The sequence below is a fragment of the Tripterygium wilfordii genome, chromosome 21 (genome assembly GCF_013401445.1).
Source record: "Tripterygium wilfordii isolate XIE 37 chromosome 21, ASM1340144v1, whole genome shotgun sequence".
In the NCBI taxonomy this organism is placed as follows: Eukaryota; Viridiplantae; Streptophyta; class Magnoliopsida; order Celastrales; family Celastraceae; genus Tripterygium; species Tripterygium wilfordii.
Genome location: NC_052252.1, coordinates 6,581,090 through 6,719,662, shown reverse-complemented (window position 1 = coordinate 6,719,662; position 138,573 = coordinate 6,581,090). Strand labels below are relative to the sequence as shown.

The 138,573-nt window shown below is 37.1% G+C and overlaps 21 protein-coding genes, 2 long non-coding RNA genes and 2 pseudogenes across 24 annotated transcripts in view; 12 read left to right on the top strand and 13 right to left on the bottom strand.

The window, feature by feature from the left end:
* The window catches only part of LOC119987820 (serine carboxypeptidase 1-like), a 4,127-nt gene extending 1,645 nt beyond the window's left edge, over positions 1-2,482 (bottom strand). Inside the window, exons 1-8 of the mRNA XM_038832729.1 lie at positions 2,388-2,482; positions 1,711-1,850; positions 1,004-1,080; positions 756-878; positions 559-661; positions 447-484; positions 254-361; positions 62-133 (exon numbers count right to left, since the gene is read on the bottom strand). Of these exons, the coding sequence (XP_038688657.1) occupies positions 62-133; positions 254-361; positions 447-484; positions 559-661; positions 756-878; positions 1,004-1,080; positions 1,711-1,850; positions 2,388-2,482 (756 nt within the window). The remainder of the gene's footprint in view (positions 1-61; positions 134-253; positions 362-446; positions 485-558; positions 662-755; positions 879-1,003; positions 1,081-1,710; positions 1,851-2,387) is intronic.
* Positions 2,483-4,569: 2,087 nt separating this feature from the next.
* LOC119988262 (transmembrane protein 184C) lies at positions 4,570-7,570 on the top strand. Its single transcript, XM_038833234.1, has 5 exons — positions 4,570-4,771; positions 5,570-5,866; positions 5,961-6,083; positions 6,264-6,554; positions 7,117-7,570. The coding sequence occupies exons 2-5, from the start codon at positions 5,603-5,605 to the stop codon at positions 7,321-7,323; spliced, it is 885 nt and encodes a 294-aa protein (XP_038689162.1). The 5' UTR covers positions 4,570-4,771; positions 5,570-5,602; the 3' UTR covers positions 7,324-7,570.
* A 1,537-nt stretch (positions 7,571-9,107) lies between these two features.
* Positions 9,108-10,163, top strand: LOC119988468 (40S ribosomal protein S27-2). The gene is made up of 4 exons (XM_038833518.1): positions 9,108-9,269; positions 9,383-9,484; positions 9,603-9,631; positions 9,737-10,163. Exons 1-4 carry the CDS (start codon positions 9,267-9,269, stop codon positions 9,861-9,863), a joined length of 261 nt encoding a protein of 86 aa, XP_038689446.1. The 5' UTR covers positions 9,108-9,266; the 3' UTR covers positions 9,864-10,163.
* Positions 10,164-10,441: 278 nt separating this feature from the next.
* LOC119988469 lies at positions 10,442-20,970 on the bottom strand. The gene is made up of 3 exons (XR_005465617.1): positions 20,798-20,970; positions 16,964-16,967; positions 10,442-10,652 (listed from the first exon to the last, which is right to left on the bottom strand). It is a non-coding gene; the product is annotated as an uncharacterized LOC119988469 (long non-coding RNA).
* LOC119988470 lies at positions 20,798-23,110 on the top strand. Its single transcript, XR_005465618.1, has 2 exons — positions 20,798-20,831; positions 20,960-23,110. It is a non-coding gene; the product is annotated as an uncharacterized LOC119988470 (long non-coding RNA).
* A 6,439-nt stretch (positions 23,111-29,549) lies between these two features.
* LOC119987819 lies at positions 29,550-31,344 on the top strand. The gene is made up of 2 exons (XM_038832728.1): positions 29,550-30,138; positions 30,374-31,344. Exons 1-2 carry the CDS (start codon positions 29,550-29,552, stop codon positions 30,748-30,750), a joined length of 966 nt encoding a protein of 321 aa, XP_038688656.1. The 3' UTR covers positions 30,751-31,344.
* A 4,577-nt stretch (positions 31,345-35,921) lies between these two features.
* Positions 35,922-37,778, top strand: LOC119989644 (vacuolar protein sorting-associated protein 28 homolog 2-like). Of its 2 annotated transcripts, none has more exons than XM_038835294.1 (2): positions 35,922-36,077; positions 36,780-37,778. In XM_038835294.1, exon 2 carries the CDS (start codon positions 36,893-36,895, stop codon positions 37,520-37,522), a length of 630 nt encoding a protein of 209 aa, XP_038691222.1. In that variant the 5' UTR covers positions 35,922-36,077; positions 36,780-36,892; the 3' UTR covers positions 37,523-37,778. The 2 variants fall into 2 exon arrangements, with proteins under 2 accessions (XP_038691222.1, XP_038691223.1); XM_038835295.1 differs by having other exon boundaries at positions 36,064-36,201.
* Positions 37,779-37,934: 156 nt separating this feature from the next.
* Positions 37,935-39,105, bottom strand: LOC119989642 (syntaxin-124-like). The gene has a single exon (XM_038835293.1). It carries the CDS (start codon positions 39,103-39,105, stop codon positions 38,197-38,199), a length of 909 nt encoding a protein of 302 aa, XP_038691221.1. The 3' UTR covers positions 37,935-38,196.
* A 782-nt stretch (positions 39,106-39,887) lies between these two features.
* Positions 39,888-47,702, bottom strand: LOC119989126 (B3 domain-containing protein Os07g0563300-like). Its single transcript, XM_038834451.1, has 14 exons — positions 47,359-47,702; positions 46,122-46,203; positions 45,887-45,985; positions 45,260-45,581; positions 44,765-45,107; positions 44,440-44,536; positions 43,822-43,996; positions 43,406-43,485; positions 42,589-42,636; positions 42,234-42,497; positions 42,020-42,069; positions 41,399-41,509; positions 41,240-41,307; positions 39,888-40,955 (listed from the first exon to the last, which is right to left on the bottom strand). The coding sequence occupies exons 1-14, from the start codon at positions 47,481-47,483 to the stop codon at positions 40,174-40,176; spliced, it is 2,646 nt and encodes an 881-aa protein (XP_038690379.1). The 5' UTR covers positions 47,484-47,702; the 3' UTR covers positions 39,888-40,173.
* Positions 47,703-48,715: 1,013 nt separating this feature from the next.
* LOC119987818 lies at positions 48,716-54,413 on the bottom strand (annotated as a pseudogene).
* Positions 54,414-54,472: 59 nt separating this feature from the next.
* Positions 54,473-57,677, top strand: LOC119989442 (ribosomal RNA-processing protein 17). Its single transcript, XM_038834961.1, has 4 exons — positions 54,473-54,660; positions 54,760-54,865; positions 56,534-56,654; positions 57,123-57,677. The coding sequence occupies exons 1-4, from the start codon at positions 54,554-54,556 to the stop codon at positions 57,374-57,376; spliced, it is 588 nt and encodes a 195-aa protein (XP_038690889.1). The 5' UTR covers positions 54,473-54,553; the 3' UTR covers positions 57,377-57,677.
* Positions 57,678-58,445: 768 nt separating this feature from the next.
* Positions 58,446-62,425, top strand: LOC119989745 (bifunctional riboflavin kinase/FMN phosphatase). Its single transcript, XM_038835430.1, has 11 exons — positions 58,446-58,733; positions 58,908-59,011; positions 59,248-59,434; positions 59,851-59,981; positions 60,099-60,168; positions 60,278-60,343; positions 60,991-61,145; positions 61,240-61,335; positions 61,623-61,774; positions 61,852-61,935; positions 62,042-62,425. The coding sequence occupies exons 2-11, from the start codon at positions 58,936-58,938 to the stop codon at positions 62,189-62,191; spliced, it is 1,167 nt and encodes a 388-aa protein (XP_038691358.1). The 5' UTR covers positions 58,446-58,733; positions 58,908-58,935; the 3' UTR covers positions 62,192-62,425.
* Positions 62,426-62,620: 195 nt separating this feature from the next.
* On the top strand, positions 62,621-66,950 carry LOC119989744 (telomerase Cajal body protein 1). Its single transcript, XM_038835429.1, has 14 exons — positions 62,621-62,905; positions 62,991-63,053; positions 63,178-63,233; positions 63,460-63,540; positions 63,693-63,766; positions 63,867-63,949; positions 64,301-64,407; positions 64,488-64,630; positions 64,712-64,759; positions 65,757-65,809; positions 65,998-66,082; positions 66,191-66,257; positions 66,356-66,466; positions 66,653-66,950. The coding sequence occupies exons 1-14, from the start codon at positions 62,721-62,723 to the stop codon at positions 66,769-66,771; spliced, it is 1,275 nt and encodes a 424-aa protein (XP_038691357.1). The 5' UTR covers positions 62,621-62,720; the 3' UTR covers positions 66,772-66,950.
* A 563-nt stretch (positions 66,951-67,513) lies between these two features.
* On the top strand, positions 67,514-68,973 carry LOC119990198 (F-box protein SKIP27-like). The gene is made up of 4 exons (XM_038836070.1): positions 67,514-67,805; positions 67,899-68,173; positions 68,350-68,424; positions 68,514-68,973. The coding sequence occupies exons 2-4, from the start codon at positions 67,922-67,924 to the stop codon at positions 68,742-68,744; spliced, it is 558 nt and encodes a 185-aa protein (XP_038691998.1). The 5' UTR covers positions 67,514-67,805; positions 67,899-67,921; the 3' UTR covers positions 68,745-68,973.
* Positions 68,974-76,639: 7,666 nt separating this feature from the next.
* Positions 76,640-83,142, top strand: LOC119990200 (external alternative NAD(P)H-ubiquinone oxidoreductase B2, mitochondrial-like). The gene is made up of 10 exons (XM_038836073.1): positions 76,640-76,972; positions 77,749-78,025; positions 79,073-79,279; positions 79,557-79,807; positions 80,718-80,934; positions 81,097-81,201; positions 81,830-82,102; positions 82,186-82,307; positions 82,560-82,679; positions 82,801-83,142. The coding sequence occupies exons 1-10, from the start codon at positions 76,884-76,886 to the stop codon at positions 82,886-82,888; spliced, it is 1,749 nt and encodes a 582-aa protein (XP_038692001.1). The 5' UTR covers positions 76,640-76,883; the 3' UTR covers positions 82,889-83,142.
* A 2,894-nt stretch (positions 83,143-86,036) lies between these two features.
* Positions 86,037-88,295, top strand: LOC119988207 (vacuolar protein 8-like). The gene has a single exon (XM_038833169.1). The coding sequence runs from the start codon at positions 86,285-86,287 to the stop codon at positions 88,151-88,153; it is 1,869 nt and encodes a 622-aa protein (XP_038689097.1). The 5' UTR covers positions 86,037-86,284; the 3' UTR covers positions 88,154-88,295.
* A 1,421-nt stretch (positions 88,296-89,716) lies between these two features.
* LOC119988327 (membrin-11-like) lies at positions 89,717-93,026 on the bottom strand. The gene is made up of 4 exons (XM_038833324.1): positions 92,678-93,026; positions 91,387-91,507; positions 91,133-91,282; positions 89,717-90,161 (listed from the first exon to the last, which is right to left on the bottom strand). Exons 1-4 carry the CDS (start codon positions 92,932-92,934, stop codon positions 90,000-90,002), a joined length of 690 nt encoding a protein of 229 aa, XP_038689252.1. The 5' UTR covers positions 92,935-93,026; the 3' UTR covers positions 89,717-89,999.
* A 922-nt stretch (positions 93,027-93,948) lies between these two features.
* LOC119989731 (vesicle-associated protein 4-2-like) lies at positions 93,949-97,305 on the bottom strand. Its single transcript, XM_038835410.1, has 7 exons — positions 96,759-97,305; positions 95,660-95,730; positions 95,372-95,453; positions 95,110-95,228; positions 94,676-94,753; positions 94,395-94,514; positions 93,949-94,310 (listed from the first exon to the last, which is right to left on the bottom strand). Exons 1-7 carry the CDS (start codon positions 97,012-97,014, stop codon positions 94,251-94,253), a joined length of 786 nt encoding a protein of 261 aa, XP_038691338.1. The 5' UTR covers positions 97,015-97,305; the 3' UTR covers positions 93,949-94,250.
* A 3,871-nt stretch (positions 97,306-101,176) lies between these two features.
* On the bottom strand, positions 101,177-105,799 carry LOC119987817. Its single transcript, XM_038832726.1, has 4 exons — positions 105,755-105,799; positions 105,649-105,661; positions 104,347-104,423; positions 101,177-101,793 (listed from the first exon to the last, which is right to left on the bottom strand). Exons 1-4 carry the CDS (start codon positions 105,797-105,799, stop codon positions 101,395-101,397), a joined length of 534 nt encoding a protein of 177 aa, XP_038688654.1. The 3' UTR covers positions 101,177-101,394.
* A 1,599-nt stretch (positions 105,800-107,398) lies between these two features.
* LOC119989772 (putative cyclin-D6-1) lies at positions 107,399-109,343 on the top strand. Its single transcript, XM_038835468.1, has 6 exons — positions 107,399-107,785; positions 107,873-107,959; positions 108,044-108,139; positions 108,223-108,424; positions 108,527-108,657; positions 108,744-109,343. Exons 1-6 carry the CDS (start codon positions 107,612-107,614, stop codon positions 109,047-109,049), a joined length of 996 nt encoding a protein of 331 aa, XP_038691396.1. The 5' UTR covers positions 107,399-107,611; the 3' UTR covers positions 109,050-109,343.
* Positions 109,344-116,359: 7,016 nt separating this feature from the next.
* Positions 116,360-119,375, bottom strand: LOC119989592. The gene has a single exon (XM_038835217.1). The coding sequence runs from the start codon at positions 119,086-119,088 to the stop codon at positions 116,446-116,448; it is 2,643 nt and encodes an 880-aa protein (XP_038691145.1). The 5' UTR covers positions 119,089-119,375; the 3' UTR covers positions 116,360-116,445.
* A 127-nt stretch (positions 119,376-119,502) lies between these two features.
* LOC119987815 lies at positions 119,503-120,174 on the bottom strand (annotated as a pseudogene).
* A 4,701-nt stretch (positions 120,175-124,875) lies between these two features.
* On the bottom strand, positions 124,876-125,316 carry LOC119990030 (calcium-binding protein KRP1-like). Its single transcript, XM_038835841.1, has one exon. The coding sequence runs from the start codon at positions 125,296-125,298 to the stop codon at positions 124,957-124,959; it is 342 nt and encodes a 113-aa protein (XP_038691769.1). The 5' UTR covers positions 125,299-125,316; the 3' UTR covers positions 124,876-124,956.
* Positions 125,317-125,952: 636 nt separating this feature from the next.
* LOC119987814 (beta-galactosidase 7-like) lies at positions 125,953-129,068 on the bottom strand. The gene is made up of 12 exons (XM_038832725.1): positions 129,000-129,068; positions 128,815-128,903; positions 128,580-128,685; positions 128,387-128,474; positions 128,166-128,284; positions 127,913-128,074; positions 127,496-127,692; positions 127,314-127,417; positions 127,107-127,216; positions 126,789-127,016; positions 126,161-126,652; positions 125,953-126,057 (listed from the first exon to the last, which is right to left on the bottom strand). The coding sequence occupies exons 1-12, from the start codon at positions 129,066-129,068 to the stop codon at positions 125,953-125,955; spliced, it is 1,869 nt and encodes a 622-aa protein (XP_038688653.1).
* Positions 129,069-129,089: 21 nt separating this feature from the next.
* On the bottom strand, positions 129,090-130,037 carry LOC119987813 (beta-galactosidase 15-like; the record flags this gene model as incomplete). The annotated part of the gene is made up of 5 exons (XM_038832724.1): positions 129,873-130,037; positions 129,586-129,794; positions 129,437-129,503; positions 129,295-129,333; positions 129,090-129,143 (listed from the first exon to the last, which is right to left on the bottom strand). Coding segments are annotated over exons 1-5 (534 nt in total), but the record flags the coding sequence as incomplete, so codon positions are not given.
* Between the last annotated feature and the right edge of the window lie 8,536 nt (positions 130,038-138,573).

The following is a 138,573-nucleotide window of genomic DNA, read 5'->3' as shown; positions in this document are numbered from 1 at the left end:
ATTCCCGAATTAAAATGCAAAATCAAGTGAGAATGACAATTAATTCATTTTAGTTATATACCTTGGCAACCTTATTGAGGTTAAAGTGACACTTGTCTTGGTTATAATCATTCTTGCAACTAACTTGAATATCCTGCATAAAACATGCATTAAAATGTTTAGATTATACTAGCAATATTTCTTCTTTTTTTTCGTGTTTTGGAATGGAAAGTGTAGCGAAATCAATTAAAATCTTATTTTTTCATTCACCCACCTCAAAGAGATCATATGGGATAAGTCCCATACCAAGCATAAAATGGAGTTTAACATCGGTATCAAATGCTAAATCAGGTACGGCCTTCCCATTTCCCACCATATAGCCCTGCTTATATAAAGATTAATTAAAAAAAACATTTCTCTTTTTGTCACACACACATATATAATTATTTTGAAAAATATTTGCATACCTTGAAATTAATTTTGGGTTTAACGCCATTGTTGATTCCTATAAGAGAACTAATTTTAATTGGCGTAGAAAAAATAATGTTAACATGTAATTAAGCACGTACAAGGCAATACCTTGTATTATTTCTGTAGCAAGAGTTGGTATATAGACACCAGCATATGATTCTCCAGCGATATAAAATGGATTATTCACAAATTCTGGGTATAGTTTAAACCACTAACTTGTCAAGTTCGTAGAGATGTTATATATATATATATTAATTTTATATTTAAAAAAACAAAGTCATGTTGAAAATCTCAAACATACTTACCATTACCAAGAATTTATGTGTATGAATAGCAGTTATATGATCTCCAGTTGCATATTTGGTTTTGTCTTTAGAGTAAGAGAACCCAACACCAAGTGGAGAATCCAAATAAATAATATTTGAAACCTAAAAATAAAATTTTGAACTAAAGAAGTAAGTACAAGGCTATAAAAGAATTTAAAATGGGTTGAATTATATATGCAAATTGAAATAATATTAAGAATAAAGATAATCAATTTAAATATTTTAACCTTAGACCAACTGTATGGATTGAGATGCAATGTTGGTTGGCTTCCATGTGGCTTTCCAATTTCAAAGTTGAATGGACCTAAATGAAATTAAAATTATAACAATAAAAATTTAGATTTCAATAGAAAATTAAAAACAAAAACAAAAACAAAAATCCTTGAGTGTATTTATTTTTGCGTTTTAAACTAAGAATTTTTTTTTGCAGAGTATTGACACATATTCCAATTTGAGATTATATTTCAAATACTAACCAATACCATTCCAAGAATTGAATTCCTGCATAAATGATAATCATGACTACTTTTTTACTTAAAAGGAATAACTATCCACTTCAATGATAGTGTAGTTGGTGAATTTATCTGAGTTCAAAATATATGAATTTAGGCATGAGTTTAATTCTCACTAGGAACAATATTTTTGTGGCCACGTACTTGATCTTGACCCAACTTTTCATGTAAGACATTTTTGTGCACAGGCCTTGATATCTTAAGTTTAAGTGCATATCAAATGTCTTAAAAGACAAACTTGTTTGATATCGTTCTCCGTTACAAAAAAAAAATTGATATGAACACCTAATTACTGAGAAATGAAAAACTGAAGATCGTCGTTAAGATAAAATTGAACTTGAACATCAAATTTTTGCATTTAATACCCACCCTTCCTTTTTAAAAAATTTGATATATAATAATAGAAGCAAGCGAGCACATACCATGTTCATTGACAAATCCATCAAAACTAGAACATCCAGGTCCTCCATTGAGCCATAAAACAACAGGATCATCCTTCGGTTTTCTTTCAGAAACAACGAAGTAATAGAATAGATACCTCTCAGTGTCTATTTCTACGTACCTTAAAAAGGGAAGAATGCCAATTATTAAATTTTTTTCATTAAAAATATCAAATCATTCCCTCACATGGGTTATTGTCCCAAAGAATAAAAGTAATTGTACTCCATCCGTCCCACTTTGTATGTCATCCTTTCAAAATCCAATTTCTTAATTTAATGCAATTTAACTATACAAAATAACCATGTTATTCCAAATTTGTTTTTATTTTTGATGGTACTTTTTTTCCCTTTAAACAAGGGTAATTAAAGTAATAAGGGTAATTTTGGAATTCTACAATAAAATTATTAATTAATAAAGAAAAGTGACACTAGTTTTGGAATAATCCAAAATAAAAAGATGGATGACAAAAATGGGACTGAGAGAGTAGTAGTTAACTACTAATATTAATTCAAAAAAGCAAGCATCAAGCCCAGAACAATAAGAAAAAATATTGTGTTCTTGTTATAGGATTAAGATGAAATGTTAAATAAAAAAAACATACACAAGCAAACTATCCTCCAACTAAAAATGACCCAAAACAAGAAAAAAGAAAAAATACCCTGAATAGTGTTTTGATGGGAAGGCGCCTTGGAAACCAGGAAGATCTGTTACATAAACGCCTTCAGGAATTGCTTCAATGGCTGTAAACATCATAAAAGTGAAGCAAAATCCTAAAAACAGATGCGACTCTTTCATGGCTGTAGTTATATTCATAATTTGATATGATTAAAGTTCGTGAGGGGTCTTTCTATTATATAGTACATTTATAAAGGACAGATTATATATTTTAATATTTTCAATGGCGAGGGAAACAAGAGAAACCAAAAAAAACATAGAAAACACGTTCAATTAATACGTTTCCAATTTAAAAATTGGGAAATTTATAATATATTATAGAGCGACTGATAATTTTAGAATGCATTCTGTCCACTTTGTGCACGGTGTGTTTGTACATTTCTTGATAATTTTCTCTAATCCAAGAAATTTGCCGAATGTTTGGCATCTTGATTTGCATATTTGTCTTGGATAAGGTTGGAGTTTAACCTACTCACAAATTTAATTCGGCAGAATAATGAAGATAATAACTAACCTCAATGCCAAATAATCATAGAATAATCCAAATCACAAAAAAACAATGAAGTAAGAACAAAGATAAAAAAACAGAGATTTATAGTGATTCACCTGATCAATATGATCTAACATGCTACATCCACTTTGTTGATAAGCTTCACTAGATCAAGAACAATAGTACAAACACCAAGAACTCTCTTTCACAAGGTCTGATCACACTCTCTTTAACCCTTTTTGGAGGAAAAAACAATTAGAATTGAGACGGTGAGTGTTTTTTCTCATTAAGGGGTGATGACTTTCTAACAAAAAATCTTTGAGTGTTAAAAGTGAACGATCATTATCTTTCGATGACGAAAAATATAATGGAAAATGACATATTAATACAATTTTCAAAACTGTTGGACATCTAAGTCCACTCCAAAAAACTTTATCCCTCATAAGTCCATTTTTATTTTTTATAATTATTTAAATCATTTAAACTTTATCTATTTACTTTTTTACCCCTTTTTCAAAAGAGGTTTTAATCTAATATGGTTTTTCTCTTGTTACTTTCCCTCTATACTACATCTCTCTCTCATCTTACTACAACTTCTCTCTCATCACTTCATCTTTTTCTCTCCTGTTGCATTATATCTCTCTTATTACTACATTTTTCTCTCTCTCATCTCTTTTTCTAGTGGTTGTTTTGGTCTAAATATGGCTGGGCATTGTGCTTCTCTATGAGGGGAGGTCCAACGGTGGTGGAGGTGTGGCGAACAACTGTCGGAATTGACCGGATCTGAAGTTTTTTCAAAACAGTAACATTTACTGACCAATGTTACTGTTTTAAAACGGACATATCGGGTGACCATTTTGGACTTCATACGGCTGGGCATTGTGGACTTCAATGAGGGGAGTCCAACGGTGATAATGGTATGACGAACCACCACTGGAATCGGTTGGATTTGAAATTTTTTTCAAGTAGTTACATTAGCCGACCAATGTTACTGTTTCGAAAGAGTAACATTGGCCGACCAACTTTATTGTTGATCAAAACAGTAACATTGGCCGAATAACTTTACTGTTGACCAATGTTATTGTTTTGAGCAGTAACATTGGCCGACCAACTTTACTATTTTAAAATGGCCATATCCAATGGTTGTTTTGGGTAGTATTTGGTTGGGCATTGTGCGTCTCAGTGAGGGGAGTCCAACAATAGTGGTGGTATAGCCAACCGTCGCCAAAATAGGTCAGATCTCAGGTTTTTGTCTTGAGGTGGTCACGACTTTCCAATCGTTTTCTGACCAAATGGACGACTGTTGGTGGTGGTGGAAGGTCAGAGTATGTACGTGTTGATGTGAGCTTCAGTTTAGGTTGAATGTCAACGGTCAGCAATAAAGAGAGATGAGGGAGAAAGACAAGAGAAGTGTAGTTGTTGTGGGAGGAAGAGGACAAGGGTAAGAAAGTAATTAGCATACTAGTGATACTTTAGAGGAATAAAGGTTTTTAGATTGAACCTAAGTGTCCAAAAGTTTCACGAGTGGTATCAGCTTGAATTTTTCTCAAAATATAATTAACCCATTATTATACGTCCAGTCCATTGCACCTTGCCAGTCCATTTGTTGATAGCGTTGAGCAAGCCCGTTATATGGATGAAAAGAAGGAAAATGAAAAGAATTGGTGGGCCCATTTTAGGTGGCACAATCAGATAGAATCATAGAATAACTCTTCTCGTCTCCCTAATAATCCAAAACCTGCTCAGCGCGAGCGTGAGTATCCGGCGACCAAAAGCGTTTGCAGTCAAAGTTCAGCCGGAACAGAATAGAACAGGTGAAATCCAGTGGATCTTCTTCTTTGCTTTCGCTCATAGGCTTGCGCGGTTTCATTGGCCAGGTTAGTCTGCTCCTCCATTTAAAAAATGGATAATGTTCACCGGCAACACCTATGTGAAGGAATCGATGATCAATTCTCTGATAACCCAATACAACAATCATGTTTAAATTAAAATATAAAGGAGAGGTTGTAATCTTATGTTGCAATCAAGTGGAAATTATGGTATTGAATTTCGATATTGGAGTTCAAGTTTAAGATCTAGAAGTATATAATCTGTGGCCGTATCCATTTGGTTTTGACTTTGAATTCAATTATACTGAGCTTGTATGGGTTTTTCAGTGTTTTCATAACTTTGGTTTCAGAATTTATTTGTGAAATTTATATTTGACAAGCCGGGAAACCGAGGCATACAGGCGAATATGTGGTATAGTGGTACTGTGGCGGAGTTGTAGGGGTGAATTTTCGAAAACAGCCTCCCTATATGTTATGTGGCATAAGGTCTGCCTACATCTTGTCCCTCATCCCTGTTGCGGGAGGTGTATGAGAGTTGTTTACCTTTTTTTTAACCTTTGGGAGCCCGAGGCATTACACACAATCAACTAGGTGAAGTATAAATGGATTGGGTCTCAATGAAATTCTCTACGACCAAGTTTGTGAGGAGATTGCCAAAACTAACATTAATGTTTCATCTTGAGCTCAATAGGGAATTAAGTAATAGAATAGTGAACCCTTGTGACTCCACATTTTTTCATACTTGCTCATTGAATGAACGCTTGTCTTCCAGGAATGTATGCAGTTTTCCACTTCATTTTTGACGTAGATTGTGAATTTTCTCAGCAGATTAATCTTATTTCGCAGATCTTGACTGGTACTTCTCATCCCCCTTAAGTAATGGATTTATCCACCATGGATCGTGGGCAAATCACTCTGATGGGAGCAGCATGCTGTACAATGCTCAGTATGCATTTCACGGTGCAGCTACTATCTCAGCATTTTTTCTACTGGAAGAACCCAAAGGAGCAGAAGGCTATAATAATCATTATCCTTATGGCTCCCATATATGCTATTGACTCTTTTGTGGGTTTGGTAGATATCCAGGGAAGCAAAGCATTCTTCATGTTTTTGGACTCAATAAAGGAATGTTATGAAGCTCTGGTGTGTGCTTTTAGGTTTTAACTCAATTTTGTGGCTAACCATGCACTCTTCTCCTCTTTAGATTGCTCAAAGCTTCTCATGCTTATGCTTTCAGGTGATTGCTAAGTTCTTGGCTTTGATGTATAGTTACCTGAACATATCTATTAGCAAAAACATTGTACCTGATGAAATCAAAGGGAGAGAAATTCACCATTCCTTTCCGATGACTCTTTTCCAGGTGAGGAGATAGTCCTTGTTGTTTGTTCTTTTTACTATGTTACATATTTATTTCAAATTGTGAAAAGAGCTTTTCATAAATCCATATTATGATAGTTAAACCTTTTGTCTTATCTATCAGAGCTTCCCATCTGACAGTTTATTTATTTTGCCAAAAATAATTGTTGGTTTTTGACTGCAGCCTCACACTGTCCGGTTGGACCACCATACACTAAAGCTTATCAAATATTGGACATGGCAATTTGTGGTCATCCGCCCAGTATGTTCAATCCTGATGATAGGGCTACAAGTCCTTGGGATCTATCCTGCCTGGTTAAGTTGGACGTTCACCATCATTCTCAACATTTCAGTTTCTCTTGCCTTGTACTCTCTGGTGGTCTTTTACCATGTCTTTGGAAAAGAGTTGGCACCACATAAACCACTCACAAAGTTCATGTGCATCAAGGGGATTGTCTTCTTCTGCTTTTGGCAGGTTTGTTTTTTTTTCCTCCGGTGGCAAATTTACTTGTCATCTTTGGTGGATAAACTTTCTTTTTTAAAGATGAAAGGGGACTGGTACCCCTTACAGAAAATTGGCAAAATGATGGTTGATGACTATCAGTTTTTAAGAGTGAACAAAAAGTTTGTGCAGTTTGGGGATCTCATGGAGAGTCTGTCCTCATAAAGTAAAAAAGTGAAATCCATTACTGGCTTTAATCTCGCATCAATACTTGTAAGCCGAACATTTTAACAAGGAAACATGTCAAGAGGAATTCTTCTTGTAAATACCAAAATACCAACTTAAGCATGGGTGAATACCATTTATATTTTTGCGCACTATTCAGAACAATTTGAATTATTTCAGTCAGAATTTTTAGAAAAAAAATTTGTATGCCAATTTGCAATTGTGCCTCCAAACCTCTTCTCTTTGCCCTGAATGTATTTGAAATCTGGTATTAGCTCACCATTGCTGATTCCCTTTTACTGACGTAATTTACAGAACATCATTTGCTTGCCTACCCCTTTTCATAATTGTTATCTTTGACCACTTGCAGGGAGTGGTGCTTGACATTCTTGTTGCATTGGGTATCATTAAATCGCATCATTTCTGGCTGGATGTGGAGCACATACAGGAGGCGCTCCAGAATGTCTTGGTTTGTCTGGAGATGGTCGTCTTTTCTGTTCTCCAGCAATACGCCTTCCATGTTGCGCCTTACAGTGGAGAGGTTGAATCAAAGATGAAAAGCAAGAAGAATGAATAACGTGAAGGTCTTGAGGAAACTTAAGACTTTTTATATGTTTGTTTTGAAATGATTTTTCAAGTTCTTCGATTTATTTTCATGTCATTTGCATAAAGGTGAGATGATAAACTAAGAAGTGATTTTCTGTTATACATTTGACTTGCATCAGAACTTAGTTTAGTCTGTAAAGAAAGTATACAGAAAGCCAGATGTTGTAGCTCCAATTTGACGAGGAGAATGGTCAATAAATTATTACTGTTTTTTCTCATGTAAGCTTGTCATTAGAGTGCGTTTGGATTGAGGGAAGAGTGGGAAGGGAAATGAAATTTCCTTCTAATTCTCTTGTTTGGATATTAAGAGGAGGGATTTGAGAGGATTTAGAAGAAAGATTTCATTAAAATTCTTCCTTCCCAAAATGGAGTCGGGGAGAGATGACTAATTAACTTATTTTTAAGTTAAAACTCTATTTTACTTTTATACATAACACTCTAACATAAAAATAAGGATAAATTAGTAAATCAAATTACTTTTCTTCTTTCTATTTTTTTATCTATCCAAACATGGGAGATGAGCTCTTATTTTTTCTTCTCTTTCTCTCAAGTCCCTCAATCCAAACACACTCTTAAGTTGTGATTGGCAGGAGAGTGGGGAGTGAGTTGGAAGGGGAGGATTGGAAAAGGCTGGTGAAGTGAGGGTTAGGGAGGATTGCGGAGGTGAGGTTTTTGAAGTTTGAAAACTTTTTTTTGGGGATGAGCTCCCTATATAGGTGTTTGCCTCCTTGAATTTTAGTGCACAATTAAAATCAGCAATTCTTTAATGAGTTATTTGTCGATTTGAAGATGAACCTTAGTTGCACCCCCTATTTTGTTAAGTACACCCCATTAACACTCAAAAAACACAGATCTATAAACACCCCCTTTACCCTACCATTTCCCTCATCATTCTCTCTTTCTCCTTCCTTTCCCTGCTCATTCTCTCCTACAACATCCTCCTCAAATTGACGGAAGAGTTTTCGACGAAGTCTTGGCCGGAATCTTCCATGGAGTTTGATGATCTTCAAGCAGAGAGGGAATGAAAGGAATTGGTAAGCTGAACAGACAGAAAGCAAAGCCAACATGCATCTCATTATAGCTCCGATGTGGTGAGGGCTTGTGCGTGACTCTTGGGTATGGATGTCAAGAACTTCTTGAAGTTGGTACTTTGTCTATCATTGGAAGAAACTACAGCAAAGAGGAGAAGCTTTATAATTTTCCATTTGTGATCACTTTGGATGTGAGTTTTTTCACAACATGCTTCTGGTCTATAGTTCTCGCCCAGGTTCGGACCCTCATGCCATCACGGCTCGAGTCAAGGCTGCACTCACCTGCCTTGGTCCCGTATTCACTGGAGGTGAGAAGGTTGGGAGGGCAGAGAAATGGCTGCCACCACAGTGGACAGGGTTCAGGTAGCAAAACCTAAAAAAAAGAGAAAATTGTGTGAACTTATAATTGTTTTAATTTGAGCGGGAGTTTATTTAGAATGGAGTGCACTCAGCAAAAACTAGGGTGCAACTAAGGTTCATCCGATTTGAATTATACCCAGATTAAAAAAAACAAAAACAAATAGGCGAATGAACTATGAAGGCCTGGGCCTACTGATTGGCGGAATGATCCATCTTCCAGTTCTTAAAAATTAAAATGGGCATTTGGGATACGGGGCTTCCTTCCATGGGCTTAGCTATGTTAAGCTAAGCCCGTTTTCAATGTAATACTATTAATAATTTAATCTATTATATTATTATATTATTGCCTCAAGTTGTGGTGTTTGCCGACTTTGCCCTAGATTTATATTCGTCCTCGTCCTTTGGCTCTAACCCTTTTGCCGCCTCTCCTCCTCTACGTCTATCTAGCATTCGCTGCAACCTCGACCTCTCTTGGCAAGCAAAACATCATAGTTTTTACTGATTCTGCGTAAGCGCGATCAACATGGTGAGTTATCGATGGCTCTCTGTTTCGTTCTAATCTGAATTGTGTATGTGTTTTATTGATTAGGATCGACTAATTTTGATAAGTTATCCTTTTTGTGGATTCGTGGTTCTTAGGTTCTCCAAAACGATATTGATTTGCTTAACCCACCAGCTGAGCTCGAGAAGAAAAAGCACAAGCTCAAGCGCCTCGTGCAGTCCCCTAACTCATTTTTCATGGTACATGCGCTTCTACCATTTGAATATCTGACTGTTGATTTTCAGGTTTGTTCTTTGTTTATGGTTATGAGAAGCTTGCTCTTTGATTGAAATTCTTCGTCTTTGAACTTGTGTTCAGGATGTCAAGTGTCAAGGTTGTTTCAACATGTAAGCTATTTTTGATTTAATTGTTTGATTAATTTGTATCGTTAGTAATCGAATCCTTAAGTCCCTTGTGGGCAGTTCTTAAATTAAATACATGAACATGTGCAGAACCACCGTGTTCAGCCACTCACAAACTGTTGTGGTGTGTGGGAACTGCCAGACTGTGTTGTGCCAGCCTACTGGTGGCCGTGCTAGGCTTACTGAAGGGTGTTCCTTCAGGAGAAAAGGAGACTGAAGATCAACACGCTGCTGTAAGCAAAGGAACTGGGCAATTGTGGGTTTATTTCAGACTTTGTTTTTTGCCTTTTAATGGTTACTTCTCTAGGTTTGGATTTTCAATTTTGAGAGCTACAATACCGTGTTGTTGTTGCAGTTTAATTTTACGGGTCCTTCGCAATGAGAAACACTATAGTCACTAGTCAGTCACTGTTTATATCTCTACCTTTAAATGCTCATGCCTCTGGTATTACTTCCCTTGCTCGTTAATTATTATTAGTTGTGGATGCATACGTGAAAATGAACCCGCTTGCTGCGATGTCTAAGTTGTAACTAATATGAAATAATAACTATGCTGTAGCTTAATTATGCTGAAAGTATTGCTTGTGACTTGTGACAAGATGGTAACAAAGGAGGATAAAAATTTGCTTTGTCGATTTGCATAAATTCTTCTGCTATCTGTAGTCTGATAGTTGATGAATTTTTGGTATATGGATTGATTTTCTGAGGAAAATGGTTTTGGAGATGAAATTGTTTTTTTTTATTTTTTTGTCTTGATGAATGATTTTTTACTCTTTAATGTCATTTGTATTGGTCGCCTTCTACGAGGATAAGCATTACGAGTTGTGGAATTTTTTTGACACTGATCATTTAGGGTCCATTTGGTTTTCGGTTTTCTGTTTTCCATTTTTCATTTTTCATTTCTGTTTTCCATTTTCCTTTTTTTTTTCAACGAGTAGAAAACTTGTAACAGTAACAGCACACCTAGCAGACCTATTCTGTTCCTCGCTAGATTTGAGCGACATAACTTTACGGTGTGTAGTACCCGGTTTTCGTCCGGTCAAAAAAAATACAAAATACAAAAATAATAATAATAAAAACAAATATATTAAAAATATATATATATCATATAAAAAATATAAAAAATATATATTAAAAAAAATATAAAAAAGAAGGAAAAGATAAAGTGGCCGAAAGTAGGGTAAAAAAAAAAAGGAAGTGAAAAAAGAAGGAAAAGATAAAGTGGCCGAAAGTAGGGTAAAAAAAAAAAGGAAGTGAAAAAAAGAAGGAAAAGATAAAGTGGCCGAAAGTAGGGTAAAAAAAAAAAGGAAGTGAAAAAAAGAAGGAAAAGATAAAGTAGCCGAAAGTAGGGTAAAAAAAAAGGGAAGTGAAAAGGGGAAGGAAAAGAAAAAGAAAAAGAATAAGAGAGGGGAGAAGAGACTTTGGTTTGGGGGAGAGAGAGGAAACAAAACAAAAAAAAAAAAGAGGAAGAGAGGAGGCGTGAGAGAGAGGAAGAAAAAAAGGAGAGGCTTTGGCTTTTGGTGAAGAAAAACAAAAAAAGAAGAGAGGAAGAGAGGAAGAGAGGGGAGAGGAAGAAGAGAAGAAGAGAAGAAGAGAAGGAGAGAAGGAGAAAACCGATTCTTTGGATTTTTTGGTAGAAGCTTCATACCCCTCATATCTTTCACTCAAGTATTGCTCTATTTACACTTGATTTCAATGTTTGATTCATTTTTAGCATCCTCGGATGTTGACTAAGAATAGACATGGTGTTTCTTGCATTCACCTTGGACATATGTGATGCTTGGGAGTGTTTTCGATACTAATATGTTGAGCCATTTCTCTTTGCATTTTTTTTTCTTCTATTTCTTGTTGGAAAAAGCGGGAGAGACCATATTTGGATTTGATTTTCTTGGTTTGGATACGTGTGAATCTCATAATGTGGTCTTGATTCGATTTAAATCTTGATTTACATTTGAGTATTTTATTTTTCCCTCTCTTTATGTTTGTTTTGTTGGACGAGGCTCGGGCTTGGATATTATTTGGACGAGTTGATGGAGGCTTGAGCAATTTCAAGATTTTGTTTGGTTTATTACAATTTGTGTATATTTGGCCCCCCATATTGTGTAATTTATCTTATTCATGTCGATTTGTATAATTTCGACATTTATTATTTGGATTATTTGTACAAGTGTGGATTATGAATATATAGGCTTAAAATTGAATATAGGTCATTTCAATTAAAGAAATCATAAGTTGATTTCCTTTATTTGAATTATGAACCTTATTTGATTTCATTTATGAATTTGCCATAAGTTGGCAATAATAGGTTAAATTGATAGATGACACTTTTCCAAATAATCATTTATACCATAAGTTGGTATTTAAAATTAAACCTACCAAAAGTTGGTATGTCATTTTATCATTTATGCCATAAGTTGGTATTTAAAATTAAACCTACCAAAAGTTGGTAGGTCATTTTATCATTTATGCCATAAGTTGGTATTTAAAATTAAACCTACTAAAAGTTGGTAGGGCATTTTATTAAATAAACCATAAGTTGGTATCTAAAATTAAACCTACCAAAAGTTGGTAGGACATTTTATCATTAACACCATAAGTTGGTGTTCAAAATTAAACCTACCAAAAGTTGGTAGGACATTTTATCATTAACACCATAAGTTGGTGTTCAAAATTAAACCTACCAAAAGTTGGTAGGACATTTTATCGTTAACACCATAAGTTGGTGTTTTAAAATTAAATCTATCAAAAGTTGGTAGTGTGTCTCCAAATAAAAAAACTATCATAAGTTGATAGTAATATTACAATTTTTTTAATGCTATCATAAGTTGATAGTATTCTTACAAATCTTTTCCCAAAACTATCATAAGTGGATAGTGTTATTTTAAACCTATTTTCAAATAAAAACTATCATAAATTGATAGTAATATTCCAAGCTTTCTTTTTCAAACACTATCATAAGTTGATAAGTGTGTTGAAAGTAATAATTCAAACTTTAACAATTACACCTTGCAAAGAGCAAGTTTCCATAAGATAGCCATTAGATTAATCCGGGTAACCGTTTTCAAACGGGAGTTGTGGGGTGCCTAACACCTTCCCCACACTCAATCGATCCCCGTACCCTTTTCTCTGGTTCGCAGGTCTTTTCGGTGTCCAATTGCACCTTAAATCAATTGGTGGCGACTCTTAAACATTTTTCATCCTCAAACGCCGGTCCGCGTCGTGACCCCGGTTGCGACAACTGGCGACTCTGCTGGGGACACCAGGTTTTTTAAACCTAAGAGGGTCAAGCCCATATGATTAAATTGATTGGCTACGGTTACTTCTTCTTGTATGATTAATTGTTTGTTTCCTTTATATGTCAGAGATGTTGATTTATTTTGTTGTGGTAAAGTATTTGTCATCTCATACATTTACACTCACTGTAGCCTACCAGCTGGGCTCTACCTTTAGTATTAGAGAGGGTTGACCACTATTCTCGTGAGATTCCGTCTCCGCATGGGTAGTGGAAGATATCCTCACCGGATCGACTTCTCTTAAAAGTTAAGGGAGGAGCTTTTGTCCCAATAGTTGGGATTTTAAAAGCAACATGATCTGGGACCTCGCAGAATAGTTAGATAAACTTACCCAAGCACTTTATACAGCCCTAGATCCATGCCCGAAACCTCCAGAAATTTAGGTTACCCCGTGTAATGGCATATTCTATTTTTGTGTGATTTACTCATTTGTCGTCGATGTTTTGTCTTACACATTTTTAATTGTAATTTCCATTATTGGTTTCTTCTCTCATGCATTCACGTAGGCACAGTCATTGCATTTTGTCAAACTAAATAAGTTCATAGTCATGCACAAAAAAAAAAACAAAAAAAAAAACACCAATTCACTCATGTCTTTGCCATCCTTATAGTATAAGATTACAGTTGTGAATTGCTAAAACAATGAAAATGAACAACAAAAAATATAATGGGGCAGTTTGTGAGGAAATTGACTCTTAATTTTCTTGTTGATCAAGTGGGAATGGATCATTCTATGTCTGATTCTGAGGAGGTTTACGTTTTGGCTGTCGATGACAACCTGGTTAATAGACCAGTCATTGAAAGGTTGCTCAAGATTACTTCCTGTAAAGTAACTGCAGTGGACAGTGGAATAAGAATACTTCAGTTTCTGGGATTAGACGAGGAGAATAATTGTCCTATTGGGTTTGATAGTTTGAAAGTGGATCTAATTATCACCAATTACTGTATGCCTGGAATGACAGGAGATGAGTTGCTAAAGAAAATCAAGGAATCGTCTGCCTTGAGAGAGATTCCGGTGGTAATCAGGTCATCTGAGAACATAGTGACTCGAATCGACAGATGCTTGGAAGAAGGAGTAGAGGATTTTATTGTAAAGACAGTGAAGTTGTCCGATGTGAAGCGCTTGAAAGGTTACATGACCAGAGACGGAAACCAAGAGAGATGCATCAACAACAAGAGAGCTTCCGGAGACTTGTGATCTATGTTTATTACCACAATCACCATCAGAGCCAAGTTCTCCACCACCGTTGGAATCTCTTATCAGACAGCTTAAAAGGTACTGCTTGGATTAAATCCTGATCGTCTGTTATGCACCCTGCCTCACTGTGCAAATATTCGTAATTTCTCGGGGAGTGTGAAAGTTTTTTTATTATTATTCTATTTTATTTTTATCTAGTTGAAAAAAAAGAAAAAAAAAGAGAAAAGAGTCGTCCCTAAGCGGGGAAATGAACAGTTGAGTGTGACAGTTTTGTTTTTTTATTATTATCTGGTTGAAAAGAGAAGCAGGAAGAAAAAAAATTCGTCCTCAAGCAGGAAAATAACAGTGGAAGGTGACAGTAAAGTAAATACTGATGTGACAGGCACCGCGAATGTCTTCGCATATGCAGAGCCATCTTCGTCTTCATCTCCATCTCAATCATTTCTGGCAAAAACGTGTTTTCTCTCTGAGCCATCTTCATCTCCGTCTCCATCTTCACAATCATACACAATCATCAAAAACACAATGTTGACCTAGACGCTAAGTCTTGGCCCAACACTTTGTTCATCTTCCTCAAGAAATCTTCAAGGATGGATACTCTTAACTCTCCACTTGCAAAAAGGTCTAGAACTGATGAAGGTTCTACTTCTAAAGAAGAGGAAGGTGAAAATGATCCCAGATTCAACCTCTCCCCTATAAGGGAAGACGTATACGAGGACGATCCCCAGAAAACCATCGAATCTCTACAAAAAGCTTTGAGGGAAACCAAAATGAGACTTAAAAAAGCAACCGACAAAGTTCAAGACTACAAAAGGCAACTTATGGTTTCAAAGCATGTCATACAAGGTGTTCGATATATGTCATGGGGCAGACAAGCAAGTACTCATGACCCAGATAAATTGCACGAAACAATCACTGAGATCACAGTACAACTTGGATCTGTTGCAGATGGAATAGACAATGTTCTTTATACCCTAGAATAAAATTCCTGTCCAACAGTATGATTATTACTATGTATAAAGGGCAGTGGTTTGATATTGGGAAGATCTATCTGGCCATGATCTTCAAAGCCAAGGATTTTGTCGAGAAGAAGCCAACAAAGGCGGGGAAGTTATTTTTCCCACGGCTTATCACAAGGTTGCTTTTGTTCAAAAGCATTCGACCTCCTCGGCCTCAAGCATCTTTGGGATATCAGGTCACCATGATGGAAAGAAGGACATGGCGTCAGAGCATCAGCCATTTGAAAACAACTTCTGCTGGAAAGAAGCAGACCTAAGAAGGTCACTCAGCATCACCACCTGGTGATTCCTCATCAGCAATTGCAGCATCTCCACAATCAGATCGCATGCATGCAGCGATAGCCCGGCTAGAGATGGGGCTACAAACACTAGAAGAGGGACAGCAAAGGCTGGAGCACATGTTGGCCGCAGTCATGGATATGGTACGGAAGTCCAAACACTAGAAATTTTGGGGAGTTATGTTTTAAACTCAGTAACTGGACCAATTTGGAATTGCCAGATTCTGTCAGCAGCCTTCAAGAGTAAAATCCATCTGCACTACCATCTGTGGTCCGGCTCACGGCCATTGATTGGGTTTTAATAATGAGCATGTCTTTACTTTACTTTGATAAATTTCTCTAGTACAGCTTTTGCATGTTCAATGCTTCCAGTTCTCATGTTTTTGATGCTCTGTTACACTCATCATTCCTACATTTATTTGCCCAATTCCCGTGTTTTTGATGCGTTTGTTACATTCATCATCCCACATTTATTTGCCTTTATTTGTCCATCACTTGCAAATTCCAAATCTTGCAAATTCCATTTTGACAGGATTGAAATTGATGATAATGGAAAGATGAACCGAATGAACCAGATTTTGGGGCACCCATTAACAATGTCGAGTTTGACTTGAACATTGAGGATGAATCTGAGATATAGTCAGAAATGTTGAAACAAGTTTAATCAAAAAGAAAAGATAATTCAAATGGATGAGGTTGTTAATTTGGGGTTGGAAATTTGAATTGGTGCAAACTTGGAAGATTAGAGATGAAATAAAGAAGCAATTTGATGTCGGATGTCTTGCTGTAGTAAAATACCCCGAATGATATAGAAATATTGCACCGGTACTGAAAAAGGAAGATTGTAATCAGATCACGATGGCACTAGAAGATAAAGAGGAAATTACTGTCATTACTTTATGTGGTACCTTTTGCTATGAAGTCATGCCATTTGGTCTAAAAATGCGGGAGATACTTGTCAGCAAACCAAGGTCATTCTGTTTCATGATATGATGCATAAAGAGATTGAAGTGCATGGGGATAACATAATTGCCAAGCCAAGTGAGGATGAAGATCACATGATTAACTTGGAAAAGTTTGTTCAAAAGGTTGAGAAGACACTAGTTGAAGTTGAACCCCTCAAAATGCGCATTCGGGACAATTTCAAGGAAGTTGTTAAGTTTTATTGGTAGCAAAAAAAAAAAAAAAAAAAAAAAAAACCCGCTAGAGTGAAAACCCGCAAGGGCGCTCTAGGCAAAAATAGGGGCAAAAAAAAAAAAAAAAAATTCTGCTAAAGTGAAAAAAACCTCACAGGCGTTTCAATTTGGGCTGCAAGTTCAAATTTCAGATTGTTTGAAGAAGGATGGTTGGATTACGAGTTTGTTGAATTGATGAGTGGTGCCTGAGTTGGCTGTTAACTTGTCTCACATTGACATAGGTGGGAGTGCAAAATTAATTTCGTAATTGAAGGGTTGGAGATCAGTTAATTGGACATGTACCCAAAACTGGGGCAGATTTTGGGGTGCTCTTGATACCATCAGATATTTTACCTTGCTAAGGTGTTAGTCTGTTACATAGAAGAAGAAGTTTGTTGGCAGAAATGGAAGGTTCAGAGATAGGCTCATACAAGTCAGATTTGATTATTGTTAATTGGGTGCACACCAAAATGGGGGCAATTTTGGTACAATCTTTGAATTATCATATATTTCATCTTGAAGAAGCTCGGTTTGTCCTTTCTGCCTTTGATTTCTCTGCTTTCTTGTACATATTTCATTCTAAAATATTTTATTACCACCTATCCTTTTCAATAAAAATTGTGAGGAAATTCATTTCTTCGGTTTTGTCACTTGTGGCATCTTTTTCCATATCCCAATTCAATTCTCATCTCATACTCCAAAAACAAATTATTATCATTTGCTTTCAATAATTGACAAGCATGGCTGTACTTTTGAATTTATCACTGACAAAGTTTTGACAGGAAATATAATGAGTGCATCAGGACAATACTTTTGATAGGAAGTTGATGGATTTTGGCATCCTAAGCTGGAAAGGATCTGAGTGAAAAGCCTGAAGCTGAAGCAGGTGTTAGCAGGAAAAAGAAGCTCACATTCCTAAGCCGTGCAAAAAAAAAAAAAAAAAAGATTTGAATAAGGAAATTCAGATAAATGGGTAGCTTTGAATTCAGATGCGTACGAACATGCAAATTTCAGGGAAAATGAATTGATTATGGGAATGCACATTGGAAAAGGAAAAGAGATAGCTCAAGAGCTGGGATCCAAAACGGAAAAAGGCCTTCACTAATCAGATTAGAGAAGATACATTGAAAGCTCAGTGAGTCAGAAAGTCAACCCTGACAGAGAAACAAATTTGGTTTAGCAATTCGTAATTGTACGCTTGTTGGAGGATGGCAAAACCATGAGAAAACATGCATCCATTCATTCATGAGACATTCATAATTGAGCAAAATAGGTCAGTGCATGCATCATCACTGCATAAATAAAAAATTTTCAGCCAAGCCGGGAATGGCTACAATGATCCCGAGCACCTTTTTCACAATAATAAAAAAAAAATCAAAAATTAAAAATAGCCAAGCCGGGAATGGCTACAGTGATCCGGAGCACCTTTTCACCAAAAAAAAAAAAAAATCAAAGATTAAAAAAAAAAAAAACATTTGGCCAAGCCGGGAATGGCTGTAGTGATCTCATGCACTTTCTTTTTGTTGGCCAAGCTGGGAATGGCCATAGTGATCCCATGCACTTCATTTATTGTTGGCCAAGCCGGGAATGGCCTTGTGATCCCGTGCCCTTTATTTTCTTGCACAAACAGTTGGCCAAGCCGGGAATGGCCTTGTGATCCCGTGCCCCTTTATTTTCTTGCACAAACAGTTGGCCAAGCCGGGAATGGCCTTGTGATCCCGTGCCCCTTTATTTTCTTGCACAAACAGTTGGCCAAGCCGGGAATGGCCTTGTGATCCCGTGCCCCTTTATTTTTCTGCACAAAAAGTTGGCCAAGCCGGGAATGGCCTTGTGATCCCGTGCCCTTTATTTTCTTGCACGAACATTGGCCAAGCCGGGAATGGCCACAGTGATCCCGTGCCCCTTTATTTTCTTGCACGAACATTGGCCAAGCCGGGAATGGCCTTGTGATCCCGTGCCCCTTATTTTCTTGCACCAACATTGGCCAAGCCGGGAATGGCCTTGTGATCCCGTGCCCCTTTATTTTCTTGCACAAACTTTTTGGCCAAGCCGGGAATGGCCACAATGATCCCGCGCATTTCAGGCCCGTACGAAACGCGGTTGACTACGCCTTTGTTTGCCTTTTATTTCATAAAAGACATACAAAGGGGGGCAGCTGTAGTACCCGGTTTTCGTCCGGCCAAAAAAATACGAAATACAAAAATAATAATAATAAAAACAAATATATTAAAAATATATATATATCATATAAAAAATATATAAAAAAAAATATAAAAAAGAAGGAAAAGATAAAGTGGCCGAAAGTAGGGTAAAAAAAAAGGAAGTGAAAAAAAGAAGGAAAAGATAAAGTGGCCGAAAGTAGGGTAAAAAAAAAAGGGAAGTGAAAAGGGGAAGGAAAAGAGAAAGAAAAAGAATAAGAAGAGGGGAGAAGAGACTTTGGTTTGGGGGAGAGAGAGGAAACAAAACAAAAAAAAAAGAGGAAGAGAGGAGGCGTGAGAGAGAGGAAGAAAAAAAGGAGAGGCTTTGGCTTTTGGTGAAGAAAAACAAAAAAAGAAGAGAGGAAGAGAGGAAGAGAGGGGAGAGGAAGAAGAGAAGAAGAGAAGAAGAGAAGGAGAGAAGGGGAAAACCGATTCTTTGGATTTTTTGGTAGAAGCTTCATACCCCTCATATCTTTCACTCAAGTATTGCTCTATTTACACTTGATTTCAATGTTTGATTCATTTTTAGCATCCTCGGATGTTGACTAAGAATAGACATGGTGTTTCTTGCATTCACCTTGGACATATGTGATGCTTGGGAGTGTTTTCGATACTAATATGTTGAGCCCTTTCTCTTTACATTTTTTTTTTCTTCTATTTCTTGTTGGAAAAAGCGGGAGAGACCATATTTGGATTTGATTTTCTTGGTTTGGATACGTGTGAATCTCATAATGTGGTCTTGATTCGATTTAAATCTTGATTTACATTTGAGTATTCTATTTTTCCCTCTCTTTATGTTTGTTTTGTTGGACGAGGCTCGGGCTTGGATATTATTTGGACGAGTTGATGGAGGCTTGAGCAATTTCAAGATTTTGTTTGGTTTATTACAATTTGTGTATATTTGGCCCCTCATATTGTGTAATTTATCTTATTCATGTCGATTTGTATAATTTCGACATTTATTATTTGGATTATTTGTACAAGTGTGGATTATGAATATATAGGCTTAAAATTGAATATAGGTCATTTCAATTAAAGAAATCATAAGTTGATTTCCTTTATTTGAATTATGAACCTTATTTGATTTCATTTATGAATTTGCCATAAGTTGGCAATAATAGGTTAAATTGATAGATGACACTTTTCCAAATAATCATTTATACCATAAGTTGGTATTTAAAATTAAACCTACCAAAAGTTGGTATGTCATTTTATCATTTATGCCATAAGTTGGTATTTAAAATTAAACCTACCAAAAGTTGGTAGGTCATTTTATCATTTATGCCATAAGTTGGTATTTAAAATTAAACCTACTAAAAGTTGGTAGGGCATTTTATTAAATAAACCATAAGTTGGTATCTAAAATTAAACCTACCAAAAGTTGGTAGGACATTTTATCATTAACACCATAAGTTGGTGTTCAAAATTAAACCTACCAAAAGTTGGTAGGACATTTTATCGTTAACACCATAAGTTGGTGTTTTAAAATTAAATCTATCAAAAGTTGGTAGTGTGTCTCCAAATAAAAAAACTATCATAAGTTGATAGTAATATTACAATTTTTTTAATGCTATCATAAGTTGATAGTATTCTTACAAATCTTTTCCCAAAACTATCATAAGTGGATAGTGTTATTTTAAACCTATTTTCAAATAAAAACTATCATAAATTGATAGTAATATTCCAAGCTTTCTTTTTCAAACACTATCATAAGTTGATAAGTGTGTTGAAAGTAATAATTCAAACTTTAACAATTACACCTTGCAAAGAGCAAGTTTCCATAAGATAGCCATTAGATTAATCCGGGTAACCGTTTTCAAACGGGAGTTGTGGGGTGCCTAACACCTTCCCCACACTCAATCGATCCCCGTACCCTTTTCTCTGGTTCGCAGGTCTTTTCGGTGTCCAATTGCACCTTAAATCAATTGGTGGCGACTCTAAACATTTTTCATCCTCAAACGTCGGTCCGCGTCGTGACCCCGGTTGCGACACGGTGGAAGAGAGGTCTCAAGCTTTCTTCAAAGGTATGCGATATCTTTTTCTTTCCGTTTTCTTCTTTGATTCCATCATTTGTGTAATGTGGTTTTCTCTTTTTCTCATCAGTATGTGCTTGTTTGTTTGTGTGGCGATCTTTCTACTTTTGAATTTGCAGATTGGCTTTATTTATATGTAATGCGTGGTTGCTTGATAGGTTTGGTTGATAGTTGATACTATGTTAGGCAGCATAGTTTTTTGTTGAGTTTTGGTGTTCTAGCTTTTATGTAGACAATCACCGATGGGGGGCGGGGGGGAAGTTCACTGCTCTCTTTATATGTGAGTACTTCAATACTTTGTCAACATTAAGATGGTTTGAAGAAGCATGTATGATAAAGTCGTGTGAATGTTTGTTGCAATAAAAACACTAAAATCTTGATTGAAGTTTTTTTCTTCCATTTGTTTATTAGTTGATGGTTATATGGCGATTTGATGCTATGTTTTATTGACAGAAGGTACTTGATGTCGGTAAGACGAAGATATAAGAGTTACCTGTGATATTTCTTAGCACAGCAAATGTACTGTGAAAGAATGTTAGAAAACATCAGGTGTCTATGTTTTAAACTTGATAACTGATAGAGAAAATAGGCTACAAGCTAATGTTTTATTGCTGTCAAGTTACTTGCTAGGTCCTTGTGTAGTAGAAAATACTGACCACCTTAGAAGTCTAGTTAGTCTACTAGAGACTTCTATTCTAACTTGACTTCTATCTTATTACATCTTCAAAACTTAAAACCTATCATATGATTTTGTTCATGCAAAACTAACTCATACAAAAAAAATACTACTTGCACACTAACACTAGTAGCGAAAACATAAATTCATAATTAAGTAAATTTTCTGTTGCACCTTTCTAGAAGTTTCCTCGTCTTCTGCACCTTCCAGCATCTTCCTGATACTTAAAAACTAGTCATAGATTACTTCTTAACACCCCTTAATATGCTATTTGAGCGTCATCTCTGAACTACTTCAATTTTTTCTAAAGCTATTGCTTTTTTCATCAAATTGAAGCTCAATCTCTTATGAAATGATGTCTTAATTCAATATGCTTTAATCCTGCTATGAAAAACAGAATTCTTGGTCATTGCAATAGCTGACATGCTATCACAATAAGTCATGGTAGGCTTGCAATCTCTTTGTTGCATATCTTCTAATATTCTTCTTAACCGAACTGCTTCACAAGCTGCATCTGTGGCATCAATGTACTCTGCTTCTGTTGAAGACAATGCGACAGATTTTTGCTTCTTGGAAGAACAAACAACAGGCTTGGTTTCTAAGCAAAATACATAACCATATGTGCTCTTTCAAATTTCTATCATTAACCAATCTTTGTCAGTGAATCCAACAAGCTTGTTTTCTTTTTCCTTCACATACTTCAATCTAAATATTCTAGTTGTAGTTACCTCAATATTTTTTTGGCAGCAAGAGAACGGACCTTTCTAGGTTTTGACATGAACCTTGTGTTTAAAGTCACTGCATATAGAATATCTTGCCTTGTATCAGGCAAATAGATAAGTGAACCAACTAGACTTCTGTATATAGCTGTGTCAATTGCTACTGCACCATCATCTTGTTGCAACTTTTCATTTAATGTCACTCTTGTTGAAACAGGTTTACACTTATCCTTTTAAAATCTTCTAAGCGCTCCATCCAAATATTTCTCTTGCGAAATCTTTATCTCTCCTTTAGCTTGTTGCACTTGAATTCCAAGAACATTCAATCAACTTCTTACTCGTTCCTGTGTATATGAGATCATCTGCATAGAGACAAATTAGCAAGAAATCTTCATTTCTTCATGCTTGACATATAGAGAAGCTTCACTAGCACTTTTCTGAACCCTAAATTTTGGAAATATATATCAATCTTGCTCTTCCAAGTCCTTGGCGCTTGCTTCGGACCATACAATGCATTCTTTATCCTGTATACTTTATATTCATGTCCTTTTCTAACATAGCATTTAAGTTGTTCCACATACACCTCTTCTAATAGCTTGCCATTGAGAAATTCATGTTTGACATCAAACTGTAAACATGAAGTTCATATTGAGCAGCCAATGCTAAGAAGTAATATGTGATTAGTTTTAAGTATTGAGAAGATGCTTGGACGGTGCTGAAGACAAGGAAACTTTTAGGGATGTGCAACATATATTTTATTTAGTTATGAAGTTTATGTTTTGTCTACTAGGATTATTGTGCAAGTTTTATTTGTTTTGTATGGATTGATTTTGCATGAACAAACCAATCATATTATAGATTTTAAATTTTGATGATCTTATAAGATAAGAATTCAAATTAGAATAGAAGTCTATAAGACACTACTAGGGCCTTGGTATTTTTTACTATATCATGTTTTATATAAGCTGAAAATTCGACAACAATAAAACAACAGTGTGTAGCCTATTTTCTCCATCAGTTATGTGTCTTGATGAAGCGCTGAATTGGCACATGAAGTTTTGTGACCAATACATGAAGTTTTGTGACCAATTCAGATCTTCAAGTCCTCCGATTCATCGTATTAATGATCTGAGCTTTGCTATGAAGTATCTGGTTAGGCGAAATGTGGAAAGAGGAGTAATCAGAGATGTTGGACTAAGATTATGTTTTAGTAGTTTGATTGCAGGGCGTTTAATACCACAACAGAAAGATTAATTAGAAATTTGATTTTGAAATAGATGTCAAAATCGTTCAATGGTTCTTAAAGGGCAGTGGAGATGTGTGGGAGGAGGAAGAGGGTAATTTAAGATATAAAATGTTATGTAATTAGTATGTATGAAGGGGTAACTTGGAAAGCTTAGTGTGCATTAAAGAAATTTTGGGGTGTATTAAGTGTGTGTAGTGAGTGTAAGTTCTTGTGCAAATAGCGATTCTCAAATTAAGTACAAGTTATTGGACCTAGCCCTTGAGCCATGCCCATGGGTACCATAATTTGTATTGAGACAACACATGTTTAGACCCATGTAATCTACTCCTCCAAAATCGGTTGATTTTCGAACTAGTAGTCAAATTTATTGGGCTATGACAATTTTTGATCACTGAAAGATTTTAGATTTTTCATTTTGATCATTGAATGTTCAAATGTTTCAACATGACCACCAAAAATAGTAATATGTTTCATTTTAGTCACTTTTGATGACCATGTTGAAACAGTTAAACACTGCAATAATGATGATATTGAAACATATTAATAATGATGATATTAAAACATATTATAATTTTTGGTGATCATATTAAAACATTTGAACATTTCATGATCAAAATAGAAAATTCAAAATGTTTGAGTGATCAAAAATCGTACTAACCCATATATATTTATTTATTCTATGAATTCGGGGTTATTTCTTTAATACGCCACAATCAAAGGAGATGGTCGTTAGACATCGTTTTCTGTTGTAATTATTAATTAATGTGTACAGCCTAGCTCTGTCTCGTTCTGGCTTTGGTAGCCCACAAAATATCCATTAGAGAACCTAAGATCGTCCATGAGAAAGAATATTCTGGATAAGATGATCCTCTCACGGATCACTGGTCGACATGTGGAACATTCTTAGCAAATGGACGGTAACGGATTGAGGACTTTGACCTGGAAAAAGTACCAAGCCGTAACCTTAATTTCTCTCCCAACAGCGGCACTGTGTGGTGTTTTGCGTTCTTTCTTCTTGACGATTTACATGTGATCATCGTATTTGGATGAATTACGTTATCAGCTCCAGTCAGTCAATCACGAGTACGACCTTTGGATTTTTTTATACATGGCCTACATGATAAACTTCGGGTAAGTGAAAACCCCCGTCCGACGCGCATCAAACAGTTACATAATCTTTGACCATGGTTTTGGCTCCAACAAATTTGGTACTTGGACTTTATATCATCCCACCGCCCACAAATTATATCTTACAACTTGAAGGAGCAGTAGACTTTAGTGGTTTAAACTTTAAACTAAAGGTGTGAATAACTAATGTGATGGGTCTGATGGCAAAAATGGCATCACAAAAAAAAAAAAAAGAGCTTGTCTTTTTTTTTCTTTTTTAAATGGACAATGCTAGAGACCCCAAAATATCACCCCCAAAAGTCTCCCAAATCTATGTGGCATTAAAATAGTCATTGATTAAAAACACACATGTAGAATCCACTTCACATCCAACACTCCACATTAAATGGGGGTATTTTGGGGGTCATTTTTTACAGGTCTCAAGCATTATTCTTTTTAAATATCATTGAAAAATATCAATTCATTACCAACCGAGTCATTTCTCGTTGGTAATCCTGCATTTCATATTTTTATTGAGATAAAGTTGAACTTTTCCAAGACAAAATATGGTCCTTGAAAAATCGAAATAGACTAGTGGTTTGGTTATATATTTATTTTGTTTATTTCTGTAGGTTGGTGGAGACTAGTTGTTAGTGAACAGAGATATATCAACCGCCAAACCGCTGCGTGTGGACCAGCCCATGCATTAATTTATCCGTATAGTGTGTTTTTGGGTATATCTTTGAAAAAATTATTTATTCTTCATGGGATATGATTAATAACCCTAGTTGAGTCAAGTGCTTTGAAGTTTGAATAAATTAGGGGTGTGTGTGCATATCTTAGGATCAATCTTTCAGATTGTCCATATCAGAAACCTTGGTGAGGAAGGTTTTCCCTTTCAAACGTAAATTAAATGGACCACATGAGACAAAACGATATTTTATTTTATTTTTATCCTTAATTTATACAAACAGTACAAGTCTTAGTTGAACCCACTCAACTGTTTCAGACATATCTATATCTATATATGTATGTATACAAGGATAAGTCGGTTCTTTTTGACTTATGGTTGAGATTTCAGTTTATCCACTAAATATGTTTATATATCCTTATATATCACACTCCGTTTCTTAGATTTGAATGCGCTCTATGTTTTGTGTTTATGAGTGTAAAGTTACTACAATAAATAGTTAAAATATTCAATTCAAATCATTAACAAATTGCTTTCAGCGATGTTGTGGATAAAAAGTATACCAATTGTACATTTACTTACCAAGTTAATCATCTTTATCTTCTTCCTTCTTTTTTTTTATATTTTTATAATCGAGAACAATACCAAACAAATTCACTCTTTAATTAGACATCCGATATGAGCTTAAATTCGAGTCGTCAGGCCCACATGCACAAAAAAATTTCACATGACCACAGAATAATTAAGTTAGGCCAAATCTCACAAATATTGTTTTTCCTATAAAAATCGAATTCAACGCCTCTTGAGTCTATTAAAGTTTGACCCTAAAGAGATTAACCAACTAAGTTATCCAAGTGGTTATCTCCCTATAGAGAGAACTTTCTTGACTTGCACACACACTTGGCTGGACATATTGAAACCCATATGGGCTTGTAATGACATGTTTGTCTATTGCGTTAATGGTTTGACTAAGATCCAGTCCTTCAAAGAACAACAACCACCATTTTTTTCCATTAATTTTCACGGCAATGTCCTTGCAATTTCTTCTGGAATATTCAAACAATACTCGTCAATCTAAACCAGTACTCAACTACCCTATCTTTTAACCTTTTTTTTGCAGCAAAAATTTTGAATGGACCGACCGACCATCTATCTCCAAAGACTCCAATTTGTTTCACACTATAAACCCATATAATTTCCAATGCCCAACTCGCAATCATCTAGATATGCAAGTGTATTGATCCAGAGAGCTAACTAGCTTGACAGTTTTAATTTTAATGGACTGATTATAACCGTTACCTGTCAGACAACAACTAACTGAAATACCTTACACGCGTAACTACATCCACGCGTTCTTATATTTATGATAATAATATTCTTCTAATGAAGTTTGACTTGAAGTATTTACCAAATCAAAGATGTCCACGTGTTCTTATATTTAGCTTCACTACAACCATTATTTATTTGTGATTCTCAATTTTGAAACTAATGGTCATAGGACGGGAATAATGGGATAAGATTTTTGTGATTAATAATTATTCAAATAATCAATAAATATTGTAGTATAATTTTCTTGTGTGGAATTATACATGGAATTTGTGTAGATACATAGGGTCCGTTTGGTGGACAATTTTGACAGTAGCATTAATGTTAACATTAAATCTGATAGTTTAAATATTGGTTAAAAATGGTTACAGATTTGATGTCTGAAATGCTAGTAATGTTTCGTTGGTAGCATTTTTGCTGTTGAAATTGTTGTGGTAATTTACGTGCAGGGTATATGCTTTTAACTTGTAATATATTGAAACAAATAGTAAAATAGAGTTAAAGAAGTAAATTTATATCAAATATTCACAAAATTGTCTTAAAATTGTTCAATCTTGAACAAATTGCAAACCAGTAATTTGGGCCATCAAAATTGTCTAGGAATTTGGGTCACAAAATTGTTGTTTGGTGCATTAATGCTGGTGTAAAATTGTTTATTTCGAATTATTTAGAATGCATTAACCAAGTTGCCAAATATTTGTTTCGAATTATTTTTTTATATGTGATTCATATGTGTTAGATAAGATAACAATCAAACTTCAATTATATTAGAATTGTTTTCTTATCACTTGGTTATTTTAAGTTTGTTTTCTTATTCAATTGATTATTTGAGATAAAACTGAGTTTGTTTAATATTGAGTCTTTTGTAAATTTCAATTAAAATACTATAATATGGCCTTGAGGGTCTTTACTCTTTATTCTTTAATAGTAAACGTAAGTGTAACCACCTTATCTCTCCCGTCTCTAATTTCCTAATTTCCTATCAATATGCAACGTGTGCCTCGTTACCAACAAACACCATATTATGCATCAAACGTCACCGAACCATACAATAATATTATTGCAGAGATAGAGTTGAAATTTTGTGTAACGTGTGTACTTGTTGTAACCACAAAATTATTCTTTGAATAGTCCGTCAATTATGACGAATAGTGCTATTAATATCTACCCAACACTTTTGCACATCGAAATATAGTCAGTGTTTCAATTTGTAAATCATTGTTTAAAATATTTCAATTTGGTCACCCAACGATAAAATTGTTTCAACTTGGACAGATTTGCTCAGTTTGAGACAATTAAACTGTACATGTGACATGTTGACTACCCAATTATTGATTGCCACATGTGCAGTTTGACTGTCCAAAAGTGAGAAAATCTACCCTTGAAACAATTTTATCATTTGATGACCAAATTGAAACATTTTAAACAATACTGTACAATTGAAATACTAATTATTTTTCGGTGTGTAAAAATGATATTAACCCAAAATAGTACATATAACATAAGCATCAAACGTCACAAAGCTAAACAATCTACAGAGTTTGAAATAAGTTGCGAATGTTCAACAATGAAATTTCCACCACACTCTTTGGATTTAACAATGATGCTTTTCGGAACGAGTGAGTGCCTCTTCTCATCCTTTGAGCGGATAGTTAATGTTTCACTTATGGAACAAGATTTCTATGATCGGTGTGCGATCCCTATATGCCAAAGGAATCCTTAGGATGATCTTGTACTTTCTATCGGGTGGAGACAATGAAGTTGGTCAATAAATTTTTCTTCCTTCTGTGGCACTTTTCTCAAGAGGTCGAAGAGGGATAGTGCATCAAGCTATTCGTAAGGGTCAACTTCATCCTCGTCCCAAGTATCCCATCTTATGCATGCACAAGATATGCTCATACTTTATGTTAGAAATATAAGTCCTGACATAAAAAATATATTTTGTGAAGTTAACGTTAAGAAGGGCTCTATAACCAAGACCGGCCCATATCTATAAAATACCAAAGAGCGGCCCATTAGTGGAAGATCCAGACTCCGTTTGGGGAGACGGTTCTCAGAGCCTCACCAAACAGGCAAGACGGTCAGGTGATAACGCCTTTTTCAAAGGTGTTTGTTCCTCTCTTTTTTTAACGTGGACCCCACCTCCTTAAAGTTCACATTTTTATTTTAATTTTTTATAAAAAATGATGGGACCCACTTGCTTTAAAGTTAAATTATATTTATAAGAAATAAATTAAATTCTTAATAAACTATAAAATATATTATTATTGTATTTAGTTCTTAATAAACATTAAAGTAAATTAATAACAACTATAAATTAATAATTATACTTATAAATTAGTAATTCTTAGAATAAATTAATAATTCTTATTTATAATAATTGATATTTAGAATTAATATATTATATTTATCCATTTATAATAATTAATAAAAACAAAAATACATTTTACACTGCTTAACCGCTAACAATAATCAAAATTTCCCCAAACAACTCTCTGCTTTAGCTAAGTTTTTTTGTCAATAGTTTAACCGTTGGTATTGAAAATAACACAACTGCTCTACGAAACAGATAAATAATCCAAATCGAATATGTATAATGTAATGTTTTATTTCCATCGATTAAAATATATGGACAATATTAGAGACTCTCAAAAGTCCCCCAAATCTATGTGGCGTTAAAATAGCTAATGATTAAAAACACATATGTAAGATCCACTTCACATCCAACAATCCGCAGTAAATGATAATCTTTTAGTGGTCACTTTTTTAGTATCTAAAGAATTATCCAAAATACATTATCCAACCACGGCCCTACACCTCCCTCTTTATATACCCCACTATCCCCTTCACTCCGTTAACCACCACCATTAACGAAAACACTCCAAAAATCTCTCAAAATCCAAGCAGAGAAGGAAAGGAAGAGAGTGTGTGACCTGTGAATAGAATGGCGCTTATGTTGCTCTCTATCAGAGTCTTCTTCATTTCCATCGGTGTGCTGTCTTTGGCTTTGTTTTTGAAATTATGTGTTCCATTGGTGACGGAGTTCTCGGCTCGTCAGGCATTGATTTGGCTCCTCTCCTGGCTCAAGCCTCCGTATCTCTACTTCATCATCAACGGAATCATCATCATCATCGCCGCCTCCTCGCGTTTCCATAAGAATCGCGAGGAAGATTATCCTGAGCAAGTATTTGTGCCGGCGAAGATGTCGACTAATCCGGTGCCAGAGTTCGGTTACTCTGAGCAGGTTTCAACGGTGATTCGATCTGATTTCCACTTGACATCGGCTGCGGATGATGATTTCGTGTATGAACAGAGCGAGGCGGAGGAAGAGAGTAGGACTTTTGAGGACAAGAGTATTGTGGTGCTGAATGGATCTGCGGACGTTGATGAGGAGGAAGCGCTTCCGATCTCCAGGTCGGCGTGGGTCCTGCCTAAGAGGGGAGATCAGCCTGAGATTCCGGAAATTCTTTTGCCGGCGGAGAAAATTTCGGCTCCGTTCGGTCACCGGGAACCGGTTAAAGCCATTCCTGAAGGTACATATTCAATACTGTAACGGTGGTGGGATTAGCGGTAAACGCTCTTCGAAATTTGAATCTATTGATTGATAATTCTTATTTTGGCATAGTAATTATGTGAAACGTTGTCGTCTTTGATCGATTCAGAAAACACCTTTTTACTTGAGCAAATGCCAAAATACCCCCTACAAGACACTAAAAATTAGGAGAACAAAGTGGTCATTTTGAGTTTACGGTATTTGCGAATTTGCAGGTGGAAAAGCTTCGAAGGTCTCGAAACCGCAGCGCCACGAGACGCTCGAGAACACATGGAAGGCGATAACGGATGGCCGTGCGATGCTGTTAACTGGGCATCTAGAGAAGTCAGACGCGTGGGAGAATCATGGCCGTCGCAGCAGCTTTGACGTGGAGGACCCACCTCTGGTGAAGAAATCAGAGACGTTCACGGACAGGACCAATTACGAGACGCCACCTGCGACAGAATCTCCTGTGGAGCCGAGGAAAGAACCGTCTGTGAGTCAGGACGAGTTGAACAGGCGAGTCGAGGCGTTCATAAAGAAAGTCAATGAGGAGATGAGGTTGCAGAGGGAAGAATCCTTGAATCATCATAAGGCAATGGTTGACCGTTGAAGCTATTGATTGTGCTTCCCTTTTTAAATGGAGTTAATACTGATGGGATAGATACTAGATAGAGAGTAAGAGTAGAGTGTGATACAGATGGGGTTTTCAATATGTGATGATCATATAGGTGTAAAATCGTGTGTAAAGAATGAAACTTGATGTTTGTTCTTTGATTCATATTTTAAAGGAACAAGTACAGTACGGTATAATCGTATTGTGTGGTGTATTTAGTAGTGTTTCACCTTTTCTTCTTTTTAACCCCACTTTCGTCTCCTTTTCTTTTGCTTTCTTTTTCTTTTACAGGATGATATAAACACTTATTATACCCTTTTTAACTGACCAGTCCTAGATTCTCCCGTCTTCATCAGTGGACAGTGGCCCCCAGTCCTGAACCAGAGAGGGATACTGGAGAAGAGTGTAAATTCCTTGGCTGAAAAGTTGGCCCCATTGAGCCGATTCAAGCAATCTGTCTTTCAACTGTGGTCGTGATCAACTGGATCCTCTGCTTCAGCTTGGGCCTGGATTGTAATCCTAAGTCCTAACAATTGTTTTCCGATACTGGGCTTCAAAATTTTTTGAGTCAAAACATAGGGACCCCTAAGGAACGAGGTAATGCAATTTAGGGGTGTCCATCGGGCCGGGTTCCGGGTTATCGGTCCGGGTTGGACCCGACCCGATGATTTTTGACAGATAAATGACCCGCCCGATAACCCTGTTAAGAAGTAACCGTGTTATCGGGTTTCGGGTTACCGGGTTACCGGTCCTGGTTTCGGGTGACCCGGTAACCCTAAACAGGCCCTAAGCCCACCTGAAGCCCTGAATACCTGTTTCAAAATTCTTGAATACAGAATTACATATTGATAAATTGATTCACAATTTAACAAAAAACCTTAAAAAGAGGTTAAAAAAATGGCATCAAATGAAACATAACAATATAACAAAAACATACAGTCTTCCAAAACCTGTAAACATGATTCATGGCACTAAGTCCATATAACATACACTCATACAGTAGCACTTGAGGAGCAACAATATAACATGCATTTTTTAAAGACCTGTAAACAAAAGTCATGGCACTAAGTCCATATAACATGCCATATAACATACAGTAGCACTTGAGGAGTCTAGCATAGTCATCGCATACAATCTTGTCTTCAAGTCTTCAACCTTCCCCAACATTACATACACTTGCACTTGAGGAGTCTAGCATAGTCATGGCACTAGGAGGTCCACATGGATAAGATCCACAATCCAATTCTGAGAAAAAATTGTTCAGTTACTTCAATATTCAAAACAACCTAATGAGACAAATAAGTGCAACTTGAATGAAATTCTGCAAATACTTTAAAAGAATAAAAGCTCAAACACCAATAGATAAAATAGTTTCTAAAATAATAAAAGTTTAATGCTTGTTATAATCCACCATTGCATTAAGTAAGAAAATCTAATTACCTTCTTCAGCAACCCTCTCCACTTCTTCAGCAGCATCATCATCAAGAATCATCTCATCAACCTCAATTGAAATCACTTTTTCAACCAACTTTGTGTGCATAAGAGTGCTTCAACGGTTCTTGGCAGCAAGGAATTACGACGATCTGTTATCACACGACCACCGGTACTAAATGCAGATTCTGAAGCAACAGTTGAAGCGGGGATAGAAAATATATCCCTAGCAATGGATGCAAGAATTGAAAATCTGCCCTCCATCACTTTCCAAAAGTTTAATAAATCAAACTCATCCGTTGGATTCTCGCGATCATCTGCCAAATACTTATCTAACTCCGATCTAGATATAGAAGTGGCATATTCAGCTCGATCACAAACAATATCCCACATATTGGTGACCTTAGGCTTAGAGGTTGATGATGATGAGGCCAAACCTGAATTACTTCTCTGAGATGAATGTGCAACATGTGATTGTGATTGTGGAGTTTCTAAAGCTGAACGGTATTGCTCATATAAGTCCTCCATCAACTTTTTTGTCCCCTCGAATATTTCGGTACTAGTTGTTCTATCAAAGGATAACTCTAAACCTCTTTTGAAAACATCCAACTTACTCCTTGGATCAAGAACTAGAGCAACATAAACTAGCATATTGACCTTTGAAGTATTTCCAAAATATTGGTCATATTTGCTCATCATATCAACTGACACTTCAGAAACTACTTTGTAATTGCTCGTCCGAGCTTCTTTCAAATGATCTCGGATAGCTTGAAACCGAAAGAAGTAGTTATTGATTGTGACATAAGTACTACCAGATAATGCTATAGTTGCATCATAAAAAGGCTTCAAAAAAGGGATAAGCTTCCTAGCATTCTCCCAATCATTGAAACCAGGTGTACCAAGAACATTTGTAGTGAGAAAAGAGTCACGGTAACCTAAATCTTCATGGTATAGGCGATCAAATACCAGCTCATACTCTAGAGCAACTTCCAACATCAAATAAGTGGAGTTCCATCGTGTCGCCACATCAAGACACACAGATTTAGTAATAACAACACCAACTTGTTTCGCACAAGCCAAGAACTTGGATTGTCTCTTAGGAGACGATCTCACATACTTCACCGCATTCCTAATTTTTTTAATTGATTCAACACACTTTTGTAGGCCGTGCTTCACAATTAGATTCAAGATATGAGCAAAGCACCTAACATGGAGATAATTGCCACCCAACACATGTTTAGACCCATATTTCTTCATCCAATCTACTGCACCATCATTTGCAGCAGCATTATCAACCGTGATGCACATAATTTTTTCTATCCCCCACTCTTTAGTAACACTCTCTAATTGTTTACCAATGCCCTCTCCTCTATGGTCCTCAACCATACTAAAACTGATAATCCTCTTGTGCAATATCCAACTTTTGTCAATAAAATGCGCCGTTATACACATATAGCTTGTATTGTTGGAAGAGGTCCACATATCAGTTGTGAGACTAACTCGGCCTATGGAACCACTTAAAGACTCTTTCAACTTCAGCTTCTGAGCATTGTACAATTTGAAAACATGTCTAGCAACTGTTTGCCGTGATGGTACATTAAATTGAGGCTCCATAGTCTTGCAGAATTGTTTGAATTTAGGGCTTCTAACAATGCTGAATGGGAGTTCATCACAAATTATCCACTCAATTAGACTGTCACGGATTGCACTGGCATCAAATTTGTGAAGCCTCATTTCATTGATTAGGCTTGTACCATCCTTATCCCTATCTCCATCATAAGATATTGTGTAGTTGTCCATGGGACCTTTATTGGCCTGCAAAACTTTGCACCTTTTGATATGGACTTTCAAATTCTTCGTGCCATGTTTATTGCCATCAGCCATGTATTTAGCCCCACAATGATTGCATATAGCTTCTGTATCTTTCCCTTCTACTACCACTCTCTTGAAATGATCCCAAGCTTCTGATCTCTCTTTTCTTTTTTTAGGTTTAGCGACTGAAGATGTGACAGTATCAGGCTGTGTTGAAGCCCCAATTTCCTCTTCAGTTTGAGTAGGTGTAGGAGCTGGAGGTACTGGTGGTGGAGGTGGACCCATAAGTGTAGGTACTGTTGGTGGTAGAGGAGGATTTCTCCTTTTAGTTCTTGCCATCTGCATTTTTAAGATTCATAGTAGGCAGTAAACCAATAATGCACAGTTTGCAATATAAGTTTATAATGCAGTATGCATAGTAGGCAACATTAGGGTGGACAAAATCTCTTGCACACAATGTGACATTGATATGAACAACATTAGGGTGGATTGAAATGGACTTAGATGGGATAACATTAGGGTGGATTAAAGTAATCTTGTGTTGTTTTTTTAGAGAAACCACCTGGTATTATTCATTGAAGAATTCATAACTTTCAGCCGTATAAACAGAGTTATTATACAGTCAAGGACATCATTCTCAATGATCAATAAAGTATTTGATATCCTCCCTAAAGAAGCAAGAAGATCAACATACATGATTAAAAGAACAATCCATCAACATTCCTAACCTTCTTGTTTCATCAAAGATCAGTCCACAAGGAGCTATTAGACACAAACGAAAAAGAAAGAAAAAAAGAAATGAAAGATGATCCATACACATGTTTATTTATTCACTTGAAATGAATAAAGCAAATCAATAAAGTAATAAAGCAAAGTAATTTCGCAACACAAAGCAGTAAAGCAATAAAGCAAATCAATAAAACAATAAAGCAAAATAATTTCGCAACACAAAGTAATAAAGCAAATCATGGAATCAATATTAGAAAATTAACAATTCAATTAAGAATAAGGGAAATCATCATACCAGAGTTGGCAAATCAACCGTCTGCTATGCGATAGGTCAAAATCCAATCCCTCCCCAGCGAAATCGAGATGCCCAGTGCTCACAATTGATGTTCTCCGATCTGGTTCCAGGCGCTGGCATAATTGTAATAGAGAGCGAGTTTGACAGAGACCAAGTGATGAAGATAGTAACTGAGTAAGGGAGAGTCAGTCCCAAAAGTGTGAGAAAACCTAAAAATACCTTAAGACCCAGCGATTCTTCTCTTGAAATCAGGATAATAGATGACAATGACATCGGAACTCCATCATTAGAAGCAACAAAGTATCAGAGAATGCAATGGATGCGGTGGCCGGTGAGTGTGCTTGTAGTCGTAGAGGTGGTGGTTGATGGATATTGGAGTGGAGAGACGATGAGGCGGAAGAGCTTAAGCTACTTTTGATATGGGTCAGGCTTCTCACTTCTATTAATGACTTAATGATATTATATTAATTTATTAAGTATTAAGACTTCATTAGTAATTTTTTTATATATATTATGTAATAATTAACTAAATAAGTTATCGGGTTATCGGGTGACCCAATAACCCGATAACACATAATTATCAGACCTGGGACCCGACCTTGTTAACTGATATTCGGGCCGGGCTCAACCCGGCCCGATAAAAATCACATCGGGCCAGTCCGATAAGAACCGGATCGGGCCGGGTCTCCGGGTTGTTCCGGGTCTACACACCCGATGGACACCCCTAATGCAATTCATTTTTTTGATAACTCGAACTCCACTCAGTCCATCGGACAACTGACTATTAAGGCCCAACCATTTCAGCTAAAGCCCAAGCCCATCAGTACAAAGCAGTAGTGCACTACACCGCAAAACGGGCCCGTTTTCCTTTCTCAACTGCTACATGAAGTGACGGAGGTGCTATACGCAGCAATAATATTTAAATTTGACACCACACGCAACCGAACCCCCTCTCTCTCTCACACACCGTTTTCGCAGTACAAAATCTTCGCTATTTCTCTCTCCTCTGCAATTGCAGAGAGCTTCACATAATTCAAAGCCGCGTTTCCACCTGTCTGTAAGTCACCTCTCTCTCTGTGGCCAGTCCTTTTTCCCCTCTCCCGTTTTGATTTGATAGTGTGTTTGGAATTCTATCAATGGGGGATCGCATTGGGGGTTCTCGTGTTCCTCCATGATCTAGGGTAATTTTTTAATTATCGATCCTTTGATTATTGATTTAGGTTTTTTAATCTACTTCGTTGGTGTTCTCATGGTGGGCTTGTTGACCTTTCTCTGTGAGACTGGTCTAAGCTTTATGTTTTGCTTCTGTTACTTGGTGACTTGTTATGAAACTATTTGATTGGATTAATGGAGTCTAAAGCGATTTCTATGAAAATCATCTGATTGAAGCATCGCTCCTTTGCTAGGGTTTCTTCTGTGATTTTCTTTTTCTCCTTTCCTGGTAACGTTTGTTGTTTTTGTTTTAGAATCCGGTTTATTGCTGCAGTTGCTAAATTAGATTTCTTGGCTTCCAAACAAACATCGGGTTTGATTGTACTCTTGCTTTGCTAATTAGATATATGTTCTTCAGTTTGAATGTTAGTTTGAAATTTTTTACTAGTTTTATTGGGCTGGTGTTAAGTTTTGATGGATGCAGTGGGGGAAGTGTGTATCTTTTTCATTGGATTTCTTTCATATGATCTATGTTGTGTTCAATGTTAGGATGTTCAGCTGTAGTTGCCTGATTACTACCCCTTTTCTTATTTGATTGCTTTTTCAGTGAAGAAGATTTCTTCTCTTTGTGCGTGTCCCGTTCTCTTCTCCAAACCCACCCAAGAACCTCGATTTATCTTACTACTTAAGTGTATATAATAAATATATCCATATAACATAATGGAGGTGAAACTATGGAATGACAAGCGCGAGAGAGAAATGTATGAGAATTTCGCTGAGCTTTATGCTATTATAAAAGCCACAGAGAAGCTAGAGAAGGCCTATATTCGTGATGTTATATCCTCGTCTGAATATGAAACTGAATGCCAAAAGCTTATTGCCCACTTCAAAACATTGGCTTCAACACTTACAGACATAGTTCCTAGCATTGAGCGCTTTGCAGACATGTACAAAATGGATTGCCCAGCAGCTATAAACCGCCTTGTGACCTCTGGGTTGCCTGCCACAGTGGAGCACCGGTTTGCTACTGCAGCCTCATCAACCACTTCTGCTGCTATTGTAGCGGAGTGTGTACAGAATTTCATCACTGCAATGGATTCACTGAAATTGAATATGGTTGCCGTGGATCAGGTTCACCCTCTGATCTCAGACCTCTCTGCTTCGCTTAATAAGCTGACTATTTTGCCACCAGACTTTGAGGGTAAGACAAAGATGAAGGAGTGGATCTCGAGGTTGTCTAAAATGGGGGCAGCAGATGAGTTGACAGAGCAGCAAGCTCGACAGCTCCACTTTGATCTCGAGTCCTCCTACAATTCGTTTATGGCGGCTTTGACCACTGCCGGTACTTGAGGGAATTGATCATGCTTGTAATTGTTGGGTATGGCTTTATTAGATTCTGAAATGGGCTTGCACTTCAATTTGGTTCAATATATCATCTACTATTGTTTTGAGTGTTGTTTTCTGTAATCCCCTTGCTATTGGAAGCACATGGCTTTCCTTGTGTATCATATTGTTTTGTTGAGTGGTTATAGATCTGGAAATTGGCCACCGAGAGCCCCTGTACCTGGTTTTTGATAATCTATGTTAACACAGACTGTTGATCTTACTCATCTTGCACAACTTTTGGAAAAGACCATTGCCAAAAATTCTGCCAGATGGGTTTTAGATCATCATAGACTTTTGAGTGTTTTTTTCTTTTTTGGATTGAACCATTTTAGGTGACTAAGACCAAACAAATTTGTATTTCAATTAAGTAAGAGTATTTGCATCTAGTTTTTGGACATAATTCAGATTAAGGTGAGGGTTTGAGTGAACTTATTTATGATTACTGTTACTAGGGCTATTGCATATGCACTATGCAGTGACTGAATAGGAAGGACGACATATCTCCACTTCTATACCCTCTGTGAAGATGGGTTTGAGACAATGAAACGGCTGCCCTCACCAGGAATTGAAACAAAAGATTTTTAAATGTGTTATGAGATTCATCCAAGAACAAGAAGTGACTTAAGTAAACTCCCTTCCTACAACATAGACAAAATTGTTGGCATGAGTGGTAACAAGATGACGATAATGAGAACAGCACCAGCAACTACAGCAATGCATGTCCATTTTCTCGAATTCTTCTGGTATTCCCTGGCAACCTGAAGCTCCGTCGTCCCTCGTTGAACAAACGAGCTAGCGTGTGAGACATGGCTCTCAATGTCATTGAGCTGATGACCCTGTGCCTCCACCAGAGCTGCCATGTCCAAGAAAACTTGATGAAGTTCAAGTAAATTCTTCTCTATTTCCTTTACAGCATCATGCCTTTCTTGAATTTCTGATATAGTGTCCATAATCTGACCTCTCCCTTGCTCCTGAATTGCCTTCTGCAAGAAACTTTCACTTTCTCCACTTGATATCAAGTTCTCAATAGTCTCTTCATTCGCCTTTTCGCCTGTAATTGTAAAGTACCTGCGTTCAATCATTTCTTTGTACTCTGTATTCATTCTGGCTCTCAACCCTTGAAAGTCATCCATTAGATCCTTCAATTTCTTCCCCAAACCACTCACTACCGACGTCCTGGTTCGGTCTGCTGACGAGCTAGGGCCGCAGCCTGGAACGTTCCTGCTAGTCGCGTTGGATTTTTCCAAGGCTTCCAGCTTTTTCTTGATGATTTTGCAACGTCTTAGGACCTGCTCAACATCGGTGTCCATTCGAGCACGAAGCTCTTTCATTGTCTTGGCATTGTGGACAATTTTGCTTTCTTCATTGGCTTCCTGTAACTTCTTGTACAGCTTCTCTACATTTCTCATTTCTTCATTGACACCCTCAACATCCTCAAAGAATCTGTCAAGATTCATACCTTCTCTTCCTGCCTCCTTGTCATCTAGGTGTGCCTGCTGTTTCAGGTCAGTGTACCTTTTGAAGGAACTTGAGAATAAATCATTCATCTTGACTGACTTTAATCAGTTTCCAAATGGGTTTTGTTTTAATTCTACAGAAATTGATAAAAGTACGAGTAAAAACAACCCAAGTATGCTGGCTTTGTCCCTCCCTCTCTTCAACAATCTTCAATTTTCCTCATCAAAAATCTTGCGCCTAATGAGGAAGGGGAGGTGACAAAACCAAAATTGTCACCAACTAATGAAGATTGGACGAGTTGCCTTGTTTGTGGGTGGGGATGATGGTTTGAGAGGCTTCAAGACACTTTGTGATTAAACACCAACCAACAATACCTGAAAAGTACATAAAAGAAGGGGACATTTGGAAGTGGGTGCTACAAAAGGTTGATCCATAATTAACAGAAGGCATTCATTTTTTGTCGGAACCCAACATAACTCGGTTGACTTGGTCTTCCTCTTCTTTCTTCCCAACCACAAACAAGTACTTACTAGGGGAAAAAAGTACACCCCCAGCTAGAGAGGAAGGCATGGAGATGGCAAGATCATAATTGCAAATACAAGCATATGATATTTTTATTCTTGGACAAAAACGTATATGTTCTAAATCCGTGATGGAGGTAATATAATTTTTGATCATCAAAAGAATTGATCAAGTCCAAATCGATCATCAAATTTGCAAATGTTACAACTTGAACAAATTTGTAACTTCGAATTCATGAAAGGTTTGAAAATTTAATGTCCAAGTTAAACCTAATGAACTTTTTCAATGACCAAAAATTAGATTACCACAATATTTAGTCATCAAAACTCTGTTACAATAATAAATTTTGTTTTAAAGAAGTCTAATTTAAATTTTTTAAATAAAAGTATAGATGACTTCAGCATATCACCCACCAACACCAAGTAGCATTTGCATGATTTCGTCCACTTAAATTACGATAAGGATGATACATCAGTAATTAACAACACTATTGCTTCCTAACCTGTTTACTGCCTTTTCCCCTCTGTCCTATATACAGAGCTGTGTAAGGTACATGCCGATGTGGACAAGCATACAACAAAAACTGTCCCCAAAACAGAAGTCCCACATTGTATTGCATGATAAAGAATATTAACCTATGCTGTCGATAGAGCGGAAGCAGGTGCTTTCGTGGACGAAGGCACAGAACGGTCTTTATCGACTTCTTGATGACTGTCAGGCGTGACGCTGTTACTGGCTTTCTCTCCTGTTCCTTCACCGCCACCACCAGGGGTTGTCTGATTGCCCGCTGCAGTCTTGTCACAACTGGAGCTTGACAACCTCTGCTTGAGATACCTCTCAGTAGCATCTTGGAGCAACCTCATCATGCTGCAAGAATCCGAATCAGGTGATAGCTCTTCCTCTCGCTCTGGCTGGATGTTCAGATCAATCTGGCCTTTAAAAGGTGAAGTGGATGGTTTGGTTTTGTTAGGATCATCATCAGAACCATCACTCACCACCTTTTTCTGTTCCGAGCTGCTGCTTGCTGTGTTATTACAAGGTAGAATGTCATCATCACATGATTTTTCAGGCAATGGAAGATTGCTCTCTTGCTGCTTCTTCCGCGTCGTTTCTGCTTCTCTCTGTGATTGTTTCTTCTCACGCCGCAACATTAGTGTGCGGAAGCGGCGCTTCACTGTTTGGCAGACGTTACATGTGCATGTTTGTTTGTGCTTGGGGCCCTTACCACTAGGCGGCTGAATGCACACAATGCAAGAGCAGCCAGGTCTATGGCGGGGGTGCTTTGTTGTGGCCTGAGATGATGCTGGTGATTCCCCTCCCTCTCCTAAAATAGCTAAGTTGGCTAGAGTGTCAAGCCCTTCCAGAGCTTTGATATTGTCTGGTTCCTGTTTAGCAGCCTTCATTTTCTTAGAAGTAGCTGCCCAATCACAACCAGTCAACCACAGACCAAATATGAATTTGGAAAATGTAATTAAATGTGGCTATGTTGAACAAGAAATGCCCACTTTACTAGTGTAGAAGCATCAAAATTAATGCATGCAATCTAGTGCAGCAAAACACAATATAATAGGGACTCTTTACCATGGTCCACCACTACCAGCAGGCGGCAGCCTTATTTATTAAAATGACTCGGACATGGTATGATGAAATATAAATATGAGCAAAATGAAAAATGCAATGTTTGTTTAGATAAATTTATACCTAAATTACAGGGAGGTAAAAGATTTCCAAGCTGGTCAGTCGTCAACTCTTGCACTGCTGAACAAGATCTGATAGACCAAAAAAATTTTAAAAAGCATTGTATAATGAATTCTAAACCTTAAAAGAAGGAAGGGGGAGTGAGAAGGATGTCAGTGGTACCTTTCGGGATCTGTGTTATCAGAACAGGTCCACTTGGAGGGAAGAACAGCATTTCCAGGCAATCTGCGCCACTTGGAACAATCTTCACATTGAACCCATTGCACCTTTTCACTGAAAAGAACAAATACATATTTTGAGTCACTAGCTACACAAGATCTAAGGGAAATCATGGGCCTGCTTAACAATAATAAAGCTGAGTATTAGCAATGAATAACGACATCAAGATAACTATTATTCAATCTCAGGAAAGATAACAGTGTGCCATGACCTGTCAATAGTACCCCAAAAAGTTTTTAGCAGGTGACAATAACCATTGTAATTAGGCAAGAATTAGAAAAAAGAGCATATGATTATCCCATTCTTACAATTTCTTCCATGCGACATGCAAGTTACATTTCAAAAATATCAGAAGTCTCTTCAACTTGAAATAAAATCTATGGAAAACATCCAGGCCAAAGTTGAAGTCTACAAAACCATATAAAATGACAAATACCTTCTCTTGCAATAAAATTCTCTCCATAAATAAAATGTTTCATGTTGCTTATCCTACATAAAGGACATTAATAATCACAAAATTAAGAACTATGGATGCAAGGAAGGTCCTCAGAGAAAAGAATTTACCCTGCATCATTAGTTGCAAAAATTGTTGGCCTCCCAAGAACTGGTGCATCCTGTTGAAATCCATGTGTAAGGGCTTAAAAAACGAAATTTTGAAAGAAAAAAAGAGAGGAGAACCTGGCAGTACTAGTATTTGGCTCAAGAAATTTATTTTAAAAAATAAGAAAAAAAGAAAACAGTGACAATATAAAAGAGTCAGAATCAGCAATCATGACACCTCATATTCTTCAAATTCAAAGCCTTCAATTACGATAACACTCGGAGAGTGGTTCAGAGGTGGGCGGAGCAATCCTTGTGCTTCTTCCCAAGTCAGCTTCAACTCTATTAGGTCCTCATTTTCAATTTGTAGACGCTTACTTTTTGATCCCAGTGTGCTGCTCTTTCTCTTTCTAGGGATCGAAGATTTGGCTCCTAGAGCTTCTTTTGCAATGTAACCTGACTTGTCAACTTTAGACCATGTACTAGGATCTGCAAATTCAACCTGGATGGTTGATTGAAATAAGATGATGAGTTTTTTTTTATGCAGAGAATAGTTAGAGAAAACAACTAACAATAGTTTTCGTGATACTGACATCTCCAAGCATAGGTACTCCATTGCCGGTCTTGCTTGTTTCACTGTCCTGTGAAGGGGAAAACACAATCAAGAATCAAGTGATAAATAGAACTTGACTAATGAAGTCATATTGTCATTGATGATGTCATGGTCTGAACTTGACTATTGAAGTCATATTAGACTAGGTTACTAATTAACAAAAGTTGCAATCAGCTACTTCTCCAAATACCAAAGCAAAATCTGAGGCTTGTAGAAAAAATTCGCCTACTTCTAATACCCCAGTCCCCATACCATCTATTACCAATGAACATTGATTTGACCTCATTCAAGTGCAGCACAGCTGCATGCAAAACGTCATGCAAAATTATCTTAGATTTAGCTGATTATAAATTATTTTTTCTAGTATGTGGGAATGAATGCAAATTTAACAATGATATAGCTTACATATCAATCAAGGCTTTCTTCAAAAATCCCATACTATAAAATCCCACAGGAAATAAATAACTAACGAAAGGAATTAGTTTCTGTAAGACTCTAACACATGAATTAGTATTGCAAACTTATCATCTTTCAAAAGAACCAAGCAAATGTTTATAGGCTGTGAATTTTCAGCAACTATAAAAAATAGAATAGAGGTATGAAATTTGCAATAGGAATAACCAGTCAGAAACTCCATTTAATGGACATTTAACCATGTGACCTAACAGCATTCCAAATATCAATGATAAATACATTTGCAAGCATTGCATGCGTCATTTGCCAGCTTTACCATATAGTTTGTGCTAGAATGCAATTTACTAAAGGAAATAGGTCCTTTGGTAAATGTACAATCATACCTGATCAGCTGGCGCAGCAGTTGAAGCTTTTCTGAATCCCATGATCAATTTCCCTTCTGGCTCCAATCGACTAAATGTAACTGAGGAATTGGAATTAATTCAGTTCCAACCAAAGTGATGACGTAGTCAATCAATGGGTGTTTGACTGACTTGCTATAAGGAAGATGAATTTAAGGATAAAGACAAGACACAAATAAATTAAAAACACAACCAAATTGATGGGCATTGTTATATCTTTAGACCACATTTTAAATTAATACAATTGACATGTAATTTAATACAAAATGCAATACAAGTGAAACCAAAAACAGCTTAAAGAACAAAAAATACAGCACAACCTTGGGAGAGAATGTACAATCCCAGATTCCCAATAACTTAAACTAAATTATTTATCTTCAATGATATTGGCATTTTACCTATGTCTCCAGCTTGCAGTTGCATGTTCTGTATGCAAGGAGTAACCCCCTCCAAGACATACATTCTGCTATTATTATTGGGCCAGAAGCGAAACTGAAATATCCATTCTTTGCCTTTAGAATCCTGGACCTTAAGAGGTAAACCTTCAGGCTGAGAGATTGGTGGAAAGTAAGCCTGTCTCAAGATGACAGTATAAGTACTTAATTTTCATCATGGGTCAACTTAAACAACTTCGCATGACAAAAACTAATAATAAAACTCATGATTAATTATCATTAATTTTCCAGCAGATATAGAAATTTCTGAAGTACACCTAATCAGCTAATCCTAATAAAATGAATAACACGCTATGTGAAATATGACCAATAGTGACCTAAATTTAAACAAAAAGAAAAGAAAGAAAGACTTTACAGCACATTGAAAGGGCTTTGTAAGTTCTATGTGGGAGCCAAATTAATTTTAGTCCATAATACCAAGTTTTTTTTTGATACTTGATTTACTATTTCAGCAACCTCTATGTCGTTTCCATTGACATTATAGCCAACACTAAGCAAACCATCCCTGAGGATTCAAAGATGGTAACAAACCAAAACAAAAGTTTGAGAAGCAAGACTCACCTCTGCACATTTTTTAGGTAGCACCAACCTCCCAATTCGCCCGGCATCACTTGCACTTAACATCTTCTCAAACAGAGGAGTGATTATAGCATTCGTACTTCATATGGTTAAGTCTTACATAATGTTACAGCATAAATAGAAGGAATGAGCAGGCCAAACAAAAAAGAGCACGAGCCAGAAGAATTCAAAATTAAATTCCGCCAAGGAATAGGGTTTAGGGATGTCCGTTCAGGGACATTTGATAAAATCATTCTAAAACAGTCCCAGCTTCTAATTATTTTCAAGCAACTAAAAAACAAAGCAAATTTAATAACCCAAAGGATACTTCCCAGAGATCTGCTGCAGTTCTTGATCAGTAAATCTGGGCCAGTACCGAGAAAGTAACTGACTCCTTCCACGGCCATCTGCTCGAGGTCTCCCATTGCGACTCTGAGTTTCACCAGTTGAATCAACTCCATTATGCAAATTACCATGAAATTGCTTTGCCAGGGGAGGCGGAGGGGTTGCCTGCAAATGAATCCCAGATGCTCCAATATGACCATTTGTGTCTTTTGGAGATGAACAAGGTAAATGCACGCCGAATTGTGGAGTAGATGAATCATCTCTCAAAGAAGAAGACTGATGTGACAATGTTATTGATGAACTCAGTTGCTCCTCATGATTAGTTCCTGCAGTTGAATGTTTAATGTCAGATTTAGCAGTTACCCAGCTTGCTGCTCCTACAGCACCAATTCTCCAACATTGGGATAGGAAAGGGTAAATCACTAAATCATCAATACAAATTTTCTTCAGCATAACATATTAAGTGAAAGGGCTACACCTGCTTTTCCATTCTCAGGCACATCCTGTGCACCAAGCTTCAGGCTTCCATTCCTAAATCTTTCAGAAAAATCATCAACTTTCCTCTGTTCCAAGGAAGAAGCAGATAATCTGTCACCAGCATTCAGTCTGTCTACTTCATAGGGCATCCTCGGATGCAATTCAGGCTGAGAACTAGGGGAATGGAACAAAGAGGCGGCTTGCCGCCATGGCACAGGACCTGACCCAGCCAAATGATTCCAATTTTTGATAGAAATGTCCTTAAATCTTTCATGTAAAGGTGCATGATAAAACAAAGACGGAGACCATGCATGATTGGAAACCTGAAATGCAGAACATGAAGTCATGAGTCAACCATTCGTCGACAGACTAGCAATGTGACAAAACCGCAAACTTAGAATAAGTCTAAACAAAACCACAAAATCATTACACATCCATGATTCTACCACTTGAAGAACCAAAAGACCTGGGATCTCTAGACTTTTTTTTGGTACTCTAGACTCTACTACTTCCGATTCAATTAAGATATTACAAGGATATAATTAAGAACAGAGGAGTATGAATTTGCTCGTGTCAACATAAGGCATGACCAACAACTGATTTGATAAAAAAAATCATAAATCCTTACCAGCATTCCATTTTTCCTTGTACATGCAATGCACTCTATTCCAGTAGCATCCAGCAGTGTAAATGCATGGGCTGAGACTATACATCCGCAATGAACACGCTGTAGCAGAAAATTAACCATGAGACATATTAGCAATAAATTTGTTTAAAAAAATCTGAAAGTATGAGCAATTTGTTTCAAGCATAACAGAAAAAAAAAACATATAGGTCACAGCAAATTTTATTTTTCTGCTCACCTTACCACAGGATTCACAACATTTCCAACCGAAGGCATTAATGTGGAAAATATCACAGTATCTTCCCTCCTCAAAAGCAGAACTAAAATCACACACATAGGCAGAGTTAATTTCTAAGAAACATAAAAGCAAAAGAATGAAGGCATCTCAGACATAGTAGATACTAGACAATACTATCATGACAATATAAATATGCCACCATATGAAAAGAGACTACTATCAAAATGGTTTCTTCGAAGTTCATGATAGTTTAGTCAATTTCAAGAACCATTAATATCAATTACCCAAACAATCTCTCTGTACGAGTAGAGCATAGAGTCAACATATTCAAGTAGCAGAAACTAAAAAGAAAAAGAAAAGAAGAGTCTGGAAATACTTAATGGATAAAAGTTATAAGAAAAGTCATGGACTATATAACTTTTGAAAGGAATGAATGCAAAGAAGAATTCATGTGCTGGATTCTCACTTTTGCACATCTACTTAGTTTCTCATATAGGTTCTTTTATTTCCAATGCTTTGATTTTAGGTGGCATTTTCAGTGTTTTGCCAGGAACTCTCATTCCCTCTCCCGGCCCGTCCGCGCCTTCCTCCGTCTCTGCCTCCTCATGGAAAGAGGACAATGATATCCTATCGATTGTATTCGTGTAACAGATGAATATATAGTTTGGGATAAAGGACCCAAATAATCTCTCACTCCGTGATTCATAATTGCAACCGCATTAACAATGAACTCAGAAAAGTAGGGTAGAGTAATAAAAACAAACTGGCCACAAGTTTACATGGACCAAATAACCACGATTTGTGAGATCATGGAATGAGCATATAAATGCACTAATAACATAATCCATTGTTCATAAAATGAAATGAAAGAACTAACAAAAGGTTCGGATAATTTTCCTCTGGGAACTATGTCCTAAACAAACATAGCCCAGAAACTCACCGTTGACGCATTCCATTGAAACAAACTTTAAAACTTAAAGCCAGAGAATATCAATTTCCCCAAAATTGACCTCCCAAAGAACGCAATCTCAAGGTCCAAAGGAGCCCAAAAACCACAACCAGTCTAAATTGAACCATTGACGTAAACCCACCGCTTAAACCCTACCATGATGCATCGAAATTCACTTCCATGGAAGCAACGGAAAACTCCAGAATCCCCGAATTCAAATCAAATTAAACACACAAACAAGTTTAGACAAAAATATAACGGTCAAAATAAAATGATGAGACCCGTTACCAGCATCGATCGCAAAGCTCCACATACTCCCCGGTGCGGAGCCGCCATCCGTTCCTCGGCCGCTCTGATTTCGACTCTGCACAGTCCGGATTGAAGCAAACATTGGAGGACGTCGAATGAGACATAGCTACTACTTCACTCAGAAACAAGAACCACCAAAGCCACACATAAAGCGACAAGATTAAGTAGAGAGAAAATAGTAGAGGAGGCAAGGAAAGGTTTGGTCTCAAATGGTGGTTAAGGCCTGATTGGCCTCGTCTGCAACCATGGGAGGGCTTAGAGAGAGGGTTTTAGAGAGAGAAATCGAAACATGGCAATTAAGTTCGAGCGTGCCCTGCGTGATATAAGAGAGTAAATTTTTTGTCGTTTGGTGTTGTTCTGTGAATTTCCATATATAAACAATAATGCGGCTTTTAAAACACGTCGACTCGTGGCCTTCAGCGTCGTCGTTTTGTCTTGTTCCGCTCTTCTGGATTATCACCCATATTAATTATAAGTATATGCCCTTTTGAACAAATAATGCCATGGGCGGTCGAGAATTTCATACATGCCCCTTTCAACAAACAATGCCGTGGGTGGTTAATTTTTTTTTTTTTAACCGACAACAACTTAATATATCTGTTTTTTGTACAACTCACTAAATCCAAATTTGAACCGAACGAATCAATGAGTTGGATTGAGACACATTGCAAACTATTTAAAAATGGACCACAACACCAATATAGAATTGAACTCTTAACCTTATGTGATATCCGGAGATAACTGATTAGACTATCATCTAGTTGTTGGTTCCATTAATTATCACACAAATGGAGCGAGTAATCTTTTGTTTGTACTCTAGAGTCTAGGGAGTAGGGGAGCATTGAAGGCTCCATTTAAGGTAAAGTGCTTGTCATGTATGGCCCGCCCAGCGCGAGTCATGCAATCACGTAATGCACACTCCTCCTTAGTTTCAAACACACGGGCTTTTGTTTTTGGTGGGCCTCTTTTTTGACATTTTTCTTTTAAGTTCAAACTAGATAAACCTATGTTGGCCTTTTCAGTTCAGATTATTACCATTAATCGAAGGTGGTCAGTCAACTTGAAATCACACTATGGTCAAGATCAATGGCTCAGAATCGCTAATCAATGAGATGTTGCACTACCATGTATGGATCAATGTGCAGGGGATAAAAAAAAAAAAATCAATTCCATGACTCTGAGCGATTTGGATGCATATGAAACCAAAGCGGAGGTAGCAACTCTCAGGGACAGCTATAGACAGAAATAACAATTGTTTTTTTTTTAGAAATACCACAGAGAATTAAGTTTGTGATTGAAATCGAACCTTGAGCACACATATGCCTAACTCAGCCGATTATCAACCAAGTCGACTCTCGTTGATGACAGAAATAATAAGTTAACAACACAGGCATACAGCTTTTGCATAACCAATGTCAATTTCATATATAAAACGATAATCAAAACTATGCAGCTCCATCACCAGTATGGAATTTTGTTCAAAACAAACGCAATAACTGAGACATGCTCAAACATAGCTGCATCAAACTACTTCTATGAACCCATTATTAAAAGGACATTCTACTGCTCCAAATCTAATGAAAGCTTTACCTGCTAATCATCCTAAACCAGAAGAAAACCATAAAATCGACAAATAAGTTGAAGAGCACGTAAACAAAATTCAGTTCGTTAGAGATCTTCAATGGATACTTACACGATACATGTTTGCCTTTGACTTTGGGTGGAACAAATCACTTTGCTTTGTGTAGAGAATACAATCTTCTCCCTCTCCTCGATTCCCATCAATTTTTCCTGTTCCCATTGTGGTTCCATACAAGACAGTTGAACGAATAAGTCAATGAAGTCTCTACTTAGTGTAGGTGTGGTCTAAAAGATTCAGGTCTTTGGAAAGTTATGTCCAAAACTATACAGGAGAAAATACAGTCGCTAAACCTTGATCTATTTTGATTTGAAGTTTATCATAAGACATCAGTGCTTTCTGGTCGTGCTTGTATGTTTCCTTTCCTCGGGCCAGAACCTCCCCATCAGCGTCTATGATACCTTCCTTGGTTGGGTCATCAGTGCGTGGACCTGGCTCCAAGACAAATGCTTTCACCTGCAGTTTATTGCAAGAGATGGAAAGCAGAAAATGTTAATCAGAAATTACATCTGCTATCCTAAGATATCAGTATTTTCCATCAACCGATAAATGTTAAGTTTATTCCAGCAAATAACATATGCTAGCACGTAATCAAGAAATTATGACACACAAAAATAATTAATTGTTCATTATTTCAACATCCCACCATAAGGTACATGGATAATGGTGATCTGACATGACCTCCGCTGCTCATCTTTGTCATCAACGGTAGCAAGGAGAGCCTAGGGCAATCCCTGATGATAATCAAGTCCAAGTAGCCATCTGAGAACTTACATCAAGAAGCAAAAGAAACATAAAGAAGGTATGTATTCCCATTAGTAACAGCAGCCTTAATCACAAGTCACAACTCAACTAGATTACATATAAGAAAGTTTGTAAAGAGCTAGAGTGTATTTTCATAAGCAGAGAAACAATAAGCACTTCAAAGTCCAGTAGAACAGAAAATAAATGCTTAGTTGGATAAATTTTCTACAAGCACAGTACTTTGTGCACATGATGCAAGATCGATACTACAAGTCTACATTCACATGTGACCTCTTTAACAAGAATTTCATTATCAAAAAATGACGAAAAAGGAACGATTTGTTCAAGCATTTTCAATTAACATATTGCTAGATACCTGTTGCAAAGTATGAGAGTCTGAACTCAAAAGAGGAGAATGAAAAACAACTTCCACTGGTGTTTCTTTTATCCATCACCCCAACAATAAAATAAATGACATACGTGCTATCTAAATACAGATCAACGAAAAGTAGAACCCTATATATGATATCATTATCTCAGTCTATCAATAATTTCCCAGTTCTTCAGTAGATTATAAGTTTCAAGTTACATGCATAGCATAATATAAAATAGACTGCTTTTTTAGCAGTATTAAATTTTAATACGAAATAGATGTGTGGATTAAGTTCAGTAGCTTGACTATAAGGAGTAAGTAAAGAAAAAGAAAGCATTAGAAAGAGAATGTAAGGAGGGAGGCCCACCCCCCCCCCCCCCAAAAAAAAAATAAAATGCAAACTATACTGACCTTTGCATCAGGTGTGGCCAGGGTATCTTCACCCCCCCAAGGTACATTATGTAGCCAAACTGAAACAAATGGCCCATTAATTGCTCTCCAGTCTAGATTCTCTAACTTAACATCAGGTCCCTGGTAGCCATTTTGTTGAACATCAGAGGCTTGCTCTAAGCTACTATCACGATTTCTCTGTGTGTCACTAGGTCCATCATTGTAATTGGCTGGTTCCCCATAAGCCTCGAAGCCAGGTGCAGGCACAAAACAAATACGTCCATCATACCGTCTCAAATGTAATACTCGTTGAAGAGCCTGTGAAATATACAAAAAGCCTTCTGTGACTGAATTGCTGAACAACAATTCATAACACCTAAAAAAATATAATAACAAGTCGCTCCTAAAAAAAACACGGCCACAAAACCGTGAAGGAAAAGTTACAAATGATGGATTATAATTCTTTCTCATAACTGTTTTCATGCAGTGATCGTTGTCTATCAATAACATTGCACCTTGCACTTTGTTAGTTTGTTATTTATACGATGATATCTGATGAGTTATGGACATTAAGGTAGATTCACTTTTATATTGATTTTACCATTCAGTTATTTTTTGTTTATTCAGATAATTTTCTGAAAAGGAAAGCCTAGAAATTAAGATATTCATCAGAGAAACTAAAGCAAGAACATGAACTGTAGAAATCAGTAAAATTGCACAAATTAATAATGTTACTTAAAATAGAAGTATAAATGGAACACAACTCCCCTTTGCACAGCACACATTGGCGATGCAACCATATATATATGCACAACACAAAACCACACTTTTAGAGAACCAGCGAACAAAATCAAAGTTTTACTTAAATATGCAAGCACAGACATAAAAATCAAGACGAGCACTCCCCATTCACCCATATTTTTCAGACTCAATGTCGATATCTGCCACCAGGCCTACATATAATAAAACTCTGTGAGGGGACAGAAAAAGAAAATTTTCCTCCTCAATGGCATTTCGAATCTTATATCATAAATAAGTTCAGGGCACAACTAGCTAGAGCATACTAGAATTCACTTCATAAACTAGAATAATTAAGCAGAATCAGTTACCCCATGCAAGCATCAACACACTGAAAAACTTGATCTCCCCTTGCAAGATGGTAGCTACATCCAGTGAACGCTTATGGCCTGCCAGCAAGTAAAGAAGTCAGAAAAAAAAAAGAAGAAGAAGAAAGGAATAAAACAAAGCAAAACCTTTTTTTGAAGACTAAGTTTAAGGGAAAAAAAAAGAAAAAAAAAATGAAGACCTAATTTCACATGTCTAAACACAAACTGCTTCAAAGAATTATGTATCACCTCGAATAATTGCAAGAACGGCATTAAATGCTGTACAGGGTTGACCAACCGAATCCAAAAGAGATTTTGCCGTGCCATTTCCTGTACCTGCAACCAGCGTTCTTTATCTCAACTCTCAAGTATCAAAGCGGTCAAAGTATGACTTTTTAGACCAATTTAAAGAACAGCATCATTATTTATAAGACTTCTAAGGAGAGAAAAAAATCATATTCAGCAGTCAGCAGACAGCAGACCAGGGAAACCTTGAGAAGTGAATTTGATTGGGACGAAGTAATTACAATCTCCTGGAGAAGGAGACTGTAACAAGTTATTAAAGAGATTGGCTTGCCACGATTTCATGAGAATTCACATGCTTGGGCATAAGGCAAGTGAGTGGAGTTCATTCCAGCTGGCAGAGTCCAAGATGTGGAATAAAACAGAGAGAGTTGCAGCTGAAAGCATGTAAAGAATAAAGTAGAAAATTCCATATTACTATTTACTACATATGAAGCACTATCCCAAACTGTTCACCAATAGTGAAGCAAGCAAAGCCAACTCCACTACCAGTTATGTGGAACTCTCCTAGGATTTTGTGCTGAATTCACTATCAGTTGTTGGTATAAAGAGAGCTGTTAATGCATATTATTTCCATATACAATCAGGTCACAGATTATGCTATGGCCTAAGGGACATTATCTAATTAGGACTTGTAATAGACAGGGACGAAGCCAGGACATACTAGGAGGGGGGTCGCTGGGGTGGACACTAGATTTTATGTCAGCTGACCCCCCTCACTTGCATGTAGCTTCGCCCCTGGTAATAGATACATATATATGTCTATGTATGTACATGTGCACATATATATGAAACACAGAAGAAGCGAAACAAACCTGCAGGAACAACTCCAAGGGGCATCTTAATTGCAGAACTCCAGTCCACAAATGGGTTCACAAATGGGGTCACAAATGGGTCCTCCAAATGGGTTCACAAAGATAAACAACTTCTTTGGCCTCCGTGTTACATAAGGAAGTGAAGAAAGCTAACAAATCAGAGATACAAATATAAGGTAAATCTAATGCTCCGTTTGTTTCGAGAAAAACCAGCCCCTCATGAAAAATTTATTTCAAAGAAAAACTTATCATGGAAAAACAACTAGTTCTAGTGCTTGGACAATAATATTGTTAATATTTTCCAGTGTTCGTTTGGTGAAAACATGAATTTAAGGTACATCATTATTTTTTTCTTGTGATGGTATAATGTGTGTATACATATATTTATCAATGTGTCAATACATAGTAACAATAATAATAAATTTAACAAACATATAATATTGTCAATACATTATTTTCAGAATTGGATGATATCTCAAACTCAGACTCTACATCTCAAACTCAAAGAGACTACATTTCCCTTTTCTTATATTTTTACCAATTTACCAAATAAATCTACTGATCTCCAAAAGCCTTCTTTCCAAACATAAATTTGTCTGACATTCATATGAAAAATATTATAATGACCCTGTACAATCTCTGCTCCATACTTTTTGGAAATGCAAAAAATATATAAACAAAAAAAAAAAAAAATAGCACCAGACAAATAGAATGAGCCCTTGGATGACAGTAAATATACAGAACAAGACGAAATGTACAAAGAAAGAAACAAACGCTTCAGCATCATGTATACAGACCCTAAAGGTACGGATTAAAACTCCTTCCGAATTTGATCAATAAGCAAAATATTATATCAGCAAGATAAGCACCTAAGGTCGCAGTCATGTAGAGCGACTGGATAGAGCAGAGAAGGACTGAAGGAGAATTGGAAAACGACGTACCATCTTGAAAATTGGATGTTGTTTTCCTTAGGTTAATAGTTATTTTTTCATGTTGAATTTTAGTTGCTTTTCATAGACTTACAATTATACAGGGAACTACGAATTTTTTTCAAGAACGGGGAACTATGATCTGATTGAGCACGTAGACGTAAAAGTAAATAAATTCGAGCTTACAATTTTCATATCCCGAATTCTCTCTCACTGATTCACTTTTCCTACATTTTCTTATCAACCAAACAAAAAAAAGAAAAAACAGAAGCAAGAATTACCAAGAGAATCGATGTACTCGCGGAGCTTCTGGCACCAGAGTCTCCGTGAGTCCTTGGAGAAAAGCTCGAACACAAAATTCTCCCTCACCAGTCCTCCCCTGTCCCATACACAGCAGAATCGGTCTCCCTTCACCACAACACACCTTAACCTGATCTTACGACCTTGGGTGCAGACCCGAGGACCTCCCTCTCCACCGTCAAACATTTTTGACCGCCTGCATTCCAACGTAGCTTCCCGTCCTCGGTGAACGTTAACGTCGTCTCGACTCCTTTAATTAGCACCCGGTCGGCGATTATGGGCTTCGGGTTCGGATTATCGGGTTGATCCATATCGTCTCCGATAATCAATCGTTCCTAGGAAGCGTTGGTGATACTTGAATACTTCGATTTGTTTGCAAGCTTCAACTGAGGTGGTTAGTTCCAAGACACGTGTGAATTAAGCGGTAAACGATGGGTCCGCTTTCACACGTGTTTAGTCCAAATTGGGGAAATATAAAATATAAAAAAAATAAAAAATAGCTGTCCTCGACCAAAACCTCAAAATTCACTGCGATTCGGCGGAGGAAGAGAGCAAGGAGTAGCGGAGAAGCTGCAATGGAAGAAGGAGGACCAGAGGCCCCGCCAACACGAGTTAGGCACATCAACAAACGGGCTCTCAAGAACAAAGCTCTTTCGGTCTCTTTCAACGAGAAAGATCTCAAGTATGAGCAAGGACGCACTCTTGCCTTGTTTGGAAATCCTTGAACAAAACAAACGATTTTAGGTCATCTGATTATTTACCGTGTATTGGTTTCAAACAGGGACTATGTGACTGGGTTTCACAAGAGGAAGAAGAAGAGGAGAAAGGAAGCGGAAAGGCAGCAAGAGGAGGCAGAACGGCGCAAGCGTATTGAGAAGCGAAAAAAGGTTCAAACATATTCCCTAACATCTGTTTGATTATGTCTTAGGCAGTTTATAATGTTGATGTGCATTTCATGTTTGCTGAATGTTTGTTTTGGAAGTCTCAAGTTGCTGGATGCTTGTTTCTCAAAAAAAAAAAACAACATAATTTTGGATAATCTGGTTCTATTGGCTTCTAACATTGGGACTCACGGAGGCACATTTACAGCTGCGTTTCTGCTCTTTTTTTTTGGCTTGTCTCTTCCAGTAATCTGAAAACGTTGTTAAGTTATAGGTATTTGAGACTTGAGAGCTAAATGTTTCATGATTGAGAATGAACCTTGTGCAGGTGTTTATGTCATGTGTAGACCAATGGGCATGATATTTGCTCATATTTCTTATTTCTACGCTCTTAATACTTTGATTGCACAGCTCATTATTTGCATGGAAAAAGCAAAGAATCTAACTACCTAATTTGGACTGTTTGATACACCATTCATTCTAATGTTTACCTCCGAACACACTTCATTCTGATTTACTTCTAAATTCATCAGTGACCAGTGTAGGAATTAAGCAACTGAAGACATACTTACCCTTTTTTTTTCCCCCCAATAAACCTGAAAAATGTGCACCGAAATGGTTCTCATATTTCCTACTTTTCTGAAAATTACATAGTAATAAGGCATTTCCCAATATGCATGATGCTACAGCGATTGTGTAGGGGAAGTGGAGTACTCTGTTGATACTTTGATTGCGCAGCTCATTATTTGCATGGAAAAAGCAAAGAATATAACTACCTAATTTTGACTGTTTGATACACCATTCATTCTAATGTTTACCTCCGAACAAACTTCATTTTGATTTACTTATAAATTCATCTGTGACCAGTGTAAGAATTAAGCAACTGAAGACTATTTACCTTTTTCTATTTCTTTTTTCCCCCAATAAACCTGAAAAATGTGCACCGAAATGGTTCTCATATTTCCTACTTTTCTGAAAATTACATAGTAATAAGGCATTTCCCAATATGCATGATGCTACAGCGATTCAGCGATTGTCTAGGGGAAGTGGAGTACTCTCGATATTTGGAGTACTTCCTTTTTCCAGTTTTACCTAAATTGTTATATGAACTCTGGAAATTGTTTTTGTGGAAAGAGTGAAAGGAAAAGGCCCTATTCAGGGTTTGTTTTAAGCAAATAGAATTTATAAGTGCAATGCAAAATCCAGTCCCCGCATGTGCATAGAAAAGTAAATTCCTTAACTATTCATTAAGAATGTCAATGAAGATGCTGTCTCAACCTCATCTTGTTACTTGGGAATGATTATGTGATAATAGATCATTTTCTCCTTTATAAGAGGCTGAGAAACACCCATCATTATAGAATTTCAAATGATCTTTCCTCTCCATCGAGACCCTTTGAATGGTTAGTAAGGAGGCTTATTATCAGATTACATAACAAGGATGAATTGCCATGCTGATTATCAGATTACATAATATGCCCCCGAGTAGCTAATTAGGGGGGCAGGGTGTTACTAATTAACCTTGCAAGTCCAAAATGACGTTCTTTTATTTAATTGATCGATTGTTTCTTTTCTGCATATCTCTTACGGCTAAAGTACCGGTTATTTGTTTTTCCATGTATTTTGATTAGTGTTTTTTAGTTTCATCTTCTTAGCTTGCTGCTTATGTGGCAGATGAAATTAGAAAGACAACTTGTTTATGGAGGAGCTCCACCAGCTACTGGTTCAGATGCTGATGGAAGTGAAAATGACCTTGATCTGGATGAGGGAGTTGAGTCAGTTACACCTGTTAATGGTATTTCATACTAACTCCAAGCTAATGATTGAAACATAATCTATTTGTTTTATGCTAGCTAGGTCTAGTATTCGTGGCCATGCTTTCTGGTTGCCAATGTCCTTGTGTTTGCTGTTCTCTAATAGGTTGGTCTAATGGTCTGTCTTGCATGATTAATATCGGTGGTTAGTAATTATTATGATGGATTAAAAATGTAACTTTATACATTCTTGATGCAATGGCTCCGCACCATGATGGCATTCATGAAAGTGCTAATCCGGAAGCTGTTGAAATTGGTTACTATTTTGTTGGGCTGGAACAATCGTTTTATTAATTGGAATATTGATTATGATTTATGGCCGGTGAGAAAGCCTTCAGAATAATATCACTTCATAGTATAAATAGCTCTCTGTTTCTATGGTTCCTGACCAGGAGTTAAGCTTTATATTCATCTAACAATTGGCTTTTTGCCGACTTTTTTGGTCCAAGGGATGACAATGTATGACAATGGTGACATGAAAATCACCGTAAAAACAAGTGAGATTTCGCGAGAAGACGATGACAGACCTCATGGAAAGACAGACGCTGAAGTGCCTAGATCGATTGGTGTTGATAAAAAGAACAATCTTCCTGTGAGTAAAAAGAAGTCTTTCAAGAAAGTCGCCAAGCACAGGCCTCGTTCTAATAAGCTTCAAAAGAAAAGAGACAAGAAGAAGGGAAAGAAAAAGAACAAGAAGCACTAGCTTCATTCCCTTGGCCAAAATCCTTACATTTACAGGATAAAGTAACTTTTTCTGGTGTTATCCTTTTCTGAGATGCTCTGCTTAGCCATGTAGAGATTGTTGGTTCATTCCATTGTTCTGTTTCATGGCAGCAGTTAATGTAGTGAATTCTTCTCTTCTTTATATTCCTTTCAATATGGCACTGTGGGGGATGAATGTGATTTGTCAATGTTTTTGGTTTCAAGGTTGTGACTAAGGGTTGTATTTGGCAAGGATAGCGAACGTGGAACTCTTCACAAATATGAAATATCAAGTCAAGATATCTCGCTTCTTTGGCATTATACCAACATTATCCGTAGTTGTCTGAAATTTATTGCCTAAGATAATTCTGCACAGAATTACATATCTAATCTCAGCTTTAAAAGCAAAGATAAATATCAAGGTGGCTCGATTGGACATCCTACGAGTTGTCCGTTTAGGTTTAATTCAACTATTCAAGATAGCATAAGAATTAATTACAGGTTAAAGACCCTGCATGCATATAGTTCACAGCCATGGCTTTACCATCCGGACGCCAACATAAAACACATAATAATTCGTCCTAAGAAAGTACAAAAAAAAATTGAAGCACTGAAGCCTAACCAGTCATGGGCACACCCAACCCAGTAGTGTTATGAATTTCAAATATCGAGATTGACGCACATGATTTCAATTTCATATGTATTATGTGGTGACCCGAATATAGAGCTGACTCAGCTATTGAATGAGGATATTAGGCATTAGCCAAGGTAGTTAAAATTGTAATTTTGATAGTAAAATCGTACGATTTTACGATCATACCTATAGAGACCTAGTTAAATAGCAGTGGAATCGTAAGGGTTGTAAAATCGCACAAAATCACATAAAATCATGAGTAAAATCGGTAAAATCGCGAGTAAAATCATTAAAATCTGTTGCAATTATTTGTATTTATTTTTTCCTTTTTTTTCTAATTTTAATGTAGTTTTAGATACGTATTTTGGGTGTAAAAAGAAAATTATTGAGAATTATTCTTAATTTTATATGGTATATAAAATCTTACCGATTTTACATCCCTTCCCCTTCCCCTTCCCGTTCCCCTTCTCCGATTCCGATTTTACGATTTAAGTACCTTGATGTTAGCCCATCATTTTTTTTTTTGGCCCTTTCTAACTGTGTTGCCCTAACGGCGCGTACAACACAGAATAAACGGAACCTTACTGGGATCAACCAAGGCAAAAGCACAAAATTCGCTTCTCCATCTCTGCGCTTCCGCGAAACATCAATTCAAACACCAAACCAACGTCAGTTCAAATACAACCCAGTCTGCTGTTGTCATCTTCATCTTCTATTGTAAAAGGTACGAGCAATTACAATTCTTCACCTTCCATCTTGTTTATCCAATCGAAGCAGCCATAGAGACCGCAGAACAAGTTCAAAACTGTGGTTTCGAAGTATATAATGCAGTTATGATTGAAGAATTTATCTCTCTATTTTGCTAATCATGGCTTCTTTTACCGTGGATAATATGTAGATCTGGTGCCTTTTGCATAATCTGTAAAATGTCTTGCACAGCTTCTTTAAGGAAGTTGGTTTCTGGTGTTATCCTTGACCTGGATGGTACCCTTCTAAATACAGGTTAGCTTCTGCTCTTGAGTTTGAATATTGCTCTTCTTCTTCTTTCTTTTATGGTTCTGGTTTTTGTGCGTGTTTTGTTGTTGATTTTTCTTATATGAACTCATATGATCATGCTCCTATTTTGATTGGAAAACAGGAATCAAGATTGTGCGTGTACATCTAGTTGTTATTGAGTTTGGTACAAACAGAAAGGGTTCAAATGGCTAATACACTTTATTTTGTTGTCCTGTGTGCAGATGGCATAGTAAGTGAAGTCTTGAAAGTTTACTTGGTTAAATATGGGAAAGAGTGGGATGGAAGAGAAGCTAATAAAATTCGAGGAAAGACACCTTTTGAAGCTGCAGGTGCTATCATAGAAGATTATGCGCTTCCTTGTGCAAAGGATCAACTCCTCGCAGAAATTAGCCCTATGTTCTCTGATCAGTAATGAACTTATACACTCACTCTTTTTTCTTTTTCTCTAGAATTACTTCTGTTGATCCTGAATGGTTTGGTTAGTGGTGCTTTCAATTTTACTTGGTATAGTTTTAATAAGTCAGAGCTCTTCAATGTACAAGTTTTGACACTGTTAATTACCATATTCTAGGATCAGAGATGTATTTTGGCAAATGAACTTTCTGGGGTTATCTTAGAGCCAACATTAAGGTAGTAACTTTTTGTGGACATTGAAGACAAATCGAGTCATCGTCTTATTTGTGTGAACTTATAGTATTGTGTGTATAGTTTTAGGGATTCCTGACACATTGAACTTTTGCTATGTATCTGTTTCCTGAAATGTTAATTTTAATGAACCTAGGAAATATTTGAACTTTTTTTTTCCCCTACAATTGTCATTGTAGGTGGCTTAAAATTAAAGCTCTTCCTGGTGCCAATCGGTTGATCAAACATTTTAGTAGTCATGGTGTGCCTATGGCATTGGCTTCAAACTCTCCACGGGCAAGCATAGATACCAAAATCTCCTATCACCAAGGTAAAATTATTTACTAATGACTACATTGTTAAAAATATGGTGTATGATTTTCTCCATAAATATTCTAATATGTGTTTGTCAACCTTTACCTTGTTTGCTCATACTAAATGCTTTTAGGCTGGAAGGAATCATTCTCCTTCATCATTGGTGGTGATGAAGTCAGAGCAGGGAAGCCATCTCCTGAAATGTTGGACTCATCAATTTCTTATTATATATTTCATTTTCTTTTGAGCTGTTTTACTATGAGAAATGCATGTTTATTGTGAATACTAACCATGTATTCTTTCCTATTTAAGATTCCTGGAGGCAGCTAAAAGGATGAATATTGAACCTTCCGACTGCCTAGTTATTGAAGATTCTATGTAAGTGGTTTTAACTTCTTTATCGCATTTGTCCTTATATTCAAGCATGCTCTTAGTAGACAATTATTTCGAATAATCAGTAGTTGTACCCAGAACTTGCTAGAAGAATTTTTGAGATCACCGAAACTCATTGTTCAGTGATGTTGAGTGTTACCTTGTTTTTTATGTGTTTTTTTTTTTGTTTGGCATATTAATAGTTGTGTGAAAGCCAGTCAAGGATCTTTCTATAAATGTTGACTCTTGAGTTATATTCACTATTCTATTCACTTACAACGTGTCATTGGATATAATTTGGATATCTTTTGCTCTCTCTTTCTTTTTAAATGTGAATACTCTCAGATGTATGCGCTTATAAGCAGGAAACTTTATATAAGAAAAATGGCTGCATTTCCCCCAGTAGTGTAGCCTACTTTTTAAACTAGCAGGGGCATTTGAAAAAATATTTTCACATTTTTAATATTTAACCTCTATTGATCCTTTTTGTTTGTGTACTTCAGTTTCCTTGACATGTTTTTTTTACTCATACATATACGCACACTTTTGAACTACATTGACTTAAACTTTGATCAATAAACAAGGCACGTACCTGCGATTTCACTCTGACATTATTTAGCTATCTGATAGTTGGAAGGTTTTTGTTGCGTCAGTCCAGGTGTTATGGGTGGTAAGGCAGCTGAAATGGTAGTTGTTGCTGTGCCATCCCTCCCGAAGCAATCCCATCTTTACACATCAGCGGATGAGGTGATCAACTCTTTATTTGATTTGCGACCTGAAAAGTGGGGTCTGCCTCCGTTTCAAGATTGTAAACCCCTGCGACCACTGTCATTATTACAATCATGTTTTAAGTTCTTTTCATGGCAACTCTTCTTATGACAAACTAATGCTTGAGATTGCAGGGATAGATGAAACTTTGCCATTAGAACCTTGGTATATTGGTGGTCCTGTGGTTAAGGGATTTGGTCGTGGCTCAAAGGTTCTGGGGGTCCCGACTGGTACCCATTGTTTTCTCATTCTTTGGCTTATTCGGCTTAAATATTTTTAGTTATGAGTCTATGGCCACTAAATATGCTTGATGTTATTTCAGAATATCTATTTACTATAGCCAGCATGTATGTCCATGTGTTGCTTGTGTTTTGGGTGGTCTAGTGAGACCTGTCATTCAACCTTGGCCAGCTGAACCTCACTGTGATAATATCATGCTCATGATTTAGATTTAGCTCCCCCTTTTCCTTTACTAATTTGTGGTACATGTTCTCATAAGTAAGTTGTTTATTTTCAGCCAACTTATCTATAGAAGGATATTCAGCCGTTCTTTCAGAACATCCCTCGGGAGTATATTTTGGCTGGGCTAAATTACCAACAAGAGGAGTCTATAAAATGGTCATGAGTATTGGTTGGAACCCATATTTCAACAACACTGAAAAGACTATAGTGAGTGCAGTATTGAGTTGTGTGGTAGCTTTTGCAAGTATTCCCTTAAATTTTTCACAAGTTTTCTTCCCATACAGGAGCCATGGTTGCTTCATGATTTTGAAGGGGATTTCTATGGCGAGGAATTGCGTCTTGTTATAGTTGGCTATATTCGACCTGAGGTATGACATGACATCTATCGTTATTCTTTAGCATTATTTGCCCCTCGTACTCATCTACTCTTGCTGTTCTTGTTTTACCGAAATTTTTGCTTATGAAATTTGACAGGCCAATTTCCCATCCCTTGAGAGCCTGATAGCAAGGATTCATGAGGACGGAAGAATTGCTGAGAAGGCCCTTGATCTTCCTTTGTACTCAAGGTACAAGGATGCTCCATATTTGGAAGGCTCTGTCTGCAACAATGCCAATCAGTCCTAAATTTCATGGCATTTAATGTATTGCTCATCTCATGTGGAGGAAATGGTCATTGATTGAAGATGTTTCTCATTCAGAACATTGGTTAGAAATAAACTTAACGAGAACTTGATTTGTTTCTATTCTCTAGTAGTAATACATTATACGTGTTTTGACCATGATATCTATGGCACCCAGAAGCCAGAATCACTGTATGTATCAAGCATCAAAGAAGTTACCGGCCACATTTTCATTTTTTGTGACAATTTTTTTTTCCAGTAATGCAAAAAAAAAACAAAAAATGCATCATGTGGGTCAAAGCCCATAGGAAAATGACGCTGGGAATAGGCCAGCCCAGGAAACCTCAGCAGCCCATTTTTTATTTCGTGGGCCAGCCCATTTGGCAGATTCGCTGACTTTGTGGGCCTTCACTTCTAGACTTCTAGCTTCGCCTTGCAAGTTGCAAGGTCTCCTCCTCCTCCAGTGCTGCTAGTGCAGCAAAAGTTATTTTGGCGCTAATACCAAAACCGCAGTGGAACGAATCCGAAGCAAAATGGGAGAGGAGGAACAAGACCAACCCAACTCACCAAGTGAAGCCACAGAAACTACACAGCTGACCGAGCAAGACTACCAATGGCCTGCTATTAGGTTCGATGTCCATCCTCACCGAACCTACCATTTCCGCAAACAGTTCAGGGCCGCCAAAAACCCTAACAATTTCCTTAAAGGCGTCAAGTGGTACATTTTCTTGGATTCCCATCTTTTCCTTCTTCCCTTTTTCTTTCTTTATTTAAATCAATTTTTGCGATTTTGATTTTGGTAGGTCACCGGATGGTTCGTGTTTTCTGACGAGTTCAGAGGATAATAATCTTCGATTGTTTGGATTGTGAGTTTGTTAAGTATCAGTCTTTAATTATTCTCTTAAATTACCATTGGTACATTTTTTTTAATTCGATTATATGAGATAATGGGGTTTATAGGACTACTCAGCAAGTGTTTATTTTTCACAGACCAGATAGTGGGAGTGGGTATGATGCAGATACATCTAATTTAGCTGCTGAGGAAGGTAAGATTACACTTGCTCACATTGTTTTATGTATGTATTTATTGCAGTAAACTAGTATTAGCATTGTAATTCTCAGAACACTGACTACTGTAAACGTTAAATGCTTCAATTTACTGAGACTTGGTATTGGTATCAAACTAATTTTGTGCTCTTTCTTGTCGCTAAGTTCTTTCTGCTTATATTGTAATCATTTTTTTTACACCAATGCTTTATGAGTTGGCTGCAGATTCCTATGATGCATACCTTGTTGTGGATGGAGGAGAGTCCATATATGATTTCTGCTGGTATCCTTACATGTCTGCTTCAGGTGGTTTTGTAGACTTATTAGCTGACATGATCTTTTGGAATCTGAAATTTGTTTTCTCTCCCCTCTCTGTTATTATAATGTTCCCATTATGGTGTAAGGGAATAGTAGTGACAGAGATAGAAGCTTGATTTTACAGTTGGTTGTCACTGCAGATCCCGTGACATCTGTATTTGCTACTACCAGCCGTGACCATCCAATTCATCTTTGGGATGCTAATTCTGGCCTGGTACAGCTTCATTGTCATTTTTTTTTTCTTTGTGTATGCCTTCTATGAGGTGGTTCGAGGTTTTATAAATAAACTTGACAATTGCCTCTGACAATTGCAGCTGCGTTGCACATACCGAGCTTATGATGCTGTGGATGAAATTACAGCTGCATTTTCAATTGCATTTAATCCTGCTGGGACGAAGTAAGCAAAATGCGATTCTTATAGTTTCGTAATATGCCCGACTTTTCTGCTCCTTCTGATATTGTAGATACTTTATGCTAGAGAGGAAGACTATTTTCTCTAAAAAATTATTGCAGGGTCAATAACAAAACTTCTGCAGCAATCTTTTTGCTTATCTTAAAAATGAACTGAGGAGTAGCGAGAATGTTAAGACACTTCTCACTAGTACTGTTTGTGAATTGGTATTAACCTTTTCTTTGATTAGGTTTACATATGGAATAAACATTCTTTCTGCTTACAAATTTGCTTACAAATTTATAGAATATGAAATGGAAATGTATTATTTTGCTCAATTCTTCCTTGCTTTGGTAGGATATTTGCAGGATACAACAAATCTGTTAGGATATTTGATCTACATCGCCCTGGCAGAGATTTCCAACAGCATTCAACACTTCAAGGAAATAAAGAAGGTCAAACAGGTATTTTTCTTTGTATTTCTACCGTAGACATTCTAGTGCGTTAAAAGCAGCCTTAACCTTTACTTTTTTCCCGGGTACAGGTATAATATCTGCAATCAGTTTTTGTCCAACTCATACTGGAATGCTGGCTACAGGATCTTACAGCCAGACTACTGCAATTTATAGCGAAGATAATATGGAACTCTTGTATGTTTTACATGGCCAGGAAGGTGGGATTACTCAAGTAAGTGAGCATTTTTTTTATCATATGCTTGATTGTGCTTAAGTCAACGGTAAATGAATGCAATCTATTTCACCCTTCCAGGTCCAATTCTCAAAAGATGGAAACTATTTATATACTGGAGGCAGGAAGGTGAAAAATTGAACATGTTCCTTCTTTCCAGTTGAGTTGTTTATGATCAATAAAAAAGTTGCTGTTCTGTTGTTTTCTTTTCTGTTCCTTCTTTCCAGTTGAGTTGTTTATGATCAATAAAAAAGTTGCTGTTCTGTTGTTTTCTTTTCTTTTCTTTTTCTTCTCGTATTGGGTAAGGGAGCAAGAAATGGATTTTGGTCGACTCAAAGTGCCTTTCACTTTCTGGAAAGTGTTATTGCTCCGTTTTCATGTTGGTACTGCTGTTTCAGATGAAGATAGATACGTGATACAAACTACTTTAGCCATTGAAAATTTAAGAACCTTAAAAAAGAGAAGGAAAGAATAAAGGGTATCCATAGTAGAGCAATGTTTATGATGTGCACATGACAAATTTTATTTTATTTTTTTTGTTTGAATACAAACAAGTTACTTGTTTTCACATGTGTGCATATTTTCAATTTTGTGTGTTTTAAAAGGCCTGCTACATTTTGCCTCTCCCAGACCTTGCCACCATAATTATAGGGCAATAAATGTTCAAAACTAGAAAGATGTTACTTAGTTTAAAAATTGCAAAGAAATAACCAGTAGATATTGAATTTTACCCTCTTAAGTTAGTCAATCCTATCAAATCCCAGGGAAATGTATTGACAGGGTTATGTCTGATGTACTGATATGATTATTCTATGCTGGTAAATTTCAGTTCTATGTTTTGAAAGTAGTTCTGCATTATTCCTCGTTTCTCACATCATATGATTGCCATCAGCCTTCACAGTACTTCAGTGACTTGGGCACTCCTTGTGAATTGTTAGGTTGCACTAAAGTTGTGTTCTGTCAACAAAATTAATGTTATGATCTTATGGTTATGTACTTATCGAGCCTTTACCCATGAACTTTACATATTACGCATGATGCACGAGTATATATAAAATATATTTTGTGCGTAGTTATTTTCTATGTATAAGTGCAATTGATGACTTATGTATTTAACTCATTGAAGGACCCTTATATAATGTGCTGGGATGTACGGAAAGCTGTTGAGGTTGTATACAAGTGAGTATGTTCATTTTATTTGAATTTGGAAGGCGTTCTTTTATGGTGCTTATCATTGGCGACGTCAAGACACATTGTCCTAGATATCCTTCCAGAAATTTTAAATTAGATGAATTTCTTATTTACCAAAAAAAATAATTCAATTACTTTCTTAAATCTTAAGTATTATTCTTCTGTTATGTTGTTAGGTTATACAGATCCTCCGAACACACCAATCAGCGAATAGCCTTTGATATAGAACCACTTGGCAGACATCTTGGCACTGGTGGTCAGGTAGGATTTCATCTTTGCCTTCTTTCCATCGTTGCATACAACGATAAGATTATAAATACTAAATAATCGATTACTTTTGACATTTTCACCTTCCATATTCACTTCCAGGATGGTTTTGTTCATATATATGATTTACAAACAGGGCAATGGATGTCAGGCTTTCAGGCTGCGGCGGGTATTTCTCTGCCACATCCATTTATAATGTTGAATCACTTTTCCTTATTTGCACAGTTCTATTTGTAGTTGCTTAATTTCCATGCGTACTTGATACAGATACCGTTAATGGTTTCAATTTCCATCCTTCCCTACCCATGGCTGCCTCTTCATCTGGGCACCGTAGATTTCAAGTTCCTGACAGTGTCGATGAGGATTTGCAATTAAAAGGTAATTATAGTGACCCAATTACTCCAAACTAGTATCTTCTTCAGTTGGAGATGCTTTTGACAACTTTTTTTTTTTTTCTTGTTCTCCATAGAGTTGTTTACTCTTGTTATTCTAGCTGCTATTCTTGAACTTTTTTGCTCTCGGCATCTATGTTACTGTTATCAACCAATACTTTGCTTCGTGTAGGTGATGAAAATTGTGCTTCTGTTTGGAGTTTCTCCGTCTTTTCAAACATGGAAAATAGTGCTGATGTCAATGAGTGTAACAGTCAATCGGAGCACGAAAATATTCGCCAGGATCCTTGAGTCTTTTCTTTGGCTTGAGTTTCTAGCAGTTGGTTGTAATTTACCTAATTATTATTTTTTTTTCTAAGATTTGTTCTTGGTAGGATTATTCCATTCCATACTCTGTTATTCGAGTTCCAAATATTCTTTCTAATCTAACATTTCTCAAATTATGATCTTAATCAACAAGATTATACTCAGTGTCCACCTTTTAATTGCTTATAATTTGGAAGAAAATAACTGAACTTTCAAGGAATTTGAAAGTAATTTAATTATTTTTTACATGAGATGACTCGAGAACACAGGCCACAAATGGTCTTATATATGGGCCTTATATTTGAATTGAATGCAATCGCCCATTTGCAGTATTTCTATTTGTGGATTTGAAGACATAAAAAATTACTACAAATTTAAAATATTCAGTGGTTTTTTCCCTACCACTACTTTTACTTTTATCTTTAGGTAATGATTATTTGCATATCTTTTTTTTCCTACCACAACATTTTTTGTAAGAGGATCACAGAGTGGGGGATTCATTAACATCTGTTTTTATGGGCCATGAAGTGACAATTGAATTCTTCCATTTTCTAAGAAGAAACGAGAAGGTCCGACGATCTTCCTACCTCGCATCCCTTATCGACACGTGTCCATAACGGTTCTAAATTTAACCGCCAAATTAGAAAGGCCATGAAGAATCAAGAACCCAATGTTCTAACACACGCACGAGGGAACCAAGTTTTGGAATTCTCCCTAAATTTTATTTTGTAAAAATGAAAGGAAACACCAATCTTTTTCACGATATATAAGGAATTTACTTTACATTTTTAAACCAAGTCTGTACTTAGAGAAGTTAGGACAGAACAGGTTCCTCTGTTCCCATATATTCACCGCATAAACGTTTTACAATTACAGTAACACTCCCTCTCAAATTTAGGGTATACATATATACAACGCTGTCTCTCTCCCTCCAAGATTTCACCATCTATTCTCTCTATCTATCTATCTATCGCAATCTGTATTTTCAAAATCCTGTTTTCTTGCTTAATTTCAAAAAGGTAGTGCTTCTAGATACAGTTACTGGATTCTGTGATTTCTTATTCCCGTTTCGTATCTAGCCTGATTTTTGTTTCTTGTTTTTTGTTGCGTAGGTTTCTGTTGATTCTTCTGGAAAATGGCTTTGGGAAAGAGAAGCAGAGCACTGAAATCGAAGCGCGGCACAGTGAGTGCTGCTGATGAGGTGTTAGGGTACGGATTCGTGAAGTACACGCGAGGATTCGGGAGGAAGAGAGTAGTAATTTCGAATGATTTTGAAGCACAATTTCTCCATTCATCTCCCAGAACTTCATCGAAGAGGCAATGCAGTCAGAGAATGAGTCTACACTTCGAAAAATCTGCTCTTGAAACCTTACCTCAAGATATCCTGGTACATACTGTGCTTGCTTTCACTGTTTTGTTTGTTAATACAGCGTTTTTTCAGTCCAAACACTATAAATCAACATTGTCTGCTTTGGTATGTTCTTATGTCTAAAAAAACTGCGTTGGTTATGTGAGTTTAGGTCATATAGTTGAATGATTGGTGACTCTATTTTTGGATTGCAGATTAGGGTTCTATGTGGTCTGGAACATGGAGATTTGAAGCAGCTTTTTCATGTATCGAAAGCAATCAGAGAAGCTGTAAGCACATTACTCCAATTGTGTTAATAAGATTGAATTTCAATTGTTTCCATTATTGAGATCAGTGTGATGTGCTATATGATTTACAGACTTTGATTGCAAGGCAATTGCATTTCGAATATAGTACACCCAGGAAGATTCGTGCCTTCAGAAATTCAATTGATTTGGAGGAGGAGGAGAAGGTGAGTGAATTAGAGGACCTTGAAGCTCCAAATGCTCCGAACCAATCCCGGCGTTGTAGATCACAAATTAGCGACAAGAGTTTGGCTGACATCTCAGTGGCCTTGTTTGCTTCTCCAAGGATGGAATTATTTATGTAAATATATTGCATTTGTTGTGTGTATAATGTATTGGATAGGGTAGGCAGATGAGTGAGATCTACTTACACGAAGAATCTTTACAGGACAAGTTTCGATCTTCGAAACTTGCAGTGAAGATGTGTCTAGCTTGTTTTTGTATCTGTATTGTACAGTTTGTTGAATCTTTTCTTGAGTTAAACCGCATAGACTTAGGAGATCCTAAGTTCGATATATCGTTGTGCGCCTCATGCACTAAGCTTTGGCCCAATTGGGAAACTTTTGTGCGTCTTATATTAAGAACATATAGGTAAGACACAAATCTTCCTATGAGTTTATATGACTAAACCCAAACAATTAATTAAGTTTTTTCTTAGGTGGCTTAACCCATTTCCTAGGCTTGGGAGAAATAAATTCGTGAGGGTAATTAGATGTATTGATGGGAGTCGGAATCCCAAAATAGACAATATAGTTGGTTGTTTGGGATATGAATTTTTGATATGCGGAGATGTTTAAAAGACAAACATATATGTAGTTGTATTGGTTACCAAAAAAAATCAGTATTAATGTACATTTGTTTTAGAGATATTACACTGTTAGTGATTGAGGGGCGATCTTGCCCCTTCTGGTTAAAAGTTGATAAATTGAGAATGTAAATTTTTTACTGCGTACCCTTTTGTGTAATAAAATGAAGTTTTGGTTTAATTACGCCATCTGTCAAGAAAATTCTTAATAAATCTCAAACCATCGATCTCTAGTTTTCCTATCACTATAATACGTATGGACAAATTGCCTTGTTTTAACTTGTGATCTGAGCACCAATATATGTGCATGCATCATCTTCACCAAGTTAAACAGGGACTTGTAATATTGTTAGCATTTTGTCGATAGCTAGGTGAACAGACTAAGAGACTGAAGAAAATTTGGATTCCTGCAAACGGAGCATAATTGTGCATGTGGGTTGGTTGTAATTCGTACGAGGAAGGATGACCAGTTAGGGATGACTGATGAGCAGTTGATAAATATTGGTTACTCGATCAGGTCTGCATAGCATATATATATATATATATAGGTCCCATATGTATTTGCACCTGAGCACCAGAACATGTGATCGGGCCGTGCATGTTTCATTTCCCTTCCTCCAAGGTTTTCAACCCACCATTATTTGACATTGGGGCATCGAATGGGCGGTACAGATTCCCTGTCTGCCACAACTAAAAAACAACCTTTCTGGTCTTGGTTTTTTATACTCTGGTTAAGATCCAGATAAACCTATGAATACGTATGCTATAAAAGTATATATATTACCTCCTTTTCTTTTGTCTGAACACATTAAAAACTTGTATTTTACCTTATCAAGATGAAAATATTCTGCCTTCACCCATACCCCTGCATTATTATAACTCATGATAGCTTTAGGGAGGGGCAGTTAGGGTTTCTTTCATATCCAGTTATAACTCTGCATTATTTTCTGGGAAGTCAAGATAAAGTTCAATAGACCCAAAAGTACTTTCCATTTTATAATTGGAGACAGAGAGTGCGTGTGTGTCTTGGTGTCTATTACTCTATTTGTGGAGAATGGGTCGATGTTGTAGCTAATGGATGTTAGGCAATGTCGCGAGAGCGGCTGAAGATCCCGAGAATTATCACGTTATAAGTTGTAAATATCACAACGGAAAAAATTAGGGTTTTGTCTTTGGCCGAGAGTTGCGAAAGAGATTGAAAGAGTGACTTGAGATCGAGAGAGCGAAAATACTCTTGTAAACATCTCGAAAGATCATAGTGGACTATTACTGGATGTAAGATCTTAAATTGAGTCCGAGCCACTAAACTCTGTATTGTTCCTATTCCTAATTACTTTTCTCTACATATATATTCTACTTATGTTTTCTTAATTGCTTTGCTTGGGTGGATATCACTACACTATTGTTTTCACTTTTCAGTATCAAGCCAAACCCTGACCCGGTGGTTAGGAACCGAAAAGCCAGTACTTTGCATTTTCTTGTACACTTTTTTCTCTTAGCTTTTCAAAGAAAAGGCTTTTGTTGGGCACCCTACACTTTTTACGCAGAGCATGTGCATGGCAAGCCAAAAAAACGCAACGTCACTGCACTTCTATGCCTGTACTTCCGGTTACAATTAATTAGCTACAAATGAGTTGGTGCAACTTTAAATAATTGTGACATAAATTAGTTCCATTAGTCTACCGTATCACGTATGTATTGGAAATCCAAGCCCAGACACATCATGGATAATTGGATATCGTATTCTTAGGGCATGGGCCTGCATGGATTGTTATTCATGGACCATCGTCATTGGGTTTTTGGACCAAAAATGTGTCCACGTGTGATAGGTGCAAGACATTTAATGATATATCACTCGATTGGGTCATGTCATCCGATATGCGGTATTAGTCTTGACAATATGAAACCCGCTCTTAGTCGATTCCTATCCGTATGATATATTAGCAACTAGATCGTACTGATCTTATGCATGGATATATTGTGTAAGAACTTAATGTTTGTTGAAATTTGAATATTGTATCTATACAAGAAAACATAAACATATACATGGTATTCTACATGTATACACGAATATTACATGTCATTATATTTGGAATGTGTTGAGAGACAGAGAGTGCATGTGTGTGGGGTGGGAAGAAAGAAAAAAGTGAGAGAAGCCCCAACATCACAAAGACAGGTGCAGTGTCAAATAAAAGGAGATTGATCGATGATCCTTCATCATAGGGAAATGAAAAGAAAGATGACCATCGAAGGATCCTGTACCAAAATTTTGCCTTGGGAAAAAGGAAGATGTGGGATGCGTTTGTCAATGTATTTGTACCTATTAAATGCGTTGTTTTTAACTTGAACCCACCGTATTTAGATAAAAAAAAATATTTAGCCGAGCGGTGTATTATGACATCATCACCGCACGGTGAGTTCGAAATTGAAGCTACAGGGAATTGCTTTCACTCCCGAAACAACTGTTTGACCGCATTTTTAACGTCAAAACATGATATTTTTTTCCGCTATTACCCCCATTCAATTTTATTATTTTATTTATATTTTTACAAAATGAGTTGATATTAATGAAAAATATCAAAATTTACCCACACCTCACTACAATGTGTTTAGTGAAGTGTCAAACATTTTTTGTCACTGCAACTAACCTCACCTCGCCACAATTTCGAAACTCGTTTCACCTTACTGCATGAGGTCAAAACACAACATTAATCCCCCAAACGAATTCTATTCCCAGAGAGACATTATTGCGTATATTGGAACCACTGTATGATGTCTTTCGTTTTTTCCGTCTCGTCCCCAAGGCTCTATCGAAATCACTAGTCTTAACATATTTTCTCATTTATGAATCCTTTGGCACCATCTGCAAGAAGAATCTGACTTCAATCCAGGGGTTTTTTTTTTTCCTCTATTTATCTTGAAGAGTTAGAAAAACCACAATTTATTAGGGAAGAGTTGAAAATTTTAGTGGAGTTCGTGGATAATCAACTATGCAAACTATGATCGCTAATTAGTTGTCTACCTATAAAGAAAAATCCATTAATTAGGAAAGGCTGTTGCTTGAAAACAATATCTTGTTTTTATGTGCTAAGTAATCAGGGTTTCCATTCTATCCTTACAGTGATAGGAACAGCTTACTTGAGAACCTCGAATCTAGACGGGTTGGTTTTTCCAATAATTCAACCATTCAATTGATATGCCCCTTCGACACATTCCCAAATTGGTTGAATCCATGAGTATCTCATCAAATTCCTAACCCCTTTTCATGAATGAACCTAGTTTGGGACATCTCGGTAATTCCATACCGAAACAGACAACACCAACACTTCCACACTATACCATTTTAATAATATTAGAAGTCTTACGAATTACAGTATTTTTTGTCTCAACCAATGGACACAACTGCGTGGAGCATATGAGACTAGCGATTTCACATGAATCATATACGTTTATCTCAAACACTCGAATACGTAACATTTTCGTGTTAATATTCCATGCCTTCCTCTTACGCACCAGAAAAGTCTATAAACCCCACAACTTAAATCCCCTCTCTCTCTCTCTCTCTCTTCTACTGCCTTTTAACGACCCATTCCATGCTTCCTTTATCTCCTCTCTCTGCTTTCTTGACTCCAATGATATCAGTTCTTGCCTTTGATGGAGGAAAGTGAGGATGATCAATGGGAATTATTGAACTCAATTTCTGCTTTATTTTGTATTGAAATCATGGAAACAATTTCCCACTTGTCGTCTTTGAAATCTAATCCTCTGTTCTCTTGCATTATCACTGTCCACATTTTGATTCTCCTTTACTTTCCTCGACTTTTCTTCACCATTGCTTTCTCTCCGGTGCTCATTTTGACTGGGATTCTCTTATCGACGCTCCTCCATATCGGTGCAAGACAAGAGCTCCAAATTGAGAACAGAGAAGACGGAGAGAACAAATCCATTGAAGTAGAAAAACCCGATAAATCAACCCAAGTGCACAAATGGGTCGCATACCCGACCAAACAAGAAGTGGGTTTTTCCTCAAACCCAGATTTCGAAGAAACGTTCGTTGAGTGGAACGTGAGGGCGCCGCTAGAGGTTATATACGAAGGGGAAGAAGAGGATGATCCGAATGATCAGAAGGGTGAGGATCCAAAGGATCCGACCCGGTTCTTAGGTATTGAAAGAACTTCCTCGCTATCGATGTACTATCCGGAAACAGACTCGGATAACTCGTCGGAGTGTGATTTCTCAGAGACGACGGAATGGGACTCACCGAAGAGAATAAGCTTCAGTTGGGAAGAGGAAGATAGAGAGAGCTTGATAGAGATTGCGCTGGAAGATCATAACAAGCGTGATTTGGGGTTTCACGTTGAAGAAGAGAATATGATAGAGATTGACATCTCTCCGGCGAGAAACGACGACGTGTTTGCCCAGGAGAGGTTAGATTCAGATAATGATAATTAATTGCCTAATTAGAGAGATTAGTTGATGGAGTATGATTTGTGGAAAAAGGTGAAAGTCAGTTATTTATGGATTGGGATTGGGATTTGTGAGTCGTTTTCGGGGTTTGGCCTTTGGGGATGTTTGGCAGTTGGATTACCGCTTGTATTATATCAATGCAAAGTAGGATTGATCACTAAATCCCATGTTAATGAATTTGACACGAAATGACTATTATACCCAATAATGGTCTTGACGTATAGTTCATGAACATTGGGGTGCATAAAAGGAAGAAGAAATCATTGTGAAATCTAGTTTTAGCATCTTTAGACTTCACTTTCCTTAAAATCTGTTATTAAGTAAGTTTTCTTGCTTTAAACTATTGGATTAGGAAAAGTCGGTTTTATTGATGAAACTTGATTAGATTTAGAAATGATGTGTCCAAAGACTGAAGCATATGTTTTGGTCCATATATATATATATGTATGTATCTACAAGACATTGTGTGAGTGATGTTAATGAGTCAGGGTTACTTAGAGTCTCCACTGCAGGCGATGTTCCATTACACCATCTAATATGTCTTTTAAATTTAAAAAACAATATGAGTCCCACACTTTTGAACATATTAGATGAAAATTGCAAGAAATGGTAGGGGTTTCCCACTTCAGATACCCCAGCTGTGATGTTAACATACCAACAACGTTGACATAGTTTGAAATGACTCTTTGTCATGACTCATGACTCGGTTAAGGCAAAATAATCCAACAATGAAGCTAAATCAGCTTACAATGACTCTTTGATTGGTGCAGGCTATCTTGAACAATATAATTGAATGGTACTTCTGACGTGATTTCTAGTCATTTTCATTGTCGGTCTCATAATTTAATTTGAAATAAATTTGGATATTCGTGAGAAGCATATTGTTCGCTTTGGATCAAAGACTCATATTGTTTTACCCTTTAAAACGTGTCTCAACATGTGTGAGGTTGGACTATCATATGTGAGACTTTTTAATAGTCTAACATAATTGATTTCCAATAACATTGATGTCTCCCTTGCAATAACATTGATGCCTCCCTTAGATAGTTGAGTTGGTTGGAAATACAAAGTCTTTCGTTTTAAGAAAGGATGCCTCTTTACACATTCGAGGATTTCCTAAAAGAACTCGATACTTTAGTTATTGTTTGGTTCTTTAAGAGCAACTCCTAAAAAGAATGTATTGAGAATGTAAAATCATAACCACCAATATACATACTTATTTTTAGTTTTTTTTTTTATCATCCCAATAGAATTCTTATCAGAACATGTAAATTTATATTTATTCATATGAGTTATGTCGATGCGATTTTCTGCACGACCTTACACATCAACACTTGATGCCAAGGAGTGACATGGACGGCGAACCTCGATATCTTTTAAAAAAAAAGAAGAGAATGGGATGCCCTTCGTGTCCCAAGGACACTTCGATGTTCAAATCAGAATTTTCTTAGAGAGTGAATCAAGAGTCCTAAGTCGTGAATGTCATTGTGTACTTCACATCAGGTTGATACTCCTTTTATAGGTGCTGTAAAGGCGCTCGTTGGGATGTTCTTATCCTCGATTATCTTTTTGTTGAGATGGGCGGTGGGTTTGATATCGTCGTCGAGATTTGTTGGAGTTGTTGCACTATGAGGATTTAGGGTTTAGGATTCGTCCTCATCTGAAGTCTAATTTGAATTTGAATCCTCCATGGTATTTTTATACATCCATATCCACGAGTTTCTAAATATACAAATCCATAGAGGAAAGAGAGTGAGTTTGTATATTTTTGAGAGAGTAAAAGTGAGTGAGTTAATTTAGGAACCATTATTGGAATGAAGAGTCTTTAGAATTCATAAATGGGTTTGTAAACCACTTTTGAAATGTGTATATTACACATTTAGAAACTCATTTACATATCATTCTTGGAGTTGCTCTAATTAAACTAACATTACATTTTTGCTAAAAAAGCTCTCTCAATCCTTCAAACCTCTCTTGAAAAAAAGAAAAAAAAAAAAAAAACTCTCAACTCTCCTCTCATTTTCAAAACCGATTGGAGAGGAGGAGAGATCCGACTCTTCTCCACCTCCCCACATCTTCCTCCTCCTCCCCCCATAAGTTTGATATTTCTTGTCTCAATCTAGCTCTTTTTAATTTTTTTTTATATTTTTTTGTTGAATAAAGATTTTGTAGGGTTTCTCTTCTCCGACTATAAATCTCCTCCATTCGTTGCGGATCTTCGATCATTGGCGTTTAAGGTGTGTTCCGACGACATATATTCGGTTTTATAGTGATGAGATTTTCATATCTGAGGGATATCGATATCTCTTGTTGAAGGGGAAGCCAAGATCATTCGACGGTCATCCGACGATATCCGTTGTAATATGATGTTGTCCAAGAGGGTCTGGCGATAGCCGTCCTTGTGTTTGTGCTCTTTTTTTTTTTTTTTAGGCTTCTTGGATATACTACATCTTTATGGTGCCCGGAGTGCAGAAGTGACTTAATTACCTAATTTATTTGCTAACTTAATATAGTTATGTCAATAACTTTTTTTTAAAATTACATTTTTGCTTCAGATTTACTACAAACTCCAAAGCCCAAAACGAGGGGCCCTCATTGTATTGTATTGTTTGACTGTCAACTACAAACTCTAAAGCCCAAAGTGAGGCAGTGGGGCCTTAGCCTAAGGCAGTGGCTAAGGCCCCACTGCCTCACTTTGGGCTTTAGAGCTTGTGACCTTAGCAAGGAGCAGCTTCGAACATAATCTTTCAGGCCTTGCTATCCATTATCGGTCGCAAAAACCAGTCCAAGATATAGCCCTTATTCGGAATGGACCATGGGTAGACAGGCCCATTAATCTGAAGAGACGTGTCCACTGATCTGATCTGATCCGTTACTATAAAATATCAACAATCGAACGGACATTTGCCGAGATACTGTGGCGACTGTAGTCCAACTTTCAGGCTTCCTGAGTTCCTGGCATCGGACGCGTGTCAAGCTCTACTCGCTCACCATCCACCGCAATGCACGTGCCGCTTTTTTCTTGCGCGGAAAGTCAATCATCAAAGCTTGGAGCCATCGGTGACAATGACACTCTTCACGTTCTCTGCCTCCTCCTCCCACCCCTTGGCGCTTTTTCTTTCTTTCCTTTTTTGTGTTTAGTTCACGCAACAGTTTCCTTCTAGAAGAGAAAATGACAGGTTTAAGCTTCTTCGAGAGAGCTTCAAGATCTTTCCGCGACTATCCTTCTCTCGCTAAGCTGATTGTGGTCGCCACGCTCAGGTGAAGTGTCTTGTTTCGAAGAACTTCATTACATCTGTTTGGCTAATTGTAATTATTGGTTCCGACTTCTAACTGCTACCATAACTCATGATTCGTGAGAAAATTGTGTGATCACGATTGCTGAATCGGAAATTCATTTCCTATACGTGCACATATATGATTTTTGTGCACTTTAATCGAAGGATTTTGAACTCAGATACTTCGTCTGAAGCAGGAAATGTGTACTTAAATGTAGATGTGTTTTGAAACTTGTCAATTAGGCTGGAGATCAAAGTGATAACTCCTGATCTGTTTCATGAACACTAATTGTGTCCACTGCTAATTATGAAATTTGTGATCTAATCTATGACATGCATATGCTGAACTAGAACAATGTAGTTTTGAAAGATACAATGTAGATCTGAGTTCATAAATGTTGAGGAGGCTGCATGATTTCGTTTTTAGAGGTAAATTACATCAGGGCAAAGAGCAGGGCGTCGAAATTTGTAGTATAAGCATATGTTGCAAGTCAATGCGAACTGTAATTGTGATGAGTATGATTACTATGTTGTGAATGTCAGTATAGAAATTATTCAAATTTCAAATGTCTTCTGAGTTAATCAAATATCTATTCCCGTCAATCCTGATTCCACTAGAATGATAAGTTAATCTGTTTACCACTAATATAGAGCCTACAGGTAGTCTCATCAGCAATCCATTGAATTATTAGAATTTTTTCTTTCATTCCTTGTTCTAATCCTTATTTGTATCTTGCTGTGCCTGTTTTGTGGTGGCAGTGGCGGAGGCCTTGTTGCTTATGCTGATGCAAACACATCAGCTGCTGCATCAAGTGTTGTTCAACCTGAAGGAGAAAGCAAGAAAAAGAAGGTGGTTGTACTTGGAACTGGTTGGGCTGGAACAAGTTTCTTGAAAAGCCTTAAAAATTCCTCCTATGATGTTCACGTGATATCACCTCGTAATTACTTTGCATTCACTCCCTTGTTACCAAGTGTTACATGTGGTACAGTGGAAGCTCGTAGCATTGTTGAACCTGTCCGTAAAATTATCAGGAAGGTAAGGGGAATGAAGACAATTATCTATAAATTGGAAAAAGCTTTTAGAAAGAAATTTATCTCTCTCTCTATCCTATCTTCAGAAGGTGTTATTCTGAATGATCTATTGTCTGAGAGCTTACCTAAGGATGCTATTTAATTTTCTTATCGGCAAAGACTTTACTCCGGTACCATGTGAATTGGTTGTAATTTGGTGGAACTCAACAATATGCTTATGTGGACTTCTGTAGAGAGGAAATAAGATAGAATACGGATATATATGGAAGAATATATAGGAAAAAAAACACCGTGAAAACATATTATGAATATAGTAAGTGGTTAAAGTTGTCGAGGTAATTACCGTGAAAACATATTAAGAATATAATAAGCGGTTAAAGCTGTCGAGGTTATAGAACTGATGTTTGCATTGTGTGTTTCGCATGACATTGTGCTTTAGCTAATGATGTGTCAACTGTTGTGTAATAACATCCCACATACGTTGCGTTTATGGATAAACACAGGGAATGCAATGCCTATATCAATCATATTGTGTTCGAGCATGTGAAGATGCAAGCTAGAGTAGCTTGAGGGAATGATAACTTTTGTATACTACAGAGTAACTTAGTAGGGCAAGAATTATTCCCAGTACGACTTCTAACCAGAGCCAGAGAAATTTTAGCTCCACTTGATCCAAAAGGTCTGTTCGGCTCTGGATTGGGAAAATCTTTCTCATTCACAGGAACTGTCAATTTGATAATGGTGGATGACATGAAATTGAAAGTAATTAGGGTAGTCCCTCTAGTAACACTTGAAGCTGCATTATATTATGATTTGCTAAGAAATTAAGGTATTTTTAAGCTCAAGCACTAAACTTTCCTGGTTACTTTGGGCAGTGATGCTAAAATAATAAGGTACACATTTATATATTTTGTTACTAAAGAAAACATGTGGATTCATTCATATATTGGTACAGTTACAAAATTCTTTTGTTTGCTGTCTGCAATTGGTAATTGTTAAACTGGTCCCGTTTTTTTTTTTTTTTTTTTTTAATTTTGTTTGGTTCGAGCAGAAAAATGTTGACATATGTTACTGGGAAGCTGAGTGTTTCAAAATTGATGCACAAAACAAAAGGGTCCATTGCCGATATAATCAAAGCGCCAATTTGGATGGGAAAGAAGAATTTCCAGTAGACTATGACTACCTTGTGATAGCTATGGGAGCCCGTGCTAACACTTTCAATATACCGGGTGTAGAGGAAAATTGCTATTTCTTGAAGGTAACTTTTTGGCCAATCTTTTTGGTTTATGCTGGCTATATTGTGATCATTATTGTCCCAATTTCGAGGAATGATTTTTTATTCAATACACCCTAGTGCCGATCCTGGGGGACTATTGTTCTAATAACTAGTTTTTCTAATGCATAAATGTTGATTCCTTATGCTAATATTATGCATAAATGTTGATTCCTTATGCTAATATTTTGCAAATGATGTCTATTCATGTCTGTCACAAATTTTTCATTCTAATATTCTTATTGAGCACGTATTCCTGCAGGAAGTTGAAGATGCTCAGGAGATCCGTAGGGGTGTTATTGATTCTTTTGAGAGAGCGAGCCTGCCAACTTTAAGTGATGATGAGAGAAAGAGGATTCTTCATTTTGTGGTGGTTGGAGGTGGCCCTACTGGGGTAGAGTTTGCTGCAGAACTTCATGATTTTGTCAATGAAGATTTAGTTAAACTATATCCATTGGTCAAAGACGTGGTAAAGATAACACTTCTAGAGGCAGCCGGTCATATTCTGAATATGTAAGATTTTGAGACTCCAAATCCTTTGCCATTTTCATGTCATATGTTGCTTTTTTATGATGTATTTTTAAGCTCTTTATCGGACTGAAAATGCTTCACTTTAGTTTGTAAACTAATATCGGAAGAGGTACTGGAATTCAAGGTGATCATCAAAAGTTCGACTAATCTTAAACAAATTTGCCTGTGAAAAGTCTGTATAATGATGGAGCTCAGAGGACATGCTTCATAAATCATAACTGATAATATGGTATATTAACTACAGACTTTGTCCAAAGAATTTATCAAGGGTCACTCCTCCAAGGGGTTTGAGTTTACATGAGCTAGGGATCATTAATATCAGTACCACGATTAAATATTTTGTCCTTATTTCGTTCAATTAAGATTTACTATTTTGTTTTCTTGTTTCATGATCTCTCCTGATGTTCTTCATCCTTGTTAAAATATGCTGGGGAGTTGGCACTCGGCATAAAATTCCCTGTTTCTGTGAGCAATTTTATTATATTGCTGCTTTCGAATGGACAAAGTCTGACCCCCCAAGATTTCTTTTTCAGCCAATAATATGGAAAGTATCAACTGAATCCTGAACCTTGAAGACTGGTAATGCTGCAAAGTAAAGAAGTTATCAAGCATGATATGTAGTTTTTGTTCATAAACTGTCAAACTTGCACTGCATTTAATATCTAATTGGTTGCCAATCATATATTGATGGTTCTAAATTTACCTGGAATTGGGTGCCAGTGAAACATGGAGACATATGTGATTGATTGCGGATGTTCAACTTCGCTACATACTAACCTAATGTAACTTGCAGGATTGCAGTTTCGGGGAACGACATTGAATTTTAATTTCTATATTATCTCCCTCGTTTCATTGAGGTCCTCTCATGGTCATAGAATTGCTCAAATTTCAGGTTTGATAAGAGAATCACAGATTTTGCAGAGGAAAAATTCAAAAGAGATGGCATTGATGTGAAGTTAGGAGCGATGGTTGTGAAAGTATCTGATAAAGATATATCTACAAAGTTGGGAAATGGAGAACTTTCTCATATACCATATGGAATGATAGTATGGTCAACTGGCATCGGAACTCGTCCTGTCGTAATGGATTTCATGAAGCAAATTGGTCAGGTATATCCGTATATGTTATTTTCGGTCTATAAACTCATCCATTTACTGTCTCTCTTTCTCCCTATCATCAAATGGTTTCTTCTGTCAACTTTCCTTCACATCTAGTTAGTTTATTAATACGTATGACATTCATTGATTAAGCCTCTGTTCCCATGAGCACAGGGTAATAGGCGTGTTTTAGCAACTGACGAGTGGCTACGGGTTTTGGGTTGCGATAACATCTACGCTCTTGGTGATTGTGCAACTGTTAACCAGCGCAAAGTCATGGTACCAATATTTCTTACTTTTCCATTTAAATTTTCATGCATAATATTTTATGCGTATTAAATGTTACCCTTCTTTTAGCAATTACCATCCAAGCTATTACCCAGTCATGCTTTTGTATCGTTCAGTTCTGAAGATGGAACCATTGTCTGTCTTGGTTTTTTTTAAGAACCAAAGTCTCTGCCTTATTAAGCTTATTTATGCCTTTTCATCTCTCTGCATCCATATGGAAAATACCTATTTTACGTTATAAACCATCAAATATAATGCACCAGAGGAATTAACAATACCTGCTCAAGAGTTTAATGGCATCTCTTCTATGGATGAAGGTAACATGGTATATGATTCTTAATGCGATGGAGAAGCTTCATTAATGCAATTTTTTGGTTGAGCTTATTTCTCATCATCATCATCCAATAAAGAATTGCAAGTAATTCTAATCATTACCTTGTGTAATTTGTGATGGTCTCAATTTTGGGTTATCAAAATGGTCTTCACCTGCTACATTTTATGTTAAAGGTACTCTTTAAAAACTACTACACGACAGATATGATATGTTTCTTAACTAACTCTTGATAACTTCCTAATCCTCTGACATTTGAGGTTTGTTTATGTTTATTTTATGATCCAGGAAGACATTGCAGCCATATTTAGTAAGGCAGACAAGGACAATTCAGGAACTCTCACGGTAAAGGAGTTTCAGGAAGTCATTGATGACATCTGTGAAAGATACCCTCAGGTGAAACTTTATTTGGAGAACAAAAACATGCGGAATATTGTTGATCTATTGAAGGAGGCCAAAGGGGATGTTGCAAAAGAATCCATTGAACTGAACATTGAAGAGTTTAAGAAAGCTCTTTCTGATGTCGATTCTCAGATGAAGAATCTTCCAGCTACTGCTCAGGTTTTATACCAACTTAAGAATGGCATAGCACTCTGGAATATGTCCCCCCAGCATATTTTCATCTTCTTGTGTTTCTATTTCAGGTTGCAGCTCAGCAAGGCTCTTACCTTGCTGATTGTTTTAATCGTATGGAAGAGTGTGAAGAAAACCCTGAAGGTCCTCTCAGGTTCAGGGAGTCAGGTCGTCACAGGTTTAAACCGTTTAGGTAACAGTTGAACTTTTGTCACTCTGTATATGAGTAAGGTGAATTATGCCATATGCCTTAGGACTTCATACTGCATTTCATAAGTTAATGGTGCTTGGCGCTATAATGTGAAGGTATGAGTGAGCTCAGTACAGCTTACTGCATATATATAGTCAAAAGTTCTCAACTGCAATGCTGTAAAGAGAGAATTCTTTGGTTTGAATCTTTATGTGCTTAGCTGACACACTTTGTGATTAATCAATCCTCTTTCAGGTACCGGCATTTGGGACAATTTGCTCCGTTGGGGGGTGAACAAACGGCTGCACAACTTCCTTATGATTGGGTTATAATTGGTCACAGCTCACAGTGGCTATGGTACTCAGCATATGCAAGGCAAGTAGTTTCCTCTTCTTTTCTTTTTTCTTTTTTTGGTAAATTTCTTGCAAAGGCGATATGCTTTCTTCAGTAGTGAAATTGATTTTGTTGTAACTTATTTAATAATTTGAATACCCAGCAAGCTAGTCAGCTGGCGCACAAGGACACTGGTGATTTCAGACTGGATCAGGCGTTTCATATTCGGGAGGGATTCAAGTAGCATATGAAGCAGTTGGGAAAAGCCCATCACATCAGCCCAGAAATTAACAGCACAACTTTATTATCATGGGTCTTCGAGTCTGGTGTGGGCTTCAATTTGAAGAAGACCAGCCCGTTACTAGGAAATAAGATCCTTATTTTGTCTATATAACAACAGTGTCTAATTGTACATATCATTGCGAATCTTGTGTTCTTTTTTTTTTTTATGAGTTTCTTTTATTAATTTTTTTTTGAATCATTCGTAAAACATAAGAGTTTTTAACCCATTGATGTGGGCCGCAAAAACAAACAGGATCTGTATTGGGAATACGTATATAACTACTATATGTATTGGATATCAAAGGAAAAAGTGCGAAGAGTAAAAAATCCTCTTTACTTTAATAATAAGTTCAAACAAACCCTTGTATAAGAATTTTGGGCTAAACAATCCCCTTTAGCTAGCCCTTGTACCAAATTTTCGTTGAAACGACATGATGTGACAAAAAAAGGTGTCGTTAAGTATTTGACATGTTTTGATCATTTTAATTTGTAATGTTAAAATCAAAAAGTATATTGTACTTCATACAAAAGATCTATTAATCGTTGCAATTGATTAGATAGAACCCACACCAAATCATCCTCCACCCCAAGCCACTACTACTTGTTATGATATTCAAGTCAAATTGTAATACGAGATTAATTAGAGGACAATATCTATATTGGTATTTTCATTAGTTGAGTCATTGTCAATGTCAATGCTAACATGTATATATTGGAATGATGCATAAACACAAAGTTCATGTCTCTATCAACCAATCTCTTTAAATCTTTTTATCCTCACAATTGCTTCAATTTGTGTCTCATGAAATTTCTATCTACATTTCTCTTAAAAGCTAAGGTACATATTTTGTAGCTCACCCATTGTCGTTAATATCCGTTCTTTCCTACTCAAAGAAAGAACCATCACTTTCTTGCTTTTGAATTTTGATACACATTGCATTTATACCTAAAAACAATTCACACGCACACATATATAGTAAATCACTTTTCATGATCTCAACCAACAAATTATCTAGTCATGATCATCCTATGATTTGTTTGACTACCACAAGCCTCAACCTAATTAAAATCATCTTCACTATTACATGACCATACAGGGCAAGACCCCCCCCCCCCCACACAAAGATAAGAATGTTTAAGAATGCAATATTTCTGTGTGTTAGGGTTTGTGTCAGTAATCATTTAGGTGATAATCTAGTTGATAAATCTTTGTGGGGTTAAATCGTATAGACTCGGGAGGTCCTAAGTTCGATTTCTACTAATAGTATTATCCTTATGGCCATGTGCTGGCTTCGTCCTAACTTATCCTCTCGTCAGGTGAAAAATTATTGTGTCCTGACGACTCGAATTTAGGTACATATCAGATGTTCAATAAATAAACTGATATGGTGTAATTCTCAAATTACAAAATAAAAATAATTAAAAAAAGTCTCTGTCAGTGACATTTGAGGCCATGTGCTTATTCAATTATATCATCTCATGGAAGAAAACAACTATGGAACAACCCCTTTTTTGTTTGGATAAAAGTTCAGTGGAGAATACAACCACAAAAGGATATATTATCATGGTCATTGTGACATGATATTACACAAAGTAACCGTCCGTGAAGAGCAAAATAATGAGTGTTTTGTCTTGTAATAAGACAGTAATAGTATGAGATCAGATACCCAATCACCATGTTATGGGGCTTTTCATTGTTTATAGTGCCATTTCTCCCTTTTTATATGAAAACTACCATAAATTCCTCTAAAGGTTATGCTCTCTAGCTAGTTTAGTTCTATACTTTTATGGGTAGTCAATGCTTTATTGGTTGCTTTACATTGTTTTGGCATAACATCTTTTTGGCTTTTGTTGGGATTTGACACCAAAAAAAGAGAGTAGAGAGAGCACCATCCTCTCTTAAATTGGTTTAGTTGGCTCTTATCCACTATCTATTCTAAAGGTGGCTGCTACCTCAAGGTATGCCTTCACATGGTGTGGTGGGGTCTCTAAGGCTCATAGAATTGAAACCCACCCAATTTGCATCTTTTCACCAAACTAAAAGTATTCACCTTGTGAACTTGCTTTTGGTCCCTTCCTTTGTCCTTTCACTGGTGTGTACTAATTAGTAAATTGAACATTAACTCCTTTAAGTTTGCAATGGATCGAGTAACTGAGCCAAAACTCAGCTTCTAAACAATGATATTATGATCTAATAATGGTTAGCAAAAGGTAATATGAAAGTTTTGAAGATTCATGAAAGTTGTTGAAATTCTCAGCCAACCACACTAATATTACCATCCTCTTTGTGTTTATCAATTCACCGTGAATATATCAGATCCCACGAGACTTTGTGCTTCATGGATTGTTTCACAATAGTATTTAGGCACAAAAAACACATTGTTAATGTGAGAGAGTTTGGGCTTTACCTATAAGTCACTTGGCTGGGTTATGTCAGACCGATGTGGAGGTATAGTGATAAGATCCCACATCGGGAAAATTAAGGGAGGAGCGACAATAGATAAGGAGAAATCTGTGAGGATTTTGGCCCAAAGAGGATAATATCTTAATGTGTTTGAGCTTGTGGGCGCTGCAAGAGAGTCCAACCCAATTTATCCGACGGCGAAAGGTTCTCATCACAGTCTTTTAACACTCCCCCTACACTTGTGGACTAGATTATGTCAAGCACAACAAATGGACCCTGCACTTATAGACTAGATTATGCCAGGCACAACAAATTGAGTATATGTCATATCCAATTAGACCAACACTTTGTTCCAATATCATGTCGAAATTTACAGACAAAACACACTAACAATATTGTCATTTTGGATGCATCGGGCCAGTAAGACTTCATTTTTAATGGGTCGTCTCATAACAGTATTTAGATCAAAAAATGTGTTGTTAATGTGAGAGTATGAAATTTATTTATAAGCCAAAAGGTCGACTCTTTTGGAGTCTCATTCTGTTTGGGAAAAGCCTAATTTACTCCCAAATAGTCATCCTTGCTCCGGATTTCGTGAGCACTATATGTGTAGGTGTGATTTTGTCAACGACGAGTATAAAAATTACCCAATAATGCATTACTTCACCTGCTAACTAAGGTTATATAAATATTTAATTTGGAAAGAAATAGTATAACAACTATGATGCAGGCCTGATGTCTCCGTATGATGATTGATGAGCGATCAGAAGGAGATAAAACCCCCCTTTTGTCCCTCATCTTCCTCTTTTAACCAAGTATTTTCTGCAACTCCCAACAGTCTGACACTGCGAAATGACATGGATGCTCTTATCTTTCATTGTTTCACAAACCCAAGAAGGTCAGCCCCGTAAATGCACCAACATCCGCACCCTCATAACAGAAGATAAGCACGAATGGATGGATGGATGGATGGATTGATGGTTTAATACTCCAAATACAGTCAAAGCCACAGCTTTTTTTTATGGCGAGATCACATTGTAGATTCCTCTCTTCACAGATACAAATGGGTCTTTCTTGGAAATTAGTGAAAGAACCAAAAATGGGACAAGAAGAAGGAGCGAAAGAAGACCGGAATCCGCTGGAATTTTCAAAATGCAGAGCTCTCCATCAAGTCAGTGAGGTTATATCTTCTTTGATTTCTCTGTCTTATTTAATTAAAGCTTTTGCTGTGAAATGGCAACTGATTCGGAACAAGCTAGAGGAGCTGAACTCTGGCCTAATTGCGGCGGAGAACTGCGACACCAGCCAAAACCCATCACTTTCTGCACTGATTCCACTCATATTAGTCACTGTAAATGAATGTCATGATCTTGCTCGTCGGTGTGTGGATCTTTCATACAGTGGGAAGCTCTTGATGCAGAGTGATTTGGATGTAATAGCCGCGAAAATCGACACCCATTTAAGAAAACTTTCTAGGATATACACTGCTGGGATTTTGAGTCAAGGGTTTGCCATTGTTGTGTCAAGACCTGGGGCTAATGCTTGTGCAGAGGATATGAGGTTTTACATGAGGGATTTGTTCACAAGAATGAAAATTGGGGACACAGAAATGAAAAAGCAAGCCTTGGTTAATTTGCATGAAGTGGTCGTCGATGATGAAAGATATTTAAAAATTGTTGCTTTTGAAGTTGATGATTTAGTGAATTTGCTGGTGAATTTTCTTGATTCATCAACAGTGGAAATCCAAGAAGGGGCTGTGAAAGTGGTGTCTGTGATTTCTGGGTTTGATTCATACAAGGGTGTACTAATTAGGGCTGGAATTATTGGGCATTTGATTAGTGTTTTGGAGATTGGGAGTGAATTGGCTAAGGAGAGTTCTGCAAGGTCTCTGCAAAAATTGACAAGCAATTCAGACAATGCTTGGTCAGTTTCCGCTCATGGGGGTGTTACAGCTCTGTTGAAAATATGTGCAAACGGTGATTCTAGAGGTGAACTTATAGGATCTGCTTGTGCGGTGTTGAGGAATCTTTCGGGTGTCGAAGAGATGAAGAGATTCATGATTGAAGAAAATGCAATTTCAACGTTTATCAAGCTTGCAAGGTCCAAGGATGAATCTGTGCAGGTAAATTCAATTGATTTTCTTCAAAATATTACATATGGAGATGAGTCAGTAAAACAATTGATCATCAAAGAAGGTGGAATTCGAGCGTTAGTACGCATTTTGGATCCTAAATCAACTCTCTCTTCCAAAACCAGAGAGATAGCATTAAGGGCAATTGAGAATTTATTCTTCTCTTCAATGAGTAGTATAAACATTGTTATGAATTATGGGTTTTTGGACCATCTATTGTTCTTTCTCCGTATGGGAGACGTCTCTATTCAAGAATTGGCATTGAAGGTATCGTTTAGGCTCTCGGGAATATCAGAGGAGACAAAGAGGGCAATGGGAGATGCTGGTTTCATGCCTGAATTTGTGAGATTGATGGATTCAAAATCATTTGAAGTACGCGAAATGGCAGCTGAGGCACTCTCCGGTATGGTTTCAGTGACGAAGAATCGAAGGAGATTCGTGCAGGATGATCGCAGTGTTGGGTTTCTGCTGCAATTGCTTGACCAAAAGGAGTCAAATTCAGGTAACAGGAAGTTCTTGCTTAATATATTGATGTCATTGACAAGTAGCAATAGTGGGAGAAAAAAGATTGCGAGTTCTGGATACTTGAAGAACATTGAAAAACTTGCAGAAGCTGAAGTCTCTGATGCTAAAAGACTCGTAAGGAAACTATCCTCAAACAGATTCCGCATCATGTTGAGTGGAATCTGGCATTCTTGACTGTAATTTTTTTTGAATCCTCTCTGTATATTTTTCACATAAGATTTTGAAGCTTTCTTGTGTTAAAAACTGTCCATTTTGCAACCACAAGTAGATGATATCCAATAAAAGCTGCCATTGGCATGCTATGAATTCCTCTGAATACTCTCTGGTGCTGTTGATTGCATTTGCAGCTCTATACACAATAAAAAAAACCAATGCAAGAATTTCATTAGCATTTAGCAGGTATTATATTAGTAACTTATTATAGGATTTTGTACATATATGTGAAGGAGCACATGGGGCGCTGGGCATGAATACCTGATAAGGCATGTGAGTAGTAGGCTTCAAGGTTTCGTCTCTTGTAGTCTTGTACTATGATGGTGGGCACAGAAGAAAGTGATTGATGCAGTTTCTTTCTGTATTTGGTTGTCCTGTATAGGCTTCCATGTCTCATATTGTGGCAGTTTCTTATTTTCAATAAGTATAGTTCATATGTTAAGTTCCATCATCAATAACATTGCAAGTGATAGCCTAGTAACCTAGTTGGTGAATTTCTTTGGAGCCAAACTGTATGGATTCGCGAGTTTCTGGGTTCTATTTCTACTTATGGTCACGTGTTGGGCTTTGATCCAATTTATCATGAGCAGTGTCATTAGGTCTATATCAAATGTCTAATGGATAAGTCTATATGGTTTCGTATTCAGTTATCCAAAAAAATCAATAAGATTGCAAGATTTTCACAATTCAGTTGCTTGAAGTAAGATTTGGGCAGTAGAGATGCAAAATTGTGCTTGTCCTCCAATCAGGCAAACAAAGAAGATGCTGGTTCTCATGAATTAATGGTGTAAACCTAACAAAGCCATTGAAGGGCATGCAACCATAGTAGTTATGGCTTAGCCAACTTAGTTGACACCAAGGGCATGTAGACCATGGATACTATCAGTTTTGGAACTTGACAGGTTGCAACTCTTGTGATTTGTGAACGAAACATGAAGTCACTTGTGTTCCAGAGCCTTTTGCTATGACCATGTGAATATCCACATAAGGGTCTAAGAGATTGGATATGGAAGGTTGAATTTTTTCTACTTGAATTAAACCAAATTTAAACATCATTTATATGTCCAAAATTCCAATTACAAAAATCTTGTCCGGGTTCAGTAATCCATGGGCGAGCCCACTTATATTCAACATGCCAAAAACCCTTATTAAAATGCTGTCTTACAAACTATTTCTTCTCAGAATCTCAGGTTTTAATTCAACCTTCCATAATTATTGATTTGGATCCTCCAAATGTATTTCTCATGATTTAAAGCGCCATATAGAAATTGATTGGTGACATATGATAATTGTACGGGGCAAACTGATTTGGAATTTGAGATTATTTGATGTTAATGACTTCTCCTTCAATGTTGCATCATTATTAACTTGATTTGTATTTAGAATGATATGACTATTTGTTTTGCCTTTTGCTATGGATGGATGGTAAAATGAAAGAAAAAATATTCTCTCACAAAAAGGGAGAATGACATTGGAACAAAGTGGACAAATCGGACGACCCGGATTTAGGGTTTCGGCTATGAACACAACTTCAAATAAAAAACAGCAATACAATCTAACATAAAACCCGAGCCCATTGACAAGAATTGCAGCAACAAAATGAAATTTATTTCATTGCCAATTATGTACCTCTAAGTTTTGACTAAACATACAAGCCTCTAAACATGTCTCCAAAAGCGGAAGGCCGTCTTGGTATATTGAGGTTGGCCTATAGTACAACCTCTTTAGTCTTTCTATGAAGCATAAAGAAGAAGAATGTAGTAAATTCTAACAAAACCAAAGGTAGAGCTGGAGCACCAGAGTCGGGTCAACGAGTCCACTTCACGAAGAGAATCAAGACAATGACAGTGATGAACATCCCCACATATTTGATCCATCTATCCACACGATTTCTCCTCTCAATGAGCCTCAAAACAGAGTTGGAGAGCCCCACAGTATTAAGGACATCCAAAGCCTTCCGTTGTGCCCTCTGAGCCACGATTAGGGTTAATTAGTAAAGTTGAGCATTAATGTCAGTAATGGAAACATTTTTTCACATAAGGTAAGATTTGAGCTATCTTTAACTGCTTCCGAGTCTGTTGAGTCTAAGACTTCAACTCAATCGGTAGTGTACAAATGCTAACCAAGTGCTGAAGTTGCATGCATAAATGAACACATGTTCTCAACTTCTCATCCGAAATTCATTAACTCGAGATTTGCACCACAAGAAATCACACAAATGTGAGAACTGTGAACTATTACACAACATATGCGCTAAACACAGGCTGAAGCAAACCTGTGGCAACATTGTAGGTTTAAGGATGGCCAATATAAAAGATTACTTCCATTTTGTTGTTGGAATGGGATGGGGGAAACCAAGTCAAGGTGAATCTATCTTACGTAAGAAGTGACAAAAAAATGTGGATAATGCTAGAGATCCCCAAAATTTAACCCCCAAAAGTCCCCCAAATCTATGTGGCATTAAAATAGCCATTAATTAAAAACACACATGTAGGGCCCACTTCACATCCAACAATCCATAATAAATGGGGATCTTTTGGGGGTTAGTTTTTGGGGGTCTCAAGCATTATTCATATTCAATTCTTATGATGCCATAGCCCCCTGCACCCAAATAATTCACAGGTATACCAAAACCTCTGATACAAGCTCATCACCTTAATCTTTTAAGGCATCAAACTCTATAGACCTCCTTTGACAGATTTCATATAAAGCTTTAAAAATTGCATAATTGGGTTTGCTTATCTCACTTGTCGACTCGGTGCAGTATTACAATGCCCTCATTGGTTGCATATGAGAAGAATGTAACCAGCAAACAATATGTTAATTTCACTTTATGATCCTTTTCCTTGTATGGGTTTACATGCGCAAGCACGTTGTTCATGCACATGCACGTTAAAATGTATGTACGTGTTGATTCTGCAGCAGCCAAATTGCACATACCTTAAGGCGTTCCCTTTGTTCAGCATATTTAGATAGAATCGCAGATCCAGTTGATAAAGATTCTTCCAACATCCTCGATGAATTTCTAACTGACTGCATCGCTTGTGCTTCCTCATCAAAAATTCTTAAAACATGTGCTGAGTCTCCATTCTAATGCATAAAATAAGCATTAACCCATTAGTAAGTAAAGGATACTCATCCACAAAACAAAAAAACTAAAGTCTTTTCAACACCAAAGAATAAGGGATCCATACAGCTCTTCCAAACAGCTCTGCCCTCTCTTGAGCTTCCCTAATCCGTTTCTGATTCCTTGAGACGTACCTATCCAGACTGTCCTTTAATGATTCAGCTTCTTCAGCCACTTGTTCCACCTTTCTGTGCCAATCAAACAGCTATTCTAATAAGGGAAAATTCAAATTTTATGACTAATTCACATATTTAATAACAATATTAAGGAATAACCAAGAAAAGTAACAGTATTAAACAAAGATGATTTAACTAGCTAACCATCTGCTAAGGAAAACAAAAACACCAGCAGCCTAATTCATTCATCAGCAAAGCCCTTGTCGCAGCAGCTTATTTATCTATTGAGAGAGAGAGACTACGTCATACCATGAGGAACTAACATGATGTTAAGAAAATAGTTGGTATAAATAATCAATTAAAACAAAACAGAGAGCTGTCTCTGCCTTCGTCTATACAGGTGCTTATGATGAAAATTTTAAGACGGATGTGCTGTTTCTGAAAATCGTGCATCCATTTCTCGCATAAACCAACCTCTGCCGACAATCCATGACACTCAAATAGGAGATTCTGAAGTTAGTTCATCAATGGCCAAATGCCAAGAAATTCAGCCAAAATAGCTCTCAATGGGAACCTAATCAATAATGTGGTTCAAAGTAACTATTGGCCAATCCTCAACTGCTGGTGATACTTTATCACTTTGCCTTGAACAAAGCCCTTAAACCAGAAACTGGCACCATCACCATCAGCTAACAGGAAGTAATGCTGCCAAGAAAGCATACCTAGAGGAGTAGCTTGATCAGCAGTCCACAAATATTTAGCCTTCTTTGTTTCAGATTTTACTCTTGTCAGGAAGTCCTGTTCATGGGGCACTTACTCTGATTTTAAGCATAACTAATAGCATATTTTTCATTCTAGGTTCACAAAGGAAAAATCAGAGCCAAGATCACGTTAGATCAATTCAATTCCAGCACAACACAAACTGAGGGCACTGAGATTTCTCTTATGAAAAGAAAAAAAGAAGTCAAGATTGGCACCAAAAAATGAATCAGTGACTTGAACTCGATAGGGAAGCCACGGAAACGGAGGCAACAATTCTCCACTATAGGGACCAAAATTGCCTAACGAACTCAAGAAGTAATCGAAGCTGCCTCTTCATGCAGACAACATTGCAGATCCAAAATGACCGAACGCTTAGAAAGATTCGAGAAAATTAACAACCGATTCTCACGAAAAATTAATCAATGAATCCCTAACACACAAATACATATGTAAAAGACGAGAAAGGAGGAGAAAATTTGCCTCTTCCAGAGATCGCGTTGGGGCTTGGCAGCAATTGAGCGCCAAAGGCGGTCCATGTCGGTGCATAGCGACAGGATCTGGGAGATATCTTTCTTGACGGCGTATGAGAGCTCGGGTGAGTCCAGGCCGCCGTTGGAGGTCGAGCTCTCAAGTCGCTCCAGCCTCTCAATTCCGTCTCTCGCTTTCAGTAGTTGCCTCTTCGCTCCCTGGTATAAATCCGACAGCGTGCCTCCGCCTTCCACTCCCATCATCGCCATTGATATCCAATTGCCCGCGTGAGAGAGATGCAGAGCAGAGAGTCTTGTTTATTTCTTGAACAAAGCCAAGGAAATACCAAGAAATGAAAGTTTGGGTCTCATACATTCGGGTGGGCTTTGAATTTAAATAGACCCGAGTTCTCTTTTTGAATTACACATCAGCCTATCCAATGGTGGCGCGCCGCGTCAGCTACAAGTTAGAGAAGTTGGAGTGAAACGGTGTCGTTAATGAAGTAATTTCAAACATATAATATGGTTCTTTTTCTCAAGCTCCAGTACATAACTTCGGAAGAAAGGTTCATGAATACTTTCAAGTTTCAACAACAAAAGCATTCTATGCACACTGGAGCACAATCTGCAAATGACAGAGGGTCACTATTACCACTTCTTCATTTGATAGCAATTGCTATGCTAGTTAAGTATCTCAGTATTTTTGTCTCATTTATCTCAAATGCTCAAATTTGTTGTTAAGGACGTTGAAATTCGTTGTCTAGTTATCCCAAACAATGAAATGAACGAACATGATCGTGTGAAATTGTGAGTCCCACATGATTCATATGAAGCTGTGTTTGCTCATTTCAGCATTTAGGAGAGCTTGGACACCAAAAACACTAGGATCAGCAAAATTACAGGTCCAACAATTGAAGTACATGACCTTCTGGATAGACTCTTCATCTTGTTTTCTGTTATCTTCTCCATAAACTAGGTTGAATTATGGATTTCCAGGTAGAGGCATGATTGGTGCAGCATGCAATGGCTCCTGCCCCATCTGTCATGCAGACTCTTCTCAGGAAGCTCATATTCATTTTATAAAGTTGGTTGGTCTCCCAAGCTTCTTGTTTCTCTTGATTGTGTCGGAATTACAAAGGATTGGACTGCAGTCATCTATTGTGTATAAATGGAACTTCATCCGTTAAAATATAAAAGGTAGTTAACAGACTTTTATACCAGAAAGCCATTTGCTTGGAGCCATAGTTTGTTCTTCCAATCGTCCAAGAATGCAGGGAAACAGGGGGCAGAGAAAATACCATTGATATTGCAATGCATGTCAATCCAATAGGGGAATCCTATGAGAATAAACATCCAGAGTTTTTTTTCATTCCCTTTATTAATCGAAGAGGAAGAACAAAATTACATATTTTACAAGCAAAGCAGGTGGTCACATATTTCATCCTTTTTCATACAGAAGAGGCAGAACTTGATTCTCTGAATACAGCATCATCCGCATTACATCTATTGACTGGAAGATGCTCACTTAATGAGGGACTAAGTAAATTTCAATCACAAATGTGCACTCTCGGGAAAACACAGCCTCTTTAGATCGAGTCGACTCCTTCAACCTGTTGTCGAGCAAGAAATTTTTCCCTTCTCTCTTTCTATAGTAGAAAAGATGTGTCAAAGCTTTAAAACAATGAAAATACTGAAAAGGAAAATAATTTAATGGCATTCTGAAAGCTCACCCATTCATCTATAACAAGTCCTTCCCCAATAATCTTCGGACCAGTATCTTCTGGAGGTTTCTTGTGTTCCTCAGCTGCAGCATCAGCCTCAGCAAGTTGGCGCTTCAACTTTTCGAGAACCTGTAAAATCAAATGTGTGTATCCTCTTAAATCTGCATTTTCTGAAGCAGTACTTCATCCATGCAAAAAGTATCAAACTAGTATGATGATGTCTTGAACAAAAATGAGGGACATAAAAGCAGATATGCTGGCTCCCATGACAATTTGCCATAAGTGCTTACGGGATTTTGACGCTCTGGATCGAGAAACACAACCCGCAGAATTTGCTCAATAGAAACACGATCCTTCTGCTCATCAAACTGCAAAAATAAAAATGACCCAAGAATAGAGGTTTAACATTCCAAAGCAATGAAGTTAATGACCTTAAAGCAGAAGATGACTATAGGCCGCCAGTAAGTACGAATGGCATGCAGTTAATATCTAATAATGTTGAACAACACATCAACCAAGTTTCAAGACTAAAAAGACCAGCCTGACCAGGCCATATATACAGCTTTGGTTTTGAATCACAGTGGGCAGGCTGACTGCAGTGATATATAGCGAGATAGTGCCAAACATTAGTATATGTTCTAGCTGAAGAAAAAGCTATTCTAGTTATCAAAATTTTCAGAATATCTAACTTACACAACCACCATAGTGCACCCATACAACTTACCAGCTCAGGCATGTAATCCATTGGTCCTTTCACCTTTAGACTCATGATTTTAAACTTGGCCCTGCTCTTTTGATCCAATGGTTTCTCATTGTTTTCAGGAAGCTCAACAAACTTGAAGACTAAAAGATCACAATGAAAGTAGGATCATATGCTAGTAAGCGTTGATACAAGAAATAAATGATAAATTGTACCATTTTTTCCTGAGAAAAAAATAACAAAGAGTAGACGAAGGTAATTGCACAAATCAATAGAAGATAATTACCAGTTGCAACGATACTCTCACCGGGTGCAAGAATAGCCCCTGGCGGACGCATGAAACAGCTTTTCGGTTGAGTTGTTTGGAACTAAAATAACAAAACATGGTTCTTAATAGAAAGTTGGGCATAATAATTAACATAGTATTTGCAAGGTAATGGTAAAGACTAAAGAGCAACCCAAGTCAAGCTCTAAAATTTAATTGTGAGGAATAATTCTGCCGATCAGAAAACATATCGGCATGAACTACAGAAGTATTAAAGATAGAAGAAAACCCAGGAATACATATACGCACCTTGAAAGCTGCATGGGACTTGCTTGTGTTCTTTATCCTGATCGCACTCCTGACCTGCTTGCCAGGTTCATCTTGAAAAAAAAGATCAAAGAATTACATTGCACCTTCAGCAAGCACTCAGTAAAAAATTGAACAGCTGTAAGTAATAAAGAAGACTGACAACACACAATTAAACATCGACATATGTAAATGTCACGAGAGTACAGAATGATGCACACCATAAAGAGGTGGTTGGTTGTACACCATTGCAGGTCAGACTCGTCAGAGTACATGACAAAAACTACGTTGAATGCAAGTATGAGAACATATATCCATTTATATCAAACTTCAATTTGCTTCTCTGAAAAAACAATGACTTGGCAAGCAAATGGTGTCTTGGATTTTGCATCACTCTTCACATTCAGGCTTCCAAAATCTCCAAAATCCACAAATAAAGCAAGTAATTCTTCTGAATTACCATGAGTGGATCTAATTGAGTCATGTATAATCTAACAACACTTGTCACATCCAATCGTGTCTTAAATGAGTTCGAAGTATGCTAATATCAAGAAAAATGAAGTTTTGACCAAGACTTATACGTTCATACAATCATACAATAAATCAACAACTCCCGTGCAATGGGCAGGGTCGTCAAAGAAAGGAAGCACGTAAACCTAACTCCCATATAATATGTGGAGAGACTGTTGCTAGGAATTGAACCGATAACCTCTTGGTTACACTCCTACAGCCCTACCACTTACCACTAGACCATCCGTAAGACACATACACCTATCGTTACTAAAAAAAAAATAGAAAACTATAATATTGTGAAACACAAACTGTTCCCTGTTCTAAGCAGTCATGAAACTCAAATTTCCAAATATGATAACACCGATTGCTGCAACAGGAGGCACGTTATCCACAATTTCACGTAATCAATTCTGTTCAAATATGGAAACCAATTCATCTCCCAACTTGATGAAATAACAAAATTGGACCAAACTAGCAAGTCATAATCGCAAGCATATTAAACAAATCCAAAAATAATAATTCGCAGGCATAATATCACATTCTATCCTAAATTCAAAGCTAAAAAATTAGCTATGGAGCAGAGAAATACATGGAAAGTAGAGTTTATTGCACGGAGAAAGCTTAAGCCGACGCCGGGTAGGCAAAATTGATCTCGCAACTGAAGACACCGAGTTAGAGCCATAAGCATTCGATCCTTCGACTAGTGAGTTACTCTGATTATGCTGATGATGCATCGAAGAAGAAGACGACGAGGAATTCGTGTTTGTACCGTTTCCACGAAACGGCAGCTTAAAGAAACCCCAGATTTTACCATCGGACGGTGACTTCCGGTCAGCTATTGCCATGTATTTTTCTCCCGATGGTTACAACAATTATTCAGAGCCTAAAATGAAGTCGTTCTGTCGATAGCGCCTGCCGTTTTTTATAAGCTTTGTGTCCACTGTTTAACAGTACACGGCGTCTCGAACTTCTGCTGTTGGTCTCACAATTGGAGAGGTCAAGTTGCAGCAACGGTGACAGCCGATTACAGAGTCTGCGTCGGAGTCGAAGAACGGAGACGAGTATTCAATTGAATCCGTGTTATCCGGTGCACGTCCGTGCCTTTACCTATTCTGAAAATCCATTTAAACGGTGTCGTTCACTCGTCGCTATAAAACATAATAGGGAGAGTATGGGACCCGTATTAAAAAACAGGAGACTTTTTGAAGAATCCGCGTTGACGTGGGATTGTTGACTTTGGTGCAGAAGTGACGTGCTCTGCTTTGTCGTTTAGTCGGCGAATTATGGAGGGATTAGTGGATTAAATCAACTTTCTATAGCTTTCAAGTTTCAGGTGAGTGATTAATGAAGAGAGAAAATTATTGGTAGGGACTTTGACTAGGAATGTAATGGGAATCACCATTCTTGGGTCTACCATTGCCATGTTTGGTCGCATATTTTTGATGGGAATCAACATTCCCATTTAATGCCCATTACCATGTAGAATGGGCATTCCTTGGGTATTGGTTGGGAATGGACATTCACGTTCCCATTCCTTTGTTCAACACATGTCAAATGACATGTTTGTCCCAACTTTTTACTTATAATATAATTAGGGAAAAGTACAAATAGGTCACTCAAAGATAGGATCGTTTATAATTGGGTCAATGAATGAAAAAAAAATTTCAATTAGGTCACTCAATGTTCTTGATTTAGACAAATATATCACTCCGGTCCAATTCCGATCAATTTATTGTGGAAAATAACTAACATGACTAATTATGGCCACACATAAGCAAATTTTGATTGCGTAGATCATACATGTCATTGTAGAATAATAATTAATAACAATAAAAGGTGACAAGTAATATTTTAATAATTAGAAAGAAAATAAAATAATAAATAAATAAATAAATAAAACCTAACAAAATCGCAACAACTCTAGGTCATTTCATCTTGCATTGGTCTATCTCTCTATGCCTCTATCTCCCTCTCTTTCTCAGTCGATCTGGTTTATCGTCGCCATTGGTGCTCCGAAGTTGTTCTGGTTCAACAATCTTTGTCGCGCTACCTCCCTCTCGTTGGTGAGCCCTAATTTCTCAATGTCGATAGCCTTTGTGTGTTGTTCTGTTGAGTACAACATGGGGTTCATGATATTTCTGATTATAACATGGGGATTTAGAATCTTAGTGGGTATTTAGTCAATCAAACAAACGTGTATAGTATATACTATTTTTTAGTCTTTCGCCCATATGTTATGCATTTTACACACCTATTTACAGTGGGTATGGCTTCTTAAATTATTTAGTTTATCCGTACTCTACCCCAATTAAAATTATATTAATAACTGAATATTGTAATAATTAAAATAATCATAATGTAATAACTGTTATATTTAATCTATAAAATGTATATAATAATATGTTCTATTTTAATTTTAAATCGTAACAAATATTTTATAATCATGACTTGTTTATTAATAGATAAAAAACATATTATTATATACATTTTATATTTAGGTTGTATCTTCCTCGCAAAACTTTTGCTACCAAAGAATTTGGCCGTTAGATAAGGCTTTGGCTCACATGATTAGGTTTATTAGTAGGTAAGCATATGGCACAAATTGTAATAATCAAATTCAACATATATAGCAGGTAGAAATTCAACATAGATTAGCAACATAGATGTGCCTTAACACTCAATTAGATGAAATTTATCACATGTTGGTCCAGAGTTACAATAAGAATTTAGAGTTAATCAGTTAGTCACATGATTTTTATACTTTTCAGTATAGAGAGATAATGTTTGTTATAACTCAGTCTCTCAAATATTTTTTATACAATTTGATCACCCAAAATTACGAAATGAAACAAAATAATCACTCGGGCATATTTATGAAAAATCCGGTAGAGTTCATGTTGAGGTGCAAAAGGCAATTTTGACGCTCTCACATTCTCTCTTTTTCTATTTATTTTCTCTCTCTCTTTTTTATTTTCTCTTCTCCCTCCTCTTTTCTTTCATTTTTCTTTTACTTCTTCATTGACCAATGAAGGAGTTTTAAATTATACAAGAGAAAGATATAGGCGAATCATGTGTGATATTGCCAAGACCAAAACTACTGACCATCAAACTCATTTAGCTAAATCTTTTGGAATCACTTCTTCCGCGATTTTGTAATTTTTTCGTGTTAATTTGGAGATCTAAAAGTGAATAGATATTCATCTATTTGTGTTTAAAAATATGTTTGATTTTGATGTATTTGTTATAGTTGATTAATGATTATTATAAAAGTTTAATGGATGCATACAAATGCAGGTAATGAAAAGCATATGGTACAAAGACATATCTATAGCACTGCAAGATGGTAATTTCTGGTGACTTTAATGGCCAACAAAATTAACTATTAACAGGGTCGTGTTGAATTATTGTCACGTAAGTGGAAACCTGCCCGATTTTGTGAAAAAATATGCCTAAATGAGTGGTTTGTTATGTTTATAGAACATTGAGTAATAATTTTGTAATAAAAAAAATATTTGGATAACTTAGTCGTAACAAACTCTATCTTTTGATGTTGAATAGTACAACTTAGCGAGTAGTCAATGTTAGTTAAGAGCTGTAATTCGTGTTTCGATGAACTTTGTTTTGCTTTTATCAATTTAAATATTTGGATGACTGCAAATGGCTTGCTTTCTAGTTTCAATTTTTTTTCTATTTTTAGCAATGAATTATTAATCTTGCTGGAAAGATGGTAAAGACAAAGAATGATACTTTACATTTGATTTAATATTACCAGTTGCTACTGTCAGTGCTAAGAGATTTTTTTCCCTGTTATGCAGAATGTCAAGAATCAATTATGTAATCGGACGGGAGATTATGGATGACCAATAATTTAATTTAGTTACATATATTGAGAAATATATACTTAATGGCATTAATTGATGATGGAGTGATGAATTCATGCATCGTTACAAAAATATGAGAATCCATAGAGAGAATATAATCTACTCAATTCCTTTGTAAATGGACATAGACTCGTAAGTATCTCATGCTACCATTTTTTAGCGTATGATTTGATAATATTTATATATTTATTTTAAAGGATTAAATTATTTATAATTTCCTCTCTTTGTCTACAATGGCCCAACCAGCTTCTTCTAGAGTAAAATAGACGCGCTTTTCATTCTTTTCTCTTCTCCTCCTTGTTCACACATGCTGTCAGAAGAATTGGAGAGTAACGGCGATTGATAATAGCCGTTAAGAAGTTTCACTGAAATTATATTTAAGATCAAGTTAAGTTTGTTTTTTTGTTTTTTTTTTTTTGGGCATGAACGCAGGAACCAAACGTGAGGGCTTATCATTTGTGATTAAGGGCTTTGTGTGGCGGAGATGGAGATAAGATTTTGGATTAGCATACCGAAGAAAATCGTTCAGATAAATCCAATGAAGCTGAGCACGTGGGACCAGGAGGTAGATACTTTTCTTTTTTTCTTTTTTCTTTTTAAACGACAACATATAAATTTTGTGTTTGATATGATCCTAAATTCGGACATCATTCGAACATCAGGTTATGTTCTTAAACTCGCAGACCTGATTGTCTAATTTTGTGTTTGATATGGTATTAAACTCGAGTATCATTTTGTTTTTTTGAACATACGATATGATCCTAAACTCGAACATACAATATGGTCTTAAACTAAGGCTAGAAGTGATAGTCCTGAACTTGGGCCTCCTATCCGTGAACACATAAAGTGACAACATGAAAGTTTGACAAACCGTAAAAAAAAACATACAAATTTGTCCATTAAACATATAATATAAATTTAAACTCATTAAACATTTAATATAGATTTAAACTCTCGGGCTGTTAGAGTAGAGAAATTTCTCAGAATGTAAATTGGACCAAGTCAGAGAATTTGTGACCTGATGACAAACTATTTGAGACGTCCACATCTTGATGTGGAGTGTATTTGTGCTGTTAATTCTGTAACGATCAATCTGAACAAATTTCAGTGTGAAACCGTCAACAAATTATGAATCATAAATGGGTCTCTGATTTATAGTGGGTCTCTGATTCTCTGCTCAATTACATACAAAACATAAGAAATTGGGTTCAGAACTGAAATCTACAGAGACTTCAAATATATTCCACATATCTATATGAACAAATATGTACATACACCACTGTAAAGATTAAAAGGTGCTTAATATGACTAGTTATCTACAAAACAGCCGCTCATCGGTTCTGCTCAGTTGGGCCCCCAACAGCTCAAATACATGACCGTCCGGAGAGACTCCTCTGCTTGCTTCAGCTTCTCATTAGTAAGGGCCTTGAAATCAACAGCGCCAGATAAAAGCCTAGTCTGCTTTGAAGAAGGAGAAGAAGAAGATGCAGACTTGACAGTCGAATCACACTTGGAGGCCTGATCTTTCATTCCCTGCATCACCCGCATGGCCGCCTGCTGCAAAACCCTGAATCCGTATCTCAAGCTCATGAACAAAGAGAGGGAGAGATTGAATTCAACGAGAGATTGGTATTTAGATCTGAAAATTTGGATTGACTTCTGGGTTTCCGGAGTGAGAGCCAGTGGGGATATGGCCGTATATATAGGGACGAAGAGAGAGTGCGGTTTCAGAGAAACAACCGGCTATGAAGGTTGTATTTAATTGGAGATTGCAAAGGGAAACGGGGGGCGGTGGGGTCGGATCTTGTGGCGAGTTACAGGTGTCGGGTGCATAGGATGAAGATTGGGATGAGGGGATAAGAACAAGTGGACAAAAAGATTGATATGTTAGATATATATATACGTAGAAACGTCGTAGGATTTTATTATCCTCTTTTTGCGTGATAATTAATAGTATATTTACAATTCAGATCCTACCCTCTTTTTCCGCAAAAATGTGAAATATCGTAGTAAATGAGATTTCAGTCATCCTAATAATCAATTCTGACAATTGATTGATATAAATATAGGGGTCTACAAAGTTTGATGCACATCAATCAAGAGACATTATAGATTATTGGGATGATTGAGATCCTCGCTTCTGCTTTTTTCGTGATAATTAAATGTACATGTACATTCTAGTCTAGAGATATTTTATGCAACACATTTGATCAAAAAGCGGAAGAGTCATGCTTTTAGTTTTGGTGGCACATGCAAATGAGCCATTGGTTGAGTGGCAATGACTTTGCATGTCCCTGATTGAGGTCATGAGTTCTAGTCTTATCTTCTTCGAATATTTATAAGGAGGTGTGTGAGCTTAGTCTGCTCCTGCGTGGGCTTGATAGTCTACCCTTGCGTGGGCTTGATTTGTGCCTCCTACGTGAGGCCTGTTGACACCTGTACTTTCATAGGCTTGATCTGGTGGTGTGTCGTACATTGTATTTGTATTAAAAAAAAAAAAGTTTTGGTGGCACATGATTTTTATGATTTTTTTGAAGAATAATACTCTCTCCTTCCCAATTTATTTGTCATGCTTGGAAAATCTAATTTTTTTAAGGGGACATTATTTAATGCAATTCAACTAAACAAAATAATCATATTATTGTAAATTTACTCTTATTTATGGCGATACTTTTTTTCCCTTGAAACTAGGGTAATTAAAGTAGCAAAGATAATTTTAAAATATAACAATAAAATTATTAATTAATGAAGAAATGTGATATTAATTTTGAAACATTTCAAAATAGAAATAATGACTAAGAAAATAGGAAGGAAGAAGTAATGACATTTGACATTAACTTTAAGCTACAGGTTACTATGCCTCTTGGGTCATGCCTGATGTCATCAACTGATCTGTCTTATTAGAGCACTCACATTTTTTACCAATAAAATTGCCTTAAGGAAGCAAAAAATTTCTCCTAAACTAGAGATGTTATGATTAACGATTATCATTATCTTATATAAAAAATTATTATCATACCAATCATTTTGATTACTCAAATAATTCAATCGTTATCATTATTGGTCGCATCAATAAACCGTCAGCTCATAAACCAATCGATCAGTAATTGATAATTTTACCGATCTTGAATAATAGATTGAATCTCTGAACTTGCTAGGCTCTGGCTTTCCGTTGGTGAATGTTGACTGGGTTTGGTCTTGGTCCAGCTTTGGGCCTTGATTTAATTATGGGCTGTGGAGGGGGCAGCTCTTGATGTTTTAGTGGTATCATTTGAAGTGGGGTTTGGTTTTGTTCTGCCTGTCCCCCTATGGACTGATTGGTTCTGTTCTGCTTGTCCCCCGTTGGTCTGATTGGTCTTGCTGGGGGTTCGTATGGGACAAGTTTGTCTTAGCCTAGGCCTTTGCTTTCGGTTGTTATCGACTCTAGTACTGCAATATTATCGTGTATGTTCTGGGCTCAGACTTGCCAACAAAGCCCACGCCATAAAAAAAGCACAAAAGGGTAAAAAAAAGGACGAAAGGTATCCTAATGGGCTTAGCTGATGCCCAATTGTAGTGTATATGTTTAACATGGATTGAAAAGGTACACAGAATCCCCAATTATGCAATTAATCAATTTCTGAGATAAATGTACCCTAGGTATGCAATTTCGTCCCGTTCTGACTTCTGAGTTCTGGAGGTTATGTTGAATCTTCTGTGAGTGATGTCCTTTTTTGTCGCCCCTTTTATTCCTTTGCGCCAGTTGCCAAACGTGAGAGTGGGAAAAACAACACAAACTCATCATTTTTTTAGGTAATCGAGAAATTACTCTGACCAACATATCTTTCAATATGGTTCGAAGCCCATGTTAATGAAAAATGAAGCTCCCCGACTAGAAAAATCCAAGGGAAATATTACCAACTGGGTCATGAGGAAGCCCAAATTTGATGTAATTTATAGTTATAGTATTAGATTAATCCATCCCCAGCTCTCTCTATCTTGTACAGAAAAGAATGAAAGTTGGGGAATTCATAAATCATAATTGTGTCCCAAGTAGTGAGGGAACCCACATGATTGTCTGATGTAGCTGGGGGTTTGTTAATGATGATGCTATCTGCATGGGGTGAAAGGCGTGCATTGCATGCACTCATTCCATCACATGATCGATTATCTCTCTTCACTTAGTCTTCCCCATATTTTTATCTCTGAAATATATACAAACATGAGAATACATGCATAATCAATTATATATACCTACAAATGTATTATATTAACGAAGAAAAAAAGGGAATAGGAAAAGCAAAAGCAAACGCTCACTTTGCGGCTTTCTCTTGGATCAAGAGAAGCTATAGCAGAGAGAAACCACCGGGACACACAGAAGGAAACGCTCCCCTCTTGGAAAGTAAAGGAACAAAACAGCATACAAAGGAGAATATGCAAAACTAAAGTTGTATTCTCTGTTTCAAGTGTTACGTACGTCCATATATATATATATAGTTTAATGTCCTTCATGACCCACACATTATATAGATATCGTTAATTACCCTTTCAAAGTGAAGAAGATGATGATGTTAAAATGATATCTAGTATTGGCACTTTAAAAAGAAATTGATGAATATAGATATGTGTGTGTGTGCATTGTAAATGAAAAGTAATGGTGTTGGTGTGTTATACATATAAACAAACTTGTTAAAACTTATCTCACATCATATTGACATAATCCAATCGAGTGGCATATAAATAAAGGTTCAGTTGTTCTCATACAACCAATGTGTTTTATGGACATACAGTTCAATAAAAACAAAGTCGTGTGTCTTTGACCCAAAACGAACAAATTTGATTTATAATATTTGGGCTCAATTTTCTAACAAAACGTATCTATAAAAAAAGAGTATTTGGGTGTCTTGATATTTATGAGTGACACAGATATACATACATTACATGTCATGTCATGATTCATTTAATTTTGATTGTAACCATTGATGAAAACATGTCTTCTAATCTTAAGACAAAAGGAGGGGACATATGTGTGTCCCCAAAATTGTAAGGCTGATATAAAGATTTCTGAGCAATATGACAACCCTCATAATATATAGCTAGCTAGTGGACTCAACTCCGCCTAAGATTCCTTTTGGAAATCGTCAACGACCCCATAGAAGTTTGGTTTTTGCACAACATATATGTGCCTAAAATCTGACTATCAGGCACGCACGCGTATAAGTTTTACATCCGATGATAAAGTGAGTTGGATAAAAGCCCAAAGCGTGGCTACAAAAGGTATTGTTCCTAGTGGTAATCGAACGCAAGACTTTTCGAATCCATACAATTTGACTTCATAGAAATTCACCACTAAATTATCACCCAAGTGGTTAGCCTTGGCTAAGATACTTCTAGTAAAATATATATATATATACCCTACATTTTCTGTACAATGTCATATTCGGATGGTCACATGCATTACTGTGGCATATATATATTTTGTCATTGTTGTGGTAATTAATAAAGCAGATCGATTCTAATATATATGATCAGCAATGAAAATTAGTGAAGAAAAAGTCTGTCTTTGTACTGTGTTCACAAGGAAGATTGGGAACTCATTTAAAACCTAAGGACACAAACCCTTGCTGTCAACCTGCCATGAAAGTGAAGGACTCAAGGACACCATAAAATGTCTCTATGTCTACTCCCTACCTAAATATTTCAAATTAAAATGTCTCTATTTTACTCTTAATTGATTTTTCTCAGTGTAGAATATTCTACATGCATTCATCTTATAAAGAAAAAGCTAAACAATTAAAATTAAAGAGAAAATAATGCTAACATATATATATACTCACTTCCCATAGACATGCATGAAAATATACAAATTGTGTTTTAAGTGTATATGGTAATTATTAGGAGGAAAGTCGATGGAATCAAGTTCTTGCTAATAAACAATTTAATTAAAGGGAAATGAAAGTTTCGATTAGGGCAAGGGAAATTTCTGTGAAATTGAGTTTTGGATACAGTGGTGGGGTATTAGCACTGAAAGGGGTCGCTAGGAAAGATCGTTTATTTGTCTAGCTAATTGAATAATTAGAAAAAGTAAAGTAACTTGAAAACAAATACTGATAATAACACAACATCTTTAGTCATGAGTCACCTCTCGAGGTACAGTATGGCTAGGCTACGTATGACTATCAGGTTTGCCTTGTCCCAGGTCACCCCATCCCAGAGCCACCACTAAATAATTGGTAGGTGATTTCCCTCTTGATGGGGCATGATTTTTTTGTTATTTCGTGGAAACCTCCCAAGGATGTGCAAGTCGCTATTTTATAATTAGGGGTGTAGTATTAAAGTGTTGACGAGAGATTTCGAACTTAAGATTCATGGATTTCGTGCAATATCATAACCGTACCAACTCGGTCAATCCCTTAGAGTTCGATGGGACTGAGTTGAATCCATATCTAAAGACATATATGACATGCCTTTTTGTCTCATGCATGTTAGTGCCTAGTAATCTTGTGCTAATTTTAATGACCAAGTAGTTGAAGAAAAAACGTACATTGTAGAAAGAATTACATACCTTACTAAACAATTTAAACTGGTGTACAGCCACTACTTCACAGTAGTAGTGTACTAGTGTAGGTTTGTATTGAGCCATGGATTTAGTGGCAGTGATCGACAAATCCACCGATTCTTATCCCGACTTGTTACAGAATGATATATACTACAACTGTCTCTTCTTCATCTTTGCTACACAACATACATGCATGGACAACAATTTTCCTTCTGCTAACCCTACTTCACTCATTTAGCTCCCAATTAAAGTATAAAAACATTATTTTATCACCGTCTATCTATCGTACTTGTGTTGTCACCCTTTCAGGTGGTCGATTGGGTTAGAGATGAATACTTCAAGTCGGTAAATTTAAATTTTACTTCACACATAGACATTCTGACTTGAAAATTGTTTAGGCATTGTGTAGTCCAATCTAGGGATAGCGGTACCACTTTGGCTACCACTTCAGCCTAACAGAGTTGGAACGCTAGCGGTTCCGCAACAAGAAACTTTAAATTGAAAAATGACTCATTTTACTGTTCCACTTTGGCTATTGCTTCAACCAAGTAGGACTAAAACGCTAGCGATTCCACAGCAAGCGTTGGATAAACTTCAAATTAAAAAATGACACATTTTACTGTATTTTAGAGGATTTGATGAGAAGAGTTGATATGAATGCTCTGAGGGTGACTCTTGAAGACGCGAAATCCATCTAGACCACTCCCATTCATATGAGACATAACGATTTATAGCTTAGCTTTAACTGTATCCCTGTTTAGCAATTATTTTATATAAGAGACAATATGACTTGTTTCTTTCCCAATGGCAGAGAAAAGGCAGGGACCAGAATATATACACATATATTCTAAGTTAAGGGAGAAAGATTGAGAATTGAAGTTGATGAAACAGTCTTTAATTTCCTTTTCTGCAGCACAGAAACCGAAGCTTCTCTTTCCCACAATTCTTTACCTACTCTTTGCGGAAAGACATATAGTGTCTCTCACTCTTCATTCCTACCATAATTGATAAAGTAAACTAGCAATGGAGTTCGATTTGGAGAATCCATTGACTAGTTCCTCAACAGAACAGCAACCAGAGACAGTAATCCCAGATCTCTTCTCCTCTGAATCTGATCACTTGCCTTCACTCGTCGTCTCACAAACCAGTGACTTTCATATCTGCTTTCGTCGGGAAGCCATATCTCTTGCTCTTCGGGTACAAATGCCATATGTTCTAGTGTTGTACTTGTTTTCTTTTTCCTTTTGTTGCTCTGTTTCTTCTAATGGAGTTCTGGTTGGTCAGGCACAATATTCCTGCGACTTGGACCCGCTCATAACCTACCTTGCTGTGAATTATATTGATCGATTCATGTCCAAGAAAGAAATTCAGGTATCTAATAAACTTCAAGACAATGTTTCTGTTGTGCTCTGTTTTGTGGCAATCAAACAGAAGATCTGATTTTGTGTATCGTAGCAAGGAAAGCCATGGGTTTTGAATCTTCTGGTTATATCTTGCCTTTCTCTTGCTGCGAAGATAAAGAACACAGATTTCTCTGCATCTGATTTTCAGGTTTGGAAGCTTTGACTTTTCAACAATTTGTCTTGTTATTGAAAGTGTCTATGGAAAATTATGCAATTTAATCCTTTGAACAGAGAGAACAAGTTTTCATCTTTGACAGACAGACGATTAATCGAATGGAGCTTCTCATTTTGAATGCTCTGGGTTGGCGGATGAGGTCGATTACACCATTTTCATTTCTGTGCTTCTTCATTTCTCTAATGGAACCCAAAGACCCACCATTGAAACAAGCTCTCAAAGACCGAGCTTCAGGGTTCATCTTCAAAGCTCAACATGGTAATACAACTAAAATCACATCAATGATTCAATTCTCATGTCTATGTTTTGAAAGGAAAAAAAAGTTTAAACCCAGATGAAGAAACCCAATTTTAATTGCAGAAATCAAGCTGTTAGAATTCAAGCCATCGATAATCGCAGCATCAGCACTTATCTTGGCATCTCATGAGCTACTCCCAATGCAATATTCCTCATTCAAGACTTCAATTTTGTCGTGTCAATATGTGAACAGAGTAAGCAACAGATTCTGGTTTCCTTCAATGTTCTAATCCACAAAAAAAATTTTCTCGTTTATATATAATTGTGAAGTTCTATTCAGGAAAAGCTGTTGGCGTGCTCCAATGCAATGCAAGAGATGGTGATGGGAGACGGGTATGAGTCAGTGTCAAGCACAAGAACCCCATTGAGCGTGCTGGATCAGCATTACAACAAATCTGTGACTGACAACAGCAGCAGCACCACCACCATTACCAGTGTTGGTATGAGTATGACGCCAGGGAAGAGAGAGATCAAGCGGCGTAAGTTCAATAACCATTTCAATGAAAACAAGGTCGGATTTTCGCAGAGATATTGCTCAGACAGAGACATTGGTCCAGACACCCTTATCAAACAGAGGAGTGAGTGAGTAAGCAAGTAGCAAATGGACGGCTCTGATTCTAAGGCTTACACATCAAATACCAAAAAAAAGAACCCAAAAAGAAAAAATAGAAATGAAGAAAAGGGTGTTTTTATTTTATTTTTTTTTATTTGAGGGGTTGGATGAGATGTAGTATTGTCTCTGTCTGTGTCATTGTTTCCTGGGGGAACTGGTGTCTGTCTCCTGCTCGGTAGTTGCAATTGTGTGTTCATAAATTGTAATTTTGATTATGAGAAGACAAGAATCTAAAGGTTTCAACAATTCTTGGGGTCAGCAGAAGAAGTCACAGCATTTCCCCTTCACATTTAATCACAGACGTTCCGTTCCGTCAGTGTGGGATTCACATAATTTTATTAATTTGATAAACAAACTGAACATCTATGATAATCACTGTAATAACTTCAAATGCAGGGGCCTCGTCCAGGTCGTCAAAAACAATGTACAACCCTACAATTTGTCAAAAAAAAGGGGCGGGAAAAAAAGGTCAAGAGCAGTTATTGTGGTTGGGGATAAGTGAGACTCATCGTACAAGACACGTAGCTCTCTCAGAATTTAAATATCTTCTGTTCTGTGAACCAAGACGCCATTTGTCTCTCAGCTATGAAAGCAACTGCCACAGTGTGTGTGTGGACTGTGGATGGATAAGCCAAAGCCAAAGCAAAAGAAATAGATTGAATTTCAATACAACTTGTATCATCATAGTCGTTCTAAAAAAAAAACTTGTATCATCATAGTTTAATCTTCTTTTTCATCTTTGTTTTAGATCTTGATGAGTACTTAATAATCCCCAGATGGTTTGTTCAGATACTAAAGAAATTACTCCATAAAATAGCCTAATAAGTGAGTTAATATGGCTAGGAGATCGATGAGTATCTGCTGAAAAGGCTAAGCAGTGAACTCGAAACCTCGAAGATTCGTTGGTGCAACAAACTATTTCAAGAACTAACCAAGTTGCTTGAAAAGAAACTACAGTCACCCTCATCTTCCAATGTCGATACTCAGAGAAAAGCTCTACTACCTCAACAATGTTTTGACAGAATGCCAGACTCTGTCAAGGAACTGTAGTTTGTAGTTTGTACACACCTGATGTACTGTACAACCTCTACAACATTAGACGGAACCTTAAAAAAGATCAAGGATGAGCTCAGAATGAAACCACCCAATGAAGCACCAAATGGGACTGCCATTCCAGATAAAAACAATGAAACTAGCACATCTAATCAGAGCTGATTTTCCCGGTCTGACTTCTCTGTTAATGGATGCATCATATAAGCTTTATGGGTTTGAAGACGAACTGATTTCAATTGGAAGATTGCTTCGAAAGAAACGAAACAATGACAGTATTAAGGCAGTTGGAGTTATGGATAATCTTCAAAGAGCATTCTCTGGCAGGGCTACTTTGTGCTCTTTACCAGCAACTGAGGGGGAAAAGGTATCTGATTGTGTTTGATGATGCCATGGATACAGATGTATGGTATAGCCAGTAGAATTCATTGCTAACTCATGAGGAGAAATGGGATGCGCATCTTGGATATGGTTTGCCAAAAGGGACAGGAGGAGAAGTGATTGTCACAAGTAGGAAAGAGGGACTGGTGATGATGATGGTTGGAGAGGAAAACTTGCATCAGCTTCAGCCCTATTCAGATCCTGAGAGCTGCTGGTCTATATTCATAGATACAGTTCGGAGAGATGGAGTAGTATTCAATCCAAAGTGGAAGATCTGAAGAAGGAAATAATAAACAAGTGTTCTAGCTTTCCACTAGCTGCGAAAATGATGAACCAGGGACCATAACACTTGATAGCTATATAAACATGCAAGGGGAAACTTTTCCAGGCACTCACTCTCTAATCTCTATTTCTCCCATTTGAAGTCAGTGGATCTTTCCCTGAAATTACTACCTGACTCTAACCTATGAAGGGATTACATCGCCACTACTTTTGTTATGAGAAGTATAAAAGGGTACTTTGGTAATTACAGTAATAAGTGTAATTCTGTATATATATTGAAGTATGGTAAATAAGGAATAAGATAATACGAGAGAACTCTCTCTTCTTTCTGCTATTCCTTCTTTCTGCAGCTGTGCTCTGCTTCATATCACAACCCATACATCTGAATACTTCTTATATAGTTTCATTGCTTTGTTACATGGTATCAGAGCTTTCCTGGTAGACATATGCGCTGGTTGTCCACTTCATCAAAATCTGATCTGGTTGTTCATTTCCTCGATCTACGTTGATCCAGCGGTCGGATCAGCAAACCTCATCTTACAAAGATCTTCGTCGGAGGTCAACGAGTCCCGGCGGAAGGTCATCGACCTCATCGCAGAGGCGCGCACTGTTCACGCGGCGCGCACTGTTCACGCGTGATGGCTGGTAGACATGCCGTTGTCGGGATGTGAGTTCGAAAACTTGCTGGAAATCCACATCTTGGTCTTCTTCTTCCCGTTGTGAGTGGGGCTATTGGTGTGTGTTGGAATGGTTTGCCCATCTCTGTGAAGTGGGTCTTTGTGTTGATCTGTATTTCAGTTTTGTTTGGTAGTGGAAGTGTAGCAACTGAGACTTCATTATGAGTGAGACAGAACACAAAATGGGATCTACTGAGGTGGTTGCGGCTTCTACCAAGTTGACTGACCAGAAACTGGTTGGTCCTAATTATCAACACTGGCGGAAAATTATCCAAGTTACCATTCGGGGAATGGATAAGGAAGACCATCTTACTGGTACAGCACCTGATTCTACTAATCATGCTACTGACTATAAGGTGTGGATGCGTGATGATGCACGCCTGTATGGTCAACTGTTGAATTCCATGGACCGGAAGGTCTCTGAATTGGTGACACACTGTGATACTGTGAAGGAAATATGGGAATATCTGGGAGTTTTGTATTCGGGAAAAAATGATATGAATCGACTCTATGATGTAGCATTATCTTTCTTTCGGCCTGAACAAAAGGACTCGAATCTTAGTGAGTATTTTGCTTCTTTCAAGAGCATTTATGAAGAGTTTAATACTTTGATGTCTTTAGATTTAGATCTGGAAAAGAGGAGACAACAACGAGAGAAGTTGGCTATCATTGCCTTCCTTAGTGGGATGAGGTCTGAGTATGATTCTGCACGTTCCCAGATTCTTGCTAGTGGCGAGACCTCCCTTACGGAAGCTTTTTCGCGGGCTAACCGTTCGGTTAGGCCTACCTCTTTCAACCCCGATCTCTCTGAGAGGTCTGGATTGGTTGGTCATGCTTCTTATGATGGTGGTGGTAGCCGTGGGGGTCGTGGTGGCCGTGGGGGTCGTGGTGGTCGTAGTGGTCGGGGTTCAGATGGTAAATTTACATGTTATCATTGTGGGGGAGTGGGTCACACTCGTGACAGGTGCTGGAAGTTGCATGGCAAACCACCACAGGTTCGCTCTGCAAATGTAGTTTCTGGAATGGATATGGGCATCCAAGATTTGAGTATTAATTCTGAGTCCCCAAGTGAGGGACGGGTGAGTTTGTCTGCGGCTGAATATTCTCGTCTCATGAGTCAGATATCTACTTCTGCTCCCGCTACTACGTCTGCTACTACGAATGCTTCGGCATTCATGTCAGTTTCTCCTCATACTTGGGTGATTGATTCTGGCGCTTCCGATCACATGACTGGGAACACAGGTATCCTTACTTCATATTCCTCTACATCATCGTATCCTGCGGTGCGTGTTGCTAATGGCATGTTTGTGGAAGTCAAAGGAGTTGGCAGTGCATCTCCTACATCTAGTTTGCAATTGGATTCTGTTTTGACTTTACCTTCATTCCCATTCAATTTACTATCTGTGAGTGCTCTTACGAAGGCACTTAAATGTTCAGTAACATTTTTCGATGATCATTGTGTTTTTCAGGACCGGTCTACGAAGCAGATGATTGGTAGAGGTTCTCTTACTTCCGGGGGATTGTACGTCTTGGATGTTAGACCTTCTTCCTTGTTCGTGTCAAGTCCTTCTTCTCCTATGGAGCTTCACAGTCGTCTTGGTCATCCTGCTCTTCCTAGTTTAAAGCTTATGTGCCCATCTTTATCCTCTTTAAAGCAGCTGTTTTGTGAGTCTTGTCAATTTGCGAAACATCATCGCAGGTCTTATGTGTCTAGGAGTGTTAAACGAGCTTGTGCTCCTTTTGACTTGGTTCATTCCGATATCTGGGGTCCATGTCCTGTTATGTCGAAATCTGGATTTCACTATTTTGTTATTTTTGTGGATGACTATTCTCGTGCTACTTGGGTATATTTAATGAAAAAGCGTTCAGATCTCTTTTCTATTTTTTGTTCCTTCTATGCTGAAATTAATACTCAGTTTTCTTTATGTATCCGTACTCTTCGGAGTGACAATGCGAAAGAATATGTGTCCACAGCTATGTCCACTTTCTTGTCAAATAAGGGTATTATTCATCAATCTTCGTGTCCTGATACCCCTCAACAAAATGGGGTTGCTGAGCGTAAAAATCGCCACCTTATGGAAGTTGCCCGTGCCCTTATGTTCCACATGAAAGTTCCCAAACAGTTCTGGGGTGATGCTGTACTCACTGCAGCCTATTTAATTAATAGGATGCCATCATCTGTTCTTCATGGCAAAATTCCCTATCAAATCTTATTTCCTCACGAAGTGCCTCATCCTCTCCCTGTTCGAGTATTTGGTTGTGTTTGTTATGTTCGGGATATTCGTCCTCATCTTACGAAATTGGATCCTAAATCTTTGCGATGTATGTTTTTGGGCTATTCTCGGACACAAAAGGGTTATAGGTGTTTCTCTCCTGACTTGGGTAGATATCTTGTTTCCTCTGATGTCATTTTCGATGAGTCGATTTCCTTTTCCTCCCATTCTTCTTCTTCCTCCTCATCATCAGTCTCACCAGATCTTGATGAATGTCTTGTTTATGATCTTGTCAGCGTACCTGCTCCGTCTTCACCTTCTCCTGGTCCTCCGCCAAGTCCTAGACCTCCAGTGTTGCAAACCTATACCCGTGGCCCTCGCTCGGTGTTTCGTTGTCCTTCTTCGAGTCCTCCGGAAGTGGTCCCCTCTCCATCCTTTGCTCTACCGACTGATCCTGATCCTGATCCTGATCCTGATCCTGATCCTGATCCTGATCCTGCTCCTGCACCCGCGGTTCAGTCCAATGTTGATCTACCTATTGCTCTTCGCAAAGGGAAACGTCAGTGTGCCACTTATCCTTTATCTGCTAGTATATCTTATGCAGGGATCTCCCAATCCCTTCGGACATTTGCTCTGGCTATTGACTCTATTACCATTCCTCGGTCTGTGTCTGAGGCTCTTTCTAATCCTGGGTGGCTCACTGCTATGAAGGATGAAATGTCTGCTTTGGAACAGAATCAGACCTGGGATCTCGTGCCTCTACCTCCTAGCAAGAGGTCTATTGGTAGCAAATGGGTGTACACTATCAAAACTAATCCAGATGGTTCTATTGCTCGCCTTAAGGCGAGGCTTGTGGCCAAAGGGTATGCCCAGACCTATGGCGTTGACTATACTGACACCTTTTCTCCAGTGGCCAAGTTTACTTCTGTTCGTCTTCTTATCTCCCTTGCTGCCACTTATGATTGGCCTTTACATCAATTAGATGTGAAGAATGCGTTTCTTCATGGCAATCTCCATGAAGAGGTTTATTTGGAGCAACCCCCTGGGTTTGTTGCTCAGGGGGAGTCGGGGTTGGTGTGCAAATTGAAGAAAGCGTTATATGGTTTGAAGCAATCTCCCCGGGCTTGGTTTGGTCGGTTTACCGAAGTAGTGCAAAAGTTTGGTATGAGACGGTCTGCCAAAGATCATTCAGTATTTTATCAACAATATAGTGCAGGGAGTATTTTATTGGTAGTGTATGTGGATGATATTGTGATTACGGGGAGCAATACAGATGGTATATCTGCAGTGAAGACATTTCTTCAACGTCACTTTCAAACTAAGGACCTAGGTCCTCTTCGGTATTTTCTAGGTGTGGAGGTAGCCAGATGTAGGCGTGGGATACTTTTGTCCCAGAGGAAGTATGTCTTAAATTTACTACAGGATACCGGGATGGTTGATGCGAAGCCATGTGATTCTCCTATGATGGTTGGAATGAAACTTCATTCTGATGAGGGTGAAATGTTTGATGATCCTGAACAATATCGACGTCTTGTGGGTCGATTGAATTACCTTGGAGTGACTCGTCCTGATATAGCTTTCTCAGTTAGTGTGGTGAGTCGGTTTATGTCTAGTCCACGAGTACCTCATTGGGAGGCTGTTTTACATATCCTTCGGTACCTTAAGGGTGCCCCTGGTCTAGGTTTGTTATATGCAAATCACAATCATGTGCGGATTGAGGCATTTTCTGATGCTGATTGGGCAGGGTCACTAAGTGATCGAAAATCTACTACTGGATATTGTGTGTTTGTCGGTGGTAATCTCGTTTCTTGGAAGAGCAAGAAACAATTGGTGGTAGCTCGATCTAGTGCCGAATCAGAGTATAGGGCTATGGCTCACACGGTAGCTGAAATATGTTATGTGAGACAACTAATGAAGGAGTTAGGCTATGGACAGCAGGCTGGGTCTAACTTATGGTGTGATAACCAAGCTGCGATTCATATTGCTTCAAATCCAGTGTTTCACGAGAGGACAAAACATATTGAAGTAGATTGTTACTTTGTGCGTGAGAAGGTACAAATGAAGAAAGTTGTTTTAAAGTCTGTACGAACCAATGATCAGCTGGCCGATATTCATACCAAAGCTCTAGCTGGTGCTCGGGTTAATTTCATATGTAACAAGTTGGGCATGATTAACATCTATGCTCCAACTTGAGGGGGAGTGTTATGAGAAGTATAAAAGGGTACTTTGGTAATTACAGTAATAAGTGTAATTCTGTATATATATTGAAGTATGGTAAATAAGGAATAAGATAATACGAGAGAACTCTCTCTTCTTTCTGCTATTCCTTCTTTCTGCAGCTGTGCTCTGCTTCATATCACAACCCATACATCTGAATACTTCTTATATAGTTTCATTGCTTTGTTACAACTTTAAAGTTTCATATCATAATTCATGCTGAACAATCGAAAGAAACTCATAAACAAGAATATTATAAGCTTGCAATGTTAATGTAAGGTCAATGAACGAAAGTGCATGCCTTATTTCTCACTGAGACACTAATTATAGCAGATTACAAGATGAACTTAATGCACTAGAAAAATCCATGTATAATGCTATTTCTGGAGTAAAGTAGAAATATTATACAAGAAATTATCATCGGTTCAGCAAAGTAGCCATGCAAAAACCACATAAGAGGGAATTTAATTCACAATAGTCACTAAAAATGAAAATAAATAAATAAATTGAACTCAAAATAATTGCTGAAATTATCATACATACACTGTGCTATGTGGTTCTACTCCCAAGGAACGACCAAGTGAATTCTAGTTCTTTTTCCAGAGGTTGATTTGATATCATTGTTCTGTTCAACCATACTCCACTCTCATTGCATGGGAAGAAGGTCACTCTGGGGCATCTGACTTTCTCCAGATAGATCATGTCTGGAAATGAGCGGTTCAGTTCTCTCCATTCCATCCTTAGTTCGGGCAAGAATTTCAGACGCAAAATCTTAACATTCCAAGTGTCGTCTGTGACCTGAGCTTGACTCAAATTTCGCATGTTCCCTCCTCTTATGTAGAGTTTCTTTAGAGACTTCAGTTTTCCAGGCATCAGCCAGCTAGGTGATTCAGTACCTGGGAAACATTGGAGATCCAATTTCTCAAGTTGTGGAGGAAGTTCCCGCCCCATTGACCTGCCTCGCTTGAAGGCTATTGTTCTTGTCAGCTTTTTAGCTGCACTTTGGATTGGCACTTGTCTTGCAGCACCATTGTCTTGCTGTGGGTTATTGGCTCTGATGTTTGGCTCTACACTGGCTGCCTCCGCTGGTTTTCCCCGGACACTATTGTTCGTCTGCAAATTGCGCTCTTCCCTTGTTTGCCCTGAACTTCTACCTTGCTTCGAATTCTTACCTGATATTGCCTGTATGGATTTACCTCCCCATGCCACTGTTAGTTTTTTCAGAGTTGCCATACGATGAAGAGCATTTAACTCATCTTCTGTTGGGAATTCCCTTTTATTTGTGTGGATGCTCAATTTCTTCAGGTTTGCCAATGCTGATAAATCTTCAAGAGTGCATGAACTTCTGAATTTCACATCACTAATTACAAAACCCTTTAGGACTTTAAGTTCTGAAAGCGAAGCGAGTCCCTTGGGCATGTAATCAAGCAAGTAGCACTCAGAAAAATCCAGGTGAGTCAGCTTCTTGAGAAAGGAAATCTCATCTGGAATTAAATCCAAATTGTGACAGGCATTGAGATCCAGAATCCTCAAATTCGCAAGCTTCCTGATGGAATCAGGAAGCTCGTTAATCCTAGAAATTCCTTGAAGGCTTAGATACTTCAGATGTTTCATATTCTTCAAACCATTCAAGAATTCAGTGTCCTCTACTTCAATGTGATGCTCATCTGAGCTCTGCCACCTTCCCAGATGAAGAACATGGACATTTCTCAATCTTGAGAACCACTCAAACTTAAAATCAGGAAAAGGATCATTGACATTGAACAAAGATTGCAGTTTCTCCGGATATAAATCAGGATTATTCACTAATACTTGCCGAGAAGATCCTTCCTCAGTTTTCATCAAACAAGCCCTGTAACATGATAAAAGTTCTGATAAAAAATTGGCAGTTGGATTACCTCTAGAATCAAAATTGAAGAACCCCACTTTCTCTGCAAGAAAAATAACCGCATAGCGAATCAATGGGTGCATCCTAAACCCAACCAACTTATACTTTTCAAGTACAGGCTCAATGAAACCTTTCTCCAAAAATTTCTTCAAAGTCCCATCTGTAATTTTCTCAGCAGCATTGTCTTCACCAATACCAGGGTCAACCAATCCTTCTCCAACCCACCAATACATCAACAGCCTCCTCTTCACAACCGCATTCTCTGGAAACACGGCAAAGCAAAGCAAGCAGAGCTTCAAATCAATCTCAAGACTCATATAACTTTCCTGGAAATCTTTGAAAACTGCAGTACCCTTGAACTTCTCATTCATATGTAGTTTAAGCAATTCATCGATCTCATTGCGTGCAACCAGCCAGCTACCTGTCTCCACATTCCGTATACCAACAGAACTTGCAGCAGACAGCTTATGTGGAGATGGGATCTGGAGCTTCAACTTCATGATCATGTCACTGAGAGCACGAAAGTTGATCTCCACTTGCTTGGTTGCATACGTACGATTGCTAGTTAAGCTTGCATTGATGACTTTGTAGAGGTTCAGGCCTTGTGACTGAAGAGTCTTGAATTGGGTGCTAACATTAGCTTCCAAATCTTGGAGTTTCGTAAAGGCACTTCTGATGTACCTGAGATCTAACTCTAACTTGTCCAACTGATTCCGCCACTGAAGATGGACATCGTGATTATTGTCCCCAATCTTGGCATTCTTGACCTTGTTAGTCTTCTCTTTCGTCTTATTGTTTCCACTTTCGCTGACGGCGCTATTGGCGGCTGTGGAATGATTGTTGGTTTCCGGTGTCTGAGAAGGAATCGAACCGTTGGAAACGTTTTGGGTATTTTCGTTGCTGCTACCAGGAGGGCTGGCGGCGGCGACTGTAATGGAACTATTGTTAGTTTCTGTAGTCTGCGAAGGAATTGAACCGTTCGCAACATCGGTTTTGTTGTCGCTTTTGTTATCGACGTTGACAATTTCAGAAACGGAACCGTTGGCTACGCTGTTGCTGTCAATGCTACTGTTCCCACCGTCGTGTTGGGTAGTGGTGCTATAAATCCCACCGTTGTTATTCTCAGGCGCTTGTATCGGAACAGGGCCATTGCCGACGCTGCTGCTGTCTGTTGTGGATGGTGAAATAGATGTCTTGGCTTGGGTGAGGAGAGCAATCAAAGTGGGTATTTCGTCGATGATTGTCTGGATGTTCAAGATTCCATTAGGATGTGTTTGCTGCAATTGATCACTAGCTGAGGACATGGTTTTACAAGACAGATCGAGCCAATGATACGGACTGCATAGAAGCTTTACTTATTTAATGGAAATTATATGCAGATCTTTAAAAAGACTTGAATATTACTTGGTCAACTGTTTATCTGGGTTTCTCCCTTTCTTGTCATCAACCGTACCTACCCTCTTGCATTCTTCTGTTAGCGACTGTAAACCCTCGACTTATTCCCAATGAAGGCCAACTTGACTCCTCTTATCTTAAAAACACTTGAACCCTCAACTGACCCTCGCTGTTGCAATTTGACCCACAGAAAAAGATGGTCATTTTCTTATTGGACCTGGTCCGGTTACGAGTCATACAAGGTACTACATTTTCAATAATGATAATGAAACCAGAAAAAAAAAAACTGAGAGGAGGAGAATGAATTGAGTAGGAACTAGGAAGGCCACATAATGATGCCGCATCATATTCATGGAAACCTGTGGTGAATAGATATGCAAGCAATAGATAATAATTCGGACAACATGGTACAAAAACCTCTACAATCAAGAAACAATTTCATGTCTAAATGGTACAGAGACTGATATAAACTTTACTGTCTTGGAAAAACAAATGGGAGTTCAGGTCTTTACGTCTACAGTAGATCAACATCTACTATTCATGTCTCCCCGGGACTAATCCTGAGCCGCTACCCAAATGTTTGAAGTCCTTTGCTTCAATACTATTACCTTGCCCAGCAAAGCCAGTCCCACAGTTTGCAAAATTCACCGGATTCCTCTCCTTACAAGTTACAACCCTTACAGCACACAAGCCTTATCAACAGCCACAACTTTATCAATGCACCTCTGACAAGTCTGCGAGAGCTTAATGCAACTAGTGACATAGCATTCATCATAGTAACTTTGCAGCTAGGGCAGTTATACATTTTATCAAGAAACTTTGATTTATTCTTGTCAGTGGCGTCTTCAGTGAAGTGAATAGGGTCTTGAGCTTCTCATTCCCTTCTCAACAGACCTACTGCTATCTGGTGCATCTACCTTGGCAGGAGCTTGCGTTGCAGAGGGTAGCCAAAATCCCTTCATTGTCCCGAGAGCTTCCTCTTCATAGGAAGATATTGATCAAAATTTTATGCATTCTTGAGACGTATGCTAATAGCTGTTAAGATTGTGTTCTTATAGACTAATGATTGTATTAAATTTTAATAATCTCATTTTACTAAATTTTATACTTTTTTGTTTTTAATTTGAGCAATATCGACACAATTAAGAAATCCTAATTTTTCTGGCCAATTGATGTGAAATTAAATTTATAAAGAATTTACGAGATATATATGATTTCCATCATGCCATTTCGCATCACAATATTGCTTCCACCTCCTTATTTCCTCCATGTAATGTAGCTATGCTATCTTGTTATCGTACGAAAGTTAGCTTATGATGGAAATCATACATATCTCACAAATTCTTTATAAATTTAATTTCACATTAATCCGCCAGAAAAATTAGGATTTCTTAATTGCGTTGATATTGCAGAAACTAAAAACAAAAAAAGACAAAATTTAGTAAAATGAGATTATTAAAACAATCATTACGCTTTTAGAACAAATCTTACCTATTATTACGATATGTCTCAACTCTCAATGAAAAATAACTCAACAAGCTTTGCTAGATCATGCCAAAAATTCTCGTTTTGTCTGCCAATGCAAAACATACAATTAGAATTATAAAGTATCTGAACAATATTGACATAAAGTATACTTTAGTGATTCCAAAACCCTCCCCTCCAATCAAAGTGCAGTTGACATTTTTCAGATTTGGAGAAAAGGGCACATCTCTCACAACACCATAACATTCTAAAAACAGGTTTGGAGACCAAGATCACATTAACACGGAAGGTTCCCAATACTAAACCTGAAACAAAGAAAACTTCACTATCACCCAAACTACACAATAAGAAAAAGCTAGACGAGCACTCTTCTACTGTCCCACAATGTGCAGGACCATTATCAGCCTCGCTATCCCATTAAGAGACATTCGTAAATGAAATCTCAGCACTAAAAGTCTCAAATAATACATGCCTTACCAACATGTTAAAGCTTCCAAGTAGAGAGGGTAAAATCCTAATCATAAATCCAACACCAACACCAACACCAACGATTTGAACTCATTCGCACTTCCCACTGCTCCTCAGCTTCTTAAAGCAAACACATAATGGCATGCTATTCCACATTAGATAAGACATGTAATCATATTCTGATCCACAATTTCTCATACCTTCAACTAAAGCCAACCAATCATCAATTAACATCCTACCAATACTGACCCAAACTTATCTTATACCACTTCAACATAAACGTTTATCACACCAACATTATCATCGCGATCTTTACATGTAAACAATTAAAACCACATTCAATTGCTGTTTCACTCTCTTAATAATTGCAAAAGGTAGGAAATTTATAACTTTAGTCATAACCACTAAACTATACAGAATCATCCACGCAATAATACCTTTGATTGTCTTTCTTCTATGCCAAGAGGCACTCGAGGATACATTCTTCGCAGAAAACGTGGCCCTTCAAGCAAAGACAACAAGCGTCGAAAGGCTTCGTGGAGTCCTAAACCCGGCCTCTCCTTCTGGGTTCCGTACCCGAGCTTCCTCTGCTCATCGGAAGTGAAAAAGGCTAAGTCGTTGTCATTCTTGAGTGTGTCTGCCGCATCTTTAATCAAATCGGAACCCTAAGGATGGATTGTATAAAAAAGGATTGAAACCCTAACAATTGCAATATCAGGAGGAGATATGGGCTCGAATTTGGATTGGGTTTTTTTTTAATGATGCACCGACCTTAAATACGAAACCCATCCCGATTATCGGCATTCGGCGTGAAGTAACTATGGGCCGCCGACCGTAGTAGTGAATGGAGGTAATTATGGGCTTAAATCTAGCTGGCCCACGTTCTTTTTTCAGCTTTTTGGACAGTTAAAGTATCATTTATGTCTTTCAACTCTCTCCATTTTTATTATTATATCCTTGAATTATGAACTCAGCCGTTTTTATATCTACTCAGTTACTCTGTCCTGAGCCACAACCCCGACAAGATATCTGTCAGATTTTGTTGATGTGACATCCAAATTCCAACAAATAGTACATGTGGTATGTTGATGAGTCAATGTATGAGTTTGACAGTGTGTTGCAACTATGTTCAGTTACAACACACCTCATAGCACCACAGTTTTTTATGACACGTCAAACAGTTTTTGCATTTCAACTCACCTCACAGCACCACAGCTTTTTACCTCACAGCACCTCACCACACCTCACAGCACTCCCAAACGCTTACAATATGTGTTAAATTATCCTACGTAATCAAATTAGGTCAATTATTTTATTTTAGATTAATGTACAATATAAACCTTAAGTGATTTTATATTAATATTATTAATCATCTAATATAACCGTAATTTAGATACGCCAAACACTTCACCGCACCACACCACAGTTTTAAAAGTGATTGGCCAAACAGCTTTTTGCGTTCCAACTCACCTAATAGCACCACAGTTTTATAACTCATAGCACCACACCACACCTCACAGCACCTCACAGCATTCCCAAACAAGCCCAAAGCTCATGAAATCACAATCTCCAAATCGCAAAACCCCACCATACCCCTTTCCTCAATCAAGTTTTCTTGAGAATTCTGAGAGGATTGAGAATGTGATGGAGAACAACGACTACCCATAAAACCCACCATCAAAGCACTTTCTCTAAATCTTTCTCTGATACTTTTTCAAATTCTCTAATTGGTAAAGATATGAATTATTGTTTTCGGTGTCATGCTTGATTTGTTTTGTGTATGTAGTTGATTGCCTAGTTTTTGAAGTAAAAAATACGATATATCATGATTCTGCAGACAAGATTTGCTTAGGCTAAGCACCACAGAACCACAAAAGCCCATAAAATCCAATCAATACGATGTCGTATATGTGGAGGAGTTGAAGTGGGTCTGACACGAACTTGGAACTACACCAGTGGTAGTGGGTAGGGAAAACGGAAGGCGGCTTAAATTGTGAGTCTGTCGCAGAAGTGTGACTTGGGACAGAATCAAAATACTGCCCCATTGATTGAACAAAATCATATCATGTACATTAATCATCGTAAATTCATTTTTATTGATCATTAATCTTTATGAATTCGGGGTCATCTATCATAAATATTAATGTATCATGTTAATAAAAATACATATAGAGGATACATTATGAAGATAAAGGCTTTTGTATGCATTTATAATTTTTTGATGGATTAAGTCACTTAATTAAGTAATGATATATCCCTCAAGAAAAAAAAAACAAAATTAAGTAATGTTATAAAGGGTTTTTGGTCCATATCTCCACTCAAGCAATTTGATAATTTAGATTTGTTAAGTACATCACAATCTAAATAAACCCCACTTAAAAACATAACATTCTCAAGTACACCCATTTTTTCAATTTTTCCAAAAAATCCCATCTGCACCCTCACTTCTCCCTCAAACCCTCCACCATCAAAACCACCACAAGCCACATTATGCTTCACAAACATTGAAAACATTTCATGAATAAGCTTGAAAACAAAATAGGGGCCATCTTGGCATTATGGGTCGTGGGCCTTATGTGTACACTCCTTCATTTGACCCAGTCATGGACCTTCGCTCCATCTGGGCATAAGTTGGCCTCTTGTAGGTTTGCCTCCGGGCGGACGTCTGGGCCGGCTTAACCAAGGCCTTCGTGGGCCTTCCAACGTGGATCCAAGTATTTCGGGCAAACATTTTTGGCTCATACATTATGTCACGCAGAATTGTAGTCCCAACCCATGAGGGTCAACTGACTCCTAGGCCTATTTGATTAAAAAAAATTCTCTTACAAAAGGAATATTTTCATAAAAAACTTAGAACGGGGTTTGTTTAGCTAGAATTGGCTATAATTCCTTCCCGAAACTCTTGTTAAATCATAGTTTTTTAAAACAAATCCCAAATCAAGGTTTTTGATTTTTTTAATTTTGGATTTAGTGTTTTTTGGGTTTGGGTAATCACTTGACAATAGCCTAGTTGATTATCTCTTCGGACTTAGGGTCTACAGTGCCTGAAGTCGAGAGTTTGAATTAATCAGCTGTGACATTTCTTTGTGAAATCCGAGTTCTGTGGGCTTGTCTCACTTCCAAACCCTTACCCACATAGATTTTGGTCCAATCTTATCTATTGTAGGCATGATGCGGGTTTTTCTAACGGTTAGAGGTTTATGTCCACTCAATTATCCAAAGAACATGCTAGGTTAGGTGGTTTCTCAGTTACCAAAAACAAAATTTAGGGTTTAAGTTTTAGAGTTTAGGATTCAATGTTCACTTACCAAAAAAAAGTTTAGTAATTTGGTTAATTTTCTTTTTTATTTACAAAATCTACTTTATGAAAATCAAAATAATGAATCACGCGTTTAGCCCATGATTTGAAAATTAAAGTGAATCTAAAAATTGTAGCCCCACCCGTTAGAACGACAGACACAACTTGATCAACTTGGCAATAAAAAGATGTGTCGCCAAACTGCAACAGAAGGGGATACATTGAAGGTGGCACTCCCCCTCCCCCTCCCCCTCCCCCAATTTTGTATTATCTGCCTTTCCTGGGCTCTGTTTTAAGACGTCCATAATCACTTCCCTCCTAGTGGGCTATACATTATTGGTCGCTGTCGCTCTGTTTGCTTTATTTACATGGTATTCCTAGCTAGGGCAGAGCACAGAATTACACAAGAATGATTGCCATGATGATTAGATGAAAAAGAGATGGAGATAGAAATTGAATTACATTGAAATCAAATCAATAGAGAGGAACAAGAACATATATAGATCATAACATAACCTACATTTCATCAAAATTGAAAATCAATGGCCTCAGCCAACAATTGATCTGAGTCTCTCATCAAGGCAGGACTCAACCTAAACATAAGAGTACAAAACTCCATCTCATCCAAACTTCCATCGCCATCCAAATCACCTTCTCTAATCATACACATTACCTCCTCATCACTCATGTCCTTCAAACCCAACCACCCTGACTTCCTCTTCAAGCTCTCAAACGTTATCATTCCCTTCTCTTCATCCATCAACAGACGAAACCCATTGCACAACTCCTTCATAAACCCATCTGCCCCTAACTTCTCCATCATTGTAGGAAAGAAATCCTCAAACACAACCCCACTTTCGGTTGCCATTGTTGATCAATTATGTAATTAAATTCCAAATATCAACACACACACACATATATATACACACAGATGGTGTGGAAAGTGTGTCGGTTTTTGAATTGTTCAAGGAAAGAATAAAATTTGGATAATGACAAGGAAAATGTACAGACATTGTAATTGATTGTGGGGAAGTGTAAGGAAAAGCTGGTGCCGGCATATATCTATATCAATATCAAGTTCGTACTTGACCTCTACTACAAATCTCAAATCTCTCTCCTTCCTCGAAGTTGCATAGAAAGAGGAAGATAAGTATCCAAAGTTCCAAGTTGCATAGGAAGAGGAACTGGGGAAGGTAAGTATCCAAAGTTCGGTCATGCGGACTTGTGTTTCCAAACATAGTTCGTATTTTAGGTCCTTACATATATATATGTTCGAATAGGAGAATTTATGTATGTATATATTGTATACTTATATGTTGGTTAGGTTTGATTCAAAAGAGAAAAATCAAGTACTTGCGAAAAAAAATTTATTTATGATAAGCAAATGTTTACATACTAATAGAAATTAAGACGCAAAATAAAACTAATCTGACTCTACTTATTCGGTTGACTAAAAAAATCTCCACTACCAAGTTAATGTGGATGACAAACTAAATAAATAAATATTTGAAGGAAAAAAGAACTAGCAAACAGCCTCAATAGCTAGTCTTCTGTCTGTAGCACAACTGGTGGACCCAAAAGTACTCTCAGAAACTTCAATCGAACATCCTTCCTTTCCAACACAGAGCTGCACAATCACAATCAAAAGAAAAGTATTACACAATTATACATAAAAACCTGCTAAAATAAAAAACAATGACAGCAAGAGGACAAGGAGGAGAAAAGCTTACGTTTTGAGTAATCGACAATGCATCGTTACTTCCTTCACAATCTCCCTTGACGAAAGATCCACAAACCCCTTGAGGATTACCAAAACTTGCAAACTTAATACCCGAAATCGGGCGATTTTGGCAGGATAATTCCAGAGTCTTGTTCTCATAGGCATTTCCACAAGCAGTTCCAACAGTAACTGTTTGGAAATTTACATATGATGGGTTTCCTCCAAGCTCTTCAAACAAAACCAATGTGTTCACATCGTCCTCAAGGAACGATCGAGGAACATGGTACCATGACTGGGTAGGTGAACCGCAGTTTGTGACACATTTGTTGTTGTCATAAGGACCACGATAATCGCATAAATCTGCGCTGCAGCCGTCTTCTTCAGCAATATAACTCGGCCAGTATCGTCCAATGCTATGTCCATTGACCCAAGCCATTCCCTTTCCCATCCCTTGTAGGTTTACAACAACTGGGTCTGTCCCTAATGGAGCATCAAATGTGGTCTGCAAAAAAAAAACCCAAATCAAAATTATGTTATTTTGTTTTTGGGTATCCGAGAACAAACCCAATGTGCCCTTTGAATAACTGAATGACCCTAAACTCGGATAGTCAAATCAGCGCAACCCTGGTATACATTACCTTGTACCATGTCATCATCTTGTCGGTGGGTAAATCCTCTGATTGCCACATTGAAGAACCAGGTGAATTAGAGCTATAGAGTTTACTTTCTAAGCCATTGAGACCAGTCTTGTAAGACCATTTGTGACCAGAAATGTCTTTGGTTATTGTTTCATCACCTTTATGACTAACCAACTCAACTGGACCAGAAATCCCACTTCCTATCAAATCAAAATAGGCACCATAGTTCTGTGGACAAGACAACAAATACATAGATTAATTAAAAATTAATTTAAAACAAAGAATTTGAAAATTATAGTAATTAATTAATTATTTTACCTGGAAGCCAACAGTGGCACTCAGCAATGAAATCACATTGCTTCCTGGTTTCAATTTGATAGCTTGTTCAAAAACATAATTGAAAACTCCATATTTGGCCCATTCAGAACCTAAAAACAGGAAGAAAAGAAGAAGAAAGATTAGTGATTGACGATTAATTTAATAAAATAAACATATATATATATATTGTTTTTTATATTTAATTACCAAGATAATCTCCATTAACATAAGCATGGAGCATGTGACCACTGCCATTTACTCTAAGTGTCATGTTGTCACTCCAAACTGGATCAGCTTTGTCAAGGTTCACACTATAATAAACAAATAAATTATTAATTATAAAAAAATTATAAAAAATTAATGGTTAAAAAAATAGAAGTTAAAATTACCTTGTCATGTACCACAAATAGTCACTAGCATCATTAGCAGCTGCTTTCTGATCAATTATCTGGTTTGCAACAACATGCCCTTGTCCAAGAACTACAGTCTTCACTGTATCTTCAGGCCTCCATGACCATTTAAGAGAGCTAGGCTCTTCCTCTGCCTTATTTGGTTTTTTCACCATTATTGAAGTTTGAGTGCTCACCTTAGTTATTATACAACATCACAATATGCATGATTAGATACTCTGAATCATCATATAACTATAATGAAATATAAATCAACCAACATTTAAATTTGAAAAGAGTCGAGAAGAAATGGTACGACCGTCCAATGAAAATATCCCTTCCGATAAATGGGATATAAATTCTCCGATCAAAGACCGTATCTAAAACTAACACTGAGATTATAATTCACTAAATTACCTTTGCAGTGTTGTATTCTTCAGTTTTGCAATCTGGAAGAACAGTGACTGACCATGCAGGCACTGTGTAAGTATTGCCTTGGAAGTCTATTGTAGCATCTGTAGTCTCATTTGCATTACCCAGAAAGCAGCTTGACACTTCCTCAGTTGCATATACAGTGGCCTTCAAAAACAGATATAATTATAATATCTATATCTATATATAATTCTAAATAATTATATATATTATTTCTTGTATTGAAATTGAGACTTACTGTCACAGAATTTCCATAGTCAATGGTAGAGATATTTCCATGGGTGAGGGTCTTTTCCATTGAATGTAAAACATCATGAAGTTGCTTCAAATGCCCCCATTTGGGTTGATTCAAATTGCCTGCCCAAAATAAATAATAGAAATTAAATTTTAGAACTATTAAATTATATATAGATGGATATATATATATATATATATATATAGATAAAGTTATAAACTTACCAAATTCATCAAGAGGTGCATCATAGTCATATGAAGTTGTAATATACGGTCCACCGGCAGTTCTTCCAAAATTTGTCCCACCATGATACTGAATTATATACATCGATTCAATAATTAATTAATTAATTATTATGTTATGATGAAAATATTAACACTAAAAAAAAAAAACTAATCAAAATAATTAAAGACAAACCATGTAGTAGTTTTGGAATGTTCCTCCTCTTTGGAAAAATCTTGCAACTGAAAATGCCAAATCCTCAGCAGTCCTATGTGGGTCTTTCCCACCCCAACTCTTAAACCTGTATTTAATAAAATTAATTAATTGCAACATTCACAATTATTAATAATTAAAATTGAAATCTATATATATAAGAAGTTTTTTTTATTGAAAAGATATATATAAGAAGTTAAATTGGATATATACTTACCAACCAGTCCAATTTTCAGTCCACATTTTAGGACTAGTAGGACTATTTGGTTCAAATGAATCACAATACCATCCATTGCATGTGTTGATCTGAACCCAAAACAAAACACACAAGTTAAATTATTAAAGCTAATTAATTTTAGCTAATTAAGAATTTAGGATATAATTAATTATATAATTATATACCATTGGTTGTGGAGCATCGCTTTGTTGACACATAATCCATGGAACTCCAATATTTTGTGAGTCAGCCATGCTCGCACACCAATTAAGGTATGCTTTTCCAGCATCTCCATAAGATGACATAGCATTCCCATATTCATTCTCAATCTACATACATACATATATATATATATATATCATTCATAAAAAATTATATATTTATTAATCTGTAGATCAAATATAAAACATGTAAATTATTAAGTACCTGAGCAAGGATGATAGGGCCTCCTTGTGATGCAAACAATTTTTCTTTCTTTACCATATCAACTATCAACGTTGTGAAATTCTTCATCTCATTCTATTAAGGAAAAAGAAAAGATAATTAATTAAGTCAAAGCAAAAGTTAATTAAAAAACTTAGATCATAATCAATAAAATTGTTCCTATATATTTGTTAATTACCATATAAACATCATTAGCAGTCCGAAGCTCAACTCCAGGCATGTTATGCAGCCACATTGGAAATCCACTGATTAGACCCAAAAAAAAATTTAACAAAATCAGAACGTAAACAACATGAAGTTAATAAACAATTAGTCTTCAATAATTACCCATAATTCCATTCTGCACAAACATAAGGTCCAATTCGAAGCACCGCGTAGAGTCCTTCATCTTGAATTGTCTTGAGAAACCTAATTAGGTCATTATTGCCTGAAAAATCGTACTGGCGACGGGCCGGCTCATGAGCGTTCCAGAACACATAGGTCTCAATTGCATCCAATCCACCTTCTTTTGATTTCTTTATAAGGTCTGGCCACATCTGCTTAGACGAAAAGTTAACTCGTTAATCAATCAAATCCAAATTAAAGAAACTCAAATTAAGTATGATTAATCATACCTCTGGAGTACTTCGTGGGTAGTGAATTGAACCAGACAATAGAACCCTGCGTTGGCCATCAATGGTGATAGCTCTCCCATCATGAGAGACTTGTGTTGCACAAGCATAAGTGACCAAACTTAGAATCAGAAGACAAAGAGCACATAGCGATTTTGTAGAATCCATAGCTGATTTGCTTGCTAGCTATGAAGAAAACTTGAGAAACTAATGATAGAATTTATGAATCTGTGAAGTATTTATAGTGTACGTACTGCAAAGATTTGAGTGGATTAAGAACTCTTTTTGATTTCAAATGTCAAGTCATACTAGACTTGGTTGTATTTAAATCCTTCTGGATCTGATACTCTACAAGATCTTCATCAATATATATATATATATATATAATTACAATTACTATACATGTATATATTATCCTTCTTGTCCTTATTTTCGTTTTAGTTCATTATCATTAATATATATGTAAATTATTCTTTTTGTTGTTATGAAGCATAGTATAAGTTTTTGATATGTACACTAATTATTATTATAGAATTTGGTATTAAATAGTATTTAATTGCTAATTTGTGGAAGTTTAGAATTGAAAATAATAATAAAATTAAAAAAAAAAACAAGATTTAAATAACTCTATTTAATTTGAATGAGATTTCACACACATATTTGATTTGAAGAATCTCATAGTTGTTGAAGAAAAATCTTACACAAATTCTGTATATTTAAGTATTTTATAGAATATATGGTGTATATATAAAGAATATGTGGTAGTCCGAAATCCGAATACAAGGTGTCGCAATCGGGGTCACGACGCAGTCCGACGTTTGAAAGGATGAAAAATGTTTAGAGTCGCCACCAATTGATTTAAGGTGCAATTGGACACCGTAAAAAACCTGCGAACCAGAGAAAAGGGTACAGGGATCGATTGAGTGTGGGGAAGGTGTTAGGCACCCCACAACTCCCGTTTGAAAACGGTTACCCGGATTAATGTAATGGCTATCTTATGGAAACTTGCTCTTTGCAAGATATAATTATTTTGAGAAAAAGGTTGGTATGAAAAATACTATCAACTCATGATAGCTTTGGAAAAAGGGTTTGAAATAACACTTATCAACTTATGATAGTGTTTGAAAAAAGGTTTGGAATATTACTATCAACTTATGATAGTTTTTATTTGGGAATACACTGCCAACTTTGGTAGGTTTAAATTTAAATACCAACTTATGGTTTATTGAACAAAATGCCCTACCAACTTTTGGTAAGTTTGATTTTAAATACCAACTTATGGTATAAATGATTATATGTACTACCAACTTTTGGTAGGTTTAATTTTCAATACCAACTTATGGTGTAAATGATAAAATACCCTACCAACTTTTGGTAGGTTTAATTTTGAACACCAACTTATGGTATAAATGATTATTTGAAAAAAATGTCATTTGCCAATTTAATCCATTATTGCCAACTCATGGCAAATTCATAAATGAAATCAAATATGGTCCATAATCCAGATAAGTGAAATCAACTTATGATTTCCTTAATTGAAATGACAACATATCAAAGAATCAAGATTTGCACAAAACAGATTTTCAAACCACACATTGCGCACAGATTTTTCAACTCTGATTTCACCTATCAAATGAGGTCGAAATGCAACGAAATTTTATATACAATGTCACAACACCTCAATAAACACTATATCAAAATTTCAGAGCAAAATTCAAAGTTTAAAGCAGTCTGCTAATCTCGGACAGATTAGGGTCTTGAAAATCCTGCAATTTGAAGTCCTTGATTGTAGAGGCTCGCATTGGAGAAGATTGTTGTAGCAAAAAAAATAACAGGAAAGCTTGATGATTGATGAACTTGATAGCAAGAAGTTTCTCCCATTTTCTTTCTCTCTTTTTCTTTTTCTCCTCCCCTAGCTCTCTATTTTTGCTCTCTTCCCTTAGCTCTCTCCCCTAGCTCTCTATCTTGCTCTCCTCCTTTAGCTCTCTCCCTTAGCTCTCTCCCTTAGCTCTCTATTTATAGGAAATTAGGAGCTACCCATCCATTGAATGACCAACCATGGCAACCTAAGTGGAGTCACCACCATTGAATAACCAATTTGCACTAAGTAAGTGGATTCACCACCATTGAATGTAAATGGAGTCACCACCATTGAATTTGCACTAAAATGATGGATTCACCACCATTGAATGTAAATGGAGTCACCACCATTGAATTTAAGTGGAGTTGCACATCAATTTGCACTAAAATGATGGTGATGCATGGAATGATGTCAAGAGAGATATACATATATGTGTATTTATGTATAGGTGGAAATAGTAATGGGTTTGACAAATCATGTGGTGGGCTTTCAAATGATAATCAAGACATTGGTCAAGATGGTAGTGGACACAAGCAAATTAGCTCTTCATGAAATGGGCCAACAAATGTTGAACATAGGTTGGTATGAATTGGGCTAAGATATGAGTATTTGTGGGCTTAAGAATCCAAGAAAGAGAATATTTATGGGCTTATAGGTACAACAAATGTGTTTTTTTGCATTTTTGCATTTTTGTGTTTTTTCTCATTTTTGTATTTTTTTGTATTTTAGCCGGACGAAAATCGGGTACTACAGCTGCCCCCCTTTGTATGTCTTTTATGACATAAAAGGCAAACAAAGGTATAGTCAACCGAGTTTCGTACGAGAATTGAAATGCACGGGATCACTATGGCCATTCCCGGCTTGGCCAAATATTTGTGCAAGAAAATAAAGGGGCACGGGATCACAAGGCCATTCCCGGCTTGGCCAAATATTTGTGCAAGAAAATAAAGGGGCACGGGATCACAAGGCCATTCCCGGCTTGGCCAAATATTTGTGCAAGAAAATAAAGGGGCACGGGATCACAAGGCCATTCCCGGCTTGGCCAAATATTGGTGCAGGAAAATAAAGGGGCACGGGATCACAAGGCCATTCCCGGCTTGGCCAAATATTTGTGCAAGAGAATAAAGGGGCACGGGATCACAAGGCCATTCCTGGCTTGGCCAATGTTTTTTTTTTAATCTTTGACTTTTTTTTTTTGGTGAAAAGGTGCTCGGGATCACTGTAGCCATTCCCGGCTTGGCTGAAAATTTTTATTTTTGATTTTTTTTTATTGTGAAAAAGGTGCTCGGGATCATTGTAGCCATTCCCGACTTGGCTGGAAAAGATTTTTTTGATTTTTTGAGAAAAAGGTGTTCGGGATCATTGTAGTCATTCCCGAATTGGCTGGAAAAGATTTTTTGATTTTTTTTGATTTTTTGATTTTTTTTTTTTGAGAAAAAGATGTTTGGGATCATTATAGTCATTCCCGGCTTGCCTGGAAAATTTTTATTTATGCAGCGATGATGCATGCACTGACCTATTTTGCTCAATTATGAATGTCTCATGAATGAATGAATACATGTTTTCTCAAGGCTTTGCCATCCTCCAACAAGCGCACAATTACGAATTGCTAAACCAAATTTGTTTCTCTGTTAGGGTTGACCTTCTGACTCACTGAGCTTTCAATGTATCTTCTCTAATCTGATTAGTGAAGGCCTTTTTCCATTCTGGATTCTAGCTCTTGGGCTATCTCTTTTCCTTCTCCAATGTGCATTCCCATAATCAATTGATTTTCCCTGAAATTTGCATGTTCGTACGCATCTGAGTTCAAAGCTACCCATTTATCTGAATTTCTTTATTCAATTTAATTTTTTTTTTGCACGGCTTAGGAATGTGAGCTTCTCTTTCCTGCTAACACCTGCTTCAGCTTCAGGCTTTTCACTCAGATCCTTTCCAGCTTAGGATGCCAAAATCCATCAACTTCCTATCAAAAGTATTGTCCTGATGCACTTATTATATTTCCTGTCAAAACTTTGTCAGTGATAAATTCAAAAGTACAGCCATGCTTGTCAATTATTGAAAGCAAATGATAAATTTTTGGAGTATGAAATGAGAATTGAATTGGGATGTGGAAAAGGAGACAACAAGCAACAAAATTGAAGAAATGAATTTCCTCACAATTTGTTTCTTGGAGTATCAAATGAGAATTGAATTGAGATATGTAAAAGGAGACTACAAACCACAAAATTGAAGAAATGAATTTCCTCACAATTTTTATTGAAAAGGATGGGTGGTAATAAAATATTTTAGAATGAAATATGTACAAGAAATTAGGGAGGTCAAAGGCAAGAAGGACAAACCGAACTTCTTCAAGATGAAATATGTGATAATTCAAAGATTGTACCAAAATTGCCCCAATTTTGGTGTGCACCCAATTAACAATAATCAAATCTGACTTGTATGAGGCTATCTCTGAACCTTCCATTTCTGCCAACAAACTTCTTCTTCTATGTAACAGACTAACACCTTAGCAAGGTAAAATATCTGATGGTATCAAGAGCACCCCAAAATCTACCCCAGTTTTGGGTGCATGTCCAATTAACTGATCTCCAACCCTTCAATTACGAAATTAATTTTGCACTCCCACCTATGTCAATGTGAGACAAGTTAACAGTCAACTCAGGCAATACTCATCAATTCAACAGATTCGTGATCCAACCATCTTGCAGCCCAAACTAAAATGCCTATAAGGGTTTTTTTTCACTTTAGCAGAATTCTTCTTTTTTTTTTTTCCCCTATTTTTGCCTAGAGCGCCCTTGCGGGTTTTCACTCTAGCGGGAATATTTTTTTTTTATTTTTTTTTCTACCAATAAAACTTAACAACTTCTTTGAAATTGTCCCGAATGTGCATTTTGGGGGGTTCAACTTCAACTAGCGTCTTCTCAACCTCTTGAACAAACTTTTCCAAGTTAATCATGTGATCTTCATCCTCACTTGGCTTGGCAATTATGTTATCCCCATGCACTTCAATCTCTTTATGCATCATATCATGAAACAGAATGACCTTGGTTTGCTGATAAGTATCTCCTGCATTTTTAGACCAAATGGCATGACTTCATAGCAAAAGGTATCACATAAAGTGATGAAAGTAATTTCCTCTTTATCTTCTAGTGCCATCGTGATCTGATTACAATCATCCTTCTTCAGTACTGGTACAATATTTCCATATCATTCGGGGTATTTTACTACAGCAAGACATCCCGCATCAAATTGCTTCTTTATTTCATCTCTAATCTTCCAAGTTTGCACCAATTCAAATTTCCAACCCCAAATTAACAACCTCATCCATTTGAATTATCTTCTCTTTTTGATTAAACTTGTTTCAACATTTCTGACTATATCTTAGATTCATCCTCAATGTTCAAGTCAAACTCGACATTGTTAATGGGTGCCCCAAAATCTGGTTCATTCGGTTCATCTTTTCATTATCATCAATTTCAATCCTGTCAAAATGGAATTTGCAAGATTTGGAATTTACAAGTGATGGACAAATAAAGGCAAATAAATGTGGGATGATGAATGTAACAAAGGCATCAAAAACACGGGAATTGGGCAAATAAATGTAGGAATGATGAGTGTAACAGAGCATCAAAAACATGAGAACTGGAAGCATTGAACATGCAAAAGCTGTACTAGAGAAATTTATCAAAGTAAAGTAAAGACATGCTCATTATTAAAACCCAATCAATGGCCGTGAGCTGGACCACAGATGGTAGTGCAGATGGATTTTACTCTTGAAGGCTGCTGACAGAATCTGGCAATTCCAAATTGGTCCAGTTACTGAGTTTAAAACATAACTCCCCAAAATTTCTAGTGTTTGGACTTCCGTACCATATCCATGACTGCGGCAAACATGTGCTCCAGCTTTTGCTGTCCCTCTTCTAGTGTTTGTAGCCCCATCTCTAACCGGGCTATCGCTACACGCATGCGATCTGATTGTGGAGATGCTGCAACTGCTGATGAGGAATCACTAGGTGGTGATACTGAGTGACCTTCTTGGGTCTGCTTCTTTCCAGCAGAAGTTGTTTTCAAATGGCTGATGCTCTGACGCCATGTCCTTCTTTCCAGCATGGTGACTTGATATCCCAAAGAGGCTCGAGGCCGAGGAGGTCGAATGCTTTTGAACAAAAGCAACCTTGTGATAAGCCGTGGGAAAAATAACTTCCCCACCTTTGTTGGCTTCTTCTCGACAAAATCCTTGGCTTTGAAGATCGTGGCCAGATAGATCTTCCCAATATCAAACCACTGCCCTTTATACATAGTAATAATCATACTGTTGGACAGGAATTTTATTCTAGGGTATAAAGAACACTGTCTATTCCATCTGCAACAGATCCAAGTTGTACTGTGATCTCAGTGATTGCTTCGTGCAATTTATCTGGGTCATGAGTACTTGCTTGTCTGCCCCATGACATATATCGAACACCTTGTATGGCATGCTTTGAAACCATAAGTTGCCTTTTGTAGTCTTGAACTTTGTCGGTTGCTTTTTTAAGTCTCCTTTTGATTTCCCTCAAAGCTTCTTGTAGAGATTCGATAGTTTCCTGGGGATCGTCTTCGTATTCGTCTTCCCTTATAGGGGAGAGGTTGAATCTGAGATCATTTCCACCTTCATCTTCTTTAGAAGTAGAACCTTCATCAGTTCTAGACCTTTTTGCAGGTGGAGAGTTAGGAGTATCCATCCTTGAAGATTTCTTGAGGAAGAAATTGGTTTCTGCTGATTCTTACTTTTGAATATTTATACGAATGGAATATGAAGGAAATGTTGGACCAAGACTTAGCGTCTAGGTCAACATTGTGTTTTTGATGATTGTGAAGATGGAGACGGAGATGAAGATGGCTCAGAGAGAAAACACGCTTTTGCCAGAAATGATTGAGATTGAGATGAAGACGAAGATGGCTCTGCATATGCGAAGACATTCGCGGTGCCTGTCACATCAGTACTCACTTTACTGTCACCTTCCACTGTTATTTTCCCGCTTGAGGACGAATTTGTTTCTTCCTACTTCTCTTTTCAACTAGATAATAATAAAAAAAAACAAAACTGTCACACTCAACTGTTCATTTCCCCGCTTGAGGACGACTCTTTTCTCTTTTTTTTCTTTTTTTTTTCTTTCTTTTTTTTTCAACTAGATAAAATAAAAATAATAAAAGAATAATAAAAGAATAAAAAAAAAACTGTCACACTCCCCGGGAAATTACGAATATCTGCACGGTGAGCCAGGGTACATAACGGACGGTCAGGATCTAATCCAAGCAGGATCTTTTAAACCGTCTGGTAAGAGATTCCAGCGATGGTGGAGAACATGGCTCTGATGGTGATGGTGGTAATGACCATAGATCACAAGTCTCCGAAAGCTTTCTCTTGTTGTTGATGCATCTCTCTTGGTTTCCATCTCTGGTCATGTAACCTTTCAAGCGCTTCACATCTGACAACTTCACTGGCTTTACAATAAAATCCTTTGCTCCTTCTCTCAAGCATCTGTTGATCGAGTCACTACGTTCTCAGATGACATGATTACCACTGGAATCTCTCTCAAGGCAGACGATCTCTTGATTTTCTTCAAGAACTTGTATCTTGTCATTCCAGGAATACAGTAGTCGGTGATAATCAAATCCATCTTCAAACTATCAAACCCAACAGAACAATTATTCTCCTCGTGTAATCCCAGAAACTGAAGTACTATTTATTCCACTATCCACCGCAGTCACTTTACAGGAAGTAATCTTGAGCAACCTTTCAATGACCGTTCTATCAACAAGGTTGTCATCGATAGCCAAAACATGAACCTCCTCAGAATCAGACAAAGAATGATCCATTCCAACTCGATCAACAAGAAAATTAAGAGTCAATTTTCTCAAAACTGCCCCAGTATTTTTTGCTGTTCATTTTTCATTGTTTTATCAATTCACAACTGTAATCTTGTACTATAAGGATGGCAATGACATGAGTGAATTGGTATTTTTCTTTTTTCTTTCTTTTTTGTTTCTCATGCATGACTATGAACTTATTTAGTTTGACAATGACTGTGCCTACGTGAATGCATGAGAGAAGAAACCAATAATGGAAATTACAATTAAAAATGTGTAAAACAAAACATCAACGACAAATGAATAAATCACACAAAAATAGAATATGCCATTACACGGGGTAACCTAAATTTCTGGAGGTTTCGGACATGGATCTAGGGCTTTATAAAGTGCTTGGGTAAGTTTTTCTAACTATTCCGCGAGGTCCCAGATCATGTTGCTTTTAAAATCCCAACTATTGGGACAAAAGCTCCTCCCTTAACTTTTAAGGGAAGTCGATCCGGTGAGGATATCTTCCACTACCCATGCGGAGACGGAATCTCACGAGAATAGTGGTCAACCCTCTCTAATACTAAAGGTAGAGCCCAGCTGGTAGGCTACAGTGAGTGTAAATGTATGAGATGACAAATACTTTACCACAACAAAATAAATCAACATATCTGCCATATAAAGGAAACAAACAATTAATCATACAAAAAGAAGTAACCGTAGCCAATCAGTTTAATCATATGGGCTTGACCCTCTTAGGTTTAAAAACCTGGTGTCCCCAGCAGAGTCGCCAGTTGTCGCAATCGGGGTCACGACGCAGTCCGACGTTTGAAAGGATGAAAAATGTTTAGAGTCGCCACCAATTGATTTAAGGTGCAATTGGACACCGTAAAAAACCTGCGAACCAGAGAAAAGGGTACAGGGATCGATTGAGTGTGGGGAAGGTGTTAGGCACCCCACAACTCCCGTTTGAAAACGGTTACCCGGATTAATGTAATGGCTATC

Coding starts and splice junctions, on each gene's coding strand:
- LOC119988262 (XM_038833234.1), top strand. CDS start 5,603: ATGGATTTATCCACCATGGATCGTGGGCAAATCACTCTGATGGGAGCA. Junction 5,867..5,960: donor AGGAATGTTATGAAGCTCTG/GTGTGTGCTTTT, acceptor TTATGCTTTCAG/GTGATTGCTAAGTTCTTGGC. Junction 6,555..7,116: donor TCTTCTTCTGCTTTTGGCAG/GTTTGTTTTTTT, acceptor GACCACTTGCAG/GGAGTGGTGCTTGACATTCT.
- LOC119988468 (XM_038833518.1), top strand. Junction 9,485..9,602: donor CCCCTAACTCATTTTTCATG/GTACATGCGCTT, acceptor ACTTGTGTTCAG/GATGTCAAGTGTCAAGGTTG. Junction 9,632..9,736: donor TGTCAAGGTTGTTTCAACAT/GTAAGCTATTTT, acceptor GAACATGTGCAG/AACCACCGTGTTCAGCCACT.
- LOC119987819 (XM_038832728.1), top strand. CDS start 29,550: ATGGCGCTTATGTTGCTCTCTATCAGAGTCTTCTTCATTTCCATCGGT. Junction 30,139..30,373: donor GGTTAAAGCCATTCCTGAAG/GTACATATTCAA, acceptor GCGAATTTGCAG/GTGGAAAAGCTTCGAAGGTC.
- LOC119989644 (XM_038835294.1), top strand. CDS start 36,893: ATGGAGGTGAAACTATGGAATGACAAGCGCGAGAGAGAAATGTATGAG.
- LOC119989642 (XM_038835293.1), bottom strand. CDS start 39,105: ATGAATGATTTATTCTCAAGTTCCTTCAAAAGGTACACTGACCTGAAA.
- LOC119989126 (XM_038834451.1), bottom strand. CDS start 47,483: ATGTCTCATTCGACGTCCTCCAATGTTTGCTTCAATCCGGACTGTGCA. Junction 44,537..44,764: donor CTGCAGCAGATCTCTGGGAA/GTATCCTTTGGG, acceptor AACCATATGAAG/TACGAATGCTATAATCACTC. Junction 42,498..42,588: donor GAGTACCTATGCTTGGAGAT/GTCAGTATCACG, acceptor TCAACCATCCAG/GTTGAATTTGCAGATCCTAG.
- LOC119989442 (XM_038834961.1), top strand. CDS start 54,554: ATGGAAGAAGGAGGACCAGAGGCCCCGCCAACACGAGTTAGGCACATC. Junction 54,866..56,533: donor GTATTGAGAAGCGAAAAAAG/GTTCAAACATAT, acceptor CTTATGTGGCAG/ATGAAATTAGAAAGACAACT. Junction 56,655..57,122: donor GTCAGTTACACCTGTTAATG/GTATTTCATACT, acceptor TTTTGGTCCAAG/GGATGACAATGTATGACAAT.
- LOC119989745 (XM_038835430.1), top strand. CDS start 58,936: ATGTCTTGCACAGCTTCTTTAAGGAAGTTGGTTTCTGGTGTTATCCTT. Junction 60,169..60,277: donor GGGAAGCCATCTCCTGAAAT/GTTGGACTCATC, acceptor TTCCTATTTAAG/ATTCCTGGAGGCAGCTAAAA. Junction 61,336..61,622: donor GGTTCTGGGGGTCCCGACTG/GTACCCATTGTT, acceptor GTTTATTTTCAG/CCAACTTATCTATAGAAGGA.
- LOC119989744 (XM_038835429.1), top strand. CDS start 62,721: ATGGGAGAGGAGGAACAAGACCAACCCAACTCACCAAGTGAAGCCACA. Junction 63,234..63,459: donor TAATTTAGCTGCTGAGGAAG/GTAAGATTACAC, acceptor AGTTGGCTGCAG/ATTCCTATGATGCATACCTT. Junction 63,541..63,692: donor TCCTTACATGTCTGCTTCAG/GTGGTTTTGTAG, acceptor TTGTCACTGCAG/ATCCCGTGACATCTGTATTT.
- LOC119990198 (XM_038836070.1), top strand. CDS start 67,922: ATGGCTTTGGGAAAGAGAAGCAGAGCACTGAAATCGAAGCGCGGCACA. Junction 68,174..68,349: donor CCTTACCTCAAGATATCCTG/GTACATACTGTG, acceptor TTTGGATTGCAG/ATTAGGGTTCTATGTGGTCT. Junction 68,425..68,513: donor CGAAAGCAATCAGAGAAGCT/GTAAGCACATTA, acceptor TATGATTTACAG/ACTTTGATTGCAAGGCAATT.
- LOC119990200 (XM_038836073.1), top strand. CDS start 76,884: ATGACAGGTTTAAGCTTCTTCGAGAGAGCTTCAAGATCTTTCCGCGAC. Junction 76,973..77,748: donor ATTGTGGTCGCCACGCTCAG/GTGAAGTGTCTT, acceptor TTGTGGTGGCAG/TGGCGGAGGCCTTGTTGCTT. Junction 78,026..79,072: donor TCCGTAAAATTATCAGGAAG/GTAAGGGGAATG, acceptor TGGTTCGAGCAG/AAAAATGTTGACATATGTTA.
- LOC119988207 (XM_038833169.1), top strand. CDS start 86,285: ATGGATGGATGGATTGATGGTTTAATACTCCAAATACAGTCAAAGCCA.
- LOC119988327 (XM_038833324.1), bottom strand. CDS start 92,934: ATGGCGATGATGGGAGTGGAAGGCGGAGGCACGCTGTCGGATTTATAC. Junction 91,508..92,677: donor CAACGCGATCTCTGGAAGAG/GCAAATTTTCTC, acceptor TGATTGGCACAG/AAAGGTGGAACAAGTGGCTG. Junction 91,283..91,386: donor CAGAGCTGTTTGGAAGAGCT/GTATGGATCCCT, acceptor TTTATGCATTAG/AATGGAGACTCAGCACATGT.
- LOC119989731 (XM_038835410.1), bottom strand. CDS start 97,014: ATGGCAATAGCTGACCGGAAGTCACCGTCCGATGGTAAAATCTGGGGT. Junction 95,731..96,758: donor CAATAAACTCTACTTTCCAT/GTATTTCTCTGC, acceptor TTTTTTTTCAAG/ATGAACCTGGCAAGCAGGTC. Junction 94,311..94,394: donor GACTTGTTATAGATGAATGG/GTGAGCTTTCAG, acceptor TTTCTACTATAG/AAAGAGAGAAGGGAAAAATT.
- LOC119987817 (XM_038832726.1), bottom strand. CDS start 105,799: ATGAATGCATGTAGAATATTCTACACTGAGAAAAATCAATTAAGA. Junction 101,794..104,346: donor ATCCAAGAGAAAGCCGCAAA/GTGAGCGTTTGC, acceptor CAACCTTCATAG/CCGGTTGTTTCTCTGAAACC.
- LOC119989772 (XM_038835468.1), top strand. CDS start 107,612: ATGGAGTTCGATTTGGAGAATCCATTGACTAGTTCCTCAACAGAACAG. Junction 107,960..108,043: donor TGTCCAAGAAAGAAATTCAG/GTATCTAATAAA, acceptor TGTGTATCGTAG/CAAGGAAAGCCATGGGTTTT. Junction 108,140..108,222: donor TCTCTGCATCTGATTTTCAG/GTTTGGAAGCTT, acceptor TCCTTTGAACAG/AGAGAACAAGTTTTCATCTT.
- LOC119989592 (XM_038835217.1), bottom strand. CDS start 119,088: ATGTCCTCAGCTAGTGATCAATTGCAGCAAACACATCCTAATGGAATC.
- LOC119990030 (XM_038835841.1), bottom strand. CDS start 125,298: ATGGCAACCGAAAGTGGGGTTGTGTTTGAGGATTTCTTTCCTACAATG.
- LOC119987814 (XM_038832725.1), bottom strand. CDS start 129,068: ATGGCTGACTCACAAAATATTGGAGTTCCATGGATTATGTGTCAACAA. Junction 127,693..127,912: donor AAGAATACAACACTGCAAAG/GTAATTTAGTGA, acceptor ATAATAACTAAG/GTGAGCACTCAAACTTCAAT. Junction 127,217..127,313: donor TGTTAATGGAGATTATCTTG/GTAATTAAATAT, acceptor TCCTGTTTTTAG/GTTCTGAATGGGCCAAATAT.